The sequence below is a fragment of the Rhynchophorus ferrugineus genome, unplaced genomic scaffold (genome assembly GCF_030347505.1).
Source record: "Rhynchophorus ferrugineus isolate W39M unplaced genomic scaffold, kcgeb_rfMv2 rfM18, whole genome shotgun sequence".
Lineage (NCBI taxonomy): Eukaryota > Metazoa > Arthropoda > Insecta > Coleoptera > Curculionidae > Rhynchophorus > Rhynchophorus ferrugineus.
The window spans coordinates 1,432,067-1,576,245 of record NW_027472597.1 but is presented as its reverse complement, the minus strand read 5'-3'; positions in this window follow the sequence as shown (position 1 = coordinate 1,576,245).

Below are 144,179 nucleotides of genomic sequence, written 5' to 3'. Positions count from 1 at the left end.
ACCGCTAATTCGTAAGACCATTTTACAATTTTGACCCCAGCTAGAAACAGACTCTAAGGTGTAAAATTTCGAATGTCCATATCTCGGAAACTATAAGAGATAATGCAATTTGGCAATCGGCAGCGTAATTAGCATGCTGAATATTACTTGGAATGTGAATTGGAGCGAAATCGCTAATTCATAAGACCATTTTACAATTCTGGCGCAAGTTAGAAGCAGAGCCAATATTGTCAGATGTCGATAGTCCATATCTCGGAAACTATAAGAGATAATGCAATTTGGCAATCGACAACGTAATTAGCATGACGAATATTACTTGGAATGTGAATTGGAACGAAATCGCTAATTCATAAGACCATTTTACAATTCTGGCCCAAGTTAGAAGCAGAGCCAATATTGTCAGATATCGATAGTCCATATCTCGAAAACTATAATAGAAAATACAATTTGGCAATCGGCAACGTAATTAGCATGCCGAATATTACTTGGAATGTGAATTGGAGCGAAATCGCTAATTCATAGGACCATTTTACAATTCTGGGCCAAGTTAGAAGCAGAGCCAATATTGTATGATGTCGATAGTCCATATCTCGGAAACTATAAGAGATAATGCAATTTGGCAATCGGCAACGTAATTAGCATGCCGAATATTACTTGGAATGTGAATTGGAACCAAATCGCTATTTCATAAGACCATTTTACAATTCTGGCGCAAGTTAGAAGTAGAGCCAATATTGTCAGATGTCGATAGTCCATAACTCGGAAACTAGAAGAGATAATGCAATATGGCAATCGGCAACGTAATTAGCATGCTGAATATTACTTGGAATGTGAATTGGAACGAAATCGCTAATTCGTAAGACCATTTTACAATTATGGCCCAAGTTAGAAGCAGAGATAATATTGTTAGATGTCGATAGTCCATATCTCGGAAACAATAAGAGATAATGTAATTTGGCAATCGGCAGCGTAATTAGCATGCCTAATATTACTTGGAATGTGAATTGGAACGAAATCGCTAATTCTTAAGACCATTTGACAATTTTGACCCCAGTTAGAAACAGACTCTAAGGTGTAATATTTCGATTGCCCATATCTCGGAAACTATAAGCGATAATGCAATTTGGCAATCGGCAACGTAATTAGCATGCCGAATATTACTTGGAATGTGAATTGGAGCGAAATCGCTAATTCATAAGGCCATTTTACTATTCTGGCCCAAGTTAGAAGCAGAGCCAATATTGTCAGATGTCGATAGTCCATATCTCGGAAACTATAAGAGATAATGCAATTTGGCAATCGGCAACGTAATTAGCATGCCGAATATTACTTGGAATGTGAATTGGAACGAAATCGTTATCTCGTAAGACCATTTTACAATTCTGGCCCAAGTTAGAAGCAGAGCCAATATTGTTAGATGTCGATATTCCATATCTCGGAAACTATAAGAGATAATGCAATTTGGCAATCGGCAGCGTAATTAGCATGCCGAATATTACTTGGAATGTGAATTGGAACGAAATCGCTAATTCGTAAGACCATTTTACAATTTTGACCCCAGTTAGAAACAGACTCTAAGGTGTAAAATTTCGATTGTCCATATCTCGGAAACTATAAGAGATAATGCAGTTTGGCAATCGGCAACGTAATTAGTATGCCGAATATTACTTGGAATGTGAATTGGAGCCAAATCGCTAATTCATAAGACCATTTTACAATTCTGGCGCAAGTTAGAAGCAGAGCCAATATTGTCAGATGTCGATAGTCCATGTCTCGGAAACTATAAGAGATAATGCAATTTGGCAATCGGCAACGTAATTAGCATGCCGAATATTACTTGGAATGTGAATTGGAACCAAATCGCTAATTCATAAGACCATTTTACAATTCTGGCCCAAGTTAGAAGCAGAGCCAATATTGTTAGATGTCGATAGTCCATATCTCGGTAACTATAAGAGATAATGCAATTTGGCAATCGGCAACGTAATTAGCATGCCGAATATTACTTGGAATGTGAATTGGAGCGAAATCGCTAATTCATAAGACCATTTTACAATTCTGGCCCAAGTTAGAAGCAGAGCCAATATTGTCAGATGTCGATAGTCCATATCTCGGAAACCATAAGAGATAATGCAATTTGGCAATCGGCAACGTAATTAGCATGCCGAATATTACTTGGAATGTGAATTTGAACGAAACCGCTAATACGTAAGACCATTTTACAATTTTGACCCCAGCTAGAAACAGACTCTAAGGTGTAAAATTTCGAATGTCCATATCTCGGAAACTATAAGAGATAATGCAATTTGGCAATCGGCAGCGTAATTAGCATGCTGAATATTACTTGGAATGTGAATTGGAGCGAAATCGCTAATTCATAAGACCATTTTACAATTCTGGCGCAAGTTAGAAGCAGAGCCAATATTGTCAGATGTCGATAGTCCATATCTCGGAAACTATAAGAGATAATGCAACTTGGCCATCGACAACGTAATTAGCATGACGAATATTACTTGGAATGTGAATTGGAACGAAATCGCTAATTCATAAGACCATTTTACAATTCTGGCCCAAGTTAGAAGCAGAGCCAATATTGTCAGATATCGATAGTCCATATCTCGGAAACTATAATAGAAAATACAATTTGGCAATCGGCAACGTAATTAGCATGCCGAATATTACTTGGAATGTGAATTGGAGCGAAATCGCTAATTCATAAGACCATTTTACAATTCTGGGCCAAGTTAGAAGCAGAGCCAATATTGTATGATGTCGATAGTCCATATCTCGGAAACTATAAGAGATAATGCAATTTGGCAATCGGCAACGTAATTAGCATGCCGAATATTACTTGGAATGTGAATTGGAACCAAATCGCTAATTTATAAGACCATTTTACTATTCTGGCCCAAATTAGAAGCAGAGCCAATATTGTCACACGTCGATAGTCCATATCTCGGAAACTATAAGAGATAATGCAATTTGGCAATCGGCAATGTAATTAGCATGCCGAATATTACTTGGAATGTGAATTGGATCGAAATCGCTATTTCATAAGACCATTTTACAATTCTGGCGCAAGTTAGAAGTAGAGCCAATATTGTCAGATGTCGATAGTCCATAACTCGGAAACTAGAAGAGATAATGCAATTTGGCAACCGGCAACGTAATTAGCATGCCGAATATTACTTGGAATGTGAATTGGAGCGAAATCGCTAATTCATAAGACCATTTTACAATTCTGGCGCAAGTTAGAAGCAGAGCCAATATTGTCAGATGTCGATAGTCCATATCTCGGAAACTATAAGAGATAATGCAATTTGGCAATCGGCAACGTAATTAGCATGCCGAATATTACTTGGAATGTGAATTTGAACGAAATCGCTAATTCGTAAGACCATTTTACAATTTTGACCCCAGCTAGAAACAGACTCTAAGGTGTAAAATTTCGAATGTCCATATCTCGGAAACTATAAGAGATAATGCAATTTGGCAATCGGCAGCGTAATTAGCATGCTGAATATTACTTGGAATGTGAATTGGAGCGAAATCGCTAATTCATAAGACCATTTTACAATTCTGGCGCAAGTTAGAAGCAGAGCCATTATTGTCAGATGTCGATAGTCCATATCTCGGAAACTATAAGAGATAATGCAATTTGGCAATCGACAACGTAATTAGCATGACGAATATTACTTGGAATGTGAATTGGAACGAAATCGCTAATTCATAAAACCATTTTACAATTCTGGCCCAAGTTAGAAGCAGAGCCAATATTGTCAGATATCGATAGTCCATATCTCGGAAACTATAATAGAAAATACAATTTGGCAATCGGCAACGTAATTAGCATGCCGAATATTACTTGGAATGTGAATTGGAGCGAAATCGCTAATTCATAGGACCATTTTACAATTCTGGGCCAAGTTAGAAGCAGAGCCAATATTGTATGATGTCGATAGTCCATATCTCGGAAACTATAAGAGATAATGCAATTTGGCAATCGGCAACGTAATTAGCATGCCGAATATTACTTGGAATGTGAATTGGAACCATATCGCTAATTCATAAGACCATTTTACTATTCTGGTCCAAATTAGAAGCAGAGCCAATATTGTCAGACGTCGATAGTCCATATCTCGGAAACTATAAGAGATAATGCAATTTGGCAATCGGCAATGTAATTAGCATGCCGAATATTACTTGGAATGTGAATTGGATCGAAATCGCTATTTCATAAGACCATTTTACAATTCTGGCGCAAGTTAGAAGTAGAGCCAATATTGTCAGATGTCGATAGTCCATAACTCGGAAACTAGAAGAGATAATGCAATTTGGCAATCGGCAACGTAATTAGCATGCTGAATATTACTTGGAATGTGAATTGGAACGAAATCGCTAATTCGTAAGACCATTTTACAATTATGGCCCAAGTTAGAAGCAGAGCCAATATTGTTAGATGTCGATAGTCCATATCTCGGAAATTATAAGAGATAATGCAATTTGGCAATCGGCAGCGTAATTAGCATGCCGAATATTACTTGGAATGTGAATTGGAACGAAATCGCTAATTCGTAAGACCATTTTACAATTATGGCCCAAGTTAGAAGCAGAGCCAATATTGTTAGATGTCGATAGTCCATATCTCGGAAACTATAAGAGATAATGCAATTTGGCAATCGGCAACGTAATTTGCATGTCGAATATTACTTGGAATGTGAATTTGAACGAAACCGCTAATTCGTAAGTCCATTTTACAATTTTGACCCCAGCTAGAAACAGACTCTAAGGTGTAAAATTTCGAATGTCCATATCTCGGAAACTATAAGAGATAATGCAATTTGGCAATCGGCAGCGTAATTAGCATGCTGAATATTACTTGGAATGTGAATTGGAGCGAAATCGCTAATTCATAAGGCCATTTTACAATTCTGGCGCAAGTTAGAAGCAGAGCCAATATTGTCAGATGTCGATAGTCCATATCTCGGAAACTATAAGAGATAATGCAATTTGGCAATCGACAACGTAATTAGCATGACGAATATTACTTGGAGTGTGAATTGGAACGAAATCGCTAATTCATAAGACCATTTTACAATTCTGGCCCAAGTTAGAAGCAGAGCCAATATTGTCAGATATCGATAGTCCATATCTCGGAAACTATAATAGAAAATACAATTTGGCAATCGGCAACGTAATTAGCATGCCGAATATTACTTGGAATGTGAATTGGAGCGAAATCGCTAATTCATAGGACCATTTTACAATTCTGGGCCAAGTTAGAAGCAGAGCCAATATTGTATGATGTCGATAGTCCATATCTCGGAGACTATAAGAGATAATGCAATTTGGCAATCGGCAACGTAATTAGCATGCCGAATATTACTTGGAATGTGAATTGGAACCAAATCGCTAATTCATAAGACCATTTTACTATTCTGGCCCAAATTAGAAGCAGAGCCAATATTGTCAGATGTCGATAGTCCATATCTCGGAAACTATAAGAGATAATGCAATTTGGCAATCGGCAATGTAATTAGCATGCCGAATATTACTTGGAATGTGAATTGGATCGAAATCGCTATTTCATAAGACCATTTTACAATTCTGGCGCAAGTTAGAAGTAGAGCCAATATTGTCAGATGTCGATAGTCCATAACTCGGAAACTAGAAGAGATAATGCAATTTGGCAATCGGCAACGTAATTAGCATGCTGAATATTACTTGGAATGTGAATTGGAACGAAATCGCTAATTCGTAAGACCATTTTACAATTATGGCCCAAGTTAGAAGAAGAGCCAATATTGTTAGATGTCGATAGTCCATATCTTGGAAATTATAAGAGATAATGCAATTTGGCAATCGGCAGCGTAATTAGCATGCCGAATATTACTTGGAATGTGAATTGGAACGAAATCGCTAATTCGTAAGACCATTTTACAATTTTGACCCCAGTTAGCAATAGACTCTTAGGTGTAAAATTTCGATTGTCCATATCTCGGAAACTATAAGAGATAATGCAATTTGGCAATCGGCAACGTAATTAGCATGCCGAATATTACTTGGAATGTGAGTTGGAACGAAATCGCTAATTCATAAGACCATTTTACAATTCTGGCCCAAGTTAGAAGCAGAGCCAATATTGTCAGATGTCGATAGTCCATATCTCGGAAACTATAAGGGATAATGCAATTTGGCAATCGGCAACGTAATTAGCATGCCGAATATTACTTGGAATGTGAATTGGAGCGAAATCGCTAATTCATAAGACCATTTTACAATTCTGGCGCAAGTTAGAAGCAGAGCCAATATTGTCATATGTCGATAGTCCATACCTGGAAACTATAAGAGATAATGCAATTTGGCAATCGGCAACGTAATTAGCATGCCGAATATTACTTGGAATGTGAATTGGAACGAAATCGCTAATTCGTAAGACCATTTTACAATTTTGACCCCAGTTAGAAACAGACTCTAAGGTGTAAAATTTCGATTGTCCATATCTCGGAAACTATAAGAGATAATGCAATTTGGCAATCGGCAACGTAATTAGCATGCCGAATATTACTTGGAATGTGAATTGGAACGAAATCGCTAATTCATAAGACCATTTTACTATTCTGGCCCAAATTAGAAGCAGAGCCAATATTGTCAGATGTCGATAGTCCATATCTCGGAAACTATAAGAGATAATGCAATTTGGCAATCGGCAACGTAATTAGCATGCCGAATATTAGTTGGAATGTGAATTGGGACGAAATCGCTAATTCGTAAGACCATTTTACAATTCTGGCCCAAGTTAGACGCAGAGCCAATATTGTCAGATGTCGATAGTCCATATCTCGGAAACTATAAGAGATAATGCAATTTGGCAATCGGCAACGTAATTAGCATGCCGAATATTACTTGGAATGTGAATTGGAACGAAATCGCTAATTCGTAAGACCATTTTACAATTTTGACCCCAGTTAGAAACAGACTCTAAGGTGTAAAATTTCGATTGTCCATATCTCGGAAACTATAAGAGATAATGCAATTTGGCAATCGGCAACGTAATTAGCATGCCGAATATTACTTGGAATGTGAATTGGAACGAAATCGCTAATTCATAAGACCATTTTACTATTCTGGCCCAAATTAGAAACAGAGCCAATATTGTCAGATGTCGATAGTCCATATCTCGGAAACTATAAGAGATAATGCAATTTGGCAATCGGCAACGTAATTAGCATGCCGAATATTAGTTGGAATGTGAATTGAAACGAAATCGCTAATTCATAAGACCATTTTACAATTCTGGCCCAAGTTGAAAGCAGAGCCAATATTGTCAGATGTCGATAGTCCATATCTCGGTAACTATAAGAGATAATGCAATTTGGCAATCGGCAACGTAATTAGCATGCCGAATATTACTTGGAATGTGAATTGGAGCGAAATCGCTAATTCATAAGACCATTTTACAATTCTGGCGCAAGTTAGAAGCAGAGCCAATATTGTCAGATGTCGATAGTCCATATCTCGGAAACTATAAGAGATAATGCAATTTGGCAATCGGCAACGTAATTAGCATGCCGAATATTACTTGGAATGTGAATTTGAACGAAACCGCTAATTCGTAAGACCATTTTACAATTTTGACCCCAATTAGAAACAGACTCTAAGGTGTAAAATTTCGATTGTCCATATCTCGGAAACTATAAGAGATAATGCAATTTGGCAATCGGCAGCGTAATTAGCATGCTGAATATTACTTGGAATGTGAATTGGAGCGAAATCGCTAATTCATAAGACCATTTTACAATTCTGGCCCAAGTTAGAAGCAGAGCCAATATTGTCAGATATCGATAGTCCATATCTCGGAAACTATAATAGAAAATAAAATTTGGCAATCGGCAACGTAATTAGCATGCCGAATATTACTTGGAATGTGAATTGGAGCGAAATCGCTAATTCATAGGACCATTTTACAATTCTGGGCCAAGTTAGAAGCAGAGCCAATATTGTATGATGTCGATAGTCCATATCTCGGAAACTATAAGAGATAATGCAATTTGGCAATCGGCAACGTAATTAGCATGCCGAATATTACTTGGAATGTGAATTGGAACCAAATCGTTAATTCATAAGACCATTTTACTATTCTGGCCCATGTTAAAAGCAGAGCCAATATTGTCAGATGTCGATAGTCCATATCTCGGAAACTATAAGAGATAATGCAATTTGGCAATCGGCAATGTAATTAGCATGCCGAATATTACTTGGAATGTGAATTGGAGCGAAATTGCTATTTCATAAGACCATTTTACAATTCTGGCGCAAGTTAGAAGCAGAGCCAATATTGTCAGATGTCGATAGTCCATATCTCGGAAACTATAAGAGATAATGCAATTTGGCAATCGGCAGCGTAATTAGCATGCCGAATATTACTTGGAATGTGAATTGGAACGAAATCGCTAATTCGTAAGACCATTTTACAATTTTGACCCCAGTTAGAAACTGACTCTAAGGTGTAAAATTTCGATTGTCCATATCTCGGAAACTATAAGAGATAATGCAATTTGGCAATCGGCAACGTAATTAGCATGCCGAATATTATTTGGAATGTGAATTGGAACGAAATCGCTAATTCATAAGACCATTTTACAATTCTGGCCCAAGTTAGAAGCAGAGATAATACTGTTAGATGTCGATAGTCCATATCTCGGAAACAATAAGAGATAATGTAATTTGGCAATCGGCAGCGTAATTAGCATGCTGAATATTACTTGGAATGTGAATTGGAACGAAATCGCTAATTCTTAAGACCATTTGACAATTTTGACCCCAGTTAGAAACAGACTCTAAGGTGTAAAATTTCGATTGCCCATAACTCGGAAACTATAAGAGATAATGCAATTTGGCAATCGGCAACGTAATTAGCATGCCGAATATTACTTGGAATGTGAATTGGAGCCAAATCGCTAATTCATAAGACCATTTTACAATTCTGGCGCAAGTTAGAAGCAGAGCCAATATTGTCCGATGTCGATTGTCCATATCTCGGAAACTATAAGCGATAATGCAATTTGGCAATCGGCAACGTAATTAGCATGCCGAATATTACTTGGAATGTGAATTGGAGCGAAATCGCTAATTCATAAGGCCATTTTACTATTCTGGCCCAAGTTAGAAGCAGAGCCAATATTGTCAGATGTCGATAGTCCATATCTCGGAAACTATAAGAGATAATGCAATTTGGCAATCGGCAACGTAATTAGCATGCCGAATATTACTTGGAATGTGAATTGGAACGAAATCGTTATCTCGTAAGACCATTTTACAATTCTGGCCCAAGTTAGAAGCAGAGCCAATATTGTTAGATGTCGATATTCCATATCTCGGAAACTATAAGAGATAATGCAATTTGGCAATCGGCAGCGTAATTAGCATGCCGAATATTACTTGGAATGTGAATTGGAACGAAATCGCTAATTCGTAAGACCATTTTACAATTTTGACCCCAGTTAGAAACAGACTCTAAGGTGTAAAATTTCGATTGTCCATATCTCGGAAACTATAAGAGATAATGCAATTTGGCAATCGGCAACGTAATTAGTATGCCGAATATTACTTGGAATGTGAATTGGAGCCAAATCGCTAATTCATAAGACCATTTTACAATTCTGGCGCAAGTTAGAAGCAGAGCCAATATTGTCAGATGTCGATAGTCCATGTCTCGGAAACTATAAGAGATAATGCAATTTGGCAATCGGCAACGTAATTAGCATGCCGAATATTACTTGGAATGTGAATTGGAACCAAATCGCTAATTCATAAGACCATTTTACAATTCTGGCCCAAATTAGAAGCAGAGCCAATATTGTTAGATGTCGATAGTCCATATCTCGGTAACTATAAGAGATAATGCAATTTGGCAATCGGCAACGTAATTAGCATGCCGAATATTACTTGGAATGTGAATTGGAGCGAAATCGCTAATTCATAAGACCATTTTACAATTCTGGCCCAAGTTAGAAGCAGAGCCAATATTGTCAGATGTCGATAGTCCATATCTCGGAAACCATAAGAGATAATGCAATTTGGCAATCGGCAACGTAATTAGCATGCCGAATATTACTTGGAATGTGAATTTGAACGAAACCGCTAATTCGTAAGACCATTTTACAATTTTGACCCCAGCTAGAAACAGACTCTAAGGTGTAAAATTTCGAATGTCCATATCTCGGAAACTATAAGAGATAATGCAATTTGGCAATCGGCAGCGTAATTAGCATGCTGAATATTACTTGGAATGTGAATTGGAGCGAAATCGCTAATTCATAAGACCATTTTACAATTCTGGCGCAAGTTAGAAGCAGAGCCAATATTGTCAGATGTCGATAGTCCATATCTCGGAAACTATAAGAGATAATGCAATTTGGCAATCGACAACGTAATTAGCATGACGAATATTACTTGGAATGTGAATTGGAACGAAATCGCTAATTCATAAGACCATTTTACAATTCTGGCCCAAGTTAGAAGCAGAGCCAATATTGTCAGATATCGATAGTCCATATCTCGAAAACTATAATAGAAAATACAATTTGGCAATCGGCAACGTAATTAGCATGCCGAATATTACTTGGAATGTGAATTGGAGCGAAATCGCTAATTCATAGGACCATTTTACAATTCTGGGCCAAGTTAGAAGCAGAGCCAATATTGTATGATGTCGATAGTCCATATCTCGGAAACTATAAGAGATAATGCAATTTGGCAATCGGCAACGTAATTAGCATGCCGAATATTACTTGGAATGTGAATTGGAACCAAATCGCTATTTCATAAGACCATTTTACAATTCTGGCGCAAGTTAGAAGTAGAGCCAATATTGTCAGATGTCGATAGTCCATAACTCGGAAACTAGAAGAGATAATGCAATATGGCAATCGGCAACGTAATTAGCATGCTGAATATTACTTGGAATGTGAATTGGAACGAAATCGCTAATTCGTAAGACCATTTTACAATTATGGCCCAAGTTAGAAGCAGAGATAATATTGTTAGATGTCGATAGTCCATATCTCGGAAACAATAAGAGATAATGTAATTTGGCAATCGGCAGCGTAATTAGCATGCCTAATATTACTTGGAATGTGAATTGGAACGAAATCGCTAATTCTTAAGACCATTTGACAATTTTGACCCCAGTTAGAAACAGACTCTAAGGTGTAATATTTCGATTGCCCATATCTCGGAAACTATAAGCGATAATGCAATTTGGCAATCGGCAACGTAATTAGCATGCCGAATATTACTTGGAATGTGAATTGGAGCGAAATCGCTAATTCATAAGGCCATTTTACTATTCTGGCCCAAGTTAGAAGCAGAGCCAATATTGTCAGATGTCGATAGTCCATATCTCGGAAACTATAAGAGATAATGCAATTTGGCAATCGGCAACGTAATTAGCATGCCGAATATTACTTGGAATGTGAATTGGAACGAAATCGTTATCTCGTAAGACCATTTTACAATTCTGGCCCAAGTTAGAAGCAGAGCCAATATTGTTAGATGTCGATATTCCATATCTCGGAAACTATAAGAGATAATGCAATTTGGCAATCGGCAACGTAATTAGCATGCCGAATATTACTTGGAGTGTGAATTGGAGCGAAATCGCTAATTCATAAGACCATTTTACAATTCTGGCGCAAGTTAGAAGCAGAGCCAATATTGTCAGATGTCGATAGTCCATATCTCGGAAACTATAAGGGATAATGCAATTTGGCAATCGGCAACGTAATTAGCATGCCGAATATTACTTGGAATGTGAATTGGAGCGAAATCGCTAATTCATAAGACCATTTTACAATTCTGGCGCAAGTTAGAAGCAGAGCCAATATTGTCATATGTCGATAGTCCATACCTGGAAACTATAAGAGATAATGCAATTTGGCAATCGGCAACGTAATTAGCATGCCGAATATTACTTGGAATGTGAATTGGAACGAAATCGCTAATTCGTAAGACCATTTTACAATTTTGACCCCAGTTAGAAACAGACTCTAAGGTGTAAAATTTCGATTGTCCATATCTCGGAAACTATAAGAGATAATGCAATTTGGCAATCGGCAACGTAATTAGCATGCCGAATATTACTTGGAATGTGAATTGGAACGAAATCGCTAATTCATAAGACCATTTTACTATTCTGGCCCAAATTAGAAGCAGAGCCAATATTGTCAGATGTCGATAGTCCATATCTCGGAAACTATAAGAGATAATGCAATTTGGCAATCGGCAACGTAATTAGCATGCCGAATATTAGTTGGAATGTGAATTGGGACGAAATCGCTAATTCGTAAGACCATTTTACAATTCTGGCCCAAGTTAGACGCAGAGCCAATATTGTCAGATGTCGATAGTCCATATCTCGGAAACTATAAGAGATAATGCAATTTGGCAATCGGCAACGTAATTAGCATGCCGAATATTACTTGGAATGTGAATTGGAACGAAATCGCTAATTCGTAAGACCATTTTACAATTTTGACCCCAGTTAGAAACAGACTCTAAGGTGTAAAATTTCGATTGTCCATATCTCGGAAACTATAAGAGATAATGCAATTTGGCAATCGGCAACGTAATTAGCATGCCGAATATTACTTGGAATGTGAATTGGAACGAAATCGCTAATTCATAAGACCATTTTACTATTCTGGCCCAAATTAGAAACAGAGCCAATATTGTCAGATGTCGATAGTCCATATCTCGGAAACTATAAGAGATAATGCAATTTGGCAATCGGCAACGTAATTAGCATGCCGAATATTAGTTGGAATGTGAATTGAAACGAAATCGCTAATTCATAAGACCATTTTACAATTCTGGCCCAAGTTGAAAGCAGAGCCAATATTGTCAGATGTCGATAGTCCATATCTCGGTAACTATAAGAGATAATGCAATTTGGCAATCGGCAACGTAATTAGCATGCCGAATATTACTTGGAATGTGAATTGGAGCGAAATCGCTAATTCATAAGACCATTTTACAATTCTGGCGCAAGTTAGAAGCAGAGCCAATATTGTCAGATGTCGATAGTCCATATCTCGGAAACTATAAGAGATAATGCAATTTGGCAATCGGCAACGTAATTAGCATGCCGAATATTAGTTGGAATGTGAATTGAAACGAAATCGCTAATTCATAAGACCATTTTACAATTCTGGCCCAAGTTGAAAGCAGAGCCAATATTGTCAGATGTCGATAGTCCATATCTCGGTAACTATAAGAGATAATGCAATTTGGCAATCGGCAACGTAATTAGCATGCCGAATATTACTTGGAATGTGAATTGGAGCGAAATCGCTAATTCGTAAGACCATTTTACAATTTTGACCCCAATTAGAAACAGACTCTAAGGTGTAAAATTTCGATTGTCCATATCTCGGAAACTATAAGAGATAATGCAATTTGGCAATCGGCAGCGTAATTAGCATGCTGAATATTACTTGGAATGTGAATTGGAGCGAAATCGCTAATTCATAAGACCATTTTACAATTCTGGCCCAAGTTAGAAGCAGAGCCAATATTGTCAGATATCGATAGTCCATATCTCGGAAACTATAATAGAAAATAAAATTTGGCAATCGGCAACGTAATTAGCATGCCGAATATTACTTGGAATGTGAATTGGAGCGAAATCGCTAATTCATAGGACCATTTTACAATTCTGGGCCAAGTTAGAAGCAGAGCCAATATTGTATGATGTCGATAGTCCATATCTCGGAAACTATAAGAGATAATGCAATTTGGCAATCGGCAACGTAATTAGCATGCCGAATATTACTTGGAATGTGAATTGGAACCAAATCGTTAATTCATAAGACCATTTTACTATTCTGGCCCATGTTAAAAGCAGAGCCAATATTGTCAGATGTCGATAGTCCATATCTCGGAAACTATAAGAGATAATGCAATTTGGCAATCGGCAATGTAATTAGCATGCCGAATATTACTTGGAATGTGAATTGGAGCGAAATTGCTATTTCATAAGACCATTTTACAATTCTGGCGCAAGTTAGAAGCAGAGCCAATATTGTCAGATGTCGATAGTCCATATCTCGGAAACTATAAGAGATAATGCAATTTGGCAATCGGCAGCGTAATTAGCATGCCGAATATTACTTGGAATGTGAATTGGAACGAAATCGCTAATTCGTAAGACCATTTTACAATTTTGACCCCAGTTAGAAACTGACTCTAAGGTGTAAAATTTCAATTGTCCATATCTCGGAAACTATAAGAGATAATGCAATTTGGCAATCGGCAACGTAATTAGCATGCCGAATATTATTTGGTATGTGAATTGGAACGAAATCGCTAATTCATAAGACCATTTTACAATTCTGGCCCAAGTTAGAAGCAGAGATAATATTGTTAGATGTCGATAGTCCATATCTCGGAAACAATAAGAGATAATGTAATTTGGCAATCGGCAGCGTAATTAGCATGCTGAATATTACTTGGAATGTGAATTGGAACGAAATCGCTAATTCTTAAGACCATTTGACAATTTTGACCCCAGTTAGAAACAGACTCTAAGGTGTAAAATTTCGATTGCCCATAACTCGGAAACTATAAGAGATAATGCAATTTGGCAATCGGCAACGTAATTAGCATGCCGAATATTACTTGGAATGTGAATTGGAGCCAAATCGCTAATTCATAAGACCATTTTACAATTCTGGCGCAAGTTAGAAGCAGAGCCAATATTGTCCGATGTCGATTGTCCATATCTCGGAAACTATAAGCGATAATGCAATTTGGCAATCGGCAACGTAATTAGCATGCCGAATATTACTTGGAATGTGAATTGGAGCGAAATCGCTAATTCATAAGGCCATTTTACTATTCTGGCCCAAGTTAGAAGCAGAGCCAATATTGTCAGATGTCGATAGTCCATATCTCGGAAACTATAAGAGATAATGCAATTTGGCAATCGGCAACGTAATTAGCATGCCGAATATTACTTGGAATGTGAATTGGAACGAAATCGTTATCTCGTAAGACCATTTTACAATTCTGGCCCAAGTTAGAAGCAGAGCCAATATTGTTAGATGTCGATATTCCATATCTCGGAAACTATAAGAGATAATGCAATTTGGCAATCGGCAGCGTAATTAGCATGCCGAATATTACTTGGAATGTGAATTGGAACGAAATCGCTAATTCGTAAGACCATTTTACAATTTTGACCCCAGTTAGAAACAGACTCTAAGGTGTAAAATTTCGATTGTCCATATCTCGGAAACTATAAGAGATAATGCAATTTGGCAATCGGCAACGTAATTAGTATGCCGAATATTACTTGGAATGTGAATTGGAGCCAAATCGCTAATTCATAAGACCATTTTACAATTCTGGCGCAAGTTAGAAGCAGAGCCAATATTGTCAGATGTCGATAGTCCATGTCTCGGAAACTATAAGAGATAATGCAATTTGGCAATCGGCAACGTAATTAGCATGCCGAATATTACTTGGAATGTGAATTGGAACCAAATCGCTAATTCATAAGACCATTTTACAATTCTGGCCCAAATTAGAAGCAGAGCCAATATTGTTAGATGTCGATAGTCCATATCTCGGTAACTATAAGAGATAATGCAATTTGGCAATCGGCAACGTAATTAGCATGCCGAATATTACTTGGAATGTGAATTGGAGCGAAATCGCTAATTCATAAGACCATTTTACAATTCTGGCCCAAGTTAGAAGCAGAGCCAATATTGTCAGATGTCGATAGTCCATATCTCGGAAACCATAAGAGATAATGCAATTTGGCAATCGGCAACGTAATTAGCATGCCGAATATTACTTGGAATGTGAATTTGAACGAAACCGCTAATTCGTAAGACCATTTTACAATTTTGACCCCAGCTAGAAACAGACTCTAAGGTGTAAAATTTCGAATGTCCATATCTCGGAAACTATAAGAGATAATGCAATTTGGCAATCGGCAGCGTAATTAGCATGCTGAATATTACTTGGAATGTGAATTGGAGCGAAATCGCTAATTCATAAGACCATTTTACAATTCTGGCGCAAGTTAGAAGCAGAGCCAATATTGTCAGATGTCGATAGTCCATATCTCGGAAACTATAAGAGATAATGCAATTTGGCAATCGACAACGTAATTAGCATGACGAATATTACTTGGAATGTGAATTGGAACGAAATCGCTAATTCATAAGACCATTTTACAATTCTGGCCCAAGTTAGAAGCAGAGCCAATATTGTCAGATATCGATAGTCCATATCTCGAAAACTATAATAGAAAATACAATTTGGCAATCGGCAACGTAATTAGCATGCCGAATATTACTTGGAATGTGAATTGGAGCGAAATCGCTAATTCATAGGACCATTTTACAATTCTGGGCCAAGTTAGAAGCAGAGCCAATATTGTATGATGTCGATAGTCCATATCTCGGAAACTATAAGAGATAATGCAATTTGGCAATCGGCAACGTAATTAGCATGCCGAATATTACTTGGAATGTGAATTGGAACCAAATCGCTATTTCATAAGACCATTTTACAATTCTGGCGCAAGTTAGAAGTAGAGCCAATATTGTCAGATGTCGATAGTCCATAACTCGGAAACTAGAAGAGATAATGCAATTTGGCAATCGGCAACGTAATTAGCATGCTGAATATTACTTGGAATGTGAATTGGAACGAAATCGCTAATTCGTAAGACCATTTTACAATTATGGCCCAAGTTAGAAGCAGAGATAATATTGTTAGATGTCGATAGTCCATATCTCGGAAACAATAAGAGATAATGTAATTTGGCAATCGGCAGCGTAATTAGCATGCCTAATATTACTTGGAATGTGAATTGGAACGAAATCGCTAATTCTTAAGACCATTTGACAATTTTGACCCCAGTTAGAAACAGACTCTAAGGTGTAATATTTCGATTGCCCATATCTCGGAAACTATAAGAGATAATGCAATTTGGCAATCGGCAATGTAATTAGCATGCCGAATATTACTTGGAATGTGAATTGGAGCCAAATCGCTAATTCATAAGACCATTTTACAATTCTGGCGCAAGTTAGAAGCAGAGCCAATATTGTCCGATGTCGATTGTCCATATCTCGGAAACTATAAGCGATAATGCAATTTGGCAATCGGCAACGTAATTAGCATGCCGAATATTACTTGGAATGTGAATTGGAGCGAAATCGCTAATTCATAAGGCCATTTTACTATTCTGGCCCAAGTTAGAAGCAGAGCCAATATTGTCAGATGTCGATAGTCCATATCTCGGAAACTATAAGAGATAATGCAATTTGGCAATCGGCAACGTAATTAGCATGCCGAATATTACTTGGAATGTGAATTGGAACGAAATCGTTATCTCGTAAGACCATTTTACAATTCTGGCCCAAGTTAGAAGCAGAGCCAATATTGTTAGATGTCGATATTCCATATCTCGGAAACTATAAGAGATAATGCAATTTGGCAATCGGCAGCGTAATTAGCATGCCGAATATTACTTGGAATGTGAATTGGAACGAAATCGCTAATTCGTAAGACCATTTTACAATTTTGACCCCAGTTAGAAACAGACTCTAAGGTGTAAAATTTCGATTGTCCATATCTCGGAAACTATAAGAGATAATGCAATTTGGCAATCGGCAACGTAATTAGTATGCCGAATATTACTTGGAATGTGAATTGGAGCCAAATCGCTAATTCATAAGACCATTTTACAATTCTGGCGCAAGTTAGAAGCAGAGCCAATATTGTCAGATGTCGATAGTCCATGTCTCGGAAACTATAAGAGATAATGCAATTTGGCAATCGGCAACGTAATTAGCATGCCGAATATTACTTGGAATGTGAATTGGAACCAAATCGCTAATTCATAAGACCATTTTACAATTCTGGCCCAAGTTAGAAGCAGAGCCAATATTGCTAGATGTCGATAGTCCATATCTCGGTAACTATAAGAGATAATGCAATTTGGCAATCGGCAACGTAATTAGCATGCCGAATATTACTTGGAATGTGAATTGGAGCGAAATCGCTAATTCATAAGACCATTTTACAATTCTGGCCCAAGTTAGAAGCAGAGCCAATATTGTCAGATGTCGATAGTCCATATCTCGGAAACCATAAGAGATAATGCAATTTGGCAATCGGCAACGTAATTAGCATGCCGAATATTACTTGGAATGTGAATTTGAACGAAACCGCTAATTCGTAAGACCATTTTACAATTTTGACCCCAGCTAGAAACAGACTCTAAGGTGTAAAATTTCGAATGTCCATATCTCGGAAACTATAAGAGATAATGCAATTTGGCAATCGGCAGCGTAATTAGCATGCTGAATATTACTTGGAATGTGAATTGGAGCGAAATCGCTAATTCATAAGACCATTTTACAATTCTGGCGCAAGTTAGAAGCAGAGCCAATATTGTCAGATGTCGATAGTCCATATCTCGGAAACTATAAGAGATAATGCAATTTGGCAATCGACAACGTAATTAGCATGACGAATATTACTTGGAATGTGAATTGGAACGAAATCGCTAATTCATAAGACCATTTTACAATTCTGGCCCAAGTTAGAAGCAGAGCCAATATTGTCAGATATCGATAGTCCATATCTCGGAAACTATAATAGAAAATACAATTTGGCAATCGGCAACGTAATTAGCATGCCGAATATTACTTGGAATGTGAATTGGAGCGAAATCGCTAATTCATAGGACCATTTTACAATTCTGGGCCAAGTTAGAAGCAGAGCCAATATTGTATGATGTCGATAGTCCATATCTCGGAAACTATAAGAGATAATGCAATTTGGCAATCGGCAACGTAATTAGCATGCCGAATATTACTTGGAATGTGAATTGGAACCAAATCGCTATTTCATAAGACCATTTTACAATTCTGGCGCAAGTTAGAAGTAGAGCCAATATTGTCAGATGTCGATAGTCCATAACTCGGAAACTAGAAGAGATAATGCAATTTGGCAATCGGCAACGTAATTAGCATGCTGAATATTACTTGGAATGTGAATTGGAACGAAATCGCTAATTCGTAAGACCATTTTACAATTATGGCCCAAGTTAGAAGCAGAGCCAATATTGTTAGATGTCGATAGTCCATATCTCGGAAATTATAAGAGATAATGCAATTTGGCAATCGGCAGCGTAATTAGCATGCCGAATATTACTTGGAATGTGAATTGGAACGAAATCGCTAATTCGTAAGACCATTTTACAATTATGGCCCAAGTTAGAAGCAGAGCCAATATTGTTAGATGTCGATAGTCCATATCTCGGAAACTATAAGAGATAATGCAATTTGGCAATCGGCAACGTAATTTGCATGCCGAATATTACTTGGAATGTGAATTTGAACGAAACCGCTAATTCGTAAGACCATTTTACAATTTTGACCCCAGCTAGAAACAGTCTCTAAGGTGTAAAATTTCGAATGTCCATATCTCGGAAACTATAAGAGATAATGCAATTTGGCAATCGGCAGCGTAATTAGCATGCTGAATATTACTTGGAATGTGAATTGGAGCGAAATCGCTAATTCAAAAGACCATTTTACAATTCTGGCGCAAGTTAGAAGCAGAGCCAATATTGTCAGATGTCGATAGTCCATATCTCGGAAACTATAAGAGATAATGCAATTTGGCAATCGACAACGTAATTAGCATGACGAATATTACTTGGAATGTGAATTGGAACGAAATCGCTAATTCATAAGACCATTTTACAATTCTGGCCCAAGTTAGAAGCAGAGCCAATATTGTCAGATATCGATAGTCCATATCTCGGAAACTATAATAGAAAATACAATTTTGCAATCGGCAACGTAATTAGCATGCCGAATATTACTTGGAATGTGAATTGGAGCGAAATCGCTAATTCATAGGACCATTTTACAATTCTGGGCCAAGTTAGAAGCAGAGCCAATATTGTATGATGTCGATAGTCCATATCTCGGAGACTATAAGAGATAATGCAATTTGGCAATCGGCAAAGTAATTAGCATGCCGAATATTACTTGGAATGTGAATTGGAACCAAATCGCTAATTCATAAGACCATTTTACTATTCTGGCCCAAATTAGAAGCAGAGCCAATATTGTCCGATGTCGATAGTCCATATCTCGGAAACTATAAGAGATAATGCAATTTGGCAATCGGCAATGTAATTAGCATGCCGAATATTACTTGGAATGTGAATTGGATCGAAATCGCTATTTCATAAGACCATTTTACAATTCTGGCGCAAGTTAGAAGTAGAGCCAATATTGTCAGATGTCGATAGTCCATATCTCGGAAATTATAAGAGATAATGCAATTTGGCAATCGGCAGCGTAATTAGCATGCCGAATTTTACTTGGAATGTGAATTGGAACGAAATCGCTAATTCGCAAGACCATTTTACAATTTTGACCCCAGTTAGAAACAGACTCTTAGGTGTAAAATTTCGATTGTCCATATCTCGGAAACTATAAGAGATAATGCAATTTGGCAATCGGCAACGTAATTAGCATGCCGAATATTACTTGGAATGTGAGTTGGAACGAAATCGCTAATTCATAAGACCATTTTACAATTCTGGCCCAAGTTAGAAGCAGAGCCAATATTGTCAGATGTCGATAGTCCATATCTCGGAAACTATAAGGGATAATGCAATTTGGCAATCGGCAACGTAATTAGCATGCCGAATATTACTTGGAATGTGAATTGGAGCGAAATCGCTAATTCATAAGACCATTTTACAATTCTGGCGCAAGTTAGAAGCAGAGCCAATATTGTCATATGTCGATAGTCCATACCTGGAAACTATAAGAGATAATGCAATTTGGCAATCGGCAACGTAATTAGCATGCCGAATATTACTTGGAATGTGAATTGGAACGAAATCGCTAATTCGTAAGACCATTTTACAATTTTGACCCCAGTTAGAAACAGACTCTAAGGTGTAAAATTTCGATTGTCCATATCTCGGAAACTATAAGAGATAATGCAATTTGGCAATCGGCAACGTAATTAGCATGCCGAATATTACTTGGAATGTGAATTGGAACCAAATCGCTAATTCATAAGACCATTTTACTATTCTGGCCCATGTTAAAAGCAGAGCCAATATTGTCAGATGTTGATAGTCCATATCTCGGAAACTATATGAGATAATGCAATTTGGCAATCGGCAATGTAATTAGCATGCCGAATATTACTTGGAATGTGAATTGGAGCGAAATTGCTATTTCATAAGACCATTTTACAATTCTGGCGCAAGTTAGAAGCAGAGCCAATATTGTCAGATGTCGATAGTCCATATCTCGGAAACTATAAGAGATAATGCAATTTGGCAATCGGCAGCGTAATTAGCATGCCGAATATTACTTGGAATGTGAATTGGAACGAAATCGCTAATTCGTAAGACCATTTTACAATTTTGACCCCAGTTAGAAACAGACTCTAAGGTGTAAAATTTCGATTGTCCATATCTCGGAAACTATAAGAGATAATGCAATTTGGCAATCGGCAACGTAATTAGCATGCCGAATATTACTTGGAATGTGAATTGGAACGAAATCGCTAATTCATAAGACCATTTTACTATTCTGGCCCAAATTAGAAGCAGAGCCAATATTGTCAGATGTCGATAGTCCATATCTCGGAAACTATAAGAGATAATGCAATTTGGCAATCGGCAACGTAATTAGCATGCCGAATATTAGTTGGAATGTGAATTGAAACGAAATCGCTAATTCATTAGACCATTTTACAATTCTGGCCCAAGTTGAAAGCAGAGCCAATATTGTCAGATGTCGATAGTCCATATCTCGGTAACTATAAGAGATAATGCAATTTGGCAATCGGCAACGTAATTAGCATGCCGAATATTACTTGGAATGTGAATTGGAGCGAAATCGCTAATTCATAAGACCATTTTACAATTCTGGCGCAAGTTAGAAGCAGAGCCAATATTGTCAGATGTCGATAGTCCATATCTCGGAAACTATAAGAGATAATGCAATTTGGCAATCGGCAACGTAATTAGCATGCCGAATATTACTTGGAATGTGAATTTGAACGAAACCGCTAATTCGTAAGACCATTTTACAATTTTGACCCCAGTTAGAAACAGACTCTAAGGTGTAAAATTTCGATTGTCCATATTTCGGAAACTATAAGAGATAATGCAATTTGGCAATCGGCAGCGTAATTAGCATGCTGAATATTACTTGGAATGTGAATTGGAGCGAAATCGCTAATTCATAAGACCATTTTACAATTCTGGCGCAAGTTAGAAGCAGAGCCAATATTGTCAGATGTCGATAGTCCATATCTCGGAAACTATAAGAGATAATGCAATTTGGCAATCGACAACGTAATTAGCATGACGAATATTACTTGGAATGTGAATTGGAACGAAATCGCTAATTCATAAGACCATTTTACAATTCTGGCCCAAGTTAGAAGCAGAGCCAATATTGTCAGATATCGATAGTCCATATCTCGGAAACTATAATAGAAAATACAATTTGGCAATCGGCAACGTAATTAGCATGCCGAATATTACTTGGAATGTGAATTGGAGCGAAATCGCTAATTCATAGGACCATTTTACAATTCTGGGCCAAGTTAGAAGCAGAGCCAATATTGTATGATGTCGATAGTCCATATCTCGGAAACTATAAGAGATAATGCAATTTGGCAATCGGCAACGTAATTAGCATGCCGAATATTACTTGGAATGTGAATTGGAACCAAATCGCTAATTCATAAGACCATTTTACTATTCTGGAACATGTTAAAAGCAGAGCCAATATTGTCAGATGTCGATAGTCCATATCTCGGAAACTATAAGAGATAATGCAATTTGGCAATCGGCAATGTAATTAGCATGCCGAATATTACTTGGAATGTGAATTGGAGCGAAATTGCTATTTCATAAGACCATTTTACAATTCTGGCGCAAGTTAGAAGCAGAGCCAATATTGTCAGATGTCGATAGTCCATATCTCGGAAACTATAAGAGATAATGCAATTTGGCAATCGGCAGCGTAATTAGCATGCCGAATATTACTTGGAATGTGAATTGGAACGAAATCGCTAATTCGTAAGACCATTTTACAATTTTGACCCTAGTTAGAAACTGACTCTAAGGTGTAAAATTTCGATTGTCCATATCTCGGAAACTATAAGAGATAATGCAATTTGGCAATCGGCAACGTAATTAGCATGCCGAATATTATTTGGAATGTGAATTGTAACGAAATCGCTAATTCATAAGACCATTTTACAATTCTGGCCCAAATTAGAAGCAGAGCCAATATTGTCAGATGTCGATAGTCCATATCTCGGAAACTATAAGAGATAATGCAATTTGGCAATCGGCAACGTAATTAGCATGCCGAATATTACTTGGAATGTGAATTGGAACGAAATCGCTAATTCATAAGACCATTTTACTATTCTGGCCCAAATTAGAAGCAGAGCCAATATTGTCAGATGTCGATAGTCCATATCTCGGAAACTATAAGAGATAATGCAATTTGGCAATCGGCAACGTAATTAGCATGCCGAATATTAGTTGGAATGTGAATTGAAACGAAATCGCTAATTCATAAGACCATTTTACAATTCTGGCCCAAGTTGAAAGCAGAGCCAATATTGTCAGATGTCGATAGTCCATATCTCGGTAACTATAAGAGATAATGCAACTTGGCAATCGGCAACGTAATTAGCATGCCGAATATTACTTGGAATGTGAATTGGAGCGAAATCGCTAATTCATAAGACCATTTTACAATTCTGGCGCAAGTTAGAAGCAGAGCCAATATTGTCAGATGTCGATAGTCCATATCTCGGAAACTATAAGAGATAATGCAATTTGGCAATCGGCAACGTAATTAGCATGCCGAATATTACTTGGAATGTGAATTGGAGCGAAATCGCTAATTCATAGGACCATTTTACAATTCTGGGCCAAGTTAGAAGCAGAGCCAATATTGTATGATGTCGATAGTCCATATCTCGGAAACTATAAGAGATAATGCAATTTGGCAATCGGCAACGTAATTAGCATGCCGAATATTACTTGGAATGTGAATTGGAACCAAATCGCTAATTCATAAGACCATTTACTATTCTGGCCCATGTTAAAAGCAGAGCCAATATTGTCAGATGTCGATAGTCGATGCCGAATATTACTTGGAATGTGAATTGGAGCGAAATTGCTATTTCATAAGACCATTTTACAATTCTGGCGCAAGTTAGAAGCAGAGCCAATATTGTCAGATGTCGATAGTCCATATCTCGGAAACTATAAGAGATAATGCAATTTGGCAATCGGCAGCGTAATTAGCATGCCGAATATTACTTGGAATGTGAATTGGAACGAAATCGCTAATTCTTAAGACCATTTGACAATTTTGACCCCAGTTAGAAACAGACTCTAAGGTGTAAAATTTCGATTGCCCATATCTCGGAAACTATAAGAGATAATGCAATTTGGCAATCGGCAACGTAATTAGCATGCCGAATATTATTTGGAATGTGAATTGTAACGAAATCGCTAATTCATAAGACCATTTTACAATTCTGGCCCAAGTTAGAAGCAGAGATAATATTGTTAGATGTCGATAGTCCATATCTCGGAAACAATAAGAGATAATGTAATTTGGCAATCGGCAGCGTAATTAGCATGCCGAATATTACTTGGAATGTGAATTGGAACGAAATCGCTAATTCTTAAGACCATTTGACAATTTTGACCCCAGTTAGAAACAGACTCTAAGGTGTAAAATTTCGATTGCCCATATCTCGGAAACTATAAGAGATAATGCAATTTGGCAATCGGCAACGTAATTAGCATGCCGAATATTACTTGGAATGTGAATTGGAGCCAAATCGCTAATTCATAAGACCATTTTACAATTCTGGCGCAAGTTAGAAGCAGAGCCAATATTGTCCGATGTCGATTGTCCATATCTCGGAAACTATAAGCGATAATGCAATTTGGCAATCGGCAACGTAATTAGCATGCCGAATATTACTTGGAATGTGAATTGGAGCGAAATCGCTAATTTATAAGGCCATTTTACTATTCTGGCCCAAGTTAGAAGCAGAGCCAATATTGTCAGATGTCGATAGTCCATATCTCGGAAACTATAAGAGATAATGCAATTTGGCAATCGGCAGCGTAATTAGCATGCCGAATTTTACTTGGAATGTGAATTGGAACGAAATCGCTAATTCGCAAGACCATTTTACAATTTTGACCCCAGTTATAAACAGACTCTTAGGTGTAAAATTTCGATTGTCCATATCTCGGAAACTATAAGAGATAATGCAATTTGGCAATCGGCAACGTAATTAGCATGCCGAATATTACTTGGAATGTGAGTTGGAACGAAATCGCTAATTCATAAGACCATTTTACAATTCTGGCCCAAGTTAGAAGCAGAGCCAATATTGTCAGATGTCGATAGTCCATATCTCGGAAACTATAAGGGATAATGCAATTTGGCTATCGGCAACGTAATTAGCATGCCGAATATTACTTGGAATGTGAATTGGAGCGAAATCGCTAATTCATAAGACCATTTTACAATTCTGGCGCAAGTTAGAAGCAGAGCCAATATTGTCATATGTCGATAGTCCATACCTGGAAACTATAAGAGATAATGCAATTTGGCAATCGGCAACGTAATTAGCATGCCGAATATTACTTGGAATGTGAATTGGAACGAAATCGCTAATTCGTAAGACCATTTTACAATTTTGACCCCAGTTAGAAACAGACTCTAAGGTGTAAAATTTCGATTGTCCATATCTCGGAAACTATAAGAGATAATGCAATTTGGCAATCGGCAACGTAATTAGCATGCCGAATATTACTTGGAATGTGAATTGGAACCAAATCGCTAATTCATAAGACCATTTTACTATTCTGGCCCATGTTAAAAGCAGAGCCAATATTGTCAGATGTTGATAGTCCATATCTCGGAAACTATATGAGATAATGCAATTTGGCAATCGGCAATGTAATTAGCATGCCGAATATTACTTGGAATGTGAATTGGAGCGAAATTGCTATTTCATAAGACCATTTTACAATTCTGGCGCAAGTTAGAAGCAGAGCCAATATTGTCAGATGTCGATAGTCCATATCTCGGAAACTATAAGAGATAATGCAATTTGGCAATCGGCAGCGTAATTAGCATGCCGAATATTACTTGGAATGTGAATTGGAACGAAATCGCTAATTCGTAAGACCATTTTACAATTTTGACCCCAGTTAGAAACAGACTCTAAGGTGTAAAATTTCGATTGTCCATATCTCGGAAACTATAAGAGATAATGCAATTTGGCAATCGGCAACGTAATTAGCATGCCGAATATTACTTGGAATGTGAATTGGAACGAAATCGCTAATTCATAAGACCATTTTACTATTCTGGCCCAAATTAGAAGCAGAGCCAATATTGTCAGATGTCGATAGTCCATATCTCGGAAACTATAAGAGATAATGCAATTTGGCAATCGGCAACGTAATTAGCATGCCGAATATTAGTTGGAATGTGAATTGAAACGAAATCGCTAATTCATTAGACCATTTTACAATTCTGGCCCAAGTTGAAAGCAGAGCCAATATTGTCAGATGTCGATAGTCCATATCTCGGTAACTATAAGAGATAATGCAATTTGGCAATCGGCAACGTAATTAGCATGCCGAATATTACTTGGAATGTGAATTGGAGCGAAATCGCTAATTCATAAGACCATTTTACAATTCTGGCGCAAGTTAGAAGCAGAGCCAATATTGTCAGATGTCGATAGTCCATATCTCGGAAACTATAAGAGATAATGCAATTTGGCAATCGGCAACGTAATTAGCATGCCGAATATTACTTGGAATGTGAATTTGAACGAAACCGCTAATTCGTAAGACCATTTTACAATTTTGACCCCAGTTAGAAACAGACTCTAAGGTGTAAAATTTCGATTGTCCATATTTCGGAAACTATAAGAGATAATGCAATTTGGCAATCGGCAGCGTAATTAGCATGCTGAATATTACTTGGAATGTGAATTGGAGCGAAATCGCTAATTCATAAGACCATTTTACAATTCTGGCGCAAGTTAGAAGCAGAGCCAATATTGTCAGATGTCGATAGTCCATATCTCGGAAACTATAAGAGATAATGCAATTTGGCAATCGACAACGTAATTAGCATGACGAATATTACTTGGAATGTGAATTGGAACGAAATCGCTAATTCATAAGACCATTTTACAATTCTGGCCCAAGTTAGAAGCAGAGCCAATATTGTCAGATATCGATAGTCCATATCTCGGAAACTATAATAGAAAATACAATTTGGCAATCGGCAACGTAATTAGCATGCCGAATATTACTTGGAATGTGAATTGGAGCGAAATCGCTAATTCATAGGACCATTTTACAATTCTGGGCCAAGTTAGAAGCAGAGCCAATATTGTATGATGTCGATAGTCCATATCTCGGAAACTATAAGAGATAATGCAATTTGGCAATCGGCAACGTAATTAGCATGCCGAATATTACTTGGAATGTGAATTGGAACCAAATCGCTAATTCATAAGACCATTTTACTATTCTGGCCCATGTTAAAAGCAGAGCCAATATTGTCAGATGTCGATAGTCCATATCTCGGAAACTATAAGAGATAATGCAATTTGGCAATCGGCAATGTAATTAGCATGCCGAATATTACTTGGAATGTGAATTGGAGCGAAATTGCTATTTCATAAGACCATTTTACAATTCTGGCGCAAGTTAGAAGCAGAGCCAATATTGTCAGATGTCGATAGTCCATATCTCGGAAACTATAAGAGATAATGCAATTTGGCAATCGGCAGCGTAATTAGCATGCCGAATATTACTTGGAATGTGAATTGGAACGAAATCGCTAATTCGTAAGACCATTTTACAATTTTGACCCTAGTTAGAAACTGACTCTAAGGTGTAAAATTTCGATTGTCCATATCTCGGAAACTATAAGAGATAATGCAATTTGGCAATCGGCAACGTAATTAGCATGCCGAATATTATTTGGAATGTGAATTGTAACGAAATCGCTAATTCATAAGACCATTTTACAATTCTGGCCCAAATTAGAAGCAGAGCCAATATTGTCAGATGTCGATAGTCCATATCTCGGAAACTATAAGAGATAATGCAATTTGGCAATCGGCAACGTAATTAGCATGCCGAATATTACTTGGAATGTGAATTGGAACGAAATCGCTAATTCATAAGACCATTTTACTATTCTGGCCCAAATTAGAAGCAGAGCCAATATTGTCAGATGTCGATAGTCCATATCTCGGAAACTATAAGAGATAATGCAATTTGGCAATCGGCAACGTAATTAGCATGCCGAATATTAGTTGGAATGTGAATTGAAACGAAATCGCTAATTCATAAGACCATTTTACAATTCTGGCCCAAGTTGAAAGCAGAGCCAATATTGTCAGATGTCGATAGTCCATATCTCGGTAACTATAAGAGATAATGCAATTTGGCAATCGGCAACGTAATTAGCATGCCGAATATTACTTGGAATGTGAATTGGAGCGAAATCGCTAATTCATAAGACCATTTTACAATTCTGGCGCAAGTTAGAAGCAGAGCCAATATTGTCAGATGTCGATAGTCCATATCTCGGAAACTATAAGAGATAATGCAATTTGGCAATCGGCAACGTAATTAGCATGCCGAATATTACTTGGAATGTGAATTTGAACGAAACCGCTAATTCGTAAGACCATTTTACAATTTTGACCCCAGTTAGAAACAGACTCTAAGGTGTAAAATTTCGATTGTCCATATCTCGGAAACTATAAGAGATAATGCAATTTGGCAATCGACAACGTAATTAGCATGACGAATATTACTTGGAATGTGAATTGGAACGAAATCGCTAATTCATAAGACCATTTTACAATTCTGGCCCAAGTTAGAAGCAGAGAAAATATTGTCAGATATCGATAGTCCATATCTCGGAAACTATAATAGAAAATACAATTTGGCAATCGGCAACGTAATTAGCATGCCGAATATTACTTGGAATGTGAATTGGAGCGAAATCGCTAATTCATAGGACCATTTTACAATTCTGGGCCAAGTTAGAAGCAGAGCCAATATTGTATGATGTCGATAGTCCATATCTCGGAAACTATAAGAGATAATGCAATTTGGCAATCGGCAACGTAATTAGCATGCCGAATATTACTTGGAATGTGAATTGGAACCAAATCGCTAATTCATAAGACCATTTACTATTCTGGCCCATGTTAAAAGCAGAGCCAATATTGTCAGATGTCGATAGTCCATATCTCGGAAACTATAAGAGATAATGCAATTTGGCAATCGGCAATGTAATTAGCATGCCGAATATTACTTGGAATGTGAATTGGAGCGAAATTGCTATTTCATAAGACCATTTTACAATTCTGGCGCAAGTTAGAAGCAGAGCCAATATTGTCAGATGTCGATAGTCCATATCTCGGAAACTATAAGAGATAATGCAATTTGGCAATCGGCAGCGTAATTAGCATGCCGAATATTACTTGGAATGTGAATTGGAACGAAATCGCTAATTCGTACGACCATTTTACAATTTTGACCCTAGTTAGAAACTGACTCTAAGGTGTAAAATTTCGATTGTCCATATCTCGGAAACTATAAGAGATAATGCAATTTGGCAATCGGCAACGTAATTAGCATGCCGAATATTATTTGGAATGTGAATTGTAACGAAATCGCTAATTCATAAGACCATTTTACAATTCTGGCCCAAGTTAGAAGCAGAGATAATATTGTTAGATGTCGATAGTCCATATCTCGGAAACAATAAGAGATAATGTAATTTGGCAATCGGCAGCGTAATTAGCATGCCGAATATTACTTGGAATGTGAATTGGAACGAAATCGCTAATTCTTAAGACCATTTGACAATTTTGACCCCAGTTAGAAACAGACTCTAAGGTGTAAAATTTCGATTGCCCATATCTCGGAAACTATAAGAGATAATGCAATTTGGCAATCGGCAACGTAATTAGCATGCCGAATATTACTTGGAATGTGAATTGGAGCCAAATCGCTAATTCATAAGACCATTTTACAATTCTGGCGCAAGTTAGAAGCAGAGCCAATATTGTCCGATGTCGATTGTCCATATCTCGGAAACTATAAGCGATAATGCAATTTGGCAATCGGCAACGTAATTAGCATGCCGAATATTACTTGGAATGTGAATTGGAGCGAAATCGCTAATTTATAAGGCCATTTTACTATTCTGGCCCAAGTTAGAAGCAGAGCCAATATTGTCAGATGTCGATAGTCCATATCTCGGAAACTATAAGAGATAATGCAATTTGGCAATCGGCAACGTAATTAGCATGCCGAATATTACTTGGAATGTGAATTGGAACGAAATCGTTATCTCGTAAGACCATTTTACAATTCTGGCCCAAGTTAGAAGCAGAGCCAATATTGTTAGATGTCGATATTCCATATCTCGGAAACTATAAGAGATAATGCAATTTGGCAATCGGCAGCGTAATTAGCATGCCGAATATTACTTGGAATGTGAATTGGAACGAAATCGCTAATTCGTAAGACCATTTTACAATTTTGACCCCAGTTAGAAACAGACTCTAAGGTGTAAAATTTCGATTGTCCATATCTCGGAAACTATAAGAGATAATGCAATTTGGCAATCGGCAACGTAATTAGTATGCCGAATATTACGTGGAATGTGAATTGGAGCCAAATCGCTAATTCATAAGACCATTTTACAATTCTGGCGCAAGTTAGAAGCAGAGCCAATATTGTCAGATGTCGATAGTCCATGTCTCGGAAACTATAAGAGATAATGCAATTTGGCAATCGGCAACGTAATTAGCATGCCGAATATTACTTGGAATGTGAATTGGAACCAAATCGCTAATTCATAAGACCATTTTACAATTCTGGCCCAAGTTAGAAGCAGAGCCAATATTGTTAGATGTCGATAGTCCATATCTCGGTAACTATAAGAGATAATGCAATTTGGCAATCGGCAACGTAATTAGCATGCCGAATATTACTTGGAATGTGAATTGGAGCGAAATCGCTAATTCATAAGACCATTTTACAATTCTGGCCCAAGTTAGAAGCAGAGCCAATATTGTCAGATGTCGATAGTCCATATCTCGGAAACCATAAGAGATAATGCAATTTGGCAATCGGCAACGTAATTAGCATGCCGAATATTACTTGGAATGTGAATTGGAACGAAATCGCTAATTCGTAAGACCATTTTACAATTCTGGCCCAAGTTAGAAGTAGAGCCAATATTGTCAGATGTCGATAGTCCATATCTCGGAAACCATAAGAGATAATGCAATTTGGCAATCGGCAGCGTAATTAGCATGCCGAATATTACCTGGAATGTGAATTGGAACGAAATCGCTAATTCGTAAGGCCATTTTACAATTTTGACCCCAATTAGAAACAGACTCTAAGGTGTAAAATTTCGATTGTCCATATCTCGGAAACTATAAGAGATAATGCAATTTGGCAATCGGCAACGTAATTAGCATGCCGAATATTACTTGGAATGTGAATTGGAGCGAAATCGCTAATTCATAAGACCATTTTACAATTCTGGCGCAAGTTAGAAGCAGAGCCAATATTGTCAGATGTCGATAGTCCATATCTCGGAAACTATAAGAGATAATGCAATTTGGCAATCGGCAATGTAATTAGCATGCCGAATATTACTTGGAATGTGAATTGGAGCGAAATCGCTATTTCATAAGACCATTTTACAATTCTGGCGCAAGTTAGAAGTAGAGCGAATATTGTCAGATGTCGATAGTCCATAACTCGGAAACTAGAAGAGATAATGCAATTTGGCAATCGGCAACGTAATTAGCATGCTGAATATTACTTGGAATGTGAATTGGAACGAAATCGCTAATTCGTAAGACCATTTTACAATTATGGCCCAAGTTAGAAGCAGAGCCAATATTATTAGATGTCGATAGTCCATATCTCGGAAACTATAAGAGATAATGCAATTTGGCAATCGGCAACGTAATTAGCATGCCGAATATTACTTGGAATGTGAATTGGAGCGAAATCGCTAATTCATAAGACCATTTTACAATTCTGGCGCAAGTTAGAAGCAGAGCCAATATTGTCATATGTCGATAGTCCATATCTCGGAAACTATAAGAGATAATGCAATTTGGCAATCGGCAACGTAATTAGCATGCCGAATATTACTTGGAATGTGAATTGGAACGAAATCGCTAATTCGTAAGACCATTTTACAATTTTGACCCCAGTTAGAAACAGACTCTAAGGTGTAAAATTTCGATTGTCCATATCTCGGAAACTATAAGAGATAATGCAATTTGGCAATCGGCAACGTAATTAGCATGCCGAATATTACTTGGAATGTGAATTGGGACGAAATCGCTAATTCGTAAGACCATTTTACAATTCTGGCCCAAGTTAGAAGCAGAGCCAATATTGTCAGATGTCGATAGTCCATATATCGGAAACTATAAGAGATAATGCAATTTGGCAATCGGCAACGTAATTAGCATGCCGAATATTACTTGGAATGTGAATTGGAACGAAATCGCTAATTCGTAAGACCATTTTACAATTTTGACCCCAGATAGAAACAGACTCTAAGGTGTAAAATTTCGATTGTCCATATCTCGGAAACTATAAGAGATAATGCAATTTGGCAATCGGCAACGTAATTAGCATACCGAATATTACCTGGAATGTGAATTGGAACGAAATCGCTAATTCATAAGACCATTTTACTATTCTGGCCCAAATTAGAAGCAGAGCCAATATTGTCAGATGTCGATAGCCCATATCTCGGAAACTATAAGAGATAATGCAATTTGGCAATCGGCAACGTAATTAGCATGCCGAATGAATATTACTTTTAATGTGAATTGGGACGAAATCGCTAATGCGTAAGACCATTTTACAATTCTGGCCCAAGTTAGAAGCAGAGCCAATATTGTCAGATGTCGATAGTCCATATCTCGGAAACTATAAGAGATAATGCAATTTGGCAATCGGCAACGTAATTAGCATGCCGAATATTACTTGGAATGTGAATTGGAACGAAATCGCTAATTCGTAAGACCATTTTACAATTTTGACCCCAGTTAGAAACAGACTCTAAGGTGTAAAATTTCGATTGTCCATATCTCGGAAACTATAAGAGATAATGCAATTTGGCAATCGGCAACGTAATTAGCATGCCGAATGTTACTTGGAATGTGAATTGGAACGAAATCGCTAATTCATAAGACCATTTTACTATTCTGGCCCAAATTAGAAGCAGAGCCAATATTGTTAGATGTCGATAGTCCATATCTCGGAAACTATAAGAGATAATGCAATATGGCAATCGGCAACGTAATTAGCATGCCGAATATTAGTTGGAATGTGAATTGAAACGAAATCGCTAATTCATAAGACCTTTTTACAATTCTGGCCCAAGTTAAAAGCAGAGCCAATATTGTCAGATGTCGATAGTCCATATCTCGGAAACTATAAGAGATAATGCAATTTGGCAATCGGCAACGTAATTAGCATGCCGAATATTACTTGGAATGTGAATTGGAGCGAAATCGCTAATTCATAAGACCATTTTACAATTCTGGCGCAAGTAAGAAGCAGAGCCAATATTGTCAGATGTCGATAGTCCATATCTCGGAAACTATAAGAGATAATGCAATTTGGCAATCGGCAACGTAATTAGCATGCCGAATATTACTTGGAATGTGAATTTAAACGAAATCGCTAATTCGTAAGACCATTTTACAATTTTGACCCCAGTTAGAAACAGACTCTAAGGTGTAAAATTTCGATTTTCCATATCTCGGAAACTATAAGAGATAATGCAATTTGGCAATCGGCAGCGTAATTAGCATGCTGAATATTACTTGGAATGTGAATTGGAGCGAAATCGCTAATTCATAAGACCATTTTACAATTCTGGCGCAAGTTAGAAGCAGAGCCAATATTGTCTGATGTCGATAGTCCATATCTCGGAAACTATAAGAGATAATGCAATTTGGCAATCGACAACGTAATTAGCATGCCGAATATTACTTGGAATGTGAATTGGAACGAAATCGCTAATTCATAAGACCATTTTACAATTCTGGCCCAAGTTAGAAGCAGAGCCAATATTGTCAGATATCGATAGTCCATATCTCGGAAACTATAATAGAAAATACAATTTGGCAATCGGCAACGTAATTAGCATGCCGAATATTACTTGGAATGTGAATTGGAGCGAAATCGCTAATTCATAAGACCATTTTACAATTCTGGGCCAAGTTAGAAGCAGAGCCAATATTGTATGATGTCGATAGTCCATATCTCGGAAACTATAAGAGATAATGCAATTTGGCAATCGGCAACGTAATTAGCATGCCGAATATTACTTGGAATGTGAAATGGAACCAAATCGCTAATTCATAAGACCATTTTACTATTCTGGCCCAAATTAGAAGCAGAGCCAATATTGTCAGATGTCGATAGTCCATATCTCGGAAACTATAAGAGATAATGCAATTTGGCAATCGGCAACGTAATTAGCATGCCGAATATTAGTTGAAATGTGAATTGAAACGAAATCGCTAATTCATAAGACCATTTTACAATTCTGGCCCAAGTTAAAAGCAGAGCCAATATTGTCAGATGTCGATAGTCCATATCTCGGAAACTATAAGAGATAATGCAATATGGCAATCGGCAACGTAATTAGCATGCCGAATATTACTTGGAATGTGAATTGGAACGAAATCGCTAATTCGTAAGACCATTTTACAATTCTGGCCCAAGTTAGAAGCTAAGCCAATATTGTTAGATGTCGATAGTCCATATCTCGGAAACTATAAGAGATAATGCAATTTGGCAATCGGCAGCGTAATTAGCATGCCGAATATTACTTGGAATGTGAATTGGAACGAAATCGCTAATTCGTAAGACCATTTTACAATTTTGACCCCAGTTAGAAACAGACTCTAAGGTGTAAAATTTCGATTGTCCATATCTCGGAAACTATAAGAGATAATGCAATTTGGCAATCGGCAACGTAATTAGCATGCCGAATATTATTTGGAATGTGAATTGGAACGAAATCGCTAATTCATAAGACCATTTTACAATTCTGGCCCAAGTTAGAAGCAGAGCCAATATTGTTAGATGTCGATAGTCCATATCTCGGAAACAATAAGAGATAATGTAATTTGGCAATCGGCAGCGTAATTAACATGCCGAATATTACTTGGAATGTGAATTGGAACGAAATCGCTAATTCTTAAGACTATTTGACAATTTTGACCCCAGTTAGAAACAGACTCTAAGGTGTAAAATTTCGATTGCCCATATCTTGGAAACTATAAGAGATAATGCAATTTGGCAATCGGCAACGTAATTAGCATGCCGAATATTACTTGGAATGTGAATTGGAGCCAAATCGCTAATTCATAAGACCATTTTACAATTCTGGCGCAAGTTAGAAGCAGAGCCAATATTGTCAGATGTCGATTGTCCATTCTCGGAAACTATAAGAGATAATGCAATTTGGCAATCGGCAACGTAATTAGCATGCCGAATATTACTTGGAATGTGAATTGGAGCGAAATCGCTAATTTATAAGGCCATTTTACTATTCTGGCCCAAGTTAGAAGCAGAGCCAATATTGTCAGATGTCGATAGTCCATATCTCGGAAACTATAAGAGATAATGCAATTTGGCAATCGGCAACGTAATTAGCATGCCGAATATTACTTGGAATGTGAATTGGAACGAAATCGTTATCTCGTAAGACCATTTTACAATTCTGGCCCAAGTTAGAAGCAGAGCCAATATTGTTAGATGTCGATATTCCATATCTCAGAAACTATAAGAGATAATACAATTTGGCAATCGGCAGCGTAATTAGCATGCCGAATATTACTTGGAATGTGAATTGGAACGAAATCGCTAATTCGTAAGACCATTTTCAATTTTGACCCCAGTTAGAAACAGACTCTAAGGTGTAAAATTTCGATTGTCCATATCTCGGAAACTATAAGAGATAATGCAATTTGGCAATCGGCAACGTAATTAGTATGCCGAATATTACTTGGAATGTGAATTGGAGCCAAATCGCTAATTCATAAGACCATTTTACAATTCTGGCGCAAGTTAGAAGCAGAGCCAATATTGTCAGATGTCGATAGTCCATATCTTGGAAACTATAAGAGATAATGCAATTTGGCAATCGGCAACGTAATTAGCATGCCGAATATTACTTGGAATGTGAATTGGAACCAAATCGCTAATTCATAAGACCATTTTACAATTCTGGCCCAAGTTAGAAGCAGAGCCAATATTGTTAGATGTCGATAGTCCATATCTCGGTAACTATAAGAGATAATGCAATTTGGCAATCGGCAACGTAATTAGCATGCCGAATATTACTTGGAATGTGAATTGGAGCGAAATCGCTAATTCATAAGACCATTTTACAATTCTGGCCCAAGTTAGAAGCAGAGCCAATATTGTCAGATGTCGATAGTCCATATCTCGGAAACCATAAGAGATAATGCAATTTGGCAATCGGCAACGTAATTAGCATGCCGAATATTACTTGGAATGTGAATTGGAACGAAATCGCTAATTCGTAAGACCATTTTACAATTCTGGCCCAAGTTAGAAGCAGAGCCAATATTGTCAGATGTCGATAGTCCATATCTCGGAAACCATAAGAGATAATGCAATTTGGCAATCGGCAGCGTAATTAGCATGCCGAATATTACTTGGAATGTGAATTGCAACGCAATCGCTAATTCGTAAGACCATTTTACAATTTTGACCCCAGTTAGAAGCAGAGCCAATATTGTTAGATGTCGATAGTCCATATCTCGGAAACTATAAGAGATAATGCAATTTGGCAATCGGCAGCGTAATTAGCATGCCGAATATTACTTGGAATGTGAATTGGAACGAAATCGCTAATTCGTAAGACCATTTTACAATTTTGACCCAAGATAGAAACAGACTCTAAGGTGTAAAATTTCGATTGCCCATATATCGGAAACTATAAGAGATAATGCAATTTGGCAATCGGCAACGTAATTAGCATGCCGAATATTACTTGGAATGTGAATTGGAACGGAATCGCTAATTCATAAGACCATTTTACAATTCTGGCCCAAGTTAGAAGCAGAGCCAATATTGTCAGATGTCGATAGTCCATATCTCGGAAACTATAAGAGATAATGCAATTTGGCAATCGGCAACGTAATTAGCATGCCGAATATTACTTGGAATGTGAATTGGAACGAAATCGCTAATTCGTAAGACCATTTTACAATTTTGACCCCAGTTAGAAACAGACTCTAAGGTGTAAAATTTCGATTGTCCATAACTCAGAAACTATAAGAGATAATGCAATTTGGCAATCGGCAACGTAATTAGCATGCCGAATATTACTTGGAATGTGAATTGGAACCAAATCGCTAATTCATAAGACCATTTTACTATTCTGGCCCAAATTAGAAGCAGAGCCAATATTGTCAGATGTCGATAGTTAATATCCCGGAAACTATAAGAGATAATGCAATTTGGCAATCGGCAACGTAATTAGCATGCCGAATATTAGTTGGAATGTGAATTGAAACGAAATCGCTAATTCATAAGACCATTTTACAATTCTGGCCCAAGTTGAAAGCAGAGCCAATATTGTCAGATGTCGATAGTCCATATCTCGGTAACTATAAGAGATAATGCAATTTGGCAATCGGCAACGTAATTAGCATGCCGAATATTACTTGGAATGTGAATTGGAACGAAATCGCTAATTCATAAGACCATTTTACTATTCTGGCCCAAATTAGAAGCAGAGCCAATATTGTCAGATGTCGATAGTCCATATCTCGGAAACTATAAGAGATAATGCAATTTGGCAATCGGCAACGTAATTAGCATGCCGAATATTAGTTGGAATGTGAATTGAAACGAAATCGCTAATTCATAAGACCATTTTACAATTCTGGCCCAAGTTGAAAGCAGAGCCAATATTGTCAGATGTCGATAGTCCATATCTCGGTAACTATAAGAGATAATGCAATTTGGCAATCGGCAACGTAATTAGCATGCCGAATATTACTTGGAATGTGAATTGGAGCGAAATCGCTAATTCATAAGACCATTTTACAATTCTGGCGCAAGTTAGAAGCAGAGCCAATATTGTCAGATGTCGATAGTCCATATCTCGGAAACTATAAGAGATAATGCAATTTGGCAATCGGCAACGTAATTAGCATGCCGAATATTACTTGGAATGTGAATTTGAACGAAACCGCTAATTCGTAAGACCATTTTACAATTTTGACCCCAGTTAGAAACAGACTCTAAGGTGTAAAATTTCGATTGTCCATATCTCGGAAACTATAAGAGATAATGCAATTTGGCAATCGACAACGTAATTAGCATGACGAATATTACTTGGAATGTGAATTGGAACGAAATCGCTAATTCATAAGACCATTTTACAATTCTGGCCCAAGTTAGAAGCAGAGAAAATATTGTCAGATATCGATAGTCCATATCTCGGAAACTATAATAGAAAATACAATTTGGCAATCGGCAACGTAATTAGCATGCCGAATATTACTTGGAATGTGAATTGGAGCGAAATCGCTAATTCATAGGACCATTTTACAATTCTGGGCCAAGTTAGAAGCAGAGCCAATATTGTATGATGTCGATAGTCCATATCTCGGAAACTATAAGAGATAATGCAATTTGGCAATCGGCAACGTAATTAGCATGCCGAATATTACTTGGAATGTGAATTGGAACCAAATCGCTAATTCATAAGACCATTTACTATTCTGGCCCATGTTAAAAGCAGAGCCAATATTGTCAGATGTCGATAGTCCATATCTCGGAAACTATAAGAGATAATGCAATTTGGCAATCGGCAATGTAATTAGCATGCCGAATATTACTTGGAATGTGAATTGGAGCGAAATTGCTATTTCATAAGACCATTTTACAATTCTGGCGCAAGTTAGAAGCAGAGCCAATATTGTCAGATGTCGATAGTCCATATCTCGGAAACTATAAGAGATAATGCAATTTGGCAATCGGCAGCGTAATTAGCATGCCGAATATTACTTGGAATGTGAATTGGAACGAAATCGCTAATTCGTACGACCATTTTACAATTTTGACCCTAGTTAGAAACTGACTCTAAGGTGTAAAATTTCGATTGTCCATATCTCGGAAACTATAAGAGATAATGCAATTTGGCAATCGGCAACGTAATTAGCATGCCGAATATTATTTGGAATGTGAATTGTAACGAAATCGCTAATTCATAAGACCATTTTACAATTCTGGCCCAAGTTAGAAGCAGAGATAATATTGTTAGATGTCGATAGTCCATATCTCGGAAACAATAAGAGATAATGTAATTTGGCAATCGGCAGCGTAATTAGCATGCCGAATATTACTTGGAATGTGAATTGGAACGAAATCGCTAATTCTTAAGACCATTTGACAATTTTGACCCCAGTTAGAAACAGACTCTAAGGTGTAAAATTTCGATTGCCCATATCTCGGAAACTATAAGAGATAATGCAATTTGGCAATCGGCAACGTAATTAGCATGCCGAATATTACTTGGAATGTGAATTGGAGCCAAATCGCTAATTCATAAGACCATTTTACAATTCTGGCGCAAGTTAGAAGCAGAGCCAATATTGTCCGATGTCGATTGTCCATATCTCGGAAACTATAAGCGATAATGCAATTTGGCAATCGGCAACGTAATTAGCATGCCGAATATTACTTGGAATGTGAATTGGAGCGAAATCGCTAATTTATAAGGCCATTTTACTATTCTGGCCCAAGTTAGAAGCAGAGCCAATATTGTCAGATGTCGATAGTCCATATCTCGGAAACTATAAGAGATAATGCAATTTGGCAATCGGCAACGTAATTAGCATGCCGAATATTACTTGGAATGTGAATTGGAACGAAATCGTTATCTCGTAAGACCATTTTACAATTCTGGCCCAAGTTAGAAGCAGAGCCAATATTGTTAGATGTCGATATTCCATATCTCGGAAACTATAAGAGATAATGCAATTTGGCAATCGGCAGCGTAATTAGCATGCCGAATATTACTTGGAATGTGAATTGGAACGAAATCGCTAATTCGTAAGACCATTTTACAATTTTGACCCCAGTTAGAAACAGACTCTAAGGTGTAAAATTTCGATTGTCCATATCTCGGAAACTATAAGAGATAATGCAATTTGGCAATCGGCAACGTAATTAGTATGCCGAATATTACGTGGAATGTGAATTGGAGCCAAATCGCTAATTCATAAGACCATTTTACAATTCTGGCGCAAGTTAGAAGCAGAGCCAATATTGTCAGATGTCGATAGTCCATGTCTCGGAAACTATAAGAGATAATGCAATTTGGCAATCGGCAACGTAATTAGCATGCCGAATATTACTTGGAATGTGAATTGGAACCAAATCGCTAATTCATAAGACCATTTTACAATTCTGGCCCAAGTTAGAAGCAGAGCCAATATTGTTAGATGTCGATAGTCCATATCTCGGTAACTATAAGAGATAATGCAATTTGGCAATCGGCAACGTAATTAGCATGCCGAATATTACTTGGAATGTGAATTGGAGCGAAATCGCTAATTCATAAGACCATTTTACAATTCTGGCCCAAGTTAGAAGCAGAGCCAATATTGTCAGATGTCGATAGTCCATATCTCGGAAACCATAAGAGATAATGCAATTTGGCAATCGGCAACGTAATTAGCATGCCGAATATTACTTGGAATGTGAATTGGAACGAAATCGCTAATTCGTAAGACCATTTTACAATTCTGGCCCAAGTTAGAAGTAGAGCCAATATTGTCAGATGTCGATAGTCCATATCTCGGAAACCATAAGAGATAATGCAATTTGGCAATCGGCAGCGTAATTAGCATGCCGAATATTACCTGGAATGTGAATTGGAACGAAATCGCTAATTCGTAAGGCCATTTTACAATTTTGACCCCAATTAGAAACAGACTCTAAGGTGTAAAATTTCGATTGTCCATATCTCGGAAACTATAAGAGATAATGCAATTTGGCAATCGGCAACGTAATTAGCATGCCGAATATTACTTGGAATGTGAATTGGAGCGAAATCGCTAATTCATAAGACCATTTTACAATTCTGGCGCAAGTTAGAAGCAGAGCCAATATTGTCAGATGTCGATAGTCCATATCTCGGAAACTATAAGAGATAATGCAATTTGGCAATCGGCAATGTAATTAGCATGCCGAATATTACTTGGAATGTGAATTGGAGCGAAATCGCTATTTCATAAGACCATTTTACAATTCTGGCGCAAGTTAGAAGTAGAGCGAATATTGTCAGATGTCGATAGTCCATAACTCGGAAACTAGAAGAGATAATGCAATTTGGCAATCGGCAACGTAATTAGCATGCTGAATATTACTTGGAATGTGAATTGGAACGAAATCGCTAATTCGTAAGACCATTTTACAATTATGGCCCAAGTTAGAAGCAGAGCCAATATTATTAGATGTCGATAGTCCATATCTCGGAAACTATAAGAGATAATGCAATTTGGCAATCGGCAACGTAATTAGCATGCCGAATATTACTTGGAATGTGAATTGGAGCGAAATCGCTAATTCATAAGACCATTTTACAATTCTGGCGCAAGTTAGAAGCAGAGCCAATATTGTCATATGTCGATAGTCCATATCTCGGAAACTATAAGAGATAATGCAATTTGGCAATCGGCAACGTAATTAGCATGCCGAATATTACTTGGAATGTGAATTGGAACGAAATCGCTAATTCGTAAGACCATTTTACAATTTTGACCCCAGTTAGAAACAGACTCTAAGGTGTAAAATTTCGATTGTCCATATCTCGGAAACTATAAGAGATAATGCAATTTGGCAATCGGCAACGTAATTAGCATGCCGAATATTACTTGGAATGTGAATTGGGACGAAATCGCTAATTCGTAAGACCATTTTACAATTCTGGCCCAAGTTAGAAGCAGAGCCAATATTGTCAGATGTCGATAGTCCATATATCGGAAACTATAAGAGATAATGCAATTTGGCAATCGGCAACGTAATTAGCATGCCGAATATTACTTGGAATGTGAATTGGAACGAAATCGCTAATTCGTAAGACCATTTTACAATTTTGACCCCAGATAGAAACAGACTCTAAGGTGTAAAATTTCGATTGTCCATATCTCGGAAACTATAAGAGATAATGCAATTTGGCAATCGGCAACGTAATTAGCATACCGAATATTACCTGGAATGTGAATTGGAACGAAATCGCTAATTCATAAGACCATTTTACTATTCTGGCCCAAATTAGAAGCAGAGCCAATATTGTCAGATGTCGATAGCCCATATCTCGGAAACTATTAGAGATAATGCAATTTGGCAATCGGCAACGTAATTAGCATGCCGAATGAATATTACTTTTAATGTGAATTGGGACGAAATCGCTAATGCGTAAGACCATTTTACAATTCTGGCCCAAGTTAGAAGCAGAGCCAATATTGTCAGATGTCGATAGTCCATATCTCGGAAACTATAAGAGATAATGCAATTTGGCAATCGGCAACGTAATTAGCATGCCGAATATTACTTGGAATGTGAATTGGAACGAAATCGCTAATTCGTAAGACCATTTTACAATTTTGACCCCAGTTAGAAACAGACTCTAAGGTGTAAAATTTCGATTGTCCATATCTCGGAAACTATAAGAGATAATGCAATTTGGCAATCGGCAACGTAATTAGCATGCCGAATGTTACTTGGAATGTGAATTGGAACGAAATCGCTAATTCATAAGACCATTTTACTATTCTGGCCCAAATTAGAAGCAGAGCCAATATTGTTAGATGTCGATAGTCCATATCTCGGAAACTATAAGAGATAATGCAATATGGCAATCGGCAACGTAATTAGCATGCCGAATATTAGTTGGAATGTGAATTGAAACGAAATCGCTAATTCATAAGACCTTTTTACAATTCTGGCCCAAGTTAAAAGCAGAGCCAATATTGTCAGATGTCGATAGTCCATATCTCGGAAACTATAAGAGATAATGCAATTTGGCAATCGGCAACGTAATTAGCATGCCGAATATTACTTGGAATGTGAATTGGAGCGAAATCGCTAATTCATAAGACCATTTTACAATTCTGGCGCAAGTAAGAAGCAGAGCCAATATTGTCAGATGTCGATAGTCCATATCTCGGAAACTATAAGAGATAATGCAATTTGGCAATCGGCAACGTAATTAGCATGCCGAATATTACTTGGAATGTGAATTTGAACGAAATCGCTAATTCGTAAGACCATTTTACAATTTTGACCCCAGTTAGAAACAGACTCTAAGGTGTAAAATTTCGATTTTCCATATCTCGGAAACTATAAGAGATAATGCAATTTGGCAATCGGCAGCGTAATTAGCATGCTGAATATTACTTGGAATGTGAATTGGAGCGAAATCGCTAATTCATAAGACCATTTTACAATTCTGGCGCAAGTTAGAAGCAGAGCCAATATTGTCTGATGTCGATAGTCCATATCTCGGAAACTATAAGAGATAATGCAATTTGGCAATCGACAACGTAATTAGCATGCCGAATATTACTTGGAATGTGAATTGGAACGAAATCGCTAATTCATAAGACCATTTTACAATTCTGGCCCAAGTTAGAAGCAGAGCCAATATTGTCAGATATCGATAGTCCATATCTCGGAAACTATAATAGAAAATACAATTTGGCAATCGGCAACGTAATTAGCATGCCGAATATTACTTGGAATGTGAATTGGAGCGAAATCGCTAATTCATAAGACCATTTTACAATTCTGGGCCAAGTTAGAAGCAGAGCCAATATTGTATGATGTCGATAGTCCATATCTCGGAAACTATAAGAGATAATGCAATTTGGCAATCGGCAACGTAATTAGCATGCCGAATATTACTTGGAATGTGAAATGGAACCAAATCGCTAATTCATAAGACCATTTTACTATTCTGGCCCAAATTAGAAGCAGAGCCAATATTGTCAGATGTCGATAGTCCATATCTCGGAAACTATAAGAGATAATGCAATTTGGCAATCGGCAACGTAATTAGCATGCCGAATATTAGTTGGAATGTGAATTGAAACGAAATCGCTAATTCATAAGACCATTTTACAATTCTGGCCCAAGTTAAAAGCAGAGCCAATATTGTCAGATGTCGATAGTCCATATCTCGGAAACTATAAGAGATAATGCAATATGGCAATCGGCAACGTAATTAGCATGCCGAATATTACTTGGAATGTGAATTGGAACGAAATCGCTAATTCGTAAGACCATTTTACAATTCTGGCCCAAGTTAGAAGCTAAGCCAATATTGTTAGATGTCGATAGTCCATATCTCGGAAACTATAAGAGATAATGCAATTTGGCAATCGGCAGCGTAATTAGCATGCCGAATATTACTTGGAATGTGAATTGGAACGAAATCGCTAATTCGTAAGACCATTTTACAATTTTGACCCCAGTTAGAAACAGACTCTAAGGTGTAAAATTTCGATTGTCCATATCTCGGAAACTATAAGAGATAATGCAATTTGGCAATCGGCAACGTAATTAGCATGCCGAATATTATTTGGAATGTGAATTGGAACGAAATCGCTAATTCATAAGACCATTTTACAATTCTGGCCCAAGTTAGAAGCAGAGCCAATATTGTTAGATGTCGATAGTCCATATCTCGGAAACAATAAGAGATAATGTAATTTGGCAATCGGCAGCGTAATTAACATGCCGAATATTACTTGGAATGTGAATTGGAACGAAATCGCTAATTCTTAAGACTATTTGACAATTTTGACCCCAGTTAGAAACAGACTCTATGGTGTAAAATTTCGATTGCCCATATCTTGGAAACTATAAGAGATAATGCAATTTGGCAATCGGCAACGTAATTAGCATGCCGAATATTACTTGGAATGTGAATTGGAGCCAAATCGCTAATTCATAAGACCATTTTACAATTCTGGCGCAAGTTAGAAGCAGAGCCAATATTGTCAGATGTCGATTGTCCATTCTCGGAAACTATAAGAGATAATGCAATTTGGCAATCGGCAACGTAATTAGCATGCCGAATATTACTTGGAATGTGAATTGGAGCGAAATCGCTAATTTATAAGGCCATTTTACTATTCTGGCCCAAGTTAGAAGCAGAGCCAATATTGTCAGATGTCGATAGTCCATATCTCGGAAACTATAAGAGATAATGCAATTTGGCAATCGGCAACGTAATTAGCATGCCGAATATTACTTGGAATGTGAATTGGAACGAAATCGTTATCTCGTAAGACCATTTTACAATTCTGGCCCAAGTTAGAAGCAGAGCCAATATTGTTAGATGTCGATATTCCATATCTCAGAAACTATAAGAGATAATACAATTTGGCAATCGGCAGCGTAATTAGCATGCCGAATATTACTTGGAATGTGAATTGGAACGAAATCGCTAATTCGTAAGACCATTTTCAATTTTGACCCCAGTTAGAAACAGACTCTAAGGTGTAAAATTTCGATTGTCCATATCTCGGAAACTATAAGAGATAATGCAATTTGGCAATCGGCAACGTAATTAGTATGCCGAATATTACTTGGAATGTGAATTGGAGCCAAATCGCTAATTCATAAGACCATTTTACAATTCTGGCGCAAGTTAGAAGCAGAGCCAATATTGTCAGATGTCGATAGTCCATATCTCGGAAACTATAAGAGATAATGCAATTTGGCAATCGGCAACGTAATTAGCATGCCGAATATTACTTGGAATGTGAATTGGAACCAAATCGCTAATTCATAAGACCATTTTACAATTCTGGCCCAAGTTAGAAGCAGAGCCAATATTGTTAGATGTCGATAGTCCATATCTCGGTAACTATAAGAGATAATGCAATTTGGCAATCGGCAACGTAATTAGCATGCCGAATATTACTTGGAATGTGAATTGGAGCGAAATCGCTAATTCATAAGACCATTTTACAATTCTGGCCCAAGTTAGAAGCAGAGCCAATATTGTCAGATGTCGATAGTCCATATCTCGGAAACCATAAGAGATAATGCAATTTGGCAATCGGCAACGTAATTAGCATGCCGAATATTACTTGGAATGTGAATTGGAACGAAATCGCTAATTCGTAAGACCATTTTACAATTCTGGCCCAAGTTAGAAGCAGAGCCAATATTGTCAGATGTCGATAGTCCATATCTCGGAAACCATAAGAGATAATGCAATTTGGCAATCGGCAGCGTAATTAGCATGCCGAATATTACTTGGAATGTGAATTGCAACGCAATCGCTAATTCGTAAGACCATTTTACAATTTTGACCCCAGTTAGAAGCAGAGCCAATATTGTTAGATGTCGATAGTCCATATCTCGGAAACTATAAGAGATAATGCAATTTGGCAATCGGCAGCGTAATTAGCATGCCGAATATTACTTGGAATGTGAATTGGAACGAAATCGCTAATTCGTAAGACCATTTTACAATTTTGACCCAAGATAGAAACAGACTCTAAGGTGTAAAATTTCGATTGCCCATATATCGGAAACTATAAGAGATAATGCAATTTGGCAATCGGCAACGTAATTAGCATGCCGAATATTACTTGGAATGTGAATTGGAACGGAATCGCTAATTCATAAGACCATTTTACAATTCTGGCCCAAGTTAGAAGCAGAGCCAATATTGTCAGATGTCGATAGTCCATATCTCGGAAACTATAAGAGATAATGCAATTTGGCAATCGGCAACGTAATTAGCATGCCGAATATTACTTGGAATGTGAATTGGAACGAAATCGCTAATTCGTAAGACCATTTTACAATTTTGACCCCAGTTAGAAACAGACTCTAAGGTGTAAAATTTCGATTGTCCATAACTCAGAAACTATAAGAGATAATGCAATTTGGCAATCGGCAACGTAATTAGCATGCCGAATATTACTTGGAATGTGAATTGGAACCAAATCGCTAATTCATAAGACCATTTTACTATTCTGGCCCAAATTAGAAGCAGAGCCAATATTGTCAGATGTCGATAGTTAATATCCCGGAAACTATAAGAGATAATGCAATTTGGCAATCGGCAACGTAACTAGCATGCCGAATATTAGTTGGAATGTGAATTGGAACGAAATCGCTAATTCATAAGGCCATTTTACAATTCTGGCCCAAGTTAGAAGCAGAGCCAATATTGTCAGATGTCGATAGTCCATATCTCGGAAACTATAAGAGATAATGCAATTTGGCAATCGGCAACGTAATTAGCATGCCGAATATTACTTGGAATGTGAATTGGAACGAAATCGCTAATTCGTAAGACCATTTTACAATTTTGACCCCAGTTAGAAACAGACTCTAAGGTGTAAAATTTCGATTGTCCATATCTCAGAAACTATAAGAGATAATGCAATTTGGCAATCGGCAACGTAATTAGCATGCCGAATATTACTTGGAATGTGAATTGGAGCGAAATCGCTAATTCATAAGACCATTTTACAATTCTGGCCCAAGTTAGAAGCAGACCCAATATTTTCAGATGTCGATAGTCCATATCTCGGAAACTATAAGAGATAATGCAATTTGGCAATCGGCAACGTAATTAGCATGCCGAATATTACTTGGAATGTGAATTGGAGCGAAATCGCTAATTCATAAGACCATTTTACAATTCTGGGCCAAGTTAGAAGCAGAGCCAATATTGTTTGATGTCGATAGTTCATATCTTGGAAACTATAAGAGATAATGCAATTTGGCAATCGGCAACGTAATTAGCATGCCGAATATTACTTGGAATGTGAATTGGAACGAAATCGCTAATTCATAAGACCATTTTACTATTCTGGCCCAAATTAGAAGCAGAGCCAATATTGTCAGATGTTGATAGTCCATATCTCGGAAACTATAAGAGATAATGCAATTTGGCAATCGGCAACGTAATTAGCATGCCGAATATTAGTTGGAATGTGAATTGAAACGAAATCGCTAATTCATAAGACCATTTTACAATTCTGGCCCAAGTTAAAAGTAGAGCCAATATTGTCAGATGTCGATAGACCATATATCGGAAACTATAAGAGATAATGCAATTTGGCAATCGGCAACGTAATTAGCATGCCTAATATTACTTGGAATGTGAATTGGGACGAAATCGCTAATTCGTAAGACCATTTTACAATTTTGGCCCAAGTTAGAAGCAGAGGTAATATTGTCAGATGTCGATAGTCCATATCTCGGAAACTATAAGAGATAATGCAATTTGGCAATCGGCAACGTAATTAGCATGCCTAATATTACTTGGAATGTGAATTGGAACGAAATCGCTAATTCGTAAGACCATTTTACAATTCTGGCCCAAGTTAGAAGCAGAGCCTATATTGTTAGATGTCGATAGTCCATATCTCGGAAACTATAAGAGATAATGCAATTTGGCAATCGGCAGCGTAAATAGCATGCCGAATATTACTTGGAATGTGAATTGGAACGAAATCGCTAATTCGTAAGACCATTTTACAATTTTGACCCCAGTTAGAAACAGACTCTAAGGTGTAAAATTTCGAATGTCCATATCTCGGAAACTATGAGAGATAATGCAATTTGGCAATCGGCAGCGTAATTAGCATGCCGAATATTACTTGGAATGTGAATTGGAACGAAATCGCTAATTCGTAAGACCATTTTACAATTTTGACCCCAGTTAGAAACAGACTCTAAGGTGTAAAATTTCGATTGTCCATATCTCGGAAACTATAAGAGATAATGCAATTTGGCAATCGGCAACGTAATTAGCATGCCGAATATTACTTGGAATGTGAATTGGAACGAAATCGCTAATTCATAAGACCATTTTACTATTCTGGCCCAAATTAGAAGCAGAGCCAATATTGTCAGATGTCGATAGTCCATATCTCGGAAACTATAAGAGATAATGCAATTTGGCAATCGGCAACGTAATTAGCATGCCGAATATTAGTTGGAATGTGAATTGAAACGAAATCGCTAATTCATAAGACCATTTTACAATTCTGGCCCAAGTTAAAAGCAGAGCCAATATTGTCAGATGTCGATAGTCCATATCTCGGAAACTATAAGAGATAATGCAATTTGGCAATCGGAAACGTAATTAGCATGCCGAATGAATATTACTTGGAAGGTGAATTGGGACGAAATCGCTAATTCGTAAGACCATTTTACAATTCTGGCCCAAGTTAGAAGCAGAGCCAATATTGTCAGATGTCGATAGTCCATATCTCGGAAACTATAAGAGATAATGCAATTTGGTAATCGGCAACGTAATTAGCATGCCGAATATTACTTGGAATGTGAATTGGAACGAAATCGCTAATTCGTAAGACCATTTTACAATTTTGACCCCAGTTAGAAACAGACTCTAAGGTATAAAATTTCGATTGTCCATATCTCGGAAACTATAAGAGATAATGCAATTTGGCAATCGGCAACGTAATTAGCATGCCGAATATTAGTTGGAATGTGAATTGAAACGAAATCGCTAATTCATAAGACCATTTTACAATTCTGGCCCAAGTTAAAAGCAGAGCCAATATTGTCAGATGTCGATAGTCCATATCTCGGAAACTATAAGAGATAATGCAATTTGGCAATCGGCAACGTTATTAGCATGCCGAATATTACCTGGAATGTGAATTGGAGCGAAATCGCTAATTCATAAGACCATTTTACAATTCTGGCGCAAGTTAGAAGCAGAGCCAATATTGTCAGATGTCGATAGTCCATATCTCGGAAACTATAAGAGATAATGCAATTTGGCAATCGGCAACGTAATTAGCATGCCGAATATTACTTGGAATGTGAATTTGAACGAAATCGCTAATTCTTAAGACCATTTTACAATTTTGACCCCAGTTAGAAACAGACTCTAAGGTGTAAAATTTCGATTGTCCATATCTCGGAAACTATAAAAGATAATGCAATTTGGCAAACGGCAACGTAATTAGCATGCTGAATATTACTTGGAATGTGAATTGGAGCGAAATCGCTAATTCATAAGACCATTTTACAATTCTGGCGCAAGGTAGAAGCAGAGCCAATATTGTCAGATGTCGATAGTCCATATCTCGGAAACTATAAGAGATAATGCAATTTGGCAATCGACAACGTAATTAGCATGCCGAATATTACTTGGAATGTGAATTGGAACGAAATCGCTAATTCGTAAGACCATTTTACAATTTTGACCCCAGTTAGAAACAGACTCTAAGGTATAAAATTTCGATTGTCCATATCTCGGAAACTATAAGAGATAATGCAATTTGGCAATCGGCAACGTAATTAGCATGCCGAATATTACTTGGAATGTGAATTGGAACGAAATCGCTAATTCATAAGACCATTTTACTATTCTGGCCCAAATTAGAAGCAGAGCCAATATTGTCAGATGTCGATAGTCCATATCTCGGAAACTATAAGAGATAATGCAATTTGGCAATCGGCAACGTAATTAGCATGCCGAATATTACCTGGAATGTGAATTGGAGCGAAATCGCTAATTCATAAGGCCATTTTACAATTCTGGCGCAAGTTAGAAGCAGAGCCAATATTGTCAGATGTCGATAGTCCATATCTCGGAAACTATAAGAGATAATGCAATTTGGCAATCGGCAACGTAATTAGCATGCCGAATATTACTTGGAATGTGAATTTGAACGAAATCGCTAATTCGTAAGTCCATTTTACAATTTTGACCCCAGTTAGAAACAGACTCTAAGGTGTAAAATTTCGATTGTCCATATCTCGGAAACTATAAGAGATAATGCAATTTGGCAAACGGCAGCGTAATTAGCATGCTGAATATTACTTGGAATGTGAATTGGAGCGAAATCGCTAATTCATAAGACCATTTTACAATTCTGGCGCAAGGTAGAAGCAGAGCCAATATTGTCAGATGTCGATAGTCCATATCTCGGAAACTATAAGAGATAATGCAATTTGGCAATCGACAACGTAATTAGCATGCCGAATATTACTTGGAATGTGAATTGGAACGAAATCGCTAATTCATAAAGCCATTTTACAATTCTGGCCCAAGTTAGAAGCAGAGCCAATATTGTCAGATATCGATAGTCCATATCTCGGAAACTATAAGAGAAAATACAATTTGGCAATCGGCAACGTAATTAGCATGACGAATATTACTTGGAATGTGAATTGGAGCGAAATCGCTAATTCATAAGACCATTTTACAATTCTGGGCCAAGTTAGAAGCAGAGCCAATATTGTTTGATGTCGATATTTCATATCTCGGAAACTATAAGAGATAATGCAATTTGGCAATCGGCAACGTAATTAGCATGCCGAATATTACTTGGAATGTGAATTGGAACCAAATCGCTAATTCATAAGACCATTTTACTATTCTGGCCCAAATTAGAAGCAGAGCCAATATTGTCAGATGTCGATAGTTAATATCCCGGAAACTATAAGAGATAATGCAATTTGGCAATCGGCAACGTAACTAGCATGCCGAATATTAGTTGGAATGTGAATTGGAACGAAATCGCTAATTCATAAGGCCATTTTACAATTCTGGCCCAAGTTAGAAGCAGAGCCAATATTGTCAGATGTCGATAGTCCATATCTCGGAAACTATAAGAGATAATGCAATTTGGCAATCGGCAACGTAATTAGCATGCCGAATATTACTTGGAATGTGAATTGGAACGAAATCGCTAATTCGTAAGACCATTTTACAATTTTGACCCCAGTTAGAAACAGACTCTAAGGTGTAAAATTTCGATTGTCCATATCTCAGAAACTATAAGAGATAATGCAATTTGGCAATCGGCAACGTAATTAGCATGCCGAATATTACTTGGAATGTGAATTGGAGCGAAATCGCTAATTCATAAGACCATTTTACAATTCTGGCCCAAGTTAGAAGCAGACCCAATATTTTCAGATGTCGATAGTCCATATCTCGGAAACTATAAGAGATAATGCAATTTGGCAATCGGCAACATAATTAGCATGCCGAATATTACTTAGAATGTGAATTGGAGCGAAATCGCTAATTCATAAGACCATTTTACAATTCTGGCCCAAGTTAGAAGCAGAGCCAATATTTTCAGATGTCGATAGTCCATATCTCGGAAACTATAAGAGATAATGCAATTTGGCAATCGGCAACGTAATTAGCATGCCGAATATTACTCGGAATGTGAATTCTAACGAAATCGCTAATTCGTAAGACCATTTTACAATTTTGACCCCAGTTAGAAACAGACTCTGAGGTGTAAAATTTCGATTGTCCATATCTCGGAAACTATAAGAGATTATGCAATTTGGCAATCGGCAACGTAATTAGCATGCCGAATATTACTTGGAATGTGAATTGGAACGAAATCGCTAATTCATAAGACCATTTTACTATTCTGGCCCAAATTAGAAGCAGAGCCAATATTGTCAGATGTTGATAGTCCATATCTCGGAAACTATAAGAGATAATGCAATTTGGCAATCGGCAACGTAATTAGCATGCCGAATATTAGTTGGAATGTGAATTGAAACGAAATCGCTAATTCATAAGACCATTTTACAATTCTGGCCCAAGTTAAAAGTAGAGCCAATATTGTCAGATGTCGATAGACCATATATCGGAAACTATAAGAGATAATGCAATTTGGCAATCGGCAACGTAATTAGCATGCCTAATATTACTTGGAATGTGAATTGGGACGAAATCGCTAATTCGTAAGGCCATTTTACAATTCTGGCCCAAGTTAGAAGCAGAGGTAATATTGTCAGATGTCGATAGTCCATATCTCGGAAACTATAAGAGATAATGCAATTTGGCAATCGGCGACGTAATTAGCATGCCTAATATTACTTGGAATGTGAATTGGAACGAAATCGCTAATTCGTAAGACCATTTTACAATTATGGCCCAAGTTAGAAGCAGAGCCTATATTGTTAGATGTCGATAGTCCATATCTCGGAAACTATAAGAGATAATGCAATTTGGCAATCGGCAGCGTAAATAGCATGCCGAATATTACTTGGAATGTGAATTGGAACGAAATCGCTAATTCGTAAGACCATTTTACAATTTTGACCCCAGTTAGAAACAGACTCTAAGGTGTAAAATTTCGATTGTCCATATCTCGGAAACTATGATAGATAATGCAATTTGGCAATCGGCAGCGTAATTAGCATGCCGAATATTACTTGGAATGTGAATTGGAACGAAATCGCTAATTCGTAAGACCATTTTACAATTTTGACCCCAGTTAGAAACAGACTCTAAGGTGTAAAATTTCGATTGTCCATATCTCGGAAACTATAAGAGATAATGCAATTTGGCAATCGGCAACGTAATTAGCATGCCGAATATTACTTGGAATGTGAATTGGAACGAAATAGCTAATTCATAAGACCATTTTACTATTCTGGCCCAAATTAGAAGCAGAGCCAATATTGTCAGATGTCGATAGTCCATATCTCGGAAACTATAAGAGATAATGCAATTTGGCAATCGGCAACGTAATTAGCATGCCGAATATTAGTTGGAATGTGAATTGAAACGAAATCGCTAATACATAAGACCATTTTACAATTCTGGCCCAAGTTAAAAGCAGAGCCAATATTGTCAGATGTCGATAGTCCATATCTCGGAAACTATAAGAGATAATGCAATTTGGCAATCGGAAACGTAATTAGCATGCCGAATGAATATTACTTGGAAGGTGAATTGGGACGAAATCGCTAATTCGTAAGACCATTTTACAATTCTGGCCCAAGTTAGAAGCAGAGCCAATATTGTCAGATGTCGATAGTCCATATCTCGGAAACTATAAGAGATAATGCAATTTGGCAATCGGCAACGTAATTAGCATGCCGAATATTAGTTGGAATGTGAATTGAAACGAAATCGCTAATTCATAAGACCATTTTACAATTCTGGCCCAAGTTAAAAGCAGAGCCAATATTGTCAGATGTCGATAGTCCATATCTCGGAAACTATAAGAGATAATGCAATTTGGCAATCGGAAACGTAATTAGCATGCCGAATGAATATTACTTGGAAGGTGAATTGGGACGAAATCGCTAATTCGTAAGACCATTTTACAATTCTGGCCCAAGTTAGAAGCAGAGCCAATATTGTCAGATGTCGATAGTCCATATCTCGGAAACTATAAGAGATAATGCAATTTGGTAATCGGCAACGTAATTAGCATGCCGAATATTACTTGGAATGTGAATTGGAACGAAATCGCTAATTCGTAAGACCATTTTACAATTTTGACCCCAGTTAGAAACAGACTCTAAGGTATAAAATTTCGATTGTCCATATCTCGGAAACTATAAGAGATAATGCAATTTGGCAATCGGCAACGTAATTAGCATGCCGAATATTAGTTGGAATGTGAATTGAAACGAAATCGCTAATTCATAAGACCATTTTACAATTCTGGCCCAAGTTAAAAGCAGAGCCAATATTGTCAGATGTCGATAGTCCATATCTCGGAAACTATAAGAGATAATGCAATTTGGCAATCGGCAACGTTATTAGCATGCCGAATATTACCTGGAATGTGAATTGGAGCGAAATCGCTAATTCATAAGACCATTTTACAATTCTGGCGCAAGTTAGAAGCAGAGCCAATATTGTCAGATGTCGATAGTCCATATCTCGGAAACTATAAGAGATAATGCAATTTGGCAATCGGCAACGTAATTAGCATGCCGAATATTACTTGGAATGTGAATTTGAACGAAATCGCTAATTCTTAAGACCATTTTACAATTTTGACCCCAGTTAGAAACAGACTCTAAGGTGTAAAATTTCGATTGTCCATATCTCGGAAACTATAAAAGATAATGCAATTTGGCAAACGGCAACGTAATTAGCATGCTGAATATTACTTGGAATGTGAATTGGAGCGAAATCGCTAATTCATAAGACCATTTTACAATTCTGGCGCAAGGTAGAAGCAGAGCCAATATTGTCAGATGTCGATAGTCCATATCTCGGAAACTATAAGAGATAATGCAATTTGGCAATCGACAACGTAATTAGCATGCCGAATATTACTTGGAATGTGAATTGGAACGAAATCGCTAATTCGTAAGACCATTTTACAATTTTGACCCCAGTTAGAAACAGACTCTAAGGTATAAAATTTCGATTGTCCATATCTCGGAAACTATAAGAGATAATGCAATTTGGCAATCGGCAACGTAATTAGCATGCCGAATATTACTTGGAATGTGAATTGGAACGAAATCGCTAATTCATAAGACCATTTTACTATTCTGGCCCAAATTAGAAGCAGAGCCAATATTGTCAGATGTCGATAGTCCATATCTCGGAAACTATAAGAGATAATGCAATTTGGCAATCGGCAACGTAATTAGCATGCCGAATATTACCTGGAATGTGAATTGGAGCGAAATCGCTAATTCATAAGGCCATTTTACAATTCTGGCGCAAGTTAGAAGCAGAGCCAATATTGTCAGATGTCGATAGTCCATATCTCGGAAACTATAAGAGATAATGCAATTTGGCAATCGGCAACGTAATTAGCATGCCGAATATTACTTGGAATGTGAATTTGAACGAAATCGCTAATTCGTAAGTCCATTTTACAATTTTGACCCCAGTTAGAAACAGACTCTAAGGTGTAAAATTTCGATTGTCCATATCTCGGAAACTATAAGAGATAATGCAATTTGGCAAACGGCAGCGTAATTAGCATGCTGAATATTACTTGGAATGTGAATTGGAGCGAAATCGCTAATTCATAAGACCATTTTACAATTCTGGCGCAAGGTAGAAGCAGAGCCAATATTGTCAGATGTCGATAGTCCATATCTCGGAAACTATAAGAGATAATGCAATTTGGCAATCGACAACGTAATTAGCATGCCGAATATTACTTGGAATGTGAATTGGAACGAAATCGCTAATTCATAAAGCCATTTTACAATTCTGGCCCAAGTTAGAAGCAGAGCCAATATTGTCAGATATCGATAGTCCATATCTCGGAAACTATAAGAGAAAATACAATTTGGCAATCGGCAACGTAATTAGCATGACGAATATTACTTGGAATGTGAATTGGAGCGAAATCGCTAATTCATAAGACCATTTTACAATTCTGGGCCAAGTTAGAAGCAGAGCCAATATTGTTTGATGTCGATATTTCATATCTCGGAAACTATAAGAGATAATGCAATTTGGCAATCGGCAACGTAATTAGCATGCCGAATATTACTTGGAATGTGAATTGGAACCAAATCGCTAATTCATAAGACCATTTTACTATTCTGGCCCAAATTAGAAGCAGAGCCAATATTGTCAGATGTCGATAGTTAATATCCCGGAAACTATAAGAGATAATGCAATTTGGCAATCGGCAACGTAACTAGCATGCCGAATATTAGTTGGAATGTGAATTGGAACGAAATCGCTAATTCATAAGGCCATTTTACAATTCTGGCCCAAGTTAGAAGCAGAGCCAATATTGTCAGATGTCGATAGTCCATATCTCGGAAACTATAAGAGATAATGCAATTTGGCAATCGGCAACGTAATTAGCATGCCGAATATTACTTGGAATGTGAATTGGAACGAAATCGCTAATTCGTAAGACCATTTTACAATTTTGACCCCAGTTAGAAACAGACTCTAAGGTGTAAAATTTCGATTGTCCATATCTCAGAAACTATAAGAGATAATGCAATTTGGCAATCGGCAACGTAATTAGCATGCCGAATATTACTTGGAATGTGAATTGGAGCGAAATCGCTAATTCATAAGACCATTTTACAATTCTGGCCCAAGTTAGAAGCAGACCCAATATTTTCAGATGTCGATAGTCCATATCTCGGAAACTATAAGAGATAATGCAATTTGGCAATCGGCAACATAATTAGCATGCCGAATATTACTTAGAATGTGAATTGGAGCGAAATCGCTAATTCATAAGACCATTTTACAATTCTGGCCCAAGTTAGAAGCAGAGCCAATATTTTCAGATGTCGATAGTCCATATCTCGGAAACTATAAGAGATAATGCAATTTGGCAATCGGCAACGTAATTAGCATGCCGAATATTACTCGGAATGTGAATTCTAACGAAATCGCTAATTCGTAAGACCATTTTACAATTTTGACCCCAGTTAGAAACAGACTCTGAGGTGTAAAATTTCGATTGTCCATATCTCGGAAACTATAAGAGATTATGCAATTTGGCAATCGGCAACGTAATTAGCATGCCGAATATTACTTGGAATGTGAATTGGAACGAAATCGCTAATTCATAAGACCATTTTACTATTCTGGCCCAAATTAGAAGCAGAGCCAATATTGTCAGATGTTGATAGTCCATATCTCGGAAACTATAAGAGATAATGCAATTTGGCAATCGGCAACGTAATTAGCATGCCGAATATTAGTTGGAATGTGAATTGAAACGAAATCGCTAATTCATAAGACCATTTTACAATTCTGGCCCAAGTTAAAAGTAGAGCCAATATTGTCAGATGTCGATAGACCATATATCGGAAACTATAAGAGATAATGCAATTTGGCAATCGGCAACGTAATTAGCATGCCTAATATTACTTGGAATGTGAATTGGGACGAAATCGCTAATTCGTAAGGCCATTTTACAATTCTGGCCCAAGTTAGAAGCAGAGGTAATATTGTCAGATGTCGATAGTCCATATCTCGGAAACTATAAGAGATAATGCAATTTGGCAATCGGCGACGTAATTAGCATGCCTAATATTACTTGGAATGTGAATTGGAACGAAATCGCTAATTCGTAAGACCATTTTACAATTATGGCCCAAGTTAGAAGCAGAGCCTATATTGTTAGATGTCGATAGTCCATATCTCGGAAACTATAAGAGATAATGCAATTTGGCAATCGGCAGCGTAAATAGCATGCCGAATATTACTTGGAATGTGAATTGGAACGAAATCGCTAATTCGTAAGACCATTTTACAATTTTGACCCCAGTTAGAAACAGACTCTAAGGTGTAAAATTTCGATTGTCCATATCTCGGAAACTATGATAGATAATGCAATTTGGCAATCGGCAGCGTAATTAGCATGCCGAATATTACTTGGAATGTGAATTGGAACGAAATCGCTAATTCGTAAGACCATTTTACAATTTTGACCCCAGTTAGAAACAGACTCTAAGGTGTAAAATTTCGATTGTCCATATCTCGGAAACTATAAGAGATAATGCAATTTGGCAATCGGCAACGTAATTAGCATGCCGAATATTACTTGGAATGTGAATTGGAACGAAATAGCTAATTCATAAGACCATTTTACTATTCTGGCCCAAATTAGAAGCAGAGCCAATATTGTCAGATGTCGATAGTCCATATCTCGGAAACTATAAGAGATAATGCAATTTGGCAATCGGCAACGTAATTAGCATGCCGAATATTAGTTGGAATGTGAATTGAAACGAAATCGCTAATACATAAGACCATTTTACAATTCTGGCCCAAGTTAAAAGCAGAGCCAATATTGTCAGATGTCGATAGTCCATATCTCGGAAACTATAAGAGATAATGCAATTTGGCAATCGGAAACGTAATTAGCATGCCGAATGAATATTACTTGGAAGGTGAATTGGGACGAAATCGCTAATTCGTAAGACCATTTTACAATTCTGGCCCAAGTTAGAAGCAGAGCCAATATTGTCAGATGTCGATAGTCCATATCTCGGAAACTATAAGAGATAATGCAATTTGGTAATCGGCAACGTAATTAGCATGCCGAATATTACTTGGAATGTGAATTGGAACGAAATCGCTAATTCGTAAGACCATTTTACAATTTTGACCCCAGTTAGAATCAGACTCTAAGGTATAAAATTTCGATTGTCCATATCTCGGAAACTATAAGAGATAATGCAATTTGGCAATCGGCAACGTAATTAGCATGCCGAATATTAGTTGGAATGTGAATTGAAACGAAATCGCTAATTCATAAGACCATTTTACAATTCTGGCCCAAGTTAAAAGCAGAGCCAATATTGTCAGATGTCGATAGTCCATATCTCGGAAACTATAAGCGATAATGCAATTTGGCAATCGGCAACGTAATTAGCATGCCGAATATTACCTGGAATGTGAATTGGAGCGAAATCGCTAATTCATAAGACCATTTTACAATTCTGGCGCAAGTTAGAAGCAGAGCCAATATTGTCAGATGTCGATAGTCCATATCTCGGAAACTATAAGAGATAATGCAATTTGGCAATCGGCAACGTAATTAGCATGCCGAATATTACTTGGAATGTGAATTTGAACGAAATCGCTAATTCTTAAGACCATTTTACAATTTTGACCCCAGTTAGAAACAGACTCTAAGGTGTAAAATTTCGATTGTCCATATCTCGGAAACTATAAAAGATAATGCAATTTGGCAAACGGCAGCGTAATTAGCATGCTGAATATTACTTGGAATGTGAATTGGAGCGAAATCGCTAATTCATAAGACCATTTTACAATTCTGGCGCAAGGTAGAAGCAGAGCCAATATTGTCAGATGTCGATAGTCCATATCTCGGAAACTATAAGAGATAATGCAATTTGGCAATCGACAACGTAATTAGCATGCCGAATATTACTTGGAATGTGAATTGGAACGAAATCGCCAATTCGTAAGACCATTTTACAATTTTGACCCCAGTTAGAAACAGACTCTAAGGTATAAAATTTCGATTGTCCATATCTCGGAAACTATAAGAGATAATGCAATTTGGCAATCGGCAACGTAATTAGCATGCCGAATATTACTTGGAATGTGAATTGGAACGAAATCGCTAATTCATAAGACCATTTTACTATTCTGGCCCAAATTAGAAGCAGAGCCAATATGGTCAGATGTCGATAGTCCATATCTCGGAAACTATAAGAGATAATGCAATTTGGCAATCGGCAACGTAATTAGCATGCCGAATATTACCTGGAATGTGAATTGGAGCGAAATCGCTAATTCATAAGGCCATTTTACAATTCTGGCGCAAGTTAGAAGCAGAGCCAATATTGTCAGATGTCGATAGTCCATATCTCGGAAACTATAAGAGGTAATGCAATTTGGCAATCGGCAACGTAATTAGCATGCCGAATATTACTTGGAATGTGAATTTGAACGAAATCGCTAATTCGTAAGACCATTTTACAATTTTGACCCCAGTTAGAAACAGACTCTAAGGTGTAAAATTTCGATTGTCCATATCTCGGAAACTATAAGAGATAATGCAATTTGGCAAACGGCAGCGTAATTAGCATGCTGAATAATACTTGGAATGTGAATTGGAGCGAAATCGCTAATTCATAAGACCATTTTACAATTCTGGCGCAAGGTAGAAGCAGAGCCAATATTGTCAGATGTCGATAGTCCATATCTCGGAAACTATAAGAGATAATGCAATTTGGCAATCGACAACGTAATTAGCATGCCGAATATTACTTGGAATGTGAATTGGAACGAAATCGCTAATTCATAAGGCCATTTTACAATTCTGGCCCAAGTTAGAAGCAGAGCCAATATTGTCAGATATCGATAGTCCATATCTCGGAAACTATAAGAGAAAATACAATTTGGCAATCGGCAACGTAATTAGCATGCCGAATATTACTTGGAATGTGAATTGGAGCGAAATCGCTAATTCATAAGACCATTTTACAATTCTGGGCCAAGTTAGAAGCAGAGCCAATATTGTTTGATGTCGATAGTTCATATCTCGGAAACTATAAGAGATAATGCAATTTGGCAATCGGCAACGTAATTAGCATGCCGAATATTACTTGGAATGTGAATTGGAACCAAATCGCTAATTCATAAGACCATTTTACTATTCTGGCCCAAATTAGAAGCAGAGCCAATATTGTCAGATGTCGATAGTTAATATCTCGGAAACTATAAGAGATAATGCAATTTGGCAATCGGCAACGTAATTAGCATGCCGAATATTAGTTGGAATGTGAATTGAAACGAAATCGCTAATTCATAAGACCATTTTACAATTCTGGCCAAAGTTAAAAGCAGAGCCAATATTGTCAGATGACGATAGTCCATATCTCGGAAACCATAAGAGATAATGCAATTTGGCAGTCGGCAACGTAATTAGCATGCCGAATATTACTTGGAATGTGAATTGGAACGAAATCGCTAATTCGTAAGACCATTTTACAATTCTGGCCCAAGTTAGAAGCAGAGCCAATATTGTCAGATGTCGATAGTCCATATCTCGGAAACTATAAGAGATAATGCAATTTGGCAATCGGCAATGTAATTAGCATGCCGAATATTACTTGGAATGTGAACTGGAGCGAAATCGCTATTTCATAAGACCATTTTACAATTCTGGCGCAAGTTAGAAGCAGAGCCAATATTGTCAGATGTCGATAGTCCATATCTCGGAAACTATAAGAGATAATGCAATATGGCAATCGGCAACGTAATTAGCATGCCGAATATTACTTGGAATGTGAATTGGAACGAAATCGCTAATTCGTAAGACCATTTTACAATTCTGGCCCAAGTTAGAAGCTAACCCAATATTGTTAGATGTCGATAGTCCATATCTCGGAAACTATAAGAGATAATGCAATTTGGCAATCGGTAGCGTAATTAGCATGCCGAATATTACTTGGAATGTGAATTGGAACGAAATCGCTAATTCGTAAGACCATTTTACAATTTTGACCCCAGTTAGAAACAGACTCTAAGGTGTAAAATTTCGATTGTCCATATCTCGGAAACTATAAGAGATAATGCAATTTGGCAATCGGCAACGTAATTAGCATGCCGAATATTATTTGGAAAGTGAATTGGAACGAAATCGCTAATTCATAAGACCATTTTACAATTCTGGCCCACGTTAGAAGCAGAGCCAATATTGTTAGATGTCGATAGTCCATATCTCGGAAACAATAAGAGATAATGTAATTTGGCAATAGGCAGCGTAATTAGCATGCCGAATATTACTTGGAATGTGAATTGGAACGAAATTGCTAATTCTTAAGACCATTTGACAATTTTGACCCCAGTTAGAAACAAACTCTAAGGTGTAAAATTTCGATTGCCCATATCTCGGAAACTATAAGAGATAATGCAATTTGGCAATCGGCAACGTAATTAGCATGCCGAATATTACTTGGAATGTGAATTGGAGCCAAATCGCTAATTCATAAGACCATTTTACAATTCTGGCGCAAGTTAAAAGCAGAGCCAATATTGTCAGATGTCGATAGTCCATATCTCGGAAACTATAAGAGATAATGCAATTTGGCAATCGGCAACGTAATTAGCATGCCGAATATTACTTGGAATGTGAATTGGAGCGAAATCGCTAATTTATAAGGCCATTTTACAATTCTGGCCCAAGTTAGAAGCAGAGCCAATATTGTTAGATGTCGATAGTCCATATCTCGGAAACAATAAGAGATAATGTAATTTGGCAATCGGCAGCGTAATTAGCATGCCGAATATTACTTGGAATGTGAATTGGAACGAAATCGCTAATTCTTAAGACCATTTGGCAATTTTGACCCCAGTTAGAAAAAGACTCTAAGGTGTAAAATTTCGATTGCCCATATATCGGAAACTATAAGAGATAATGCAATTTGGCAATCGGCAACGTAATTAGCATGCCGAATATTACTTGGAATGTGAATTGGAGCCAAATCGCTAATTCATAAGACCATTTTACAATTCTGGCGCAAGTTAGAAGCAGAGCCAATATTGTCAGATGTCGATAGTCCATATCTCGGAAACTATAAGAGATAATGCAACTTGGTAATCGGCAACGTAATTAGCATGCCGAATATTACTTGGAATATGAATTGGAACCAAATCGCTAATTCATAAGACCATTTTACAATTCTGGCCCAAGTTAGAAGCAGAGCCAATATTGTTAGATGTCGATAGTCCATATCTCGGTAACTATAAAGATAATGCAATTTGGCAATCGGCAACGTAATTAGCATGCTGAATATTACTTGGAATGTGAATTGGAACGAAATCGCTAATTCGTAAGACCATTTTACAATTCTGGCCCAAGTTAGAAGCAGAGCCAATATTGTCAGATGTCGATAGTCCATATCTCGGAAACTATAAGAGATAATGCAATTGGGCAATCGGCAACGTAATTAGCATGCCGAATATTACTTGGAATGTGAATTGGAACGAAATCGCTAATTCGTAAGACCATTTTACAATTTTGACCCCAGTTAGAAACAGACTCTAAGGTGTAAAATTTCGATTGTCCATATCTCGGAAACTATAAGAGATAATGCAATTTGGCAATCGGCAACGTAATTAGCATGCCGAATATTACTTGGAATGTGAATTGGAACGAAATCGCTAATTCATAAGACCATTTTACTATTCTGGCCCAAATTAGAAGCAGAGCCAATATTGTCAGATGTCGATAGTCCATATCTCGGAAACTATAAGAGATAATGCAATTTGTCAATCGGCAACGTAATTAGCATGCCGAATATTAGTTGGAATGTGAATTGAAACGAAGTAGCTAATTCATAAGACCATTTTACAATTTTGGCCCAAGTTAAAAGCAGAGCCAATATTGTCAGATGTCGATAGTCCATATCTCGGAAACTATAAGAGATAATGCAATTTGGCAATCGGCAACGTAATTAGCATGCCGAATATTACTTGGAGTGTGAATTGGGACGAAATCGCTAATTCGTAAGACCATTTTACAATTCTGGCCCAAGTTAGAAGCAGAGCCAATATTGTCAGATGTCGATAGTCCATATCTCGGAAACTATAAGAGATAATGCAATTTGGCAATCGGCAACGTAATTAGCATGCCGAATATTACTTGGAATATGAATTGGAACGAAATCGCTAATTCGTAAGACCATTTTACAATTTTGACCCCAGTTAGAAACAGACTCTAAGGTGTAAAATTTCGATTGTCCATATCTCGGAAACTATAAGAGATAATGCAATTTGGCAATCGGCAACGTAATTAGCATGCCGAATATTACCTGGAATGTGAATTGGAACGAAATCGCTATTTCATAAGACCATTTTACAATTCTGGCGCAAGTTAGAAGTAGAGCCAATATTGTCAGATGTCGATAGTCCATAACTCGGAAACTAGAAGAGATAATGCAATTTGGCAATCGGCAACGTAATTAGCATGCTGAATATTACTTGGAATGTGAATTGGAGCGAAATCGCTATTTCATAAGACCATTTTACAATTCTGGCGCAAGTTAGAAGTAGAGCCAATATTGTCAGATGTCGATAGTCCATATCTCGGAAACTATAAGAGATAATGCAATTTGGCAATCGGCAATGTAATTAGCATGCCGAATATAACTTGGAATGTGAATTGGAGCGAAATCGCTATTTCATAAGACCATTACAATTCTGGCGCAAGTTAGAAGTAGAGCCAATATTGTCAGATGTCGATAGTCCATAACTCGGAAACTAGAAGAGATAATGCAATTTGGTAATCGGCAACGTAATTAGCATGCTGAATATTACTTGGAATGTGAATTGGAACGAAATCGCTAATTCGTAAGACCATTTTACAATTATGGCCCAAGTAATAAGCAGAGCCAATATTGTTAGATGTCGATAGTCCATATCTCGGAAACTATAAGAGATAATGCAATTTGGCAATCGGCAGCGTAATTAGCATGCCGAATATTACTTGGAATGTGAATTCGAACGAAATCCCTAATTCGTAAGACCATTTTACAATTTTGACCCAAGTTAGAAACAGACTCTAAGGTGTAAAATTTCGATTGTCCATATCTCGGAAACTATAAGAGATAATGCAATTTGGCAATCGGCAACGTAATTAGCATGCCGAATATTACTTGGAATGTGAATTGGAACGAAATCGCTAATTCATAAGACCATTTTACAATTCTGGCCCAAGTTAGAAGCAGAGCCAATATTGTCAGATGTCGATAGTCCATATCTCGGAAACTATAAGAGATAATGCAATTTGGCAATCGGCAACGTAATTAGCATGCCGAATATTACTTGGAATGTGAATTGGAACGAAATCGCTAATTCGTAAGACCATTTTACAATTTTGACCCCAGTTAGAAACAGACTCTAAGGTGTAAAATTTCGATTGTCCATATCTCAGAAACTATAAGAGATAATGCAATTTGGCAATCGGCGACGTAATTGGCATGCCGAATATTACTTGGAATGTGAATTGGAGCGAAATCGCTAATTCACAAGACCATTTTACAATTCTGGCCCAAGTTAGAAGCAGACCCAATATTTTCAGATGTCGATAGTCCATATCTCGAAAACTATAAGAGATAATGCAATTTGGCAATCGGCAACGTAATTAGCATGCCGAATATTACTTAGAGTGTGAATTGGAGCGAAATCGCTAATTCATAAGACCATTTTACAATTCTGGCCCAAGTTAGAAGCAGAGCCAATATTTTCAAATGTCGATAGTCCATATCTCGGAAACTATAAGAGATAATGCAATTTGGCAATCGGCAACGTAATTAGCATGCCGAATATTACTTGGAATGTGAATTGGAGCGAAATCGCTTATTCATAAGACCATTTTACAATTCTGGCGCAAGTTAGAAGCAGAGCCAATATTGTCATATGTCGATAGTCCATATCTCGGAAACTATAAGAGATAATGCAATTTGGCAATCGGCAAAGTAATTAGCATGCCGAATATTACTTGGAATGTGAATTGGAACGAAATCGCCAATTCGTAAGACCATTTTACAATTTTGACCCCAGTTAGAAACAGACTCTAAGGTGTAAAATTTCGATTGTCCATATCTCGGAAACTATAAGAGATAATGCAATTTGGCAATCGGCAACGTAATTAGCATGCCGAATATTACTTGGAATGTGAATTGGAACGAAATCGCTAATTCAAAAGACCATTTTACTATTCTGGCCCAAATTAGAAGCAGAGCCAATATTGTCAGATGTCGATAGTCCATATCTCGGAAACTATAAGAGATAATGCAATTTGACAATCGGCAACGTAATTAGCATGCCGAATATTAGTTGGAATGTGAATTGAAACGAAATCGCTAATTCATAAGACCATTTTACAATTCTGGCCCAAGTTAAAAGCAGAGCCAATATTGTCAGATGTCGATAGACCATATCTCGGAAACTATAAGAGATAATGCAATTTGGCAATCGGCAACGTAATTAGCATGCCGAATATTACTTGGAATGTGAATTGGGACGAAATCGCTAATTCGTAAGACCATTTTACAATTCTGGCCCAAGTTAGAAGCAGAGCCAATATTGTCAGATATCGATAGTCCATATCTCGGAAACTATAAGAGAAAATACAATTTGGCAATCGGCAACGTAATTAGCATGACGAATATTACTTGGAATGTGAATTGGAGCGAAATCGCTAATTCATAAGACCATTTTACAATTCTGGGCCAAGTTAGAAGCAGAGCCAATATTGTTTGATGTCGATATTTCATATCTCGGAAACTATAAGAGATAATGCAATTTGGCAATCGGCAACGTAATTAGCATGCCGAATATTACTTGGAATGTGAATTGGAACCAAATCGCTAATTCATAAGACCATTTTACTATTCTGGCCCAAATTAGAAGCAGAGCCAATATTGTCAGATGTCGATAGTTAATATCCCGGAAACTATAAGAGATAATGCAATTTGGCAATCGGCAACGTAACTAGCATGCCGAATATTAGTTGGAATGTGAATTGGAACGAAATCGCTAATTCATAAGGCCATTTTACAATTCTGGCCCAAGTTAGAAGCAGAGCCAATATTGTCAGATGTCGATAGTCCATATCTCGGAAACTATAAGAGATAATGCAATTTGGCAATCGGCAACGTAATTAGCATGCCGAATATTACTTGGAATGTGAATTGGAACGAAATCGCTAATTCGTAAGACCATTTTACAATTTTGACCCCAGTTAGAAACAGACTCTAAGGTGTAAAATTTCGATTGTCCATATCTCAGAAACTATAAGAGATAATGCAATTTGGCAATCGGCAACGTAATTAGCATGCCGAATATTACTTGGAATGTGAATTGGAGCGAAATCGCTAATTCATAAGACCATTTTACAATTCTGGCCCAAGTTAGAAGCAGACCCAATATTTTCAGATGTCGATAGTCCATATCTCGGAAACTATAAGAGATAATGCAATTTGGCAATCGGCAACATAATTAGCATGCCGAATATTACTTAGAATGTGAATTGGAGCGAAATCGCTAATTCATAAGACCATTTTACAATTCTGGCCCAAGTTAGAAGCAGAGCCAATATTTTCAGATGTCGATAGTCCATATCTCGGAAACTATAAGAGATAATGCAATTTGGCAATCGGCAACGTAATTAGCATGCCGAATATTACTCGGAATGTGAATTCTAACGAAATCGCTAATTCGTAAGACCATTTTACAATTTTGACCCCAGTTAGAAACAGACTCTGAGGTGTAAAATTTCGATTGTCCATATCTCGGAAACTATAAGAGATTATGCAATTTGGCAATCGGCAACGTAATTAGCATGCCGAATATTACTTGGAATGTGAATTGGAACGAAATCGCTAATTCATAAGACCATTTTACTATTCTGGCCCAAATTAGAAGCAGAGCCAATATTGTCAGATGTTGATAGTCCATATCTCGGAAACTATAAGAGATAATGCAATTTGGCAATCGGCAACGTAATTAGCATGCCGAATATTAGTTGGAATGTGAATTGAAACGAAATCGCTAATTCATAAGACCATTTTACAATTCTGGCCCAAGTTAAAAGTAGAGCCAATATTGTCAGATGTCGATAGACCATATATCGGAAACTATAAGAGATAATGCAATTTGGCAATCGGCAACGTAATTAGCATGCCTAATATTACTTGGAATGTGAATTGGGACGAAATCGCTAATTCGTAAGGCCATTTTACAATTCTGGCCCAAGTTAGAAGCAGAGGTAATATTGTCAGATGTCGATAGTCCATATCTCGGAAACTATAAGAGATAATGCAATTTGGCAATCGGCGACGTAATTAGCATGCCTAATATTACTTGGAATGTGAATTGGAACGAAATCGCTAATTCGTAAGACCATTTTACAATTATGGCCCAAGTTAGAAGCAGAGCCTATATTGTTAGATGTCGATAGTCCATATCTCGGAAACTATAAGAGATAATGCAATTTGGCAATCGGCAGCGTAAATAGCATGCCGAATATTACTTGGAATGTGAATTGGAACGAAATCGCTAATTCGTAAGACCATTTTACAATTTTGACCCCAGTTAGAAACAGACTCTAAGGTGTAAAATTTCGATTGTCCATATCTCGGAAACTATGATAGATAATGCAATTTGGCAATCGGCAGCGTAATTAGCATGCCGAATATTACTTGGAATGTGAATTGGAACGAAATCGCTAATTCGTAAGACCATTTTACAATTTTGACCCCAGTTAGAAACAGACTCTAAGGTGTAAAATTTCGATTGTCCATATCTCGGAAACTATAAGAGATAATGCAATTTGGCAATCGGCAACGTAATTAGCATGCCGAATATTACTTGGAATGTGAATTGGAACGAAATAGCTAATTCATAAGACCATTTTACTATTCTGGCCCAAATTAGAAGCAGAGCCAATATTGTCAGATGTCGATAGTCCATATCTCGGAAACTATAAGAGATAATGCAATTTGGCAATCGGCAACGTAATTAGCATGCCGAATATTAGTTGGAATGTGAATTGAAACGAAATCGCTAATACATAAGACCATTTTACAATTCTGGCCCAAGTTAAAAGCAGAGCCAATATTGTCAGATGTCGATAGTCCATATCTCGGAAACTATAAGAGATAATGCAATTTGGCAATCGGAAACGTAATTAGCATGCCGAATGAATATTACTTGGAAGGTGAATTGGGACGAAATCGCTAATTCGTAAGACCATTTTACAATTCTGGCCCAAGTTAGAAGCAGAGCCAATATTGTCAGATGTCGATAGTCCATATCTCGGAAACTATAAGAGATAATGCAATTTGGTAATCGGCAACGTAATTAGCATGCCGAATATTACTTGGAATGTGAATTGGAACGAAATCGCTAATTCGTAAGACCATTTTACAATTTTGACCCCAGTTAGAATCAGACTCTAAGGTATAAAATTTCGATTGTCCATATCTCGGAAACTATAAGAGATAATGCAATTTGGCAATCGGCAACGTAATTAGCATGCCGAATATTAGTTGGAATGTGAATTGAAACGAAATCGCTAATTCATAAGACCATTTTACAATTCTGGCCCAAGTTAAAAGCAGAGCCAATATTGTCAGATGTCGATAGTCCATATCTCGGAAACTATAAGCGATAATGCAATTTGGCAATCGGCAACGTAATTAGCATGCCGAATATTACCTGGAATGTGAATTGGAGCGAAATCGCTAATTCATAAGACCATTTTACAATTCTGGCGCAAGTTAGAAGCAGAGCCAATATTGTCAGATGTCGATAGTCCATATCTCGGAAACTATAAGAGATAATGCAATTTGGCAATCGGCAACGTAATTAGCATGCCGAATATTACTTGGAATGTGAATTTGAACGAAATCGCTAATTCTTAAGACCATTTTACAATTTTGACCCCAGTTAGAAACAGACTCTAAGGTGTAAAATTTCGATTGTCCATATCTCGGAAACTATAAAAGATAATGCAATTTGGCAAACGGCAGCGTAATTAGCATGCTGAATATTACTTGGAATGTGAATTGGAGCGAAATCGCTAATTCATAAGACCATTTTACAATTCTGGCGCAAGGTAGAAGCAGAGCCAATATTGTCAGATGTCGATAGTCCATATCTCGGAAACTATAAGAGATAATGCAATTTGGCAATCGACAACGTAATTAGCATGCCGAATATTACTTGGAATGTGAATTGGAACGAAATCGCCAATTCGTAAGACCATTTTACAATTTTGACCCCAGTTAGAAACAGACTCTAAGGTATAAAATTTCGATTGTCCATATCTCGGAAACTATAAGAGATAATGCAATTTGGCAATCGGCAACGTAATTAGCATGCCGAATATTACTTGGAATGTGAATTGGAACGAAATCGCTAATTCATAAGACCATTTTACTATTCTGGCCCAAATTAGAAGCAGAGCCAATATGGTCAGATGTCGATAGTCCATATCTCGGAAACTATAAGAGATAATGCAATTTGGCAATCGGCAACGTAATTAGCATGCCGAATATTACCTGGAATGTGAATTGGAGCGAAATCGCTAATTCATAAGGCCATTTTACAATTCTGGCGCAAGTTAGAAGCAGAGCCAATATTGTCAGATGTCGATAGTCCATATCTCGGAAACTATAAGAGGTAATGCAATTTGGCAATCGGCAACGTAATTAGCATGCCGAATATTACTTGGAATGTGAATTTGAACGAAATCGCTAATTCGTAAGACCATTTTACAATTTTGACCCCAGTTAGAAACAGACTCTAAGGTGTAAAATTTCGATTGTCCATATCTCGGAAACTATAAGAGATAATGCAATTTGGCAAACGGCAGCGTAATTAGCATGCTGAATAATACTTGGAATGTGAATTGGAGCGAAATCGCTAATTCATAAGACCATTTTACAATTCTGGCGCAAGGTAGAAGCAGAGCCAATATTGTCAGATGTCGATAGTCCATATCTCGGAAACTATAAGAGATAATGCAATTTGGCAATCGACAACGTAATTAGCATGCCGAATATTACTTGGAATGTGAATTGGAACGAAATCGCTAATTCATAAGGCCATTTTACAATTCTGGCCCAAGTTAGAAGCAGAGCCAATATTGTCAGATATCGATAGTCCATATCTCGGAAACTATAAGAGAAAATACAATTTGGCAATCGGCAACGTAATTAGCATGCCGAATATTACTTGGAATGTGAATTGGAGCGAAATCGCTAATTCATAAGACCATTTTACAATTCTGGGCCAAGTTAGAAGCAGAGCCAATATTGTTTGATGTCGATAGTTCATATCTCGGAAACTATAAGAGATAATGCAATTTGGCAATCGGCAACGTAATTAGCATGCCGAATATTACTTGGAATGTGAATTGGAACCAAATCGCTAATTCATAAGACCATTTTACTATTCTGGCCCAAATTAGAAGCAGAGCCAATATTGTCAGATGTCGATAGTTAATATCTCGGAAACTATAAGAGATAATGCAATTTGGCAATCGGCAACGTAATTAGCATGCCGAATATTAGTTGGAATGTGAATTGAAACGAAATCGCTAATTCATAAGACCATTTTACAATTCTGGCCAAAGTTAAAAGCAGAGCCAATATTGTCAGATGACGATAGTCCATATCTCGGAAACCATAAGAGATAATGCAATTTGGCAGTCGGCAACGTAATTAGCATGCCGAATATTACTTGGAATGTGAATTGGAACGAAATCGCTAATTCGTAAGACCATTTTACAATTCTGGCCCAAGTTAGAAGCAGAGCCAATATTGTCAGATGTCGATAGTCCATATCTCGGAAACTATAAGAGATAATGCAATTTGGCAATCGGCAATGTAATTAGCATGCCGAATATTACTTGGAATGTGAACTGGAGCGAAATCGCTATTTCATAAGACCATTTTACAATTCTGGCGCAAGTTAGAAGCAGAGCCAATATTGTCAGATGTCGATAGTCCATATCTCGGAAACTATAAGAGATAATGCAATATGGCAATCGGCAACGTAATTAGCATGCCGAATATTACTTGGAATGTGAATTGGAACGAAATCGCTAATTCGTAAGACCATTTTACAATTCTGGCCCAAGTTAGAAGCTAACCCAATATTGTTAGATGTCGATAGTCCATATCTCGGAAACTATAAGAGATAATGCAATTTGGCAATCGGTAGCGTAATTAGCATGCCGAATATTACTTGGAATGTGAATTGGAACGAAATCGCTAATTCGTAAGACCATTTTACAATTTTGACCCCAGTTAGAAACAGACTCTAAGGTGTAAAATTTCGATTGTCCATATCTCGGAAACTATAAGAGATAATGCAATTTGGCAATCGGCAACGTAATTAGCATGCCGAATATTATTTGGAAAGTGAATTGGAACGAAATCGCTAATTCATAAGACCATTTTACAATTCTGGCCCACGTTAGAAGCAGAGCCAATATTGTTAGATGTCGATAGTCCATATCTCGGAAACAATAAGAGATAATGTAATTTGGCAATAGGCAGCGTAATTAGCATGCCGAATATTACTTGGAATGTGAATTGGAACGAAATTGCTAATTCTTAAGACCATTTGACAATTTTGACCCCAGTTAGAAACAAACTCTAAGGTGTAAAATTTCGATTGCCCATATCTCGGAAACTATAAGAGATAATGCAATTTGGCAATCGGCAACGTAATTAGCATGCCGAATATTACTTGGAATGTGAATTGGAGCCAAATCGCTAATTCATAAGACCATTTTACAATTCTGGCGCAAGTTAAAAGCAGAGCCAATATTGTCAGATGTCGATAGTCCATATCTCGGAAACTATAAGAGATAATGCAATTTGGCAATCGGCAACGTAATTAGCATGCCGAATATTACTTGGAATGTGAATTGGAGCGAAATCGCTAATTTATAAGGCCATTTTACAATTCTGGCCCAAGTTAGAAGCAGAGCCAATATTGTTAGATGTCGATAGTCCATATCTCGGAAACAATAAGAGATAATGTAATTTGGCAATCGGCAGCGTAATTAGCATGCCGAATATTACTTGGAATGTGAATTGGAACGAAATCGCTAATTCTTAAGACCATTTGGCAATTTTGACCCCAGTTAGAAAAAGACTCTAAGGTGTAAAATTTCGATTGCCCATATATCGGAAACTATAAGAGATAATGCAATTTGGCAATCGGCAACGTAATTAGCATGCCGAATATTACTTGGAATGTGAATTGGAGCCAAATCGCTAATTCATAAGACCATTTTACAATTCTGGCGCAAGTTAGAAGCAGAGCCAATATTGTCAGATGTCGATAGTCCATATCTCGGAAACTATAAGAGATAATGCAACTTGGTAATCGGCAACGTAATTAGCATGCCGAATATTACTTGGAATATGAATTGGAACCAAATCGCTAATTCATAAGACCATTTTACAATTCTGGCCCAAGTTAGAAGCAGAGCCAATATTGTTAGATGTCGATAGTCCATATCTCGGTAACTATAAAGATAATGCAATTTGGCAATCGGCAACGTAATTAGCATGCTGAATATTACTTGGAATGTGAATTGGAACGAAATCGCTAATTCGTAAGACCATTTTACAATTCTGGCCCAAGTTAGAAGCAGAGCCAATATTGTCAGATGTCGATAGTCCATATCTCGGAAACTATAAGAGATAATGCAATTGGGCAATCGGCAACGTAATTAGCATGCCGAATATTACTTGGAATGTGAATTGGAACGAAATCGCTAATTCGTAAGACCATTTTACAATTTTGACCCCAGTTAGAAACAGACTCTAAGGTGTAAAATTTCGATTGTCCATATCTCGGAAACTATAAGAGATAATGCAATTTGGCAATCGGCAACGTAATTAGCATGCCGAATATTACTTGGAATGTGAATTGGAACGAAATCGCTAATTCATAAGACCATTTTACTATTCTGGCCCAAATTAGAAGCAGAGCCAATATTGTCAGATGTCGATAGTCCATATCTCGGAAACTATAAGAGATAATGCAATTTGTCAATCGGCAACGTAATTAGCATGCCGAATATTAGTTGGAATGTGAATTGAAACGAAGTAGCTAATTCATAAGACCATTTTACAATTTTGGCCCAAGTTAAAAGCAGAGCCAATATTGTCAGATGTCGATAGTCCATATCTCGGAAACTATAAGAGATAATGCAATTTGGCAATCGGCAACGTAATTAGCATGCCGAATATTACTTGGAGTGTGAATTGGGACGAAATCGCTAATTCGTAAGACCATTTTACAATTCTGGCCCAAGTTAGAAGCAGAGCCAATATTGTCAGATGTCGATAGTCCATATCTCGGAAACTATAAGAGATAATGCAATTTGGCAATCGGCAACGTAATTAGCATGCCGAATATTACTTGGAATATGAATTGGAACGAAATCGCTAATTCGTAAGACCATTTTACAATTTTGACCCCAGTTAGAAACAGACTCTAAGGTGTAAAATTTCGATTGTCCATATCTCGGAAACTATAAGAGATAATGCAATTTGGCAATCGGCAACGTAATTAGCATGCCGAATATTACCTGGAATGTGAATTGGAACGAAATCGCTATTTCATAAGACCATTTTACAATTCTGGCGCAAGTTAGAAGTAGAGCCAATATTGTCAGATGTCGATAGTCCATAACTCGGAAACTAGAAGAGATAATGCAATTTGGCAATCGGCAACGTAATTAGCATGCTGAATATTACTTGGAATGTGAATTGGAGCGAAATCGCTATTTCATAAGACCATTTTACAATTCTGGCGCAAGTTAGAAGTAGAGCCAATATTGTCAGATGTCGATAGTCCATATCTCGGAAACTATAAGAGATAATGCAATTTGGCAATCGGCAATGTAATTAGCATGCCGAATATAACTTGGAATGTGAATTGGAGCGAAATCGCTATTTCATAAGACCATTACAATTCTGGCGCAAGTTAGAAGTAGAGCCAATATTGTCAGATGTCGATAGTCCATAACTCGGAAACTAGAAGAGATAATGCAATTTGGTAATCGGCAACGTAATTAGCATGCTGAATATTACTTGGAATGTGAATTGGAACGAAATCGCTAATTCGTAAGACCATTTTACAATTATGGCCCAAGTAATAAGCAGAGCCAATATTGTTAGATGTCGATAGTCCATATCTCGGAAACTATAAGAGATAATGCAATTTGGCAATCGGCAGCGTAATTAGCATGCCGAATATTACTTGGAATGTGAATTCGAACGAAATCCCTAATTCGTAAGACCATTTTACAATTTTGACCCAAGTTAGAAACAGACTCTAAGGTGTAAAATTTCGATTGTCCATATCTCGGAAACTATAAGAGATAATGCAATTTGGCAATCGGCAACGTAATTAGCATGCCGAATATTACTTGGAATGTGAATTGGAACGAAATCGCTAATTCATAAGACCATTTTACAATTCTGGCCCAAGTTAGAAGCAGAGCCAATATTGTCAGATGTCGATAGTCCATATCTCGGAAACTATAAGAGATAATGCAATTTGGCAATCGGCAACGTAATTAGCATGCCGAATATTACTTGGAATGTGAATTGGAACGAAATCGCTAATTCGTAAGACCATTTTACAATTTTGACCCCAGTTAGAAACAGACTCTAAGGTGTAAAATTTCGATTGTCCATATCTCAGAAACTATAAGAGATAATGCAATTTGGCAATCGGCGACGTAATTGGCATGCCGAATATTACTTGGAATGTGAATTGGAGCGAAATCGCTAATTCACAAGACCATTTTACAATTCTGGCCCAAGTTAGAAGCAGACCCAATATTTTCAGATGTCGATAGTCCATATCTCGAAAACTATAAGAGATAATGCAATTTGGCAATCGGCAACGTAATTAGCATGCCGAATATTACTTAGAGTGTGAATTGGAGCGAAATCGCTAATTCATAAGACCATTTTACAATTCTGGCCCAAGTTAGAAGCAGAGCCAATATTTTCAAATGTCGATAGTCCATATCTCGGAAACTATAAGAGATAATGCAATTTGGCAATCGGCAACGTAATTAGCATGCCGAATATTACTTGGAATGTGAATTGGAGCGAAATCGCTTATTCATAAGACCATTTTACAATTCTGGCGCAAGTTAGAAGCAGAGCCAATATTGTCATATGTCGATAGTCCATATCTCGGAAACTATAAGAGATAATGCAATTTGGCAATCGGCAAAGTAATTAGCATGCCGAATATTACTTGGAATGTGAATTGGAACGAAATCGCCAATTCGTAAGACCATTTTACAATTTTGACCCCAGTTAGAAACAGACTCTAAGGTGTAAAATTTCGATTGTCCATATCTCGGAAACTATAAGAGATAATGCAATTTGGCAATCGGCAACGTAATTAGCATGCCGAATATTACTTGGAATGTGAATTGGAACGAAATCGCTAATTCAAAAGACCATTTTACTATTCTGGCCCAAATTAGAAGCAGAGCCAATATTGTCAGATGTCGATAGTCCATATCTCGGAAACTATAAGAGATAATGCAATTTGACAATCGGCAACGTAATTAGCATGCCGAATATTAGTTGGAATGTGAATTGAAACGAAATCGCTAATTCATAAGACCATTTTACAATTCTGGCCCAAGTTAAAAGCAGAGCCAATATTGTCAGATGTCGATAGACCATATCTCGGAAACTATAAGAGATAATGCAATTTGGCAATCGGCAACGTAATTAGCATGCCGAATATTACTTGGAATGTGAATTGGGACGAAATCGCTAATTCGTAAGACCATTTTACAATTCTGGCCCAAGTTAGAAGCAGAGCCAATATTGTCAGATGTCGATAGTCCATATCTCGGAAACTATAAGAGATAATGCAATTTGGCAATCGGCAACGTAATTAGCATGCCGAATATTACTTGGAATGTGAATTGGGACGAAATCGCTAATTCGTAAGACCATTTTACAATTCTGGCCCAAGTTAGAAGCAGAGCCAATATTGTCAGATGTCGATAGTCCATATCTCGGAAACTATAAGAGATAATGCAATTTGGCAATCGGCAACGTAATTAGCATGCCGAATATTACTTGGAATGTGAATTGGGACGAAATCGCTAATTCGTAAGACCATTTTACAATTCTGGCCCAAGTTAGAAGCAGAGCCAATATTGTCAGATGTCGATAGTCCATATCTCGGAAACTATAAGAGATAATGCAATTTGGCAATCGGCAACGTAATTAGCATGCCGAATATTACTTGGAATGTGAATTGGGACGAAATCGCTAATTCGTAAGACCATTTTACAATTCTGGCCCAAATTAGAAGCAGAGCCAATATTGTCAGATGTCGATAGTCCATATCTCGGAAACTATAAGAGATAATGCAATTTGGCAATCGGCAACGTAATTAGCATGCCGAATATTACCTGGAATGTGAATTGGAACGAAATCGCTAATTCATAAGGCCATTTTACTATTCTGGCCCAAATTAGAAGCAGAGCCAATATTGTCAGATGTCGATAGTCCATATCTCGGAAACTATAAGAGATAATGCAATTTGGCAATCGGCAACGTAATTAGCATGCCTAATATTACTTGGAATGTGAATTAGAACGAAATCGCTAATTCGTAAGACCATTTTACAATTCTGGCCCAAGTTAGAAGCAGAGCCTATATTGTTAGATGTCGATAGTCCATATCTCGGAAACTATAAGAGATAATGCAATTTGGCAATCGGCAGCGTAAATAGCATGCCGAATATTACTTGGAATGTGAATTGGAACGAAATCGCTAATTCGTAAGACCATTTTACAATTTTGACCCCAGTTAGAAACAGACTCTAAGGTGTAAAATTTCGAATGTCCATATCTCGGAAACTATGAGAGATAATGCAATTTGGCAATCGGCAGCGTAATTAGCATGCCGAATATTACTTGGAATGTGAATTGGAACGAAATCGCTAATTCGTAAGACCATTTTACAATTTTGACCCCAGTTAGAAACAGACTCTAAGGTGTAAAATTTCGATTGTCCATATCTCGGAAACTATAAGAGATAATGCAATTTGGCAATCGGCAACGTAATTAGCATGCCGAATATTACTTGGAATGTGAATTGGAACGAAATCGCTAATTCATAAGACCATTTTACTATTCTGGCCCAAATTAGAAGCAGAGCCAATATTGTCAGATGTCGATAGTCCATATCTCGGAAACTATAAGAGATAATGCAATTTGGCAATCGGCAACGTAATTAGCATGCCGAATATTAGTTGGAATGTGAATTGAAACGAAATCGCTAATTCATAAGACCATTTTACAATTCTGGCCCAAGTTAAAAGCAGAGCCAATATTGTCAGATGTCGATAGTCCATATCTCGGAAACTATAAGAGATAATGCAATTTGGCAATCGGAAACGTAATTAGCATGCCGAATGAATATTACTTGGAAGGTGAATTGGGACGAAATCGCTAATTCGTAAGACCATTTTACAATTCTGGCCCAAGTTAGAAGCAGAGCCAATATTGTCAGATGTCGATAGTCCATATCTCGGAAACTATAAGAGGTAATGCAATTTGGTAATCGGCAACGTAATTAGCATGCCGAATATTACTTGGAATGTGAATTGGAACGAAATCGCTAATTCGTAAGACCATTTTACAATTTTGACCCCAGTTAGAAACAGACTCTAAGGTATAAAATTTCGATTGTCCATATCTCGGAAACTATAAGAGATAATGCAATTTGGCAATCGGCAACGTAATTAGCATGCCGAATATTAGTTGGAATGTGAATTGAAACGAAATCGCTAATTCATAAGACCATTTTACAATTCTGGCCCAAGTTAAAAGCAGAGCCAATATTGTCAGATGTCGATAGTCCATATCTCGGAAACTATAAGAGATAATGCAATTTGGCAATCGGCAACGTTATTAGCATGCCGAATATTACCTGGAATGTGAATTGGAGCGAAATCGCTAATTCATAAGACCATTTTACAATTCTGGCGCAAGTTAGAAGCAGAGCCAATATTGTCAGATGTCGATAGTCCATATCTCGGAAACTATAAGAGATAATGCAATTTGGCAATCGGCAACGTAATTAGCATGCCGAATATTACTTGGAATGTGAATTTGAACGAAATCGCTAATTCTTAAGACCATTTTACAATTTTGACCCCAGTTAGAAACAGACTCTAAGGTGTAAAATTTCGATTGTCCATATCTCGGAAACTATAAAAGATAATGCAATTTGGCAAACGGCAACGTAATTAGCATGCTGAATATTACTTGGAATGTGAATTGGAGCGAAATCGCTAATTCATAAGACCATTTTACAATTCTGGCGCAAGGTAGAAGCAGAGCCAATATTGTCAGATGTCGATAGTCCATATCTCGGAAACTATAAGAGATAATGCAATTTGGCAATCGACAACGTAATTAGCATGCCGAATATTACTTGGAATGTGAATTGGAACGAAATCGCTAATTCGTAAGACCATTTTACAATTTTGACCCCAGTTAGAAACAGACTCTAAGGTATAAAATTTCGATTGTCCATATCTCGGAAACTATAAGAGATAATGCAATTTGGCAATCGGCAACGTAATTAGCATGCCGAATATTACTTGGAATGTGAATTGGAACGAAATCGCTAATTCATAAGACCATTTTACTATTCTGGCCCAAATTAGAAGCAGAGCCAATATTGTCAGATGTCGATAGTCCATATCTCGGAAACTATAAGAGATAATGCAATTTGGCAATCGGCAACGTAATTAGCATGCCGAATATTACCTGGAATGTGAATTGGAGCGAAATCGCTAATTCATAAGGCCATTTTACAATTCTGGCGCAAGTTAGAAGCAGAGCCAATATTGTCAGATGTCGATAGTCCATATCTCGGAAACTATAAGAGATAATGCAATTTGGCAATCGGCAACGTAATTAGCATGCCGAATATTACTTGGAATGTGAATTTGAACGAAATCGCTAATTCGTAAGTCCATTTTACAATTTTGACCCCAGTTAGAAACAGACTCTAAGGTGTAAAATTTCGATTGTCCATATCTCGGAAACTATAAGAGATAATGCAATTTGGCAAACGGCAGCGTAATTAGCATGCTGAATATTACTTGGAATGTGAATTGGAGCGAAATCGCTAATTCATAAGACCATTTTACAATTCTGGCGCAAGGTAGAAGCAGAGCCAATATTGTCAGATGTCGATAGTCCATATCTCGGAAACTATAAGAGATAATGCAATTTGGCAATCGACAACGTAATTAGCATGCCGAATATTACTTGGAATGTGAATTGGAACGAAATCGCTAATTCATAAGGCCATTTTACAATTCTGGCCCAAGTTAGAAGCAGAGCCAATATTGTCAGATATCGATAGTCCATATCTCGGAAACTATAAGAGAAAATACAATTTGGCAATCGGCAACGTAATTAGCATGCCGAATATTACTTGGAATGTGAATTGGAGCGAAATCGCTAATTCATAAGACCATTTTACAATTCTGGGCCAAGTTAGAAGCAGAGCCAATATTGTTTGATGTCGATAGTTCATATCTCGGAAACTATAAGAGATAATGCAATTTGGCAATCGGCAACGTAATTAGCATGCCGAATATTACTTGGAATGTGAATTGGAACCAAATCGCTAATTCATAAGACCATTTTACTATTCTGGCCCAAATTAGAAGCAGAGCCAATATTGTCAGATGTCGATAGTTAATATCCCGGAACCTATAAGAGATAATGCAATTTGGCAATCGGCAACGTAACTAGCATGCCGAATATTAGTTGGAATGTGAATTGGAACGAAATCGCTAATTCATAAGGCCATTTTACAATTCTGGCCCAAGTTAGAAGCAGAGCCAATATTGTCAGATGTCGATAGTCCATATCTCGGAAACTATAAGAGATAATGCAATTTGGCAATCGGCAACGTAATTAGCATGCCGAATATTACTTGGAATGTGAATTGGAACGAAATCGCTAATTCGTAAGACCATTTTACAATTTTGACCCCAGTTAGAAACAGACTCTAAGGTGTAAAATTTCGATTGTCCATATCTCAGAAACTATAAGAGATAATGCAATTTGGCAATCGGCAACGTAATTAGCATGCCGAATATTACTTGGAATGTGAATTGGAGCGAAATCGCTAATTCATAAGACCATTTTACAATTCTGGCCCAAGTTAGAAACAGACCCAATATTTTCAGATGTCGATAGTCCATATCTCGGAAACTATAAGAGATAATGCAATTTGGCAATCGGCAACGTAATTAGCATGCCGAATATTACTTAGAATGTGAATTGGAGCGAAATCGCTAATTCATAAGACCATTTTACAATTCTGGCCCAAGTTAGAAGCAGAGCCAATATTTTCAGATGTCGATAGTCCATATCTCGGAAACTATAAGAGATAATGCAATTTGGCAATCGGCAACGTAATTAGCATGCCGAATATTACTCGGAATGTGAATTCTAACGAAATCGCTAATTCGTAAGACCATTTTACAATTTTGACCCCAGTTAGAAACAGACTCTGAGGTGTAAAATTTCGATTGTCCATATCTCGGAAACTATAAGAGATTATGCAATTTGGCAATCGGCAACGTAATTAGCATGCCGAATATTACTTGGAATGTGAATTGGAACGAAATCGCTAATTCATAAGACCATTTTACTATTCTGGCCCAAAATTAGAAGCAGAGCCAATATTGTCAGATGTTGATAGTCCATATCTCGGAAACTATAAGAGATAATGCAATTTGGCAATCGGCAACGTAATTAGCATGCCGAATATTAGTTGGAATGTGAATTGAAACGAAATCGCTAATTCATAAGACCATTTTACAATTCTGGCCCAAGTTAAAAGTAGAGCCAATATTGTCAGATGTCGATAGACCATATATCGGAAACTATAAGAGATAATGCAATTTGGCAATCGGCAACGTAATTAGCATGCCTAATATTACTTGGAATGTGAATTGGGACGAAATCGCTAATTCGTAAGGCCATTTTACAATTCTGGCCCAAGTTAGAAGCAGAGGTAATATTGTCAGATGTCGATAGTCCATATCTCGGAAACTATAAGAGATAATGCAATTTGGCAATCGGCGACGTAATTAGCATGCCTAATATTACTTGGAATGTGAATTGGAACGAAATCGCTAATTCGTAAGACCATTTTACAATTATGGCCCAAGTTAGAAGCAGAGCCTATATTGTTAGATGTCGATAGTCCATATCTCGGAAACTATAAGAGATAATGCAATTTGGCAATCGGCAGCGTAAATAGCATGCCGAATATTACTTGGAATGTGAATTGGAACGAAATCGCTAATTCGTAAGACCATTTTACAATTTTGACCCCAGTTAGAAACAGACTCTAAGGTGTAAAATTTCGATTGTCCATATCTCGGAAACTATGAGAGATAATGCAATTTGGCAATCGGCAGCGTAATTAGCATGCCGAATATTACTTGGAATGTGAATTGGAACGAAATCGCTAATTCGTAAGACCATTTTACAATTTTGACCCCAGTTAGAAACAGACTCTAAGGTGTAAAATTTCGATTGTCCATATCTCGGAAACTATAAGAGATAATGCAATTTGGCAATCGGCAACGTAATTAGCATGCCGAATATTACTTGGAATGTGAATTGGAACGAAATAGCTAATTCATAAGACCATTTTACTATTCTGGCCCAAATTAGAAGCAGAGCCAATATTGTCAGATGTCGATAGTCCATATCTCGGAAACTATAAGAGATAATGCAATTTGGCAATCGGCAACGTAATTAGCATGCCGAATATTAGTTGGAATGTGAATTGAAACGAAATCGCTAATACATAAGACCATTTTACAATTCTGGCCCAAGTTAAAAGCAGAGCCAATATTGTCAGATGTCGATAGTCCATATCTCGGAAACTATAAGAGATAATGCAATTTGGCAATCGGAAACGTAATTAGCATGCCGAATGAATATTACTTGGAAGGTGAATTGGGACGAAATCGCTAATTCGTAAGACCATTTTACAATTCTGGCCCAAGTTAGAAGCAGAGCCAATATTGTCAGATGTCGATAGTCCATATCTCGGAAACTATAAGAGATAATGCAATTTGGTAATCGGCAACGTAATTAGCATGCCGAATATTACTTGGAATGTGAATTGGAACGAAATCGCTAATTCGTAAGACCATTTTACAATTTTGACCCCAGTTAGAATCAGACTCTAAGGTATAAAATTTCGATTGTCCATATCTCGGAAACTATAAGAGATAATGCAATTTGGCAATCGGCAACGTAATTAGCATGCCGAATATTAGTTGGAATGTGAATTGAAACGAAATCGCTAATTCATAAGACCATTTTACAATTCTGGCCCAAGTTAAAAGCAGAGCCAATATTGTCAGATGTCGATAGTCCATATCTCGGAAACTATAAGCGATAATGCAATTTGGCAATCGGCAACGTAATTAGCATGCCGAATATTACCTGGAATGTGAATTGGAGCGAAATCGCTAATTCAAAGACCATTTTACAATTCTGGCGCAAGTTAGAAGCAGAGCCAATATTGTCAGATGTCGATAGTCCATATCTCGGAAACTATAAGAGATAATGCAATTTGGCAATCGGCAACGTAATTAGCATGCCGAATATTACTTGGAATGTGAATTTGAACGAAATCGCTAATTCTTAAGACCATTTTACAATTTTGACCCCAGTTAGAAACAGACTCTAAGGTGTAAAATTTCGATTGTCCATATCTCGGAAACTATAAAAGATAATGCAATTTGGCAAACGGCAGCGTAATTAGCATGCTGAATATTACTTGGAATGTGAATTGGAGCGAAATCGCTAATTCATAAGACCATTTTACAATTCTGGCGCAAGGTAGAAGCAGAGCCAATATTGTCAGATGTCGATAGTCCATATCTCGGAAACTATAAGAGATAATGCAATTTGGCAATCGACAACGTAATTAGCATGCCGAATATTACTTGGAATGTGAATTGGAACGAAATCGCCAATTCGTAAGACCATTTTACAATTTTGACCCCAGTTAGAAACAGACTCTAAGGTATAAAATTTCGATTGTCCATATCTCGGAAACTATAAGAGATAATGCAATTTGGCAATCGGCAACGTAATTAGCATGCCGAATATTACTTGGAATGTGAATTGGAACGAAATCGCTAATTCATAAGACCATTTTACTATTCTGGCCCAAATTAGAAGCAGAGCCAATATGGTCAGATGTCGATAGTCCATATCTCGGAAACTATAAGAGATAATGCAATTTGGCAATCGGCAACGTAATTAGCATGCCGAATATTACCTGGAATGTGAATTGGAGCGAAATCGCTAATTCATAAGGCCATTTTACAATTCTGGCGCAAGTTAGAAGCAGAGCCAATATTGTCAGATGTCGATAGTCCATATCTCGGAAACTATAAGAGATAATGCAATTTGGCAATCGGCAACGTAATTAGCATGCCGAATATTACTTGGAATGTGAATTTGAACGAAATCGCTAATTCGTAAGACCATTTTACAATTTTGACCCCAGTTAGAAACAGACTCTAAGGTGTAAAATTTCGATTGTCCATATCTCGGAAACTATAAGAGATAATGCAATTTGGCAAACGGCAGCGTAATTAGCATGCTGAATAATACTTGGAATGTGAATTGGAGCGAAATCGCTAATTCATAAGACCATTTTACAATTCTGGCGCAAGGTAGAAGCAGAGCCAATATTGTCAGATGTCGATAGTCCATATCTCGGAAACTATAAGAGATAATGCAATTTGGCAATCGACAACGTAATTAGCATGCCGAATATTACTTGGAATGTGAATTGGAACGAAATCGCTAATTCATAAGGCCATTTTACAATTCTGGCCCAAGTTAGAAGCAGAGCCAATATTGTCAGATATCGATAGTCCATATCTCGGAAACTATAAGAGAAAATACAATTTGGCAATCGGCAACGTAATTAGCATGCCGAATATTACTTGGAATGTGAATTGGAGCGAAATCGCTAATTCATAAGACCATTTTACAATTCTGGGCCAAGTTAGAAGCAGAGCCAATATTGTTTGATGTCGATAGTTCATATCTCGGAAACTATAAGAGATAATGCAATTTGGCAATCGGCAACGTAATTAGCATGCCGAATATTACTTGGAATGTGAATTGGAACCAAATCGCTAATTCATAAGACCATTTTACTATTCTGGCCCAAATTAGAAGCAGAGCCAATATTGTCAGATGTCGATAGTTAATATCTCGGAAACTATAAGAGATAATGCAATTTGGCAATCGGCAACGTAATTAGCATGCCGAATATTAGTTGGAATGTGAATTGAAACGAAATCGCTAATTCATAAGACCATTTTACAATTCTGGCCAAAGTTAAAAGCAGAGCCAATATTGTCAGATGACGATAGTCCATATCTCGGAAACCATAAGAGATAATGCAATTTGGCAGTCGGCAACGTAATTAGCATGCCGAATATTACTTGGAATGTGAATTGGAACGAAATCGCTAATTCGTAAGACCATTTTACAATTCTGGCCCAAGTTAGAAGCAGAGCCAATATTGTCAGATGTCGATAGTCCATATCTCGGAAACTATAAGAGATAATGCAATTTGGCAATCGGCAATGTAATTAGCATGCCGAATATTACTTGGAATGTGAACTGGAGCGAAATCGCTATTTCATAAGACCATTTTACAATTCTGGCGCAAGTTAGAAGCAGAGCCAATATTGTCAGATGTCGATAGTCCATATCTCGGAAACTATAAGAGATAATGCAATATGGCAATCGGCAACGTAATTAGCATGCCGAATATTACTTGGAATGTGAATTGGAACGAAATCGCTAATTCGTAAGACCATTTTACAATTCTGGCCCAAGTTAGAAGCTAACCCAATATTGTTAGATGTCGATAGTCCATATCTCGGAAACTATAAGAGATAATGCAATTTGGCAATCGGTAGCGTAATTAGCATGCCGAATATTACTTGGAATGTGAATTGGAACGAAATCGCTAATTCGTAAGACCATTTTACAATTTTGACCCCAGTGAGAAACAGACTCTAAGGTGTAAAATTTCGATTGTCCATATCTCGGAAACTATAAGAGATAATGCAATTTGGCAATCGGCAACGTAATTAGCATGCCGAATATTATTTGGAAAGTGAATTGGAACGAAATCGCTAATTCATAAGACCATTTTACAATTCTGGCCCACGTTAGAAGCAGAGCCAATATTGTTAGATGTCGATAGTCCATATCTCGGAAACAATAAGAGATAATGTAATTTGGCAATAGGCAGCGTAATTAGCATGCCGAATATTACTTGGAATGTGAATTGGAACGAAATTGCTAATTCTTAAGACCATTTGACAATTTTGACCCCAGTTAGAAACAAACTCTAAGGTGTAAAATTTCGATTGCCCATATCTCGGAAACTATAAGAGATAATGCAATTTGGCAATCGGCAACGTAATTAGCATGCCGAATATTACTTGGAATGTGAATTGGAGCCAAATCGCTAATTCATAAAACCATTTTACAATTCTGGCGCAAGTTAAAAGCAGAGCCAATATTGTCAGATGTCGATAGTCCATATCTCGGAAACTATAAGAGATAATGCAATTTGGCAATCGGCAACGTAATTAGCATGCCGAATATTACTTGGAATGTGAATTGGAGCGAAATCGCTAATTTATAAGGCCATTTTACAATTCTGGCCCAAGTTAGAAGCAGAGCCAATATTGTTAGATGTCGATAGTCCATATCTCGGAAACAATAAGAGATAATGTAATTTGGCAATCGGCAGCGTAATTAGCATGCCGAATATTACTTGGAATGTGAATTGGAACGAAATCGCTAATTCTTAAGACCATTTGGCAATTTTGACCCCAGTTAGAAAAAGACTCTAAGGTGTAAAATTTCGATTGCCCATATATCGGAAACTATAAGAGATAATGCAATTTGGCAATCGGCAACGTAATTAGCATGCCGAATATTACTTGGAATGTGAATTGGAGCCAAATCGCTAATTCATAAGACCATTTTACAATTCTGGCGCAAGTTAGAAGCAGAGCCAATATTGTCAGATGTCGATAGTCCATATCTCGGAAACTATAAGAGATAATGCAACTTGGTAATCGGCAACGTAATTAGCATGCCGAATATTACTTGGAATATGAATTGGAACCAAATCGCTAATTCATAAGACCATTTTACAATTCTGGCCCAAGTTAGAAGCAGAGCCAATATTGTTAGATGTCGATAGTCCATATCTCGGTAACTATAAAGATAATGCAATTTGGCAATCGGCAACGTAATTAGCATGCTGAATATTACTTGGAATGTGAATTGGAACGAAATCGCTAATTCGTAAGACCATTTTACAATTCTGGCCCAAGTTAGAAGCAGAGCCAATATTGTCAGATGTCGATAGTCCATATCTCGGAAACTATAAGAGATAATGCAATTGGGCAATCGGCAACGTAATTAGCATGCCGAATATTACTTGGAATGTGAATTGGAACGAAATCGCTAATTCGTAAGACCATTTTACAATTTTGACCCCAGTTAGAAACAGACTCTAAGGTGTAAAATTTCGATTGTCCATATCTCGGAAACTATAAGAGATAATGCAATTTGGCAATCGGCAACGTAATTAGCATGCCGAATATTACTTGGAATGTGAATTGGAACGAAATCGCTAATTCATAAGACCATTTTACTATTCTGGCCCAAATTAGAAGCAGAGCCAATATTGTCAGATGTCGATAGTCCATATCTCGGAAACTATAAGAGATAATGCAATTTGTCAATCGGCAACGTAATTAGCATGCCGAATATTAGTTGGAATGTGAAGTGAAACGAAGTAGCTAATTCATAAGACCATTTTACAATTTTGGCCCAAGTTAAAAGCAGAGCCAATATTGTCAGATGTCGATAGTCCATATCTCGGAAACTATAAGAGATAATGCAATTTGGCAATCGGCAACGTAATTAGCATGCCGAATATTACTTGGAGTGTGAATTGGGACGAAATCGCTAATTCGTAAGACCATTTTACAATTCTGGCCCAAGTTAGAAGCAGAGCCAATATTGTCAGATGTCGATAGTTCATATCTCGGAAACTATAAGAGATAATGCAATTTGGCAATCGGCAACGTAATTAGCATGCCGAATATTACTTGGAATGTGAATTGGAACCAAATCGCTAATTCATAAGACCATTTTACTATTCTGGCCCAAATTAGAAGCAGAGCCAATATTGTCAGATGTCGATAGTTAATATCTCGGAAACTATAAGAGATAATGCAATTTGGCAATCGGCAACGTAATTAGCATGCCGAATATTAGTTGGAATGTGAATTGAAACGAAATCGCTAATTCATAAGACCATTTTACAATTCTGGCCAAAGTTAAAAGCAGAGCCAATATTGTCAGATGACGATAGTCCATATCTCGGAAACCATAAGAGATAATGCAATTTGGCAGTCGGCAACGTAATTAGCATGCCGAATATTACTTGGAATGTGAATTGGAACGAAATCGCTAATTCGTAAGACCATTTTACAATTCTGGCCCAAGTTAGAAGCAGAGCCAATATTGTCAGATGTCGATAGTCCATATCTCGGAAACTATAAGAGATAATGCAATTTGGCAATCGGCAATGTAATTAGCATGCCGAATATTACTTGGAATGTGAACTGGAGCGAAATCGCTATTTCATAAGACCATTTTACAATTCTGGCGCAAGTTAGAAGCAGAGCCAATATTGTCAGATGTCGATAGTCCATATCTCGGAAACTATAAGAGATAATGCAATATGGCAATCGGCAACGTAATTAGCATGCCGAATATTACTTGGAATGTGAATTGGAACGAAATCGCTAATTCGTAAGACCATTTTACAATTCTGGCCCAAGTTAGAAGCTAACCCAATATTGTTAGATGTCGATAGTCCATATCTCGGAAACTATAAGAGATAATGCAATTTGGCAATCGGTAGCGTAATTAGCATGCCGAATATTACTTGGAATGTGAATTGGAACGAAATCGCTAATTCGTAAGACCATTTTACAATTTTGACCCCAGTTAGAAACAGACTCTAAGGTGTAAAATTTCGATTGTCCATATCTCGGAAACTATAAGAGATAATGCAATTTGGCAATCGGCAACGTAATTAGCATGCCGAATATTATTTGGAAAGTGAATTGGAACGAAATCGCTAATTCATAAGACCATTTTACAATTCTGGCCCACGTTAGAAGCAGAGCCAATATTGTTAGATGTCGATAGTCCATATCTCGGAAACAATAAGAGATAATGTAATTTGGCAATAGGCAGCGTAATTAGCATGCCGAATATTACTTGGAATGTGAATTGGAACGAAATTGCTAATTCTTAAGACCATTAGACAATTTTGACCACAGTTAGAAACAAACTCTAAGGTGTAAAATTTCGATTGCCCATATCTCGGAAACTATAAGAGATAATGCAATTTGGCAATCGGCAACGTAATTAGCATGCCGAATATTACTTGGAATGTGAATTGGAGCCAAATCGCTAATTCATAAAACCATTTTACAATTCTGGCGCAAGTTAAAAGCAGAGCCAATATTGTCAGATGTCGATAGTCCATATCTCGGAAACTATAAGAGATAATGCAATTTGGCAATCGGCAACGTAATTAGCATGCCGAATATTACTTGGAATGTGAATTGGAGCGAAATCGCTAATTTATAAGGCCATTTTACAATTCTGGCCCAAGTTAGAAGCAGAGCCAATATTGTTAGATGTCGATAGTCCATATCTCGGAAACAATAAGAGATAATGTAATTTGGCAATCGGCAGCGTAATTAGCATGCCGAATATTACTTGGAATGTGAATTGGAACGAAATCGCTAATTCTTAAGACCATTTGGCAATTTTGACCCCAGTTAGAAAAAGACTCTAAGGTGTAAAATTTCGATTGCCCATATATCGGAAACTATAAGAGATAATGCAATTTGGCAATCGGCAACGTAATTAGCATGCCGAATATTACTTGGAATGTGAATTGGAGCCAAATCGCTAATTCATAAGACCATTTTACAATTCTGGCGCAAGTTAGAAGCAGAGCCAATATTGTCAGATGTCGATAGTCCATATCTCGGAAACTATAAGAGATAATGCAACTTGGTAATCGGCAACGTAATTAGCATGCCGAATATTACTTGGAATATGAATTGGAACCAAATCGCTAATTCATAAGACCATTTTACAATTCTGGCCCAAGTTAGAAGCAGAGCCAATATTGTTAGATGTCGATAGTCCATATCTCGGTAACTATAAAGATAATGCAATTTGGCAATCGGCAACGTAATTAGCATGCTGAATATTACTTGGAATGTGAATTGGAACGAAATCGCTAATTCGTAAGACCATTTTACAATTCTGGCCCAAGTTAGAAGCAGAGCCAATATTGTCAGATGTCGATAGTCCATATCTCGGAAACTATAAGAGATAATGCAATTGGGCAATCGGCAACGTAATTAGCATGCCGAATATTACTTGGAATGTGAATTGGAACGAAATCGCTAATTCGTAAGACCATTTTACAATTTTGACCCCAGTTAGAAACAGACTCTAAGGTGTAAAATTTCGATTGTCCATATCTCGGAAACTATAAGAGATAATGCAATTTGGCAATCGGCAACGTAATTAGCATGCCGAATATTACTTGGAATGTGAATTGGAACGAAATCGCTAATTCATAAGACCATTTTACTATTCTGGCCCAAATTAGAAGCAGAGCCAATATTGTCAGATGTCGATAGTCCATATCTCGGAAACTATAAGAGATAATGCAATTTGTCAATCGGCAACGTAATTAGCATGCCGAATATTAGTTGGAATGTGAAGTGAAACGAAGTAGCTAATTCATAAGACCATTTTACAATTTTGGCCCAAGTTAAAAGCAGAGCCAATATTGTCAGATGTCGATAGTCCATATCTCGGAAACTATAAGAGATAATGCAATTTGGCAATCGGCAACGTAATTAGCATGCCGAATATTACTTGGAGTGTGAATTGGGACGAAATCGCTAATTCGTAAGACCATTTTACAATTCTGGCCCAAGTTAGAAGCAGAGCCAATATTGTCAGATGTCGATAGTCCATATCTCGGAAACTATAAGAGATAATGCAATTTGGCAATCGGCAACGTAATTAGCATGCCGAATATTACTTGGAATGTGAATTGGAACGAAATCGCTAATTCGTAAGACCATTTTACAATTCTGGCCCAAGTTAGAAGCAGAGCCAATATTGTCAGATGTCGATAGTCCATATCTCGGAAACTATAAGAGATAATGCAATTTGGCAATCGGCAATGTAATTAGCATGCCGAATATTACTTGGAATGTGAACTGGAGCGAAATCGCTATTTCATAAGACCATTTTACAATTCTGGCGCAAGTTAGAAGCAGAGCCAATATTGTCAGATGTCGATAGTCCATATCTCGGAAACTATAAGAGATAATGCAATATGGCAATCGGCAACGTAATTAGCATGCCGAATATTACTTGGAATGTGAATTGGAACGAAATCGCTAATTCGTAAGACCATTTTACAATTCTGGCCCAAGTTAGAAGCTAACCCAATATTGTTAGATGTCGATAGTCCATATCTCGGAAACTATAAGAGATAATGCAATTTGGCAATCGGTAGCGTAATTAGCATGCCGAATATTACTTGGAATGTGAATTGGAACGAAATCGCTAATTCGTAAGACCATTTTACAATTTTGACCCCAGTTAGAAACAGACTCTAAGGTGTAAAATTTCGATTGTCCATATCTCGGAAACTATAAGAGATAATGCAATTTGGCAATCGGCAACGTAATTAGCATGCCGAATATTATTTGGAAAGTGAATTGGAACGAAATCGCTAATTCATAAGACCATTTTACAATTCTGGCCCACGTTAGAAGCAGAGCCAATATTGTTAGATGTCGATAGTCCATATCTCGGAAACAATAAGAGATAATGTAATTTGGCAATAGGCAGCGTAATTAGCATGCCGAATATTACTTGGAATGTGAATTGGAACGAAATTGCTAATTCTTAAGACCATTAGACAATTTTGACCACAGTTAGAAACAAACTCTAAGGTGTAAAATTTCGATTGTCCATATCTCGGAAACTATAAGAGATAATGCAATTTGGCAAACGGCAGCGTAATTAGCATGCTGAATAATACTTGGAATGTGAATTGGAGCGAAATCGCTAATTCATAAGACCATTTTACAATTCTGGCGCAAGGTAGAAGCAGAGCCAATATTGTCAGATGTCGATAGTCCATATCTCGGAAACTATAAGAGATAATGCAATTTGGCAATCGACAACGTAATTAGCATGCCGAATATTACTTGGAATGTGAATTGGAACGAAATCGCTAATTCATAAGGCCATTTTACAATTCTGGCCCAAGTTAGAAGCAGAGCCAATATTGTCAGATATCGATAGTCCATATCTCGGAAACTATAAGAGAAAATACAATTTGGCAATCGGCAACGTAATTAGCATGCCGAATATTACTTGGAATGTGAATTGGAGCGAAATCGCTAATTCATAAGACCATTTTACAATTCTGGGCCAAGTTAGAAGCAGAGCCAATATTGTTTGATGTCGATAGTTCATATCTCGGAAACTATAAGAGATAATGCAATTTGGCAATCGGCAACGTAATTAGCATGCCGAATATTACTTGGAATGTGAATTGGAACCAAATCGCTAATTCATAAGACCATTTTACTATTCTGGCCCAAATTAGAAGCAGAGCCAGTATTGTCAGATGTCGATAGTTAATATCTCGGAAACTATAAGAGATAATGCAATTTGGCAATCGGCAACGTAATTAGCATGCCGAATATTAGTTGGAATGTGAATTGAAACGAAATCGCTAATTCATAAGACCATTTTACAATTCTGGCCAAAGTTAAAAGCAGAGCCAATATTGTCAGATGACGATAGTCCATATCTCGGAAACCATAAGAGATAATGCAATTTGGCAGTCGGCAACGTAATTAGCATGCCGAATATTACTTGGAATGTGAATTGGAACGAAATCGCTAATTCGTAAGACCATTTTACAATTCTGGCCCAAGTTAGAAGCAGAGCCAATATTGTCAGATGTCGATAGTCCATATCTCGGAAACTATAAGAGATAATGCAATTTGGCAATCGGCAATGTAATTAGCATGCCGAATATTACTTGGAATGTGAACTGGAGCGAAATCGCTATTTCATAAGACCATTTTACAATTCTGGCGCAAGTTAGAAGCAGAGCCAATATTGTCAGATGTCGATAGTCCATATCTCGGAAACTATAAGAGATAATGCAATATGGCAATCGGCAACGTAATTAGCATGCCGAATATTACTTGGAATGTGAATTGGAACGAAATCGCTAATTCGTAAGACCATTTTACAATTCTGGCCCAAGTTAGAAGCTAACCCAATATTGTTAGATGTCGATAGTCCATATCTCGGAAACTATAAGAGATAATGCAATTTGGCAATCGGTAGCGTAATTAGCATGCCGAATATTACTTGGAATGTGAATTGGAACGAAATCGCTAATTCGTAAGACCATTTTACAATTTTGACCCCAGTTAGAAACAGACTCTAAGGTGTAAAATTTCGATTGTCCATATCTCGGAAACTATAAGAGATAATGCAATTTGGCAATCGGCAACGTAATTAGCATGCCGAATATTATTTGGAAAGTGAATTGGAACGAAATCGCTAATTCATAAGACCATTTTACAATTCTGGCCCACGTTAGAAGCAGAGCCAATATTGTTAGATGTCGATAGTCCATATCTCGGAAACAATAAGAGATAATGTAATTTGGCAATAGGCAGCGTAATTAGCATGCCGAATATTACTTGGAATGTGAATTGGAACGAAATTGCTAATTCTTAAGACCATTTGACAATTTTGACCCCAGTTAGAAACAAACTCTAAGGTGTAAAATTTCGATTGCCCATATCTCGGAAACTATAAGAGATAATGCAATTTGGCAATCGGCAACGTAATTAGCATGCCGAATATTACTTGGAATGTGAATTGGAGCCAAATCGCTAATTCATAAAACCATTTTACAATTCTGGCGCAAGTTAAAAGCAGAGCCAATATTGTCAGATGTCGATAGTCCATATCTCGGAAACTATAAGAGATAATGCAATTTGGCAATCGGCAACGTAATTAGCATGCCGAATATTACTTGGAATGTGAATTGGAGCGAAATCGCTAATTTATAAGGCCATTTTACAATTCTGGCCCAAGTTAGAAGCAGAGCCAATATTGTTAGATGTCGATAGTCCATATCTCGGAAACAATAAGAGATAATGTAATTTGGCAATCGGCAGCGTAATTAGCATGCCGAATATTACTTGGAATGTGAATTGGAACGAAATCGCTAATTCTTAAGACCATTTGGCAATTTTGACCCCAGTTAGAAAAAGACTCTAAGGTGTAAAATTTCGATTGCCCATATATCGGAAACTATAAGAGATAATGCAATTTGGCAATCGGCAACGTAATTAGCATGCCGAATATTACTTGGAATGTGAATTGGAGCCAAATCGCTAATTCATAAGACCATTTTACAATTCTGGCGCAAGTTAGAAGCAGAGCCAATATTGTCAGATGTCGATAGTCCATATCTCGGAAACTATAAGAGATAATGCAACTTGGTAATCGGCAACGTAATTAGCATGCCGAATATTACTTGGAATATGAATTGGAACCAAATCGCTAATTCATAAGACCATTTTACAATTCTGGCCCAAGTTAGAAGCAGAGCCAATATTGTTAGATGTCGATAGTCCATATCTCGGTAACTATAAAGATAATGCAATTTGGCAATCGGCAACGTAATTAGCATGCTGAATATTACTTGGAATGTGAATTGGAACGAAATCGCTAATTCGTAAGACCATTTTACAATTCTGGCCCAAGTTAGAAGCAGAGCCAATATTGTCAGATGTCGATAGTCCATATCTCGGAAACTATAAGAGATAATGCAATTGGGCAATCGGCAACGTAATTAGCATGCCGAATATTACTTGGAATGTGAATTGGAACGAAATCGCTAATTCGTAAGACCATTTTACAATTTTGACCCCAGTTAGAAACAGACTCTAAGGTGTAAAATTTCGATTGTCCATATCTCGGAAACTATAAGAGATAATGCAATTTGGCAATCGGCAACGTAATTAGCATGCCGAATATTACTTGGAATGTGAATTGGAACGAAATCGCTAATTCATAAGACCATTTTACTATTCTGGCCCAAATTAGAAGCAGAGCCAATATTGTCAGATGTCGATAGTCCATATCTCGGAAACTATAAGAGATAATGCAATTTGTCAATCGGCAACGTAATTAGCATGCCGAATATTAGTTGGAATGTGAAGTGAAACGAAGTAGCTAATTCATAAGACCATTTTACAATTTTGGCCCAAGTTAAAAGCAGAGCCAATATTGTCAGATGTCGATAGTCCATATCTCGGAAACTATAAGAGATAATGCAATTTGGCAATCGGCAACGTAATTAGCATGCCGAATATTACTTGGAGTGTGAATTGGGACGAAATCGCTAATTCGTAAGACCATTTTACAATTCTGGCCCAAGTTAGAAGCAGAGCCAATATTGTCAGATGTCGATAGTTCATATCTCGGAAACTATAAGAGATAATGCAATTTGGCAATCGGCAACGTAATTAGCATGCCGAATATTACTTGGAATGTGAATTGGAACCAAATCGCTAATTCATAAGACCATTTTACTATTCTGGCCCAAATTAGAAGCAGAGCCAATATTGTCAGATGTCGATAGTTAATATCTCGGAAACTATAAGAGATAATGCAATTTGGCAATCGGCAACGTAATTAGCATGCCGAATATTAGTTGGAATGTGAATTGAAACGAAATCGCTAATTCATAAGACCATTTTACAATTCTGGCCAAAGTCAAAAGCAGAGCCAATATTGTCAGATGACGATAGTCCATATCTCGGAAACCATAAGAGATAATGCAATTTGGCAGTCGGCAACGTAATTAGCATGCCGAATATTACTTGGAATGTGAATTGGAACGAAATCGCTAATTCGTAAGACCATTTTACAATTCTGGCCCAAGTTAGAAGCAGAGCCAATATTGTCAGATGTCGATAGTCCATATCTCGGAAACTATAAGAGATAATGCAATTTGGCAATCGGCAATGTAATTAGCATGCCGAATATTACTTGGAATGTGAACTGGAGCGAAATCGCTATTTCATAAGACCATTTTACAATTCTGGCGCAAGTTAGAAGCAGAGCCAATATTGTCAGATGTCGATAGTCCATATCTCGGAAACTATAAGAGATAATGCAATATGGCAATCGGCAACGTAATTAGCATGCCGAATATTACTTGGAATGTGAATTGGAACGAAATCGCTAATTCGTAAGACCATTTTACAATTCTGGCCCAAGTTAGAAGCTAACCCAATATTGTTAGATGTCGATAGTCCATATCTCGGAAACTATAAGAGATAATGCAATTTGGCAATCGGTAGCGTAATTAGCATGCCGAATATTACTTGGAATGTGAATTGGAACGAAATCGCTAATTCGTAAGACCATTTTACAATTTTGACCCCAGTTAGAAACAGACTCTAAGGTGTAAAATTTCGATTGTCCATATCTCGGAAACTATAAGAGATAATGCAATTTGGCAATCGGCAACGTAATTAGCATGCCGAATATTATTTGGAAAGTGAATTGGAACGAAATCGCTAATTCATAAGACCATTTTACAATTCTGGCCCACGTTAGAAGCAGAGCCAATATTGTTAGATGTCGATAGTCCATATCTCGGAAACAATAAGAGATAATGTAATTTGGCAATAGGCAGCGTAATTAGCATGCCGAATATTACTTGGAATGTGAATTGGAACGAAATTGCTAATTCTTAAGACCATTAGACAATTTTGACCACAGTTAGAAACAAACTCTAAGGTGTAAAATTTCGATTGCCCATATCTCGGAAACTATAAGAGATAATGCAATTTGGCAATCGGCAACGTAATTAGCATGCCGAATATTACTTGGAATGTGAATTGGAGCCAAATCGCTAATTCATAAAACCATTTTACAATTCTGGCGCAAGTTAAAAGCAGAGCCAATATTGTCAGATGTCGATAGTCCATATCTCGGAAACTATAAGAGATAATGCAATTTGGCAATCGGCAACGTAATTAGCATGCCGAATATTACTTGGAATGTGAATTGGAGCGAAATCGCTAATTTATAAGGCCATTTTACAATTCTGGCCCAAGTTAGAAGCAGAGCCAATATTGTTAGATGTCGATAGTCCATATCTCGGAAACAATAAGAGATAATGTAATTTGGCAATCGGCAGCGTAATTAGCATGCCGAATATTACTTGGAATGTGAATTGGAACGAAATCGCTAATTCTTAAGACCATTTGGCAATTTTGACCCCAGTTAGAAAAAGACTCTAAGGTGTAAAATTTCGATTGCCCATATATCGGAAACTATAAGAGATAATGCAATTTGGCAATCGGCAACGTAATTAGCATGCCGAATATTACTTGGAATGTGAATTGGAGCCAAATCGCTAATTCATAAGACCATTTTACAATTCTGGCGCAAGTTAGAAGCAGAGCCAATATTGTCAGATGTCGATAGTCCATATCTCGGAAACTATAAGAGATAATGCAACTTGGTAATCGGCAACGTAATTAGCATGCCGAATATTACTTGGAATATGAATTGGAACCAAATCGCTAATTCATAAGACCATTTTACAATTCTGGCCCAAGTTAGAAGCAGAGCCAATATTGTTAGATGTCGATAGTCCATATCTCGGTAACTATAAAGATAATGCAATTTGGCAATCGGCAACGTAATTAGCATGCTGAATATTACTTGGAATGTGAATTGGAACGAAATCGCTAATTCGTAAGACCATTTTACAATTCTGGCCCAAGTTAGAAGCAGAGCCAATATTGTCAGATGTCGATAGTCCATATCTCGGAAACTATAAGAGATAATGCAATTGGGCAATCGGCAACGTAATTAGCATGCCGAATATTACTTGGAATGTGAATTGGAACGAAATCGCTAATTCGTAAGACCATTTTACAATTTTGACCCCAGTTAGAAACAGACTCTAAGGTGTAAAATTTCGATTGTCCATATCTCGGAAACTATAAGAGATAATGCAATTTGGCAATCGGCAACGTAATTAGCATGCCGAATATTACTTGGAATGTGAATTGGAACGAAATCGCTAATTCATAAGACCATTTTACTATTCTGGCCCAAATTAGAAGCAGAGCCAATATTGTCAGATGTCGATAGTCCATATCTCGGAAACTATAAGAGATAATGCAATTTGTCAATCGGCAACGTAATTAGCATGCCGAATATTAGTTGGAATGTGAAGTGAAACGAAGTAGCTAATTCATAAGACCATTTTACAATTTTGGCCCAAGTTAAAAGCAGAGCCAATATTGTCAGATGTCGATAGTCCATATCTCGGAAACTATAAGAGATAATGCAATTTGGCAATCGGCAACGTAATTAGCATGCCGAATATTACTTGGAGTGTGAATTGGGACGAAATCGCTAATTCGTAAGACCATTTTACAATTCTGGCCCAAGTTAGAAGCAGAGCCAATATTGTCAGATGTCGATAGTCCATATCTCGGAAACTATAAGAGATAATGCAATTTGGCAATCGGCAACGTAATTAGCATGCCGAATATTACTTGGAATGTGAATTGGAACGAAATCGCTAATTCGTAAGACCATTTTACAATTCTGGCCCAAGTTAGAAGCAGAGCCAATATTGTCAGATGTCGATAGTCCATATCTCGGAAACTATAAGAGATAATGCAATTTGGCAATCGGCAATGTAATTAGCATGCCGAATATTACTTGGAATGTGAACTGGAGCGAAATCGCTATTTCATAAGACCATTTTACAATTCTGGCGCAAGTTAGAAGCAGAGCCAATATTGTCAGATGTCGATAGTCCATATCTCGGAAACTATAAGAGATAATGCAATATGGCAATCGGCAACGTAATTAGCATGCCGAATATTACTTGGAATGTGAATTGGAACGAAATCGCTAATTCGTAAGACCATTTTACAATTCTGGCCCAAGTTAGAAGCTAACCCAATATTGTTAGATGTCGATAGTCCATATCTCGGAAACTATAAGAGATAATGCAATTTGGCAATCGGTAGCGTAATTAGCATGCCGAATATTACTTGGAATGTGAATTGGAACGAAATCGCTAATTCGTAAGACCATTTTACAATTTTGACCCCAGTTAGAAACAGACTCTAAGGTGTAAAATTTCGATTGTCCATATCTCGGAAACTATAAGAGATAATGCAATTTGGCAATCGGCAACGTAATTAGCATGCCGAATATTATTTGGAAAGTGAATTGGAACGAAATCGCTAATTCATAAGACCATTTTACAATTCTGGCCCACGTTAGAAGCAGAGCCAATATTGTTAGATGTCGATAGTCCATATCTCGGAAACAATAAGAGATAATGTAATATGGCAATCGGCAACGTAATTAGCATGCCGAATATTACTTGGAATGTGAATTGGAACGAAATCGCTAATTCGTAAGACCATTTTACAATTCTGGCCCAAGTTAGAAGCAGAGCCAATATTGTCAGATGTCGATAGTCCATATCTCGGAAACTATAAGAGATAATGCAATTTGGCAATCGGCAACGTAATTAGCATGCCGAATATTACTTGGAATATGAATTGGAACGAAATCGCTAATTCGTAAGACCATTTTACAATTTTGACCCCAGTTAGAAACAGACTCTAAGGTGTAAAATTTCGATTGTCCATATCTCGGAAACTATAAGAGATAATGCAATTTGGCAATCGGCAACGTAATTAGCATGCCGAATATTACGTGGAATGTGAATTGGAACGAAATCGCTATTTCATAAGACCATTTTACAATTCTGGCGCAAGTTAGAAGTAGAGCCAATATTGTCAGATGTCGATAGTCCATAACTCGGAAACTAGAAGAGATAATGCAATTTGGCAATCGGCAACGTAATTAGCATGCTGAATATTACTTGGAATGTGAATTGGAGCGAAATCGCTATTTCATAAGACCATTTTACAATTCTGGCGCAAGTTAGAAGTAGAGCCAATATTGTCAGATGTCGATAGTCCATATCTCGGAAACTATAAGAGATAATGCAATTTGGCAATCGGCAATGTAATTAGCATGCCGAATATAACTTGGAATGTGAATTGGAGCGAAATCGCTATTTCATAAGACCATTACAATTCTGGCGCAAGTTAGAAGTAGAGCCAATATTGTCAGATGTCGATAGTCCATAACTCGGAAACTAGAAGAGATAATGCAATTTGGTAATCGGCAACGTAATTAGCATGCTGAATATTACTTGGAATGTGAATTGGAACGAAATCGCTAATTCGTAAGACCATTTTACAATTATGGCCCAAGTAATAAGCAGAGCCAATATTGTTAGATGTCGATAGTCCATATCTCGGAAACTATAAGAGATAATGCAATTTGGCAATCGGCAGCGTAATTAGCATGCCGAATATTACTTGGAATGTGAATTGGAACGAAATCCCTAATTCGTAAGACCATTTTACAATTTTGACCCAAGTTAGAAACAGACTCTAAGGTGTAAAATTTCGATTGTCCATATCTCGGAAACTATAAGAGATAATGCAATTTGGCAATCGGCAACGTAATTAGCATGCCGAATATTACTTGGAATGTGAATTGGAACGAAATCGCTAATTCATAAGACCATTTTACAATTCTGGCCCAAGTTAGAAGCAGAGCCAATATTGTCAGATGTCGATAGTCCATATCTCGGAAACTATAAGAGATAATGCAATTTGGCAATCGGCAACGTAATTAGCATGCCGAATATTACTTGGAATGTGAATTGGAACGAAATCGCTAATTCGTAAGACCATTTTACAATTTTGACCCCAGTTAGAAACAGACTCTAAGGTGTAAAATTTCGATTGTCCATATCTCAGAAACTATAAGAGATAATGCAATTTGGCAATCGGCGACGTAATTGGCATGCCGAATATTACTTGGAATGTGAATTGGAGCGAAATCGCTAATTCACAAGACCATTTTACAATTCTGGCCCAAGTTAGAAGCAGACCCAATATTTTCAGATGTCGATAGTCCATATCTCGAAAACTATAAGAGATAATGCAATTTGGCAATCGGCAACGTAATTAGCATGCCGAATATTACTTAGAGTGTGAATTGGAGCGAAATCGCTAATTCATAAGACCATTTTACAATTCTGGCCCAAGTTAGAAGCAGAGCCAATATTTTCAAATGTCGATAGTCCATATCTCGGAAACTATAAGAGATAATGCAATTTGGCAATCGGCAACGTAATTAGCATGCCGAATATTACTTGGAATGTGAATTGGAGCGAAATCGCTTATTCATAAGACCATTTTACAATTCTGGCGCAAGTTAGAAGCAGAGCCAATATTGTCATATGTCGATAGTCCATATCTCGGAAACTATAAGAGATAATGCAATTTGGCAATCGGCAACGTAATTAGCATGCCGAATATTACTTGGAATGTGAATTGGAACGAAATCGCCAATTCGTAAGACCATTTTACAATTTTGACCCCAGTTAGAAACAGACTCTAAGGTGTAAAATTTCGATTGTCCATATCTCGGAAACTATAAGAGATAATGCAATTTGGCAATCGGCAACGTAATTAGCATGCCGAATATTACTTGGAATGTGAATTGGAACGAAATCGCTAATTCAAAAGACCATTTTACTATTCTGGCCCAAATTAGAAGCAGAGCCAATATTGTCAGATGTCGATAGTCCATATCTCGGAAACTATAAGAGATAATGCAATTTGACAATCGGCAACGTAATTAGCATGCCGAATATTAGTTGGAATGTGAATTGAAACGAAATCGCTAATTCATAAGACCATTTTACAATTCTGGCCCAAGTTAAAAGCAGAGCCAATATTGTCAGATGTCGATAGTCCATATCTCGGAAACTATAAGAGATAATGCAATTTGGCAATCGGCAACGTAATTAGCATGCCGAATATTACTTGGAATGTGAATTGGGACGAAATCGCTAATTCGTAAGACCATTTTACAATTCTGGCCCAAGTTAGAAGCAGAGCCAATATTGTCAGATGTCGATAGTCCATATCTCGGAAACTATAAGAGATAATGCAATTTGGCAATCGGCAACGTAATTAGCATGCCGAATATTACTTGGAATGTGAATTGGGACGAAATCGCTAATTCGTAAGACCATTTTACAATTCTGGCCCAAGTTAGAAGCAGAGCCAATATTGTCAGATGTCGATAGTCCATATCTCGGAAACTATAAGAGATAATGCAATTTGGCAATCGGCAACGTAATTAGCATGCCGAATATTACTTGGAATGTGAATTGGGACGAAATCGCTAATTCGTAAGACCATTTTACAATTCTGGCCCAAGTTAGAAGCAGAGCCAATATTGTCAGATGTCGATAGTCCATATCTCGGAAACTATAAGAGATAATGCAATTTGGCAATCGGCAACGTAATTAGCATGCCGAATATTACTTGGAATGTGAATTGGGACGAAATCGCTAATTCGTAAGACCATTTTACAATTCTGGCCCAAGTTAGAAGCAGAGCCAATATTGTCAGATGTCGATAGTCCATATCTCGGAAACTATAAGAGATAATGCAATTTGGCAATCGGCAACGTAATTAGCATGCCGAATATTACCTGGAATGTGAATTGGAACGAAATCGCTAATTCATAAGACCATTTTACTATTCTGGCCCAAATTAGAAGCAGAGCCAATATTGTCAGATGTCGATAGTCCATATCTCGGAAACTATAAGAGATAATGCAATTTGGCAATCGGCAACGTAATTAGCATGCCGAATGAATATTACTTGGAATGTGAATTGGGACGAAATCGCTAATTCGTAAGACCATTTTACAATTCTGGCCCAAGTTAGAAGCAGAGCCAATATTGTCAGATGTCGATAGTCCATATCTCGGAAACCATAAGAGATAATGCAATTTGGCAATCGGCAACGTAATTAGCATGCCGAATATTACTTGGAATGTGAATTGGAACGAAATCGCTAATTCGTAAGACCATTTTACAATTTTGACCCCAGTTAGAAACAGACTCTAAGGTGTAAAATTTCGATTGTCCATATCTCGGAAACTATAAGAGATAATGCAATTTGGCAATAGGCAACGTAATTAGCATGCCGAATATTACTTGGAATGTGAATTGGAACGAAATCGCTAATTCATAAGACCATTTTACTATTCTGGCCCAAATTAGAAGCAGAGCCAATATTGTCAGATGTCGATAGTCCATATCTCGGAAACTATAAGAGATAATGCAATTTGGCAATCGGCAACGTAATTAGCATGCCGAATATTACTTGGAATGTGAATTGGAGCGAAATCGCTAATTCATAAGGCCATTTTACAATTCTGGCGCAAGTTAGAAGCAGAGCCAATATTGTCAGATGTCGATAGTTCATATCTCGGAAACTATAAGAGATAATGCAATTTGGCAATCGGCAACGTAATTAGCATGCCAAATATTACTTGGAATGTGAATTGGAGCGAAATCGCTAATTCATAAGACCATTTTACAATTTTGACCCCAGTTAGAAACAGACTCTAAGGTGTAAAATTTCGATTGCCCATATCTCGGAAACTATAAGAGATAATGCAATTTGGCAATCGGCAACGTAATTAGCATGCCGAATATTACTTGGAATGTCAATTGGAGCGAAATCGCTAATTCATAAGACCATTTTACAATTTTGACCCCAGTTAGAAACAGACTCTAAGGTGTAAAATTTCGATTGCCCATATCTCGGAAACTATAAGAGATAATGCAATTTGGCAATCGGCAACGTAATTAGCATGCCGAATATTACTTGGAATGTGAATTGGAGCGAAATCGCTAATTCATAAGACCATTTTACAATTCTGGCGCAAGTTAGAAGCAGAGCCAATATTGTCAGATGTCGATAGTCCATATCTCGGAAACTATAAGAGATAATGCAATTTGGCAATCGGCAGCGTAATTAGCATGCCGAATATTACTTATAATGTGAATTGGAACGAAATCGCTAATTCTTAAGACCATTTTACAATTTTGACTCCAGTTAGAAACAGACTCTAAGGTGTAAAATTTCGATTGTCCATATCTCGAAAACTATAAGAGATAATGCAATTTGGCAATCGGCAACGTAATTAGCATGCCGAATATTACTTGGAATGTGAATTGGAACGAAATCGCTAATTCATAAGACCATTTTACAATTCTGGCCCAAGTTAGAAGCAGAGCCAATATTGTCAGATGTCGATAGTCCATATCTCGGAAACTATAAGAGATAATGCAATTTGGCAATCGGCAACGTAATTAGCATGCCAAATATTACTTGAAATGTGAATTGGAGCGAAATCGCTAATTCATAAGATCATTTTACAATTTTGAACCCAGTTAGAAACAGACTCTAAGGTGTAAAATTTCGATTGCCCATATCTCGGAAACTATAAGAAATAATGCAATTTGGCAACCGGCAACGTAATTAGCATGCCGAATATTACTTGGAATGTGAATTGGAGCGAAATCGCTAATTCATAAGACCATCTTACAATTCTGACCCAAGTTAGAAGCAGAGCCAATATTGTCAGATGTCGATAGTCCATATCTCGGAAACTATAAGAGATAATGCAATTTGGCAATCGGCAACGTAATTAGCATGCCGAATATTACTTGGAATGTGAATTGGAGCGAAATCGCTAATTCATAAGACCATTTTACAATTCTGGCGCAAGTTAGAAGCAGAGCCAATATTGTCAGATGTCGATAGTTCATATCTCGGAAACTATAAGAGATAATGCAATTTGGCAATCGGCAACGTAATTAGCATGCCAAATATTACTTGGAATGTGAATTGGAGCGAAATCGCTAATTCATAAGACCATTTTACAATTTTGACCCCAGTTAGAAACAGATTCTAAGGTGTAAAATTTCGATTGTCGATATCTCGGAAACTATAAGAAATAATGCAATTTGGCAACCGGCAACGTAATTAGCATGCCGAATATTACTTGGAATGTGAATTGGAGCGAAATCGCTAATTCATAAGACCATTTTACAATTCTGGCACAAGTTAGAAGCAGAGCCAATATTGTCAGATGTCGATAGTCCATATCTCGGAAACTATAAGGGATAATGCAATTTGGCAATCGGCAACGTAATTAGCATGCCGAATATTACTTGGAATGTGAATTGGAGCGAAATCGCTAATTCATAAGACCATTTTACAATTCTGGCGCAAGTTAGAAGCAGAGCCAATATTGTCATATGTCGATAGTCCATATCTCGGAAACTATAAGAGATAATGCAATTTGGCAATCGGCAACGTAATTAGCATGCCGGATATTACTTGGAATGTGAATTGGAACGAAATCGCTAATTCGTAAGACCATTTTACAATTTTGACCCCAGTTAGAAACAGATTCTAAGGTGTAAAATTTCGATTGCCCATATCTCGGAAACTATAAGAAATAATGCAATTTGGCAACCGGCAACGTAATTAGCATGCCGAATATTACTTGGAATGTGAATTGGAGCGAAATCGCTAATTTATAAGGCCATTTTACAATTCTGGCCCAAGTTAGAAGCAGAGCCAATATTGTTAGATGTCGATAGTCCATATCTCGGAAACAATAAGAGATAATGTAATTTGGCAATCGGCAGCGTAATTAGCATGCCGAATATTACTTGGAATGTGAATTGGAACGAAATCGCTAATTCTTAAGACCATTTGACAATTTTGACCCCAGTTAGAAACAGACTCTAAGGTGTAAAATTTCGATTGCCCATATCTCGGAAACTATAAGAGGTAATGCAATTTGGCAATCGGCAACGTAATTAGCATGCCGAATATTACTTGGAATGTGAATTGGAGCCAAATCGTTAATTCATAAGACCATTTTACAATTCTGGCGCAAGTTAGAAGCAGAGCCAATATTGTCAGATGTCGATAGTCCATATCTCGGAAACTATAAGAGATAATGCAATTTGGCAATCGGCAACGTAATTAGCATGCCGAATATTACTTGGAATATGAATTGGAACCAAATCGCTAATTCATAAGACCATTTTACAATTCTGGCCCAAGTTAGAAGCAGAGCCAATATTGTTAGATGTCGATAGTCCATATCTCGGTAACTATAAGAGATAATGCAATTAGGCAATCGGCAACGTAATTAGCATGCTGAATATTACTTGGAATGTGAATTGGAACGAAATCGCTAATTCGTAAGACCATTTTACAATTCTGGCCCAAGTTAGAAGCAGAGCCAATATTGTCAGATGTCGATAGTCCATATCTCGGAAACTATAAGAGATAATGCAATTTGGCAATCGGCAACGTAATTAGCATGCCGAATATTACTTGGAATGTGAATTGGAACGAAATCGCTAATTCATAAGACCATTTTACTATTCTGGCCCAAATTAGAAGCAGAGCCAATATTGTCAGAAGTCGATAGTCCATATCTCGGAAACTATAAGAGATAATGCAATTTGTCAATCGGCAACGTAATTAGCATGCCGAATATTAGTTGGAATGTGAATTGAAACGAAGTCGCTAATTCATAAGACCATTTTACAATTCTGGCCCAAGATAAAAGCAGAGCCAATATTGTCAGATGTCGATAGTCCATATCTCGGAAACTATAAGAGATAATGCAATTTGGCAATCGGCAACGTAATTAGCATGCCGAATATTACTTGGAATGTGAATTGGGACGAAATCGCTAATTCGTAAGACCATTTTACAATTTTGACCCCAGTTAGAAACAGACTCTAAGGTGTAAAATTTCGATTGTCCATATCTCGGAAACTATAAGAGATAATGCAATTTGGCAATCGGCAACGTAATTAGCATGCCGAATATTACTTGGAATGTGAATTGGAACGAAATCGCTAATTCATAAGACCATTTTACAATTCTGGCCCAAGTTAGAAGCAGAGCCAATATTGTCAGATGTCGATAGTCCATATCTCGGAAACTATAAGAGATAATGCAATTTGGCAATCGGCAACGTAATTAGCATGCCGAATATTACTTGGAATGTGAATTGGAACGAAATCGCTAATTCGTAAGACCATTTTACAATTTTGACCCCAGTTAGAAACAGACTCTAAGGTGTAAAATTTCGATTGTCCATATCTCAGAAACTATAAGAGATAATGCAATTTGGCAATCGGCGACGTAATTGGCATGCCGAATATTACTTGGAATGTGAATTGGAGCGAAATCGCTAATTCACAAGACCATTTTACAATTCTGGCCCAAGTTAGAAGCAGACCCAATATTTTCAGATGTCGATAGTCCATATCTCGAAAACTATAAGAGATAATGCAATTTGGCAATCGGCAACGTAATTAGCATGCCGAATATTACTTAGAGTGTGAATTGGAGCGAAATCGCTAATTCATAAGACCATTTTACAATTTTGAACCCAGTTAGAAACAGACTCTAAGGTGTAAAATTTCGATTGCCCATATCTCGGAAACTATAAGAAATAATGCAATTTGGCAACCGGCAACGTAATTAGCATGCCGAATATTACTTGGAATGTGAATTGGAGCGAAATCGCTAATTCATAAGACCATCTTACAATTCTGACCCAAGTTAGAAGCAGAGCCAATATTGTCAGATGTCGATAGTCCATATCTCGGAAACTATAAGAGATAATGCAATTTGGCAATCGGCAACGTAATTAGCATGCCGAATATTACTTGGAATGTGAATTGGAGCGAAATCGCTAATTCATAAGACCATTTTACAATTCTGGCGCAAGTTAGAAGCAGAGCCAATATTGTCAGATGTCGATAGTTCATATCTCGGAAACTATAAGAGATAATGCAATTTGGCAATCGGCAACGTAATTAGCATGCCAAATATTACTTGGAATGTGAATTGGAGCGAAATCGCTAATTCATAAGACCATTTTACAATTTTGACCCCAGTTAGAAACAGATTCTAAGGTGTAAAATTTCGATTGTCGATATCTCGGAAACTATAAGAAATAATGCAATTTGGCAACCGGCAACGTAATTAGCATGCCGAATATTACTTGGAATGTGAATTGGAGCGAAATCGCTAATTCATAAGACCATTTTACAATTCTGGCACAAGTTAGAAGCAGAGCCAATATTGTCAGATGTCGATAGTCCATATCTCGGAAACTATAAGGGATAATGCAATTTGGCAATCGGCAACGTAATTAGCATGCCGAATATTACTTGGAATGTGAATTGGAGCGAAATCGCTAATTCATAAGACCATTTTACAATTCTGGCGCAAGTTAGAAGCAGAGCCAATATTGTCATATGTCGATAGTCCATATCTCGGAAACTATAAGAGATAATGCAATTTGGCAATCGGCAACGTAATTAGCATGCCGGATATTACTTGGAATGTGAATTGGAACGAAATCGCTAATTCGTAAGACCATTTTACAATTTTGACCCCAGTTAGAAACAGATTCTAAGGTGTAAAATTTCGATTGCCCATATCTCGGAAACTATAAGAAATAATGCAATTTGGCAACCGGCAACGTAATTAGCATGCCGAATATTACTTGGAATGTGAATTGGAGCGAAATCGCTAATTTATAAGGCCATTTTACAATTCTGGCCCAAGTTAGAAGCAGAGCCAATATTGTTAGATGTCGATAGTCCATATCTCGGAAACAATAAGAGATAATGTAATTTGGCAATCGGCAGCGTAATTAGCATGCCGAATATTACTTGGAATGTGAATTGGAACGAAATCGCTAATTCTTAAGACCATTTGACAATTTTGACCCCAGTTAGAAACAGACTCTAAGGTGTAAAATTTCGATTGCCCATATCTCGGAAACTATAAGAGGTAATGCAATTTGGCAATCGGCAACGTAATTAGCATGCCGAATATTACTTGGAATGTGAATTGGAGCCAAATCGTTAATTCATAAGACCATTTTACAATTCTGGCGCAAGTTAGAAGCAGAGCCAATATTGTCAGATGTCGATAGTCCATATCTCGGAAACTATAAGAGATAATGCAATTTGGCAATCGGCAACGTAATTAGCATGCCGAATATTACTTGGAATATGAATTGGAACCAAATCGCTAATTCATAAGACCATTTTACAATTCTGGCCCAAGTTAGAAGCAGAGCCAATATTGTTAGATGTCGATAGTCCATATCTCGGTAACTATAAGAGATAATGCAATTAGGCAATCGGCAACGTAATTAGCATGCTGAATATTACTTGGAATGTGAATTGGAACGAAATCGCTAATTCGTAAGACCATTTTACAATTCTGGCCCAAGTTAGAAGCAGAGCCAATATTGTCAGATGTCGATAGTCCATATCTCGGAAACTATAAGAGATAATGCAATTTGGCAATCGGCAACGTAATTAGCATGCCGAATATTACTTGGAATGTGAATTGGAACGAAATCGCTAATTCATAAGACCATTTTACTATTCTGGCCCAAATTAGAAGCAGAGCCAATATTGTCAGAAGTCGATAGTCCATATCTCGGAAACTATAAGAGATAATGCAATTTGTCAATCGGCAACGTAATTAGCATGCCGAATATTAGTTGGAATGTGAATTGAAACGAAGTCGCTAATTCATAAGACCATTTTACAATTCTGGCCCAAGATAAAAGCAGAGCCAATATTGTCAGATGTCGATAGTCCATATCTCGGAAACTATAAGAGATAATGCAATTTGGCAATCGGCAACGTAATTAGCATGCCGAATATTACTTGGAATGTGAATTGGGACGAAATCGCTAATTCGTAAGACCATTTTACAATTTTGACCCCAGTTAGAAACAGACTCTAAGGTGTAAAATTTCGATTGTCCATATCTCGGAAACTATAAGAGATAATGCAATTTGGCAATCGGCAACGTAATTAGCATGCCGAATATTACTTGGAATGTGAATTGGAACGAAATCGCTAATTCATAAGACCATTTTACAATTCTGGCCCAAGTTAGAAGCAGAGCCAATATTGTCAGATGTCGATAGTCCATATCTCGGAAACTATAAGAGATAATGCAATTTGGCAATCGGCAACGTAATTAGCATGCCGAATATTACTTGGAATGTGAATTGGAACGAAATCGCTAATTCGTAAGACCATTTTACAATTTTGACCCCAGTTAGAAACAGACTCTAAGGTGTAAAATTTCGATTGTCCATATCTCAGAAACTATAAGAGATAATGCAATTTGGCAATCGGCGACGTAATTGGCATGCCGAATATTACTTGGAATGTGAATTGGAGCGAAATCGCTAATTCACAAGACCATTTTACAATTCTGGCCCAAGTTAGAAGCAGACCCAATATTTTCAGATGTCGATAGTCCATATCTCGAAAACTATAAGAGATAATGCAATTTGGCAATCGGCAACGTAATTAGCATGCCGAATATTACTTAGAGTGTGAATTGGAGCGAAATCGCTAATTCATAAGACCATTTTACAATTCTGGCCCAAGTTAGAAGCAGAGCCAATATTTTCAAATGTCGATAGTCCATATCTCGGAAACTATAAGAGATAATGCAATTTGGCAATCGGCAACGTAATTAGCATGCCGAATATTACTTGGAATGTGAATTGGAACGAAATCGCCAATTCGTAAGACCATTTTACAATTTTGACCCCAGTTAGAAACAGACTCTAAGGTGTAAAATTTCGATTGTCCATATCTCGGAAACTATAAGAGATAATGCAATTTGGCAATCGGCAACGTAATTAGCATGCCGAATATTACTTGGAATGTGAATTGGAACGAAATCGCTAATTCAAAAGACCATTTTACTATTCTGGCCCAAATTAGAAGCAGAGCCAATATTGTCAGATGTCGATAGTCCATATCTCGGAAACTATAAGAGATAATGCAATTTGACAATCGGCAACGTAATTAGCATGCCGAATATTAGTTGGAATGTGAATTGAAACGAAATCGCTAATTCATAAGACCATTTTACAATTCTGGCCCAAGTTAAAAGCAGAGCCAATATTGTCAGATGTCGATAGTCCATATCTCGGAAACTATAAGAGATAATGCAATTTGGCAATCGGCAACGTAATTAGCATGCCGAATATTACTTGGAATGTGAATTGGGACGAAATCGCTAATTCGTAAGACCATTTTACAATTCTGGCCCAAGTTAGAAGCAGAGCCAATATTGTCAGATGTCGATAGTCCATATCTCGGAAACTATAAGAGATAATGCAATTTGGCAATCGGCAACGTAATTAGCATGCCGAATATTACTTGGAATGTGAATTGGGACGAAATCGCTAATTCGTAAGACCATTTTACAATTCTGGCCCAAGTTAGAAGCAGAGCCAATATTGTCAGATGTCGATAGTCCATATCTCGGAAACTATAAGAGATAATGCAATTTGGCAATCGGCAACGTAATTAGCATGCCGAATATTACTTGGAATGTGAATTGGGACGAAATCGCTAATTCGTAAGACCATTTTACAATTCTGGCCCAAGTTAGAAGCAGAGCCAATATTGTCAGATGTCGATAGTCCATATCTCGGAAACTATAAGAGATAATGCAATTTGGCAATCGGCAACGTAATTAGCATGCCGAATATTACCTGGAATGTGAATTGGAACGAAATCGCTAATTCGTAAGACCATTTTACAATTCTGGCCCAAGTTAGAAGCAGAGCCAATATTGTCAGATGTCGATAGTCCATATCTCGGAAACCATAAGAGATAATGCAATTTGGCAATCGGCAACGTAATTAGCATGCCGAATATTACTTGGAATGTGAATTGGAACGAAATCGCTAATTCGTAAGACCATTTTACAATTTTGACCCCAGTTAGAAACAGACTCTAAGGTGTAAAATTTCGATTGTCCATATCTCGGAAACTATAAGAGATAATGCAATTTGGCAATAGGCAACGTAATTAGCATGCCGAATATTACTTGGAATGTGAATTGGAACGAAATCGCTAATTCATAAGACCATTTTACTATTCTGGCCCAAATTAGAAGCAGAGCCAATATTGTCAGATGTCGATAGTCCATATCTCGGAAACTATAAGAGATAATGCAATTTGGCAATCGGCAACGTAATTAGCATGCCGAATATTACTTGGAATGTGAATTGGAGCGAAATCGCTAATTCATAAGGCCATTTTACAATTCTGGCGCAAGTTAGAAGCAGAGCCAATATTGTCAGATGTCGATAGTCCATATCTCGGAAACTATAAGAGATAATGCAATTTGGCAATCGGCGGCGTAATTAGCATGCCGAATATTACTTATATTGTGAATTGGAACGAAATCGCTAATTCTTAAGACCATTTTACAATTTTGACTCCAGTTAGAAACAGACTCTAAGGTGTAAAATTTCGATTGTCCATATCTCGAAAACTATAAGAGATAATGCAATTTGGCAATCGGCAACGTAATTAGCATGCCGAATATTACTTGGAATGTGAATTGGAACGAAATCGCTAATTCATAAGACCATTTTACAATTCTGGCCCAAGTTAGAAGCAGAGCCAATATTGTCAGATGTCGATAGTCCATATCTCGGAAACTATAAGAGATAATGCAATTTGGCAATCGGCAACGTAATTAGCATGCCAAATATTACTTGGAATGTGAATTGGAGCGAAATCGCTAATTCATAAGATCATTTTACAATTTTGAACCCAGTTAGAAACAGACTCTAAGGTGTAAAATTTCGATTGCCCATATCTCGGAAACTATAAGAAATAATGCAATTTGGCAACCGGCAACGTAATTAGCATGCCGAATATTACTTGGAATGTGAATTGGAGCGAAATCGCTAATTCATAAGACCATCTTACAATTCTGACCCAAGTTAGAAGCAGAGCCAATATTGTCAGATGTCGATAGTCCATATCTCGGAAACTATAAGAGATAATGCAATTTGGCAATCGGCAACGTAATTAGCATGCCGAATATTACTTGGAATGTGAATTGGAGCGAAATCGCTAATTCATAAGACCATTTTACAATTCTGGCGCAAGTTAGAAGCAGAGCCAATATTGTCAGATGTCGATAGTTCATATCTCGGAAACTATAAGAGATAATGCAATTTGGCAATCGGCAACGTAATTAGCATGCCAAATATTACTTGGAATGTGAATTGGAGCGAAATCGCTAATTCATAAGACCATTTTACAATTTTGACCCCAGTTAGAAACAGATTCTAAGGTGTAAAATTTCGATTGCCGATATCTCGGAAACTATAAGAAATAATGCAATTTGGCAACCGGCAACGTAATTAGCATGCCGAATATTACTTGGAATGTGAATTGGAGCGAAATCGCTAATTCATAAGACCATTTTACAATTCTGGCACAAGTTAGAAGCAGAGCCAATATTGTCAGATGTCGATAGTCCATATCTCGGAAACTATAAGGGATAATGCAATTTGGCAATCGGCAACGTAATTAGCATGCCGAATATTACTTGGAATGTGAATTGGAGCGAAATCGCTAATTCATAAGAATATTTTACAATTCTGGCGCAAGTTAGAAGCAGAGCCAATATTGTCATATGTCGATAGTCCATATCTCGGAAACTATAAGAGATAATGCAATTTGGCAATCGGCAACGTAATTAGCATGCCGGATATTACTTGGAATGTGAATTGGAACGAAATCGCTAATTCGTAAGACCATTTTACAATTTTGACCCCAGTTAGAAACAGATTCTAAGGTGTAAAATTTCGATTGCCCATATCTCGGAAACTATAAGAAATAATGCAATTTGGCAACCGGCAACGTAATTAGCATGCCGAATATTACTTGGAATGTGAATTGGAGCGAAATCGCTAATTTATAAGGCCATTTTACAATTCTGGCCCAAGTTAGAAGCAGAGCCAATATTGTTAGATGTCGATAGTCCATATCTCGGAAACAATAAGAGATAATGTAATTTGGCAATCGGCAGCGTAATTAGCATGCCGAATATTACTTGGAATGTGAATTGGAACGAAATCGCTAATTCTTAAGACCATTTGACAATTTTGACCCCAGTTAGAAACAGACTCTAAGGTGTAAAATTTCGATTGCCCATATCTCGGAAACTATAAGAGGTAATGCAATTTGGCAATCGGCAACGTAATTAGCATGCCGAATATTACTTGGAATGTGAATTGGAGCCAAATCGTTAATTCATAAGACCATTTTACAATTCTGGCGCAAGTTAGAAGCAGAGCCAATATTGTCAGATGTCGATAGTCCATATCTCGGAAACTATAAGAGATAATGCAATTTGGCAATCGGCAACGTAATTAGCATGCCGAATATTACTTGGAATATGAATTGGAACCAAATCGCTAATTCATAAGACCATTTTACAATTCTGGCCCAAGTTAGAAGCAGAGCCAATATTGTTAGATGTCGATAGTCCATATCTCGGTAACTATAAGAGATAATGCAATTAGGCAATCGGCAACGTAATTAGCATGCTGAATATTACTTGGAATGTGAATTGGAACGAAATCGCTAATTCGTAAGACCATTTTACAATTCTGGCCCAAGTTAGAAGCAGAGCCAATATTGTCAGATGTCGATAGTCCATATCTCGGAAACTATAAGAGATAATGCAATTTGGCAATCGGCAACGTAATTAGCATGCCGAATATTACTTGGAATGTGAATTGGAACGAAATCGCTAATTCATAAGACCATTTTACTATTCTGGCCCAAATTAGAAGCAGAGCCAATATTGTCAGAAGTCGATAGTCCATATCTCGGAAACTATAAGAGATAATGCAATTTGTCAATCGGCAACGTAATTAGCATGCCGAATATTAGTTGGAATGTGAATTGAAACGAAGTCGCTAATTCATAAGACCATTTTACAATTCTGGCCCAAGATAAAAGCAGAGCCAATATTGTCAGATGTCGATAGTCCATATCTCGGAAACTATAAGAGATAATGCAATTTGGCAATCGGCAACGTAATTAGCATGCCGAATATTACTTGGAATGTGAATTGGGACGAAATCGCTAATTCGTAAGACCATTTTACAATTTTGACCCCAGTTAGAAACAGACTCTAAGGTGTAAAATTTCGATTGTCCATATCTCGGAAACTATAAGAGATAATGCAATTTGGCAATCGGCAACGTAATTAGCATGCCGAATATCACCTGGAATGTGAATTGGAACGAAATCGCTATTTCATAAGACCATTTTACAATTCTGGCGCAAGTTAGAAGTAGAGCCAATATTGTCAGATGTCGATAGTCCATAACTCGGAAACTAGAAGAGATAATGCAATTTGGCAATCGGCAACGTAATTAGCATGCTGAATATTACTTGGAATGTGAATTGGAGCGAAATCGCTATTTCATAAGACCATTTTACAATTTTGACCCCAGTTAGAAACAGACTCTAAGGTGTAAAATTTCGATTGTCCATATCTCGGAAACTATAAGAGATAATGCAATTTGGCAATCTTCAACGTAATTAGCATGCCGAATATTACCTAGAATGTGAATTGGAACGAAATCGCTATTTCATAAGACCATTTTACAATTCTGGCGCAAGTTAGAAGTAGAGCCAGTATTGTCAGATGTCGATAGTCCATAACTCGGAAACTAGAAGAGATAATGCAATTTGGCAATCGGCAACGTAATTAGCATGCCGAATATTACTTGGAATGTGAATTGGAACGAAATCGCTAATTCATAAGACCATTTTACAATTCTGGCCCAAGTTAGAAGCAGAGCCAATATTGTCAGATGTCGATAGTCCATATCTCGGAAACTATAAGAGATAATGCAATTTGGCAATCGGCAACGTAATTAGCATGCCGAATATTACTTGGAATGTGAATTGGAACGAAATCGCTAATTCGTAAGACCATTTTACAATTTTGACCCCAGTTAGAAACAGACTCTAAGGTGTAAAATTTCGATTGTCCATATCTCGGAAACTATAAGAGATAATGCAATTTGGCAATCGGCAACGTAATTAGCATGCCGAATATTACCTGGAATGTGAATTGGAACGAAATCGCTATTTCATAAGACCATTTTACAATTCTGGCGCAAGTTAGAAGTAGAGCCAATATTGTCAGATGTCGATAGTCCATAACTCGGAAACTAGAAGAGATAATGCAATTTGGCAATCGGCAACGTAATTAGCATGCTGAATATTACTTGGAATGTGAATTGGAGCGAAATCGCTATTTCATAAGACCATTTTACAATTCTGGCGCAAGTTAGAAGTAGAGCCAATATTGTCAGATGTCGATAGTCCATATCTCGGAAACTATAAGAGATAATGCAATTTGGCAATCGGCACTGTAATTAGCATGCCGAATATAACTTGGAATGTGAATTGGAGCGAAATCGCTATTTCATAAGACCATTACAATTCTGGCGCAAGTTAGAAGTAGAGCCAATATTGTCAGATGTCGATAGTCCATAACTCGGAAACTAGAAGAGATAATGCAATTTGGTAATCGGCAACGTAATTAGCATGCTGAATATTACTTGGAATGTGAATTGGAACGAAATCGCTAATTCGTAAGACCATTTTACAATTATGGCCCAAGTTAGAAGCAGAGCCAATATTGTCAGATGTCGATAGTCCATATCTCGGAAACTATAAGAGATAATGCAATTTGGCAATCGGCAACGTAATTAGCATGCCGAATATTACTTGAAATGTGAATTGGAACGAAATCGCTAATTCGTAAGACCATTTTACAATTTTGACCCCAGTTAGAAACAGACTCTAAGGTGTAAAATTTCGATTGTCCATATCTCAGAAACTATAAGAGATAATGCAATTTGGCAATCGGCAACGTAATTAGCATGCCGAATATTACTTGGAGTGTGAATTGGAACGAAATCGCTAATTCATAAGACCATTTTACAATTCTGGCCCAAGTTAGAAGCAGAGCCAATATTGTCAGATGTCGATAGTCCATATCTCGGAAACTATAAGAGATAATGCAATTTGGCAATCGGCAACGTAATTAGCATGCCGAATATTACTTGAAATGTGAATTGGAACGAAATCGCTAATTCGTAAGACCATTTTACAATTTTGACCCCAGTTAGAAACAGACTCTAAGGTGTAAAATTTCGATTGTCCATATCTCAGAAACTATAAGAGATAATGCAATTTGGCAATCGGCAACGTAATTAGCATGCCGAATATTACTTGGAATGTGAATTGGAGCGAAATCGCTAATTCACAAGACCATTTCACAATTCTGGCCCAAGTTAGAAGCAGACCCAATATTTTCAGATGTCGATAGTCCATATCTCGAAAACTATAAGAGATAATGCAATTTGGCAATCGGCAACGTAATTAGCATGCCGAATATTACTTAGAATGTGAATTGGAGCGAAATCGCTAATTCATAAGACCATTTTACAATTCTGGCCCAAGTTAGAAGCAGAGCCAATATTTTCAAATGTCGATAGTCCATATCTCGGAAACTATAAGAGATAATGCAATTTGGCAATCGGCAACGTAATTAGCATGCCGAATATTACTTGGAATGTGAATTGGAACGAAATCGCTAATTCGTAAGACCATTTTACAATTTTGACCCCAGTTAGAAACAGACTCTAAGGTGTAAAATTTCGATTGTCCATATCTCGGAAACTATAAGAGATAATGCAATTTGGCAAACGGCAACGTAATTAGCATGCCGAATATTACTTGGAATGTGAATTGGAACGAAATCGCTAATTCGTAAGACCATTTTACAATTTTGACCCCAGTTAGAAACAGACTCTAAGGTGTAAAATTTCGATTGTCCATATCTCGGAAACTATAAGAGATAATGCAATTTGGCAATCGGCAACGTAATTAGCATGCCGAATATTACTTGGAATGTGAATTGGAGCGAAATCGCTAATTCATAAGACCATTTTACAATTCTGGCGCAAGTTAGAAGCAGAGCCAATATTGTCAGATGTCGATAGTTCATATCTCGGAAACTATAAGAGATAATGCAATTTGGCAATCGGCAACGTAATTAGCATGCCAAATATTACTTGGAATGTGAATTGGAGCGAAATCGCTAATTCATAAGACCATTTTACAATTTTGACCCCAGTTAGAAACAGATTCTAAGGTGTAAAATTTCGATTGCCGATATCTCGGAAACTATAAGAAATAATGCAATTTGGCAACCGGCAACGTAATTAGCATGCCGAATATTACTTGGAATGTGAATTGGAGCGAAATCGCTAATTCATAAGACCATTTTACAATTCTGGCACAAGTTAGAAGCAGAGCCAATATTGTCAGATGTCGATAGTCCATATCTCGGAAACTATAAGGGATAATGCAATTTGGCAATCGGCAACGTAATTAGCATGCCGAATATTACTTGGAATGTGAATTGGAGCGAAATCGCTAATTCATAAGACCATTTTACAATTCTGGCGCAAGTTAGAAGCAGAGCCAATATTGTCATATGTCGATAGTCCATATCTCGGAAACTATAAGAGATAATGCAATTTGGCAATCGGCAACGTAATTAGCATGCCGAATATTACTTGGAATGTGAATTGGAACGAAATCGCTAATTCGTAAGACCATTTTACAATTTTGACCCCAGTTAGAAACAGATTCTAAGGTGTAAAATTTCGATTGCCCATATCTCGGAAACTATAAGAAATAATGCAGTTTGGCAACCGGCAACGTAATTAGCATGCCGAATATTACTTGGAATGTGAATTGGAGCGAAATCGCTAATTTATAAGGCCATTTTACAATTCTGGCCCAAGTTAGAAGCAGAGCCAATATTGTTAGATGTCGATAGTCCATATCTCGGAAACAATAAGAGATAATGTAATTTGGCAATCGGCAGCGTAATTAGCATGCCGAATATTACTTGGAATGTGAATTGGAACGAAATCGCTAATTCTTAAGACCATTTGACAATTTTGACCCCAGTTAGAAACAGACTCTAAGGTGTAAAATTTCGATTGCCCATATCTCGGAAACTATAAGAGATAATGCAATTTGGCAATCGGCAACGTAATTAGCATGCCGAATATTACTTGGAATGTGAATTGGAGCCAAATCGTTAATTCATAAGACCATTTTACAATTCTGGCGCAAGTTAGAAGCAGAGCCAATATTGTCAGATGTCGATAGTCCATATCTCGGAAACTATAAGAGATAATGCAATTTGGCAATCGGTAACGTAATTAGCATGCCGAATATTACTTGGAATATGAATTGGAACCAAATCGCTAATTCATAAGACCATTTTACAATTCTGGCCCAAGTTAGAAGCAGAGCCAATATTGTTAGATGTCGATAGTCCATATCTCGGTAACTATAAGAGGTAATGCAATTTGGCAATCGGCAACGTAATTAGCATGCTGAATATTACTTGGAATGTGAATTGGAACGAAATCGCTAATTCGTAAGACCATTTTACAATTCTGGCCCAAGTTAGAAGCAGAGCCAATATTGTCAGATGTCGATAGTCCATATCTCGGAAACTATAAGAGATAATGCAATTTGGCAATCGGCAACGTAATTAGCATGCCGAATATTACTTGGAATGTGAATTGGAACGAAATCGCTAATTCATAAGACCATTTTACTATTCTGGCCCAAATTAGAAGCAGAGCCAATATTGTCAGATGTCGATAGTCCATATCTCGGAAACTATAAGAGATAATGCAATTTGTCAATCGGCAACGTAATTAGCATGCCGAATATTAGTTGGAATGTGAATTGAAACGAAGTCGCTAATTCATAAGACCATTTTACAATTCTGGCCCAAGATAAAAGCAGAGCCAATATTGTCAGATGTCGATAGTCCATATCTCGGAAACTATAAGAGATAATGCAATTTGGCAATCGGCAACGTAATTAGCATGCCGAATATTACTTGGAATGTGAATTGGGACGAAATCGCTAATTCGTAAGACCATTTTACAATTTTGACCCCAGTTAGAAACAGACTCTAAGGTGTAAAATTTCGATTGTCCATATCTCGGAAACTATAAGAGATAATGCAATTTGGCAATCGGCAACGTAATTAGCATGCCGAATATTACTTGGAATGTGAATTGGAACGAAATCGCTAATTCATAAGACCATTTTACAATTCTGGCCCAAGTTAGAAGCAGAGCCAATATTGTCAGATGTCGATAGTCCATATCTCGGAAACTATAAGAGATAATGCAATTTGGCAATCGGCAACGTAATTAGCATGCCGAATATTACTTGGAATGTGAATTGGAACGAAATCGCTAATTCGTAAGACCATTTTACAATTTTGACCCCAGTTAGAAACAGACTCTAAGGTGTAAAATTTCGATTGTCCATATCTCGGAAACTATAAGAGATAATGCAATTTGGCAATCGGCAACGTAATTAGCATGCCGAATATTACCTGGAATGTGAATTGGAACGAAATCGCTATTTCATAAGACCATTTTACAATTCTGGCGCAAGTTAGAAGTAGAGCCAATATTGTCAGATGTCGATAGTCCATAACTCGGAAACTAGAAGAGATAATGCAATTTGGCAATCGGCAACGTAATTAGCATGCTGAATATTACTTGGAATGTGAATTGGAGCGAAATCGCTATTTCATAAGACCATTTTACAATTCTGGCGCAAGTTAGAAGTAGAGCCAATATTGTCAGATGTCGATAGTCCATATCTCGGAAACTATAAGAGATAATGCAATTTGGCAATCGGCACTGTAATTAGCATGCCGAATATAACTTGGAATGTGAATTGGAGCGAAATCGCTATTTCATAAGACCATTACAATTCTGGCGCAAGTTAGAAGTAGAGCCAATATTGTCAGATGTCGATAGTCCATAACTCGGAAACTAGAAGAGATAATGCAATTTGGTAATCGACAACGTAATTAGCATGCTGAATATTACTTGGAATGTGAATTGGAACGAAATCGCTAATTCATAAGACCATTTTACAATTCTGGCCCAAGTTAGAAGCAGAGCCAATATTGTCAGATGTCGATAGTCCATATCTCGGAAACTATAAGAGATAATGCAATTTGGCAATCGGCAACGTAATTAGCATGCCGAATATTACTTGAAATGTGAATTGGAACGAAATCGCTAATTCGTAAGACCATTTTACAATTTTGACCCCAGTTAGAAACAGACTCTAAGGTGTAAAATTTCGATTGTCCATATCTCGGAAACTATAAGAGATAATGCAATTTGGCAATCGGCAACGTAATTAGCATGCCGAATATTACTTGGAATGTGAATTGGAGCGAAATCGCTAATTCACAAGACCATTTTACAATTCTGGCCCAAGTTAGAAGCAGACCCAATATTTTCAGATGTCGATAGTCCATATCTCGAAAACTATAAGAGATAATGCAATTTGGCAATCGGCAACGTAATTAGCATGCCGAATATTACTTAGAATGTGAATTGGAGCGAAATCGCTTATTCATAAGACCATTTTACAATTCTGGCGCAAGTTAGAAGCAGAGCCAATATTGTCATATGTCGATAGTCCATATCTCGGAAACTATAAGAGATAATGCAATTTGGCAATCGGCAACGTAATTAGCATGCCGAATATTACTTGGAATGTGAATTGGAACGAAATCGCTAATTCGTAAGACCATTTTACAATTTTGACCCCAGTTAGAAACAGACTCTAAGGTGTAAAATTTCGATTGTCCATATCTCGGAAACTATAAGAGATAATGCAATTTGGCAATCGGCAACGTAATTAGCATGCCGAATATTACTTGGAATGTGAATTGGAACGAAATCGCTAATTCGTAAGACCATTTTACAATTTTGACCCCAGTTAGAAACAGACTCTAAGGTGTAAAATTTCGATTGTCCATATCTCGGAAACTATAAGAGATAATGCAATTTGGCAATCGGCAACGTAATTAGCATGCCGAATATTACCTGGAATGTGAATTGGAACGAAATCGGTATTTCATAAGACCATTTTACAATTCTGGCGCAAGTTAGAAGTAGAGCCAATATTGTCAGATGTCGATAGTCCATAACTCGGAAACTAGAAGAGATAATGCAATTTGGCAATCGGCAACGTAATTAGCATGCTGAATATTACTTGGAATGTGAATTGGAGCGAAATCGCTATTTCATAAGACCATTTTACAATTCTGGCGCAAGTTAGAAGTAGAGCCAATATTGTCAGATGTCGATAGTCCATATCTCGGAAACTATAAGAGATAATGCAATTTGGCAATCGGCACTGTAATTAGCATGCTGAATATTACTTGGAATGTGAATTGGAACGAAATCGCTAATTCGTAAGACCATTTTACAATTCTGGCCCAAGTTAGAAGCAGAGCCAATATTGTCAGATGTCGATAGTCCATATCTCGGAAACTATAAGAGATAATGCAATTTGGCAATCGGCAACGTAATTAGCATGCCGAATATTACTTGGAATGTGAATTGGAACGAAATCGCTAATTCATAAGACCATTTTACTATTCTGGCCCAAATTAGAAGCAGAGCCAATATTGTCAGAAGTCGATAGTCCATATCTCGGAAACTATAAGAGATAATGCAATTTGTCAATCGGCAACGTAATTAGCATGCCGAATATTAGTTGGAATGTGAATTGAAACGAAGTCGCTAATTCATAAGACCATTTTACAATTCTGGCCCAAGATAAAAGCAGAGCCAATATTGTCAGATGTCGATAGTCCATATCTCGGAAACTATAAGAGATAATGCAATTTGGCAATCGGCAACGTAATTAGCATGCCGAATATTACTTGGAATGTGAATTGGGACGAAATCGCTAATTCGTAAGACCATTTTACAATTTTGACCCCAGTTAGAAACAGACTCTAAGGTGTAAAATTTCGATTGTCCATATCTCGGAAACTATAAGAGATAATGCAATTTGGCAATCGGCAACGTAATTAGCATGCCGAATATCACCTGGAATGTGAATTGGAACGAAATCGCTATTTCATAAGACCATTTTACAATTCTGGCGCAAGTTAGAAGTAGAGCCAATATTGTCAGATGTCGATAGTCCATAACTCGGAAACTAGAAGAGATAATGCAATTTGGCAATCGGCAACGTAATTAGCATGCTGAATATTACTTGGAATGTGAATTGGAGCGAAATCGCTATTTCATAAGACCATTTTACAATTTTGACCCCAGTTAGAAACAGACTCTAAGGTGTAAAATTTCGATTGTCCATATCTCGGAAACTATAAGAGATAATGCAATTTGGCAATCTTCAACGTAATTAGCATGCCGAATATTACCTAGAATGTGAATTGGAACGAAATCGCTATTTCATAAGACCATTTTACAATTCTGGCGCAAGTTAGAAGTAGAGCCAGTATTGTCAGATGTCGATAGTCCATAACTCGGAAACTAGAAGAGATAATGCAATTTGGCAATCGGCAACGTAATTAGCATGCCGAATATTACTTGGAATGTGAATTGGAACGAAATCGCTAATTCATAAGACCATTTTACAATTCTGGCCCAAGTTAGAAGCAGAGCCAATATTGTCAGATGTCGATAGTCCATATCTCGGAAACTATAAGAGATAATGCAATTTGGCAATCGGCAACGTAATTAGCATGCCGAATATTACTTGGAATGTGAATTGGAACGAAATCGCTAATTCGTAAGACCATTTTACAATTTTGACCCCAGTTAGAAACAGACTCTAAGGTGTAAAATTTCGATTGTCCATATCTCGGAAACTATAAGAGATAATGCAATTTGGCAATCGGCAACGTAATTAGCATGCCGAATATTACCTGGAATGTGAATTGGAACGAAATCGCTATTTCATAAGACCATTTTACAATTCTGGCGCAAGTTAGAAGTAGAGCCAATATTGTCAGATGTCGATAGTCCATAACTCGGAAACTAGAAGAGATAATGCAATTTGGCAATCGGCAACGTAATTAGCATGCTGAATATTACTTGGAATGTGAATTGGAGCGAAATCGCTATTTCATAAGACCATTTTACAATTCTGGCACAAGTTAGAAGTAGAGCCAATATTGTCAGATGTCGATAGTCCATATCTCGGAAACTATAAGAGATAATGCAATTTGGCAATCGGCACTGTAATTAGCATGCCGAATATAACTTGGAATGTGAATTGGAGCGAAATCGCTATTTCATAAGACCATTACAATTCTGGCGCAAGTTAGAAGTAGAGCCAATATTGTCAGATGTCGATAGTCCATAACTCGGAAACTAGAAGAGATAATGCAATTTGGTAATCGGCAACGTAATTAGCATGCTGAATATTACTTGGAATGTGAATTGGAACGAAATCGCTAATTCGTAAGACCATTTTACAATTATGGCCCAAGTTAGAAGCAGAGCCAATATTGTCAGATGTCGATAGTCCATATCTCGGAAACTATAAGAGATAATGCAATTTGGCAATCGGCAACGTAATTAGCATGCCGAATATTACTTGAAATGTGAATTGGAACGAAATCGCTAATTCGTAAGACCATTTTACAATTTTGACCCCAGTTAGAAACAGACTCTAAGGTGTAAAATTTCGATTGTCCATATCTCAGAAACTATAAGAGATAATGCAATTTGGCAATCGGCAACGTAATTAGCATGCCGAATATTACTTGGAGTGTGAATTGGAACGAAATCGCTAATTCATAAGACCATTTTACAATTCTGGCCCAAGTTAGAAGCAGAGCCAATATTGTCAGATGTCGATAGTCCATATCTCGGAAACTATAAGAGATAATGCAATTTGGCAATCGGCAACGTAATTAGCATGCCGAATATTACTTGGAATATGAATTGGAACCAAATCGCTAATTCATAAGACCATTTTACAATTCTGGCCCAAGTTAGAAGCAGAGCCAATATTGTTAGATGTCGATAGTCCATATCTCGGTAACTATAAGAGATAATGCAATTAGGCAATCGGCAACGTAATTAGCATGCTGAATATTACTTGGAATGTGAATTGGAACGAAATCGCTAATTCGTAAGACCATTTTACAATTCTGGCCCAAGTTAGAAGCAGAGCCAATATTGTCAGATGTCGATAGTCCATATCTCGGAAACTATAAGAGATAATGCAATTTGGCAATCGGCAACGTAATTAGCATGCCGAATATTACTTGGAATGTGAATTGGAACGAAATCGCTAATTCATAAGACCATTTTACTATTCTGGCCCAAATTAGAAGCAGAGCCAATATTGTCAGAAGTCGATAGTCCATATCTCGGAAACTATAAGAGATAATGCAATTTGTCAATCGGCAACGTAATTAGCATGCCGAATATTAGTTGGAATGTGAATTGAAACGAAGTCGCTAATTCATAAGACCATTTTACAATTCTGGCCCAAGATAAAAGCAGAGCCAATATTGTCAGATGTCGATAGTCCATATCTCGGAAACTATAAGAGATAATGCAATTTGGCAATCGGCAACGTAATTAGCATGCCGAATATTACTTGGAATGTGAATTGGGACGAAATCGCTAATTCGTAAGACCATTTTACAATTTTGACCCCAGTTAGAAACAGACTCTAAGGTGTAAAATTTCGATTGTCCATATCTCGGAAACTATAAGAGATAATGCAATTTGGCAATCGGCAACGTAATTAGCATGCCGAATATCACCTGGAATGTGAATTGGAACGAAATCGCTATTTCATAAGACCATTTTACAATTCTGGCGCAAGTTAGAAGTAGAGCCAATATTGTCAGATGTCGATAGTCCATAACTCGGAAACTAGAAGAGATAATGCAATTTGGCAATCGGCAACGTAATTAGCATGCTGAATATTACTTGGAATGTGAATTGGAGCGAAATCGCTATTTCATAAGACCATTTTACAATTTTGACCCCAGTTAGAAACAGACTCTAAGGTGTAAAATTTCGATTGTCCATATCTCGGAAACTATAAGAGATAATGCAATTTGGCAATCTTCAACGTAATTAGCATGCCGAATATTACCTAGAATGTGAATTGGAACGAAATCGCTATTTCATAAGACCATTTTACAATTCTGGCGCAAGTTAGAAGTAGAGCCAGTATTGTCAGATGTCGATAGTCCATAACTCGGAAACTAGAAGAGATAATGCAATTTGGCAATCGGCAACGTAATTAGCATGCCGAATATTACTTGGAATGTGAATTGGAACGAAATCGCTAATTCATAAGACCATTTTACAATTCTGGCCCAAGTTAGAAGCAGAGCCAATATTGTCAGATGTCGATAGTCCATATCTCGGAAACTATAAGAGATAATGCAATTTGGCAATCGGCAACGTAATTAGCATGCCGAATATTACTTGGAATGTGAATTGGAACGAAATCGCTAATTCGTAAGACCATTTTACAATTTTGACCCCAGTTAGAAACAGACTCTAAGGTGTAAAATTTCGATTGTCCATATCTCGGAAACTATAAGAGATAATGCAATTTGGCAATCGGCAACGTAATTAGCATGCCGAATATTACCTGGAATGTGAATTGGAACGAAATCGCTATTTCATAAGACCATTTTACAATTCTGGCGCAAGTTAGAAGTAGAGCCAGTATTGTCAGATGTCGATAGTCCATAACTCGGAAACTAGAAGAGATAATGCAATTTGGCAATCGGCAACGTAATTAGCATGCTGAATATTACTTGGAATGTGAATTGGAGCGAAATCGCTATTTCATAAGACCATTTTACAATTCTGGCGCAAGTTAGAAGTAGAGCCAATATTGTCAGATGTCGATAGTCCATATCTCGGAAACTATAAGAGATAATGCAATTTGGCAATCGGCACTGTAATTAGCATGCCGAATATAACTTGGAATGTGAATTGGAGCGAAATCGCTATTTCATAAGACCATTACAATTCTGGCGCAAGTTAGAAGTAGAGCCAATATTGTCAGATGTCGATAGTCCATAACTCGGAAACTAGAAGAGATAATGCAATTTGGTAATCGGCAACGTAATTAGCATGCTGAATATTACTTGGAATGTGAATTGGAACGAAATCGCTAATTCGTAAGACCATTTTACAATTATGGCCCAAGTTAGAAGCAGAGCCAATATTGTCAGATGTCGATAGTCCATATCTCGGAAACTATAAGAGATAATGCAATTTGGCAATCGGCAACGTAATTAGCATGCCGAATATTACTTGAAATGTGAATTGGAACGAAATCGCTAATTCGTAAGACCATTTTACAATTTTGACCCCAGTTAGAAACAGACTCTAAGGTGTAAAATTTCGATTGTCCATATCTCAGAAACTATAAGAGATAATGCAATTTGGCAATCGGCAACGTAATTAGCATGCCGAATATTACTTGGAGTGTGAATTGGAACGAAATCGCTAATTCATAAGACCATTTTACAATTCTGGCCCAAGTTAGAAGCAGAGCCAATATTGTCAGATGTCGATAGTCCATATCTCGGAAACTATAAGAGATAATGCAATTTGGCAATCGGCAACGTAATTAGCATGCCGAATATTACTTGAAATGTGAATTGGAACGAAATCGCTAATTCGTAAGACCATTTTACAATTTTGACCCCAGTTAGAAACAGACTCTAAGGTGTAAAATTTCGATTGTCCATATCTCAGAAACTATAAGAGATAATGCAATTTGGCAATCGGCAACGTAATTAGCATGCCGAATATTACTTGGAATGTGAATTGGAGCGAAATCGCTAATTCACAAGACCATTTCACAATTCTGGCCCAAGTTAGAAGCAGACCCAATATTTTCAGATGTCGATAGTCCATATCTCGAAAACTATAAGAGATAATGCAATTTGGCAATCGGCAACGTAATTAGCATGCCGAATATTACTTAGAATGTGAATTGGAGCGAAATCGCTAATTCATAAGACCATTTTACAATTCTGGCCCAAGTTAGAAGCAGAGCCAATATTTTCAAATGTCGATAGTCCATATCTCGGAAACTATAAGAGATAATGCAATTTGGCAATCGGCAACGTAATTAGCATGCCGAATATTACTTGGAATGTGAATTGGAACGAAATCGCTAATTCGTAAGACCATTTTACAATTTTGACCCCAGTTAGAAACAGACTCTAAGGTGTAAAATTTCGATTGTCCATATCTCGGAAACTATAAGAGATAATGCAATTTGGCAATCGGCAACGTAATTAGCATGCCGAATATTACTTGGAATGTGAATTGGAACGAAATCGCTAATTCGTAAGACCATTTTACAATTTTGACCCCAGTTAGAAACAGACTCTAAGGTGTAAAATTTCGATTGTCCATATCTCGGAAACTATAAGAGATAATGCAATTTGGCAATCGGCAACGTAATTAGCATGCCGAATATTACTTGGAATGTGAATTGGAGCGAAATCGCTAATTCATAAGACCATTTTACAATTCTGGCGCAAGTTAGAAGCAGAGCCAATATTGTCAGATGTCGATAGTTCATATCTCGGAAACTATAAGAGATAATGCAATTTGGCAATCGGCAACGTAATTAGCATGCCAAATATTACTTGGAATGTGAATTGGAGCGAAATCGCTAATTCATAAGACCATTTTACAATTTTGACCCCAGTTAGAAACAGATTCTAAGGTGTAAAATTTCGATTGCCGATATCTCGGAAACTATAAGAAATAATGCAATTTGGCAACCGGCAACGTAATTAGCATGCCGAATATTACTTGGAATGTGAATTGGAGCGAAATCGCTAATTCATAAGACCATTTTACAATTCTGGCACAAGTTAGAAGCAGAGCCAATATTGTCAGATGTCGATAGTCCATATCTCGGAAACTATAAGGGATAATGCAATTTGGCAATCGGCAACGTAATTAGCATGCCGAATATTACTTGGAATGTGAATTGGAGCGAAATCGCTAATTCATAAGACCATTTTACAATTCTGGCGCAAGTTAGAAGCAGAGCCAATATTGTCATATGTCGATAGTCCATATCTCGGAAACTATAAGAGATAATGCAATTTGGCAATCGGCAACGTAATTAGCATGCCGAATATTACTTGGAATGTGAATTGGAACGAAATCGCTAATTCGTAAGACCATTTTACAATTTTGACCCCAGTTAGAAACAGATTCTAAGGTGTAAAATTTCGATTGCCCATATCTCGGAAACTATAAGAAATAATGCAGTTTGGCAACCGGCAACGTAATTAGCATGCCGAATATTACTTGGAATGTGAATTGGAGCGAAATCGCTAATTTATAAGGCCATTTTACAATTCTGGCCCAAGTTAGAAGCAGAGCCAATATTGTTAGATGTCGATAGTCCATATCTCGGAAACAATAAGAGATAATGTAATTTGGCAATCGGCAGCGTAATTAGCATGCCGAATATTACTTGGAATGTGAATTGGAACGAAATCGCTAATTCTTAAGACCATTTGACAATTTTGACCCCAGTTAGAAACAGACTCTAAGGTGTAAAATTTCGATTGCCCATATCTCGGAAACTATAAGAGATAATGCAATTTGGCAATCGGCAACGTAATTAGCATGCCGAATATTACTTGGAATGTGAATTGGAGCCAAATCGTTAATTCATAAGACCATTTTACAATTCTGGCGCAAGTTAGAAGCAGAGCCAATATTGTCAGATGTCGATAGTCCATATCTCGGAAACTATAAGAGATAATGCAATTTGGCAATCGGTAACGTAATTAGCATGCCGAATATTACTTGGAATATGAATTGGAACCAAATCGCTAATTCATAAGACCATTTTACAATTCTGGCCCAAGTTAGAAGCAGAGCCAATATTGTTAGATGTCGATAGTCCATATCTCGGTAACTATAAGAGGTAATGCAATTTGGCAATCGGCAACGTAATTAGCATGCTGAATATTACTTGGAATGTGAATTGGAACGAAATCGCTAATTCGTAAGACCATTTTACAATTCTGGCCCAAGTTAGAAGCAGAGCCAATATTGTCAGATGTCGATAGTCCATATCTCGGAAACTATAAGAGATAATGCAATTTGGCAATCGGCAACGTAATTAGCATGCCGAATATTACTTGGAATGTGAATTGGAACGAAATCGCTAATTCATAAGACCATTTTACTATTCTGGCCCAAATTAGAAGCAGAGCCAATATTGTCAGATGTCGATAGTCCATATCTCGGAAACTATAAGAGATAATGCAATTTGTCAATCGGCAACGTAATTAGCATGCCGAATATTAGTTGGAATGTGAATTGAAACGAAGTCGCTAATTCATAAGACCATTTTACAATTCTGGCCCAAGATAAAAGCAGAGCCAATATTGTCAGATGTCGATAGTCCATATCTCGGAAACTATAAGAGATAATGCAATTTGGCAATCGGCAACGTAATTAGCATGCCGAATATTACTTGGAATGTGAATTGGGACGAAATCGCTAATTCGTAAGACCATTTTACAATTTTGACCCCAGTTAGAAACAGACTCTAAGGTGTAAAATTTCGATTGTCCATATCTCGGAAACTATAAGAGATAATGCAATTTGGCAATCGGCAACGTAATTAGCATGCCGAATATTACTTGGAATGTGAATTGGAACGAAATCGCTAATTCATAAGACCATTTTACAATTCTGGCCCAAGTTAGAAGCAGAGCCAATATTGTCAGATGTCGATAGTCCATATCTCGGAAACTATAAGAGATAATGCAATTTGGCAATCGGCAACGTAATTAGCATGCCGAATATTACTTGGAATGTGAATTGGAACGAAATCGCTAATTCGTAAGACCATTTTACAATTTTGACCCCAGTTAGAAACAGACTCTAAGGTGTAAAATTTCGATTGTCCATATCTCGGAAACTATAAGAGATAATGCAATTTGGCAATCGGCAACGTAATTAGCATGCCGAATATTACCTGGAATGTGAATTGGAACGAAATCGCTATTTCATAAGACCATTTTACAATTCTGGCGCAAGTTAGAAGTAGAGCCAATATTGTCAGATGTCGATAGTCCATAACTCGGAAACTAGAAGAGATAATGCAATTTGGCAATCGGCAACGTAATTAGCATGCTGAATATTACTTGGAATGTGAATTGGAGCGAAATCGCTATTTCATAAGACCATTTTACAATTCTGGCGCAAGTTAGAAGTAGAGCCAATATTGTCAGATGTCGATAGTCCATATCTCGGAAACTATAAGAGATAATGCAATTTGGCAATCGGCACTGTAATTAGCATGCCGAATATAACTTGGAATGTGAATTGGAGCGAAATCGCTATTTCATAAGACCATTACAATTCTGGCGCAAGTTAGAAGTAGAGCCAATATTGTCAGATGTCGATAGTCCATAACTCGGAAACTAGAAGAGATAATGCAATTTGGTAATCGACAACGTAATTAGCATGCTGAATATTACTTGGAATGTGAATTGGAACGAAATCGCTAATTCATAAGACCATTTTACAATTCTGGCCCAAGTTAGAAGCAGAGCCAATATTGTCAGATGTCGATAGTCCATATCTCGGAAACTATAAGAGATAATGCAATTTGGCAATCGGCAACGTAATTAGCATGCCGAATATTACTTGAAATGTGAATTGGAACGAAATCGCTAATTCGTAAGACCATTTTACAATTTTGACCCCAGTTAGAAACAGACTCTAAGGTGTAAAATTTCGATTGTCCATATCTCGGAAACTATAAGAGATAATGCAATTTGGCAATCGGCAACGTAATTAGCATGCCGAATATTACTTGGAATGTGAATTGGAGCGAAATCGCTAATTCACAAGACCATTTTACAATTCTGGCCCAAGTTAGAAGCAGACCCAATATTTTCAGATGTCGATAGTCCATATCTCGAAAACTATAAGAGATAATGCAATTTGGCAATCGGCAACGTAATTAGCATGCCGAATATTACTTAGAATGTGAATTGGAGCGAAATCGCTAATTCATAAGACCATTTTACAATTCTGGCCCAAGTTAGAAGCAGAGCCAATATTTTCAAATGTCGATAGTCCATATCTCGGAAACTATAAGAGATAATGCAATTTGGCAATCGGCAACGTAATTAGCTTGCCGAATATTACTTAGAATGTCAATTGGAGCGAAATCGCTTATTCATAAGACCATTTTACAATTCTGGCGCAAGTTAGAAGCAGAGCCAATATTGTCATATGTCGATAGTCCATATCTCGGAAACTATAAGAGATAATGCAATTTGGCAATCGGCAACGTAATTAGCATGCCGAATATTACTTGGAATGTGAATTGGAACGAAATCGCTAATTCGTAAGACCATTTTACAATTTTGACCCCAGTTAGAAACAGACTCTAAGGTGTAAAATTTCGATTGTCCATATCTCGGAAACTATAAGAGATAATGCAATTTGGCAATCGGCAACGTAATAAGCATGCCGAATATTACTTGGAATGTGAATTGGAACGAAATCGCTAATTCGTAAGACCATTTTACAATTTTGACCCCAGTTAGAAACAGACTCTAAGGTGTAAAATTTCGATTGTCCATATCTCGGAAACTATAAGAGATAATGCAATTTGGCAATCGGCAACGTAATTAGCATGCCGAATATTACCTGGAATGTGAATTGGAACGAAATCGGTATTTCATAAGACCATTTTACAATTCTGGCGCAAGTTAGAAGTAGAGCCAATATTGTCAGATGTCGATAGTCCATAACTCGGAAACTAGAAGAGATAATGCAATTTGGCAATCGGCAACGTAATTAGCATGCTGAATATTACTTGGAATGTGAATTGGAGCGAAATCGCTATTTCATAAGACCATTTTACAATTCTGGCGCAAGTTAGAAGTAGAGCCAATATTGTCAGATGTCGATAGTCCATATCTCGGAAACTATAAGAGATAATGCAATTTGGCAATCGGCACTGTAATTAGCATGCTGAATATTACTTGGAATGTGAATTGGAACGAAATCGCTAATTCGTAAGACCATTTTACAATTCTGGCCCAAGTTAGAAGCAGAGCCAATATTGTCAGATGTCGATAGTCCATATCTCGGAAACTATAAGAGATAATGCAATTTGGCAATCGGCAACGTAATTAGCATGCCGAATATTACTTGGAATGTGAATTGGAACGAAATCGCTAATTCATAAGACCATTTTACTATTCTGGCCCAAATTAGAAGCAGAGCCAATATTGTCAGAAGTCGATAGTCCATATCTCGGAAACTATAAGAGATAATGCAATTTGTCAATCGGCAACGTAATTAGCATGCCGAATATTAGTTGGAATGTGAATTGAAACGAAGTCGCTAATTCATAAGACCATTTTACAATTCTGGCCCAAGATAAAAGCAGAGCCAATATTGTCAGATGTCGATAGTCCATATCTCGGAAACTATAAGAGATAATGCAATTTGGCAATCGGCAACGTAATTAGCATGCCGAATATTACTTGGAATGTGAATTGGGACGAAATCGCTAATTCGTAAGACCATTTTACAATTTTGACCCCAGTTAGAAACAGACTCTAAGGTGTAAAATTTCGATTGTCCATATCTCGGAAACTATAAGAGATAATGCAATTTGGCAATCGGCAACGTAATTAGCATGCCGAATATCACCTGGAATGTGAATTGGAACGAAATCGCTATTTCATAAGACCATTTTACAATTCTGGCGCAAGTTAGAAGTAGAGCCAATATTGTCAGATGTCGATAGTCCATAACTCGGAAACTAGAAGAGATAATGCAATTTGGCAATCGGCAACGTAATTAGCATGCTGAATATTACTTGGAATGTGAATTGGAGCGAAATCGCTATTTCATAAGACCATTTTACAATTTTGACCCCAGTTAGAAACAGACTCTAAGGTGTAAAATTTCGATTGTCCATATCTCGGAAACTATAAGAGATAATGCAATTTGGCAATCTTCAACGTAATTAGCATGCCGAATATTACCTAGAATGTGAATTGGAACGAAATCGCTATTTCATAAGACCATTTTACAATTCTGGCGCAAGTTAGAAGTAGAGCCAGTATTGTCAGATGTCGATAGTCCATAACTCGGAAACTAGAAGAGATAATGCAATTTGGCAATCGGCAACGTAATTAGCATGCCGAATATTACTTGGAATGTGAATTGGAACGAAATCGCTAATTCATAAGACCATTTTACAATTCTGGCCCAAGTTAGAAGCAGAGCCAATATTGTCAGATGTCGATAGTCCATATCTCGGAAACTATAAGAGATAATGCAATTTGGCAATCGGCAACGTAATTAGCATGCCGAATATTACTTGGAATGTGAATTGGAACGAAATCGCTAATTCGTAAGACCATTTTACAATTTTGACCCCAGTTAGAAACAGACTCTAAGGTGTAAAATTTCGATTGTCCATATCTCGGAAACTATAAGAGATAATGCAATTTGGCAATCGGCAACGTAATTAGCATGCCGAATATTACCTGGAATGTGAATTGGAACGAAATCGCTATTTCATAAGACCATTTTACAATTCTGGCGCAAGTTAGAAGTAGAGCCAATATTGTCAGATGTCGATAGTCCATAACTCGGAAACTAGAAGAGATAATGCAATTTGGCAATCGGCAACGTAATTAGCATGCTGAATATTACTTGGAATGTGAATTGGAGCGAAATCGCTATTTCATAAGACCATTTTACAATTCTGGCGCAAGTTAGAAGTAGAGCCAATATTGTCAGATGTCGATAGTCCATATCTCGGAAACTATAAGAGATAATGCAATTTGGCAATCGGCACTGTAATTAGCATGCCGAATATAACTTGGAATGTGAATTGGAGCGAAATCGCTATTTCATAAGACCATTACAATTCTGGCGCAAGTTAGAAGTAGAGCCAATATTGTCAGATGTCGATAGTCCATAACTCGGAAACTAGAAGAGATAATGCAATTTGGTAATCGGCAACGTAATTAGCATGCTGAATATTACTTGGAATGTGAATTGGAACGAAATCGCTAATTCGTAAGACCATTTTACAATTATGGCCCAAGTTAGAAGCAGAGCCAATATTGTCAGATGTCGATAGTCCATATCTCGGAAACTATAAGAGATAATGCAATTTGGCAATCGGCAACGTAATTAGCATGCCGAATATTACTTGAAATGTGAATTGGAACGAAATCGCTAATTCGTAAGACCATTTTACAATTTTGACCCCAGTTAGAAACAGACTCTAAGGTGTAAAATTTCGATTGTCCATATCTCAGAAACTATAAGAGATAATGCAATTTGGCAATCGGCAACGTAATTAGCATGCCGAATATTACTTGGAGTGTGAATTGGAACGAAATCGCTAATTCATAAGACCATTTTACAATTCTGGCCCAAGTTAGAAGCAGAGCCAATATTGTCAGATGTTGATAGTCCATATCTCGGAAACTATAAGAGATAATGCAATTTGGCAATCGGCAACGTAATTAGCATGCCGAATATTACTTGAAATGTGAATTGGAACGAAATCGCTAATTCGTAAGACCATTTTACAATTTTGACCCCAGTTAGAAACAGACTCTAAGGTGTAAAATTTCGATTGTCCATATCTCAGAAACTATAAGAGATAATGCAATTTGGCAATCGGCAACGTAATTAGCATGCCGAATATTACTTGGAATGTGAATTGGAGCGAAATCGCTAATTCACAAGACCATTTCACAATTCTGGCCCAAGTTAGAAGCAGACCCAATATTTTCAGATGTCGATAGTCCATATCTCGGAAACTATAAGAGATAATGCAATTTGGCAATCGGCAACGTAATTAGCATGCCGAATATTACTTGGAATGTGAATTGGAACGAAATCGCTAATTCGTAAGACCATTTTACAATTTTGACCCCAGTTAGAAACAGACTCTAAGGTGTAAAATTTCGATTGTCCATATCTCGGAAACTATAGGAGATAATGCAATTTGGCAATCGGCAACGTAATTAGCATGCCGAATATTACTTGGAACGTGAATTGGAACGAAATCGCTAATTCGTAAGACCATTTTACAATTTTGACCCCAGTTAGAAACAGACTCTAAGGTGTAAAATTTCGATTGTCCATATCTCGGAAACTATAAGAGATAATGCAATTTGGCAATCGGCAACGTAATTAGCATGCCGAATATTACTTGGAATGTGAATTGGAGCGAAATCGCTAATTCATAAGACCATTTTACAATTCTGGCGCAAGTTAGAAGCAGAGCCAATATTGTCAGATGTCGATAGTTCATATCTCGGAAACTATAAGAGATAATGCAATTTGGCAATCGGCAACGTAATTAGCATGCCAAATATTACTTGGAATGTGAATTGGAGCGAAATCGCTAATTCATAAGACCATTTTACAATTTTGACCCCAGTTAGAAACAGATTCTAAGGTGTAAAATTTCGATTGCCGATATCTCGGAAACTATAAGAAATAATGCAATTTGGCAACCGGCAACGTAATTAGCATGCCGAATATTACTTGGAATGTGAATTGGAGCGAAATCGCTAATTCATAAGACCATTTTACAATTCTGGCACAAGTTAGAAGCAGAGCCAATATTGTCAGATGTCGATAGTCCATATCTCGGAAACTATAAGGGATAATGCAATTTGGCAATCGGCAACGTAATTAGCATGCCGAATATTACTTGGAATGTGAATTGGAGCGAAATCGCTAATTCATAAGACCATTTTACAATTCTGGCGCAAGTTAGAAGCAGAGCCAATATTGTCATATGTCGATAGTCCATATCTCGGAAACTATAAGAGATAATGCAATTTGGCAATCGGCAACGTAATTAGCATGCCGAATATTACTTGGAATGTGAATTGGAACGAAATCGCTAATTCGTAAGACCATTTTACAATTTTGACCCCAGTTAGAAACAGATTCTAAGGTGTAAAATTTCGATTGCCCATATCTCGGAAACTATAAGAAATAATGCAGTTTGGCAACCGGCAACGTAATTAGCATGCCGAATATTACTTGGAATGTGAATTGGAGCGAAATCGCTAATTTATAAGGCCATTTTACAATTCTGGCCCAAGTTAGAAGCAGAGCCAATATTGTTAGATGTCGATAGTCCATATCTCGGAAACAATAAGAGATAATGTAATTTGGCAATCGGCAGCGTAATTAGCATGCCGAATATTACTTGGAATGTGAATTGGAACGAAATCGCTAATTCTTAAGACCATTTGACAATTTTGACCCCAGTTAGAAACAGACTCTAAGGTGTAAAATTTCGATTGCCCATATCTCGGAAACTATAAGAGATAATGCAATTTGGCAATCGGCAACGTAATTAGCATGCCGAATATTACTTGGAATGTGAATTGGAGCCAAATCGTTAATTCATAAGACCATTTTACAATTCTGGCGCAAGTTAGAAGCAGAGCCAATATTGTCAGATGTCGATAGTCCATATCTCGGAAACTATAAGAGATAATGCAATTTGGCAATCGGTAACGTAATTAGCATGCCGAATATTACTTGGAATATGAATTGGAACCAAATCGCTAATTCATAAGACCATTTTACAATTCTGGCCCAAGTTAGAAGCAGAGCCAATATTGTTAGATGTCGATAGTCCATATCTCGGTAACTATAAGAGGTAATGCAATTTGGCAATCGGCAACGTAATTAGCATGCTGAATATTACTTGGAATGTGAATTGGAACGAAATCGCTAATTCGTAAGACCATTTTACAATTCTGGCCCAAGTTAGAAGCAGAGCCAATATTGTCAGATGTCGATAGTCCATATCTCGGAAACTATAAGAGATAATGCAATTTGGCAATCGGCAACGTAATTAGCATGCCGAATATTACTTGGAATGTGAATTGGAACGAAATCGCTAATTCATAAGACCATTTTACTATTCTGGCCCAAATTAGAAGCAGAGCCAATATTGTCAGATGTCGATAGTCCATATCTCGGAAACTATAAGAGATAATGCAATTTGTCAATCGGCAACGTAATTAGCATGCCGAATATTAGTTGGAATGTGAATTGAAACGAAGTCGCTAATTCATAAAACCATTTTACAATTCTGGCCCAAGATAAAAGCAGAGCCAATATTGTCAGATGTCGATAGTCCATATCTCGGAAACTATAAGAGATAATGCAATTTGGCAATCGGCAACGTAATTAGCATGCCGAATATTACTTGGAATGTGAATTGGGACGAAATCGCTAATTCGTAAGACCATTTTACAATTTTGACCCCAGTTAGAAACAGACTCTAAGGTGTAAAATTTCGATTGTCCATATCTCGGAAACTATAAGAGATAATGCAATTTGGCAATCGGCAACGTAATTAGCATGCCGAATATTACTTGGAATGTGAATTGGAACGAAATCGCTAATTCATAAGACCATTTTACAATTCTGGCCCAAGTTAGAAGCAGAGCCAATATTGTCAGATGTCGATAGTCCATATCTCGGAAACTATAAGAGATAATGCAATTTGGCAATCGGCAACGTAATTAGCATGCCGAATATTACTTGGAATGTGAATTGGAACGAAATCGCTAATTCGTAAGACCATTTTACAATTTTGACCCCAGTTAGAAACAGACTCTAAGGTGTAAAATTTCGATTGTCCATATCTCGGAAACTATAAGAGATAATGCAATTTGGCAATCGGCAACGTAATTAGCATGCCGAATATTACCTGGAATGTGAATTGGAACGAAATCGCTATTTCATAAGACCATTTTACAATTCTGGCGCAAGTTAGAAGTAGAGCCAATATTGTCAGATGTCGATAGTCCATAACTCGGAAACTAGAAGAGATAATGCAATTTGGCAATCGGCAACGTAATTAGCATGCTGAATATTACTTGGAATGTGAATTGGAGCGAAATCGCTATTTCATAAGACCATTTTACAATTCTGGCGCAAGTTAGAAGTAGAGCCAATATTGTCAGATGTCGATAGTCCATATCTCGGAAACTATAAGAGATAATGCAATTTGGCAATCGGCACTGTAATTAGCATGCCGAATATAACTTGGAATGTGAATTGGAGCGAAATCGCTATTTCATAAGACCATTACAATTCTGGCGCAAGTTAGAAGTAGAGCCAATATTGTCAGATGTCGATAGTCCATAACTCGGAAACTAGAAGAGATAATGCAATTTGGTAATCGACAACGTAATTAGCATGCTGAATATTACTTGGAATGTGAATTGGAACGAAATCGCTAATTCATAAGACCATTTTACAATTCTGGCCCAAGTTAGAAGCAGAGCCAATATTGTCAGATGTCGATAGTCCATATCTCGGAAACTATAAGAGATAATGCAATTTGGCAATCGGCAACGTAATTAGCATGCCGAATATTACTTGAAATGTGAATTGGAACGAAATCGCTAATTCGTAAGACCATTTTACAATTTTGACCCCAGTTAGAAACAGACTCTAAGGTGTAAAATTTCGATTGTCCATATCTCGGAAACTATAAGAGATAATGCAATTTGGCAATAGGCAACGTAATTAGCATGCCGAATATTACTTGGAATGTGAATTGGAGCGAAATCGCTAATTCACAAGACCATTTTACAATTCTGGCCCAAGTTAGAAGCAGACCCAATATTTTCAGATGTCGATAGTCCATATCTCGAAAACTATAAGAGATAATGCAATTTGGCAATCGGCAACGTAATTAGCATGCCGAATATTACTTAGAATGTGAATTGGAGCGAAATCGCTAATTCATAAGACCATTTTACAATTCTGGCCCAAGTTAGAAGCAGAGCCAATATTTTCAAATGTCGATAGTCCATATCTCGGAAACTATAAGAGATAATGCAATTTGGCAATCGGCAACGTAATTAGCTTGCCGAATATTACTTAGAATGTGAATTGGAGCGAAATCGCTTATTCATAAGACCATTTTACAATTCTGGCGCAAGTTAGAAGCAGAGCCAATATTGTCATATGTCGATAGTCCATATCTCGGAAACTATAAGAGATAATGCAATTTGGCAATCGGCAACGTAATTAGCATGCCGAATATTACTTGGAATGTGAATTGGAACGAATTCGCTAATTCGTAAGACCATTTTACAATTTTGACCCCAGTTAGAAACAGACTCTAAGGTGTAAAATTTCGATTGTCCATATCTCGGAAACTATAAGAGATAATGCAATTTGGCAATCGGCAACGTAATTAGCATGCCGAATATTACTTGGAATGTGAATTGGAACGAAATCGCTAATTCGTAAGACCATTTTACAATTTTGACCCCAGTTAGAAACAGACTCTAAGGTGTAAAATTTCGATTGTCCATATCTCGGAAACTATAAGAGATAATGCAATTTGGCAATCGGCAACGTAATTAGCATGCCGAATATTACTTGGAATGTGAATTGGAACGAAATCGCTAATTCATAAGACCATTTTACTATTCTGGCCCAAATTAGAAGCAGAGCCAATATTGTCAGAAGTCGATAGTCCATATCTCGGAAACTATAAGAGATAATGCAATTTGTCAATCGGCAACGTAATTAGCATGCCGAATATTAGTTGGAATGTGAATTGAAACGAAGTCGCTAATTCATAAGACCATTTTACAATTCTGGCCCAAGATAAAAGCAGAGCCAATATTGTCAGATGTCGATAGTCCATATCTCGGAAACTATAAGAGATAATGCAATTTGGCAATCGGCAACGTAATTAGCATGCCGAATATTACTTGGAATGTGAATTGGGACGAAATCGCTAATTCGTAAGACCATTTTACAATTTTGACCCCAGTTAGAAACAGACTCTAAGGTGTAAAATTTCGATTGTCCATATCTCGGAAACTATAAGAGATAATGCAATTTGGCAATCGGCAACGTAATTAGCATGCCGAATATCACCTGGAATGTGAATTGGAACGAAATCGCTATTTCATAAGACCATTTTACAATTCTGGCGCAAGTTAGAAGTAGAGCCAATATTGTCAGATGTCGATAGTCCATAACTCGGAAACTAGAAGAGATAATGCAATTTGGCAATCGGCAACGTAATTAGCATGCTGAATATTACTTGGAATGTGAATTGGAGCGAAATCGCTATTTCATAAGACCATTTTACAATTCTGGCGCAAGTTAGAAGTAGAGCCAATATTGTCAGATGTCGATAGTCCATATCTCGGAAACTATAAGAGATAATGCAATTTGGCAATCGGCACTGTAATTAGCATGCCGAATATAACTTGGAATGTGAATTGGAGCGAAATCGCTATTTCATAAGACCATTACAATTCTGGCGCAAGTTAGAAGTAGAGCCAATATTGTCAGATGTCGATAGTCCATAACTCGGAAACTAGAAGAGATAATGCAATTTGGTAATCGGCAACGTAATTAGCATGCTGAATATTACTTGGAATGTGAATTGGAACGAAATCGCTAATTCGTAAGACCATTTTACAATTATGGCAAAAGTTAGAAGCAGAGCCAATATTGTCAGATGTCGATAGTCCATATCTCGGAAACTATAAGAGATAATGCAATTTGGCAATCGGCAACGTAATTAGCATGCCGAATATTACTTGAAATGTGAATTGGAACGAAATCGCTAATTCGTAAGACCATTTTACAATTTTGACCCCAGTTAGAAACAGACTCTAAGGTGTAAAATTTCGATTGTCCATATCTCAGAAACTATAAGAGATAATGCAATTTGGCAATCGGCAACGTAATTAGCATGCCGAATATTACTTGGAGTGTGAATTGGAACGAAATCGCTAATTCATAAGACCATTTTACAATTCTGGCCCAAGTTAGAAGCAGAGCCAATATTGTCAGATGTCGATAGTCCATATCTCGGAAACTATAAGAGATAATGCAATTTGGCAATCGGCAACGTAATTAGCATGCCGAATATTACCTGGAATGTGAATTGGAACGAAATCGCTATTTCATAAGACCATTTTACAATTCTGGCGCAAGTTAGAAGTAGAGCCAATATTGTCAGATGTCGATAGTCCATAACTCGGAAACTAGAAGAGATAATGCAATTTGGCAATCGGCAACGTAATTAGCATGCCGAATATTACTTGGAATGTGAATTGGAACGAAATCGCTAATTCATAAGACCATTTTACTATTCTGGCCCAAATTAGAAGCAGAGCCAATATTGTCAGAAGTCGATAGTCCATATCTCGGAAACTATAAGAGATAATGCAATTTGTCAATCGGCAACGTAATTAGCATGCCGAATATTAGTTGGAATGTGAATTGAAACGAAGTCGCTAATTCATAAGACCATTTTACAATTCTGGCCCAAGATAAAAGCAGAGCCAATATTTTCAGATGTCGATAGTCCATATCTCGAAAACTATAAGAGATAATGCAATTTGGCAATCGGCAACGTAATTAGCATGCCGAATATTACTTAGAATGTGAATTGGAGCGAAATCGCTAATTCATAAGACCATTTTACAATTCTGGCCCAAGTTAGAAGCAGAGCCAATATTTTCAAATGTCGATAGTCCATATCTCGGAAACTATAAGAGATAATGCAATTTGGCAATCGGCAACGTAATTAGCTTGCCGAATATTACTTAGAATGTGAATTGGAGCGAAATCGCTTATTCATAAGACCATTTTACAATTCTGGCGCAAGTTAGAAGCAGAGCCAATATTGTCATATGTCGATAGTCCATATCTCGGAAACTATAAGAGATAATGCAATTTGGCAATCGGCAACGTAATTAGCATGCCGAATATTACTTGGAATGTGAATTGGAACGAAATCGCTAATTCGTAAGACCATTTTACAATTTTGACCCCAGTTAGAAACAGACTCTAAGGTGTAAAATTTCGATTGTCCATATCTCGGAAACTATAAGAGATAATGCAATTTGGCAATCGGCAACGTAATTAGCATGCCGAATATTACTTGGAATGTGAATTGGAACGAAATCGCTAATTCGTAAGACCATTTTACAATTTTGACCCCAGTTAGAAACAGACTCTAAGGTGTAAAATTTCGATTGTCCATATCTCGGAAACTATAAGAGATAATGCAATTTGGCAATCGGCAACGTAATTAGCATGCCGAATATTACCTGGAATGTGAATTGGAACGAAATCGGTATTTCATAAGACCATTTTACAATTCTGGCGCAAGTTAGAAGTAGAGCCAATATTGTCAGATGTCGATAGTCCATAACTCGGAAACTAGAAGAGATAATGCAATTTGGCAATCGGCAACGTAATTAGCATGCTGAATATTACTTGGAATGTGAATTGGAGCGAAATCGCTATTTCATAAGACCATTTTACAATTCTGGCGCAAGTTAGAAGTAGAGCCAATATTGTCAGATGTCGATAGTCCATATCTCGGAAACTATAAGAGATAATGCAATTTGGCAATCGGCACTGTAATTAGCATGCTGAATATTACTTGGAATGTGAATTGGAACGAAATCGCTAATTCGTAAGACCATTTTACAATTCTGGCCCAAGTTAGAAGCAGAGCCAATATTGTCAGATGTCGATAGTCCATATCTCGGAAACTATAAGAGATAATGCAATTTGGCAATCGGCAACGTAATTAGCATGCCGAATATTACTTGGAATGTGAATTGGAACGAAATCGCTAATTCATAAGACCATTTTACTATTCTGGCCCAAATTAGAAGCAGAGCCAATATTGTCAGAAGTCGATAGTCCATATCTCGGAAACTATAAGAGATAATGCAATTTGTCAATCGGCAACGTAATTAGCATGCCGAATATTAGTTGGAATGTGAATTGAAACGAAGTCGCTAATTCATAAGACCATTTTACAATTCTGGCCCAAGATAAAAGCAGAGCCAATATTGTCAGATGTCGATAGT